At 41.8% G+C, this 129,788-nt stretch overlaps 4 protein-coding genes across 6 annotated transcripts; 2 read left to right on the top strand and 2 right to left on the bottom strand.

Annotated features, from left to right (window-relative positions):
* Positions 1-18,691: 18,691 nt before the first annotated feature.
* cmip (c-Maf inducing protein) lies at positions 18,692-75,573 on the bottom strand. The gene is made up of 16 exons (XM_022250931.2): positions 74,805-75,573; positions 66,048-66,176; positions 64,249-64,371; positions 58,846-58,935; positions 48,213-48,401; positions 47,147-47,250; positions 45,340-45,441; positions 44,802-44,912; positions 31,054-31,119; positions 29,509-29,535; positions 28,356-28,512; positions 27,319-27,435; positions 24,353-24,493; positions 23,342-23,536; positions 21,190-21,366; positions 18,692-19,891 (listed from the first exon to the last, which is right to left on the bottom strand). Exons 1-16 carry the CDS (start codon positions 74,991-74,993, stop codon positions 19,841-19,843), a joined length of 1,968 nt encoding a protein of 655 aa, XP_022106623.1. The 5' UTR covers positions 74,994-75,573; the 3' UTR covers positions 18,692-19,840.
* A 4,919-nt stretch (positions 75,574-80,492) lies between these two features.
* Positions 80,493-90,500, top strand: wrnip1 (WRN helicase interacting protein 1). 2 transcript variants are annotated; one of them, XM_022250973.2, is made up of 8 exons: positions 80,493-80,696; positions 82,521-83,224; positions 84,101-84,295; positions 84,836-85,107; positions 85,534-85,790; positions 86,337-86,492; positions 87,077-87,156; positions 88,306-90,500. In XM_022250973.2, exons 2-8 carry the CDS (start codon positions 82,538-82,540, stop codon positions 88,576-88,578), a joined length of 1,920 nt encoding a protein of 639 aa, XP_022106665.2. In that variant the 5' UTR covers positions 80,493-80,696; positions 82,521-82,537; the 3' UTR covers positions 88,579-90,500. The 2 variants fall into 2 exon arrangements, with proteins under 2 accessions (XP_022106665.2, XP_022106666.2); XM_022250974.2 differs by lacking the exon at positions 80,493-80,696 and adding an exon at positions 80,718-80,823.
* LOC110987839 (uncharacterized) lies at positions 89,579-112,445 on the bottom strand. Of its 2 annotated transcripts, none has more exons than XM_022250947.2 (17): positions 112,321-112,445; positions 107,961-108,156; positions 107,461-107,626; positions 106,380-106,498; positions 103,869-104,060; positions 102,789-102,938; positions 102,248-102,326; positions 101,244-101,521; positions 100,510-100,615; positions 97,264-97,429; positions 96,692-96,760; positions 95,878-95,946; positions 95,082-95,242; positions 94,084-94,386; positions 93,086-93,143; positions 92,880-92,961; positions 89,579-92,375 (listed from the first exon to the last, which is right to left on the bottom strand). In XM_022250947.2, exons 2-17 carry the CDS (start codon positions 108,122-108,124, stop codon positions 92,162-92,164), a joined length of 2,376 nt encoding a protein of 791 aa, XP_022106639.2. In that variant the 5' UTR covers positions 108,125-108,156; positions 112,321-112,445; the 3' UTR covers positions 89,579-92,161. The 2 variants fall into 2 exon arrangements, with proteins under 2 accessions (XP_022106639.2, XP_022106640.2); XM_022250948.2 differs by having other exon boundaries at positions 94,084-94,383.
* Positions 112,446-112,551: 106 nt separating this feature from the next.
* aste1 (asteroid homolog 1) lies at positions 112,552-117,735 on the top strand. The gene is made up of 2 exons (XM_022250962.2): positions 112,552-112,813; positions 113,720-117,735. Exon 2 carries the CDS (start codon positions 113,889-113,891, stop codon positions 116,067-116,069), a length of 2,181 nt encoding a protein of 726 aa, XP_022106654.2. The 5' UTR covers positions 112,552-112,813; positions 113,720-113,888; the 3' UTR covers positions 116,070-117,735.
* Positions 117,736-129,788: the final 12,053 nt, after the last annotated feature.

Raw genomic sequence — 129,788 nt, 5'->3', positions numbered from 1 at the left:
ATGAACGAGCTCTCGTTGTAAATGCACCCCAAAATAGGAAAATAATTTGCTAACGGACTTGTTGAGATTGAATAATGTGTTTAGTGGAATTTATTAACTTTGAAGAGCTAATATATTAATGGGAGATTTCGGTCAAATGTTCAAGTAAGCCAAATTGAGGAGCACTCTTCAGGTGATCAACTGAATTTGTGCCTAATTTCTTGACGCCATCGTTTTTAACTTCAGACTAAATTTCATGACATTGAAATTGTTCACAGCGGTTCGACAGCATGCATTATGAAGGCAATGAATGAATTTGAAGTATGGCGACACTGCATGGGGAAAGGCAGTGGAAACGTTGAAGTGCGCCACGCTATTAGGCAAATTGATGCTTCCGGCCTAGCCGATGTGTTCAAATTGACATTCATATCATTCATAATGCGTGGTTGGAATGAAAGGGTTTTAAATTTGGGATTCAGAGCTAAAATGATCTTTTTTATTGTGGTGTCTGTGAGTGAGCTCAGAAGATTCTCCTGGCCCTTCGTCCTCTGAGGTATTAGAAAGCATAAGAACTCTCATACAAGATTCCGCATGCATCTGCCCGTATATGTTGTGTTCATTCGTTTTTCAATTTGAAACGAAAAATGGCAAATGAAAAACAAACCGTTTTTGTTTCTCAGTTTGAAAATGAAAACCTAATCTTCGAAAAAGAGTAATTTCTCAGTTTCCATTCCAGAAAACGAAATTTAAACGTGGAAAAAAGAAAATAAATTATTTCTTGATTTGATCGTTGAAAACAGTCAAAGAAAAACGATAACAATTTCTTCTGAATTTCATTTCAAACCGAAACGCCTTACACGACACCTTAGTGGTTCCTTACTTTAGGCCATGTAAAAAATGCATGGTGATCATCCTTTTTGCTCATAAATGGAGGATAGAGGGGGTGTTTGGTTTGGTTTGTGTTGTTTTGTGTTTTTATTGTTGGGGTGTTGGGTGTTTGTTTATTTGCACAAACATACAGTCCAACCTTGTTACTCGAGGGTGTATATAAAAATCATATTGAAATCGGAGGATTTGGGACTATTAGGGTTAAATACAAGATTCTGCTATTATCAAAAAAGTTTCGGTCCCATTTCTTTGTTTTTTACTGGTTTTTTCCTAATATTCCTTTTATAACAAGGCAATAGATCATCATTTATCCTACGTAAACTCGCCGTCATTTAAACACACGAGGACATTTCTTGAGGGCAAAAACAAACAAATAACCCAACACCCCAACAAACAAATAAAGAAACAAACGTGCAGTCGCAGCCACAGCCCATGATTCGGATGTGGCTGTGACTGATTAGTCAGCGGTGCTGTTCCGATTACCACCTTTTCCTTAAATTGAATGGAACTTTGCCCTTAAGGTCGCGTGTCCAATAGATGGAACAGCCTCCGATCAAGAATGAACTATTTCCAGGGATGGATTTGAAATAGTCTTGCACGAATTCTCAGACCGAACGGTAAGCTTGGGATTGTTTCTTGTTTAATCTTTCGACATTTTGTTACATTACCCATTCCCCCACCCCCATTTAGGGGAAAAATAAAAAAATGGGGAAAAAATCGGTCGGAGGCATTTTGGAGGGTCGGGCGGGGATGATCACGAAATCATTTGTTTTTACATGGCTTATCTGTGGGTGCGTTCGAGCGAGCTACTTCAATGTCAACATCAGCGCTGGAACGGGCTGAAGTATGACCAGCGCGTCAGCGAGAGTGTAGGCCTACTCTCGCTGAAGGGGTACAGTTCACTAATTCAAGCCCCGTTGAAAACAGGTGTAAAATCAGCACTGTTCAGGGCCCGATAACGTGCATACATCCGTGAGGTCATTTCAGTTTCAGTGGTAGTCTTTCAGTTTCGTTTCAGTTTTCTGTAGGTTAACCAATTACATTTTTAATTATTCCCACAGAACAAAATCAGCCCCCGAAAAGTGTGTTTTTTTTTTCGAAGTCTGATTGCAGTCATTTTTCAAATTGCAAGCCTCAACTGTTTCGGGTTTCAATCGTATTTTTTAGCCATTCTGCTTCCATATGAAAGCTCAACGACCCAGGGAGTTGACCGTGGCAAAGAATTAAACAATCGCACCATTGGGGAGTAGGGTGATGGGGGGCCAAACAGTCGCCCTTTTTTCAAAACTCGGCGGCACTTTTAATGCTACTAAAGCTGGCCAGAAATTCTCACTTGAATTAGTAGACTGCATCCAGAGAAGGTGTACCCTCCTGCACCCGAGCGTAATCCGCACGCATCTACTGGTGTTAACACCAGGAGCAACCATGCGAAAATAATGTACTAGAGGTAGCCGCCAGCTCCTTCAAATGAAGTATGACGTCATGTGTAGGAAGTGCAACTTGGTATGTTTCTGTTATCTTTTGACAGTCAGTCAATAAAATAGTGCAAAAATTGAGATCAGTTGGCAGAAAGAAATCGGAACTATTACAGTACTGCTATTTGTGTTGGGAAATCGGCAAAATGAAGCAATATTTATACACGCCCAATATGTCTGTGGATATAGTGTCGCTGGTTCCTAAAATAGACGTTGCTTGTTACACTGTAAGAAATTTGTGGGTTGCTCCTCAGCCTTTTACTTTCGAAGCAATGAATTTACCATAACCTTCTGTTTCAGCCGTCGATCTAGATTAGTGGGCTACAATTTTGCATAAAGATGTGTCTTACATTAAAAACAAAATAAAACTAAACCCCCTTTTTTATTCCTCAAATTGCATCGATAGATTACGATGTTATTCGCTGTCACATTATAAAACGAAGCACAAATTGATTTTCGACGTATTTCTGTGTTTTTCATTACTTGCTTTTTCACTTTGATAAACGAAAAACGACTTGTTTCGTTTTGTTTTGTTTTGTTTTGTTTTTTAACGAAACGCAATAGGGCCAATGACGTCACCTCAATTTGTTTACCAAAATAACAACAAGGAAGTACTCTCTACCTGGAAATACTCAATGCTGCCACAGTGAAAGATTTCGCTTCTCACGAGTACATCTCTATACAGCTCTTGCTCATTCTTGAGTCTTGTTCTCGTGTTCTCGACGTATGAGTATTGCTCAATGGACGCTGAAGTCTCTTGTAAGTTAATCCTGGCATTGTGTAGCCCATCGTTTTCGTCATTCACATTGTGGATATTTTATTTTCTTGATTGCCTTCAACAGTCACAGACGTAAAAGTTTGGGTAGGCCCTCTTTCAGGCTATGTTTTTTCATGTTCATGAGTTCCATCATTTTCAGTTGAACATCAGTTTCACTTCGTTTTCGTGCACAAAGTCTGTCAATGCACACTGCTTTAGGACCAAAGTTCCAAGTGTTCTGTAATGTCTTTGATCAGTTTATGAAGGTTTCAGGCTTTCCTATGCACGGGCGTAAATCCCAGGGGATGGGGGGTGTATATCACCCCACCTTTGGGGGGTCGGGTTATTGAATCAGCTCCCCACACTTTTTTGGTGAGGAAAAATTGAAAGCGGACTGTGAAAAAATTTTTGCACTTCCCAACGACTAAAATGTTTTCAATATTACTCAAAAAAGGGAAAACGATTTGTAAAAAGCCATAAATACCTATTCTGACGCAGGATTCAGCATGAATGTATATTTTAGATGCGTCTCTTGAACATCGCCCCCTCCGTAGTGTTTATGGTGCCCCCCAGGCTTTTCGAATTTCCATGGCCGGGTAAAAACAAGCAACATTAATGTGTGGAATTGTAAATTTTTTAGGCCTACTGAAATATTATCCTAACATGCTCAACTTGATGTATGGGACCTTAATGTTTTGAAATCACGTTCTTAATTTGAGCATCAAATCAGCCAAGATGCCTTTGCTCCTTTGTCTGAATTTGACTCCCAGTGGGCCAGCCATGAATGTCATACTGTTTGAAGAGTTTCTACAAGTTCGGCCAGATTTCTTCACCGTGGTCCATGGGCCGAAGCATCGATACTTCAGCCATGACCCCCGTCGTGTCCTGAATTGTGACCAATTCCACACTGAGCTGTTCCCGGACTCCATGGGAGGGTGAGACCTCCCGTATATACCTCGTACCTGAGATTCTGACCCTTTTGACACGGTCGTGCGACCAGGCAGTGAAATACATCCGAAGGGACGTGTAACTCAGTAAAGATTGGCAGTTTAATTTTGCAGTTATTTCACTGTTGAATTTTCATTAGTATATTTTGTGCCATCACCAAATGGAGTTACTGCAACCTTATACCGTTCCAGCACCAAAACCACAAAACGGTCATTCAGTGCCAACAAAGAGTTTCATTTGTGAGGAAACTGCGTTCGAAAATGGAAAAGTAGTTTTCATAGGCCTAATGCTTCATGGAAGATCAAGGCGATCATTTTTGTCAGCCACATGCCCCCTGTCGACTTTGTGGCGAATGTCTTCTCTTGCTAGGCACCTTGGAAAGAAGCGTCTCGCGTGGCCGATCTAGGACTGACACCTACGCGCCTCTTCGTCGACGTCTTCGCATGCTTCTTCCATGGCTTGAGGAAGAAGAGTGTCTCTCTCATACGGATTACGACCGGACCCACCAGCGCCAGGCGGAAAAAAACTCGATTGGGTTAAGGAAAGGAGAATACGGTGGCAGGAAGTTCATGGTAAATCTGGCAATGAGCTTCAAACCATTCACGCACAAGAGCCGCATGGTGGAATCTGACACTGTCCCACACGATGGCGAATGTTGTCAGCCCTTGATCGTTAAGACCTCTCCCAGCCGCCCGAGAATGCAGTCAGTCTTTCCGAGTTGCACAGACCTAGTTCAGCATTGTAAGCGATGACGTCATTACTTGAAATTGCCGCATACATGGTAATCCCCCCCCCACGCTGACCAGGTACATTGGCGGTGGCTCACTTTCCGACGACATTTCGGCCTCGCCGTCGTCTGTTGGTCAGGTTGAAACCAACTTCATCCACGTAGACGTATTCAACTCTTTCCGCTCATGTATCCAGACCCAGTGTTCTCTAAAACGAACAAAAAATTACCAAAACGTCAAATGGCATGTAGCGGCTTGAATGAGATTGCTCACTCAGGTTGGATACAGTTATCTGTGTTTCGATAACTGACTGACTTGAGCATATTGGCAGCGCTCATACGGCGACTTTGGTGACGTGTTTCATTTGAATTCGCCTTCTCTTCAGGATTTGATCGATGGTACTCAAACTAACGCTTGGGTCATTTGCAAATACGTCATTGTCCTCAACTACCCTTGTGTGGATTTCTCTCAGACGGATGATGTTGTTTTCTAGAGCCACGTTCACCATCCTCCTGTCGTTCGGTGAAGAGGCGTCTTCTGCCGCCACAATGTAGTCGTCTCTCCGATTTTTAAATATACAAATGAATGAAACACAAAATATGCGAAAAAAGAATGCAGACAACAAGATTTCAGCCTTATTTAATTAAGTAATATCGGAGTGAGCTATATTACACGACAACGCAGTTTACAAGTATTATAATTGTATACGATACTCCTGCTTACCTAGTCTCATTTTGAAATACCGTATGGTTGACGCTGCAGTGGACTTGGGCACATTGGCTTGCATCCGTTCTCCAGCTGCAGCTTGTCTCCGTGTTAGGGCAATTGAGAAAAAACTGCAACACACGTGTACCTCATACATGGCACTTGCGTTGTGGAAATCAGGCAGTTAGGCCTAGTTGTATTCCAAGCTACCGTCCTGGCCAATATACCCGGCAAGAAATGAGACCGAGGGGTACCCCCCTAACATGTCCAACCCCTATACACATTCCAGACTATTGTTATTTAACACATCCCCCCAAGATGTCTGAAAGGAAATCCCCAGATTCCTGCGAGACAATGACCAACACAAAGCAGGGGGGTTCTCTCCGTCTCATACCTTGCTGCATATGCTCGCCAAATCTCGTTGGGCCTCGGCCCCCTCCCAATGTTGGGTGTCGATGCGCGGCCTGCGCTGCAGCTGGAGAAGACAGCATTGAGTGGTGGATTGGGGGACCTGGGGAGGGCAACTACACGTCTGTCTATTGATACGTGTCCCAACAATTTTGGCCAGGATTGCAGAATATTATCATTCTGCTCTATGGTGTGGACCGGTGATCACGTCTCTGAGAATACTGCGCTTGGGAACTGCTGTTACACTGATTAGAATTACCTCACTTTCCACGCAATGATCTAATTGAACACAAGTCACACAGTACTCATGGTACTTATCACCTCTCACTGACTTTATATCATTATAATAAAATAACGAATAGGCTGGCATTAGAAATATCTGCCAATTCGACGATGATTAAGTCATGATTCGTTATAATGTGACAGCGTTTATCTTTTTCACTGCAGGACCTTGATCTTAAGGATTAATCCTTGGTCTTGAGGCTTGTGGGTCAAAGCCGTGGCCTTGAGATCAAAACCTTTGCTCCAACACTGACCTGTACTCAGACTGACATATGTGGAAAGGCATTAAGGATGACTTAATCATATGACACATAAATGAAAAGTGAATATCACCGACAACCCATCACCCATCTTTATCTGAGTTACTTTTTGACAGTCTGAATTTGCAAGTTTTTATTGAAAGGATATCTGCAATCAATTTGTTTTCATGCAAACCTTCAAAATGCACTTTTTTCTGTCTCAGTTATCCTTACTTCCAACTTTTGTTTGACTATTTTCAGGGTATTTCATTTCCATTTTTGCTTTCATGCTAATGAGTATATACATATTCATGAGCTCAACTGTGACGCTATCCTGGGAAGGAAGCCTCAGGTAACATTGGACCGTAAAAAAAGTGACTGATGAGAAAATGCAAGTTTTAATACGTAGGAGCACACTGATGTATTCACATCAATATTTCATACCACTAAAAATTCGACAACTTAAGGTCTACGATGTTGAAAATGAACTATAATATGACAGGAAAAGTGTTTGTTCAACCACATCTTTATAGAGAAGGGATTTCTGTGAAGAGGTTCTCTGCACAGGACCACACATGAGATCCTTCATACCACACAACATGTTATTTTCAGAACTACTACGTTCATGATTTGGCTGTCATTTTATGCTAGTAAAGAACTTCGAGAACCCCCCCCCCCGGGGGGGTTCTCGAAGCGTTCGGACATGTTTCAATGTCAAACTAGATTTTAAATTTCCTTTTAGAACGTCGACAGGCTGTGATAGTGGGTAGTACTACTTCGCATCCTGTTACGATGAACGCTGGTACTCCACAAGGCAGTGTTTTGTCACCACTTTTATATTCTTCATACACTCACGACTGTACATCTGTAAACTCCGACTCTTTGGTCAATAAGTTAGCGCATGATGCCTCTGTTTGTCGTATTTATCCAAAACAGTGCTGAAAGTGCTTATCGTCCACAAATTAATTCTGTCACAGACTAGTGCAAGGATAACAATCTGGTACTTAACGTAGACAAAACCAAGGAGATGATTATAAACTCCCGTAGGGAGACCCTGTTTATATCGATGGGAAAGTTGTTGAGCAATTTGACAGCTTTAAACTACTTGGTACACATATAGCCAGTAATCTTACATGGAACATAAATAGCCAGGAAATCATGAAAAAGGCGCGACAACGATTATTCTTTTTACGTAAACTGAACTGTTTGGTTTGTTTCGGATTTGTGTTAACGATCAACGAAAGTTAAATTCTGTTGTTCAGTCAGCAGAGGGGATCATTGGTACAAGTTTGCATTCACTGGATTTCATTTACAACGATAGAATGCAAAACGTGGAAGACGAGTCTGATTCGGCTAATGACTACTTCACGCTTCACGCTTCTTCCTTCCAATCGACGTCTTAGGACTTTTCGTGGTAGCAAGTGCTTTAGAGAGAGTTTTTATCCCTCGGCTGTTCATGCTTACAATAAGTTGTAATTGTAATCTTCCCTGTGCATTTGTTAAGTTGCTAAGTAATAATTTATTCAGTAATGTGATATATTTTTAGATATTTTTTGTGTGTGTGTGTTTTGAGCTTGGGGAGCAAATCAATTTTCGATGTAAATTGTTTTTAGCCTTTTTTATTGGCAGAATATCTTGGTTATCGTATAAGATTTCGTATCTTATGCAGACAAGATTAGTGCATAGACGTGGTCCGGGGAGTTGCACATAATGATGCGCGTTTATTTAAAAATAGTAAAGAGAAGCTGTTAGGGAGAACATTAATGTTGACGACCATTGTTTGTGTGAATGGGTATTTTCGCTTAGGCCTATAGTGTAGCGTTTTTAATCACCCAGTTAGTAAACAGCAACATTCTGTGCAGTAAGGTTAATGATTTGTTATCTCCTTAATGTGAACAGCCAAAACCGATAACTCTGAAATGTCTGAGTGGTCCAGCTCAGATCGTTAGATTGTGGGTTCGAATCCCATGGTGGCTTTTTATTTTTCCAAGGCTTGCTGGCAGTCAGCAGCTATAAGAGACGTTAAATTCACCCCATCAAATACCAACAGTACCTTAGCCTACTGGATAAGCTCTGCGGTTGGGACTGTCCGCGAAGTCCAGGTGAGCGCCTTAGTACAGGTTCGAGACGTCTGGCCGACTCGGCGGCTAGGGCTTAGGGGCCTGTCTCGTTCCTCCCTTGCACGGTCGCTCGACCCTTTTTAGGTTAAATGGATGGGCAGGGAGGAAGTGCGTTGGGCCGGGAACCCCGAGATCCCAGAAGAGTCCTATATGGAAGCCGGTAACTGTGATTCCTTGCGAATTTCAGGAGTCCGTGCGCCTGAATGCTTGGTCAACATCGCATAACTTTTTGATTTTTCCCTCACCACATTTTTTCCATGTCCTTGGGCGCAGAGCCAATTTTTCAGGTTTGAATACGGTGAGCTTAAAAGATTGATTCTGATTTATTTTCATTTATAATCTTAATTTCCTTAATTTTAGCCAATGAAACTGATCCCAACTGTGTTTGGGTCCATTTCTTCTCAGTGATCTCAGTATAAAAGCTATCATGGTGTATAGTGAATGTTTGTTATTGATGATTCAACAGTCCGGTGACAGCTCCTACATGGGTGGCACAGCCGGGCGGCACTCGCCTCCCCATTTTATTGATGGAAAAACATTTTCATTTGTTAAAACAACAAATTTTGTTTGCTTTCAAAAGCAAAATAATTTGATATTTTCAAATTCTCACAAAAGATACGTCCCATATCTTCTTGGGTCACCCCAGCGTCGCAACAAATGCGTTGCAACTGCCGCTCTTTCTTATTAATCCGTGCCATCAGAATTCGGAGTTACAAAAATGGCACGGCAAAAAGTCACTGTTGCATAGTCAAGTATGTCCCTTTTCGAACTCATTAAGATACTAGAGTACTGCCAAAATGTAGGCCTACCAGTCATTCCTCAAAGGTTTCTAAAAATTAAATGCAAGTACTGAGCATTCCATATTTCCCTAGTTGCTGTGCATTAAAACGGCATGATGTTTCTGTACCAAAATCAGCCCTTCACATTAACAAAACACAGCAATTTTGCACGGTTATTGGTAGAAATGCCACGGTGCATCATCTACGATACACTCCTGCAAAACAGTTGTGACTGTACGTACACGCACAATACAAAATGGATAATGATCTTGCTTTTTCTTGTACAATTTGACCAAAATATACATTTGTCTGTTTGACACAAACAACGCCAGAAGCACACGCCAAACAGCACGGTGGACACAATGTTGGGTCTATGCGCACGGTCTGCGCTCCGGCTTGCTGGACAGGACAATGTTGACCTGGGGAATGGGATGGGGGCCGGAGAGCGTAGGGCTATTGCCGAGTGTCCCAACAATTTTGTCCTGGATTGTACATGTACATGTCCATGAATGTACTCCTGGAACACATTATTTATATATATTCGCTGTGGATTGATACTGTTTTAAAATATTCAGTCGGGCAGCTTCGTTTTTCTTCTTCACCGACTTCAGGGTTGCCTATAAATTTATCCCATTATTAGAAAAAAGAGGGGGAAAGTAACTAAAATACTAAATTTAAATGAAATTTAAACGTTTGATGATATTGTCAGAAGCGTTGGCACCTGTGTCAAAAGGCAGACATCATTAATTAGCAACACTCCTGGACGACAAGAAGTAAATGATAGACTGCAATAATTTCGAAAGCTTCTTCTCAATGAACGCATGAACCATGAATGAAGCATGAACCAGGTTCCGCGTTTGTGGAATTGGGCAGAAAGAAAAGTTACCCACTAATTTAATTACTGAGTAAACACAAACAGCCAACCTAGCCTTATTCCTTCCTTGTAATTCAATTTTTGGTTTGCAAGTACCACGTACCGATGGACATAGCGGTATTTTCATACAGGGACACCGGTATCTTTACAACTGGAATGAAAACAGAAACGTTTTCCCGGTCAATTTCAGCAAGAATCCACTCATTGTTGTCAACACATATTCACATTCGCACAGATGTTATCCTTTGGTTTGTTTGGGGGTTTTGTTTCCCGATTCTGACATTCAAATTCGTTTTTGTGCAAAGCAAGTTTTTAAAAACTTTGCCGTTCAGGTTCGTTTCCGTCATTCCACTTCGTTTCTGGACATTCAATACTACACTACCACAGTTCATCAGGGTAATCTCTGCTGCCTTTTCTAGGCGACATATCCAGCTTATGGTGTGTGTTAGGGGGATTCAAAAGCGAATCCGGCTTTGGGCTCATCCAACGCGGATGTTTTGGAGAGAAAAATCGTAGGCCTTACTCACGGTCTCGGCCTCCTTGCTTTTATTTGCCGGTGTTGTTTTCTTTGGGTTTTGGTGCTAATATTTGATAAATATACCGAATATTTTCTTTCCTATACTCAACTGTGTAGTATTCTTTGTAAAAAGAAAACAAAAACGCAAAAAAAATCTGGTGGGGGGAAAGTTTGCCCTCCCCCCGCCCCCCCCCCCGCTGCATACGCCACTGCTTTTTCAAATAGGCAGAGTCAAATTAAAACTCATCGACGCGCATAGAATCTTTTACCTGCACACGATTTTGCTTTTAAGTGTTCAATTTATAGGAGCATTGCAGAATTAATGCCGTCAGTCTTTCATTGTAAGCCGTTCTGTATGATATTCTTGTTCCATAATCATAGTTTCCATGATTGTGAATGATTCCTTTATATCGTTTATTTTTTGTTTGTATCTATACCTATTTCTTGAGTAAAATTAGAAACAGAAACTTTTTGTTTTGTTCCTTGTTGTGTGTACTGACTGATGCTGTGCGTTTTGTTTCATACAAATACAAATACATGTATTGTGTACGTAAAAATTACAAAAGTTCAGGGAAACAATTATAGTAAGGGTTTAAACAAGGGAAGAAAAAGATGTGGAAAAAAAACTTGTTTACAGGCCTTTCTCTCGCGATTGCCCTGGAAAGCGTTGGCAGCTGTTCTCTAGCTACGATGTTCACTTTGCTGTGAGAACCCGGCCGCCATAGCTGTTGGACAAAGTTATGTTGACAAGCAGCTCTCGAGATCCACCGTTAAACCTTTTTCCTTGGAAAATTAGATTTTATATAGGATCCAGAAAGCGCTTATCACTGGAATGAATTTAAATTGCCGCAAGTGAAATGAGTTTGCGTATACCAAGTCACCCAGCGAGCTTCCGGAACCCTCGCGTTGTCCTCCTATGAGGATTTTACAATAGGCCGTCGTATCCCGTTCGATATTTTTTGGAAGAATAATTCCTAACTGAAACCACCCCATGAAAAGTTCATGTTGAAATTTTGCCTTTGTCTTCCTCAAGTAATATTTAGGAAAAATCACATGGAGATAGGTAAAAAACGAATTTTCTTAATTAACGAGCTTCCACGTCCGGCGATATCGTACCTATAGGTCTCCATGTTCATGCACGTTTGTTTTCACTGCCCGTGCTTATGTGAAAACGAGATTGAACAACTTTACAAAGATTTACCTACTTGCAGTCGATGGGTTCCAGATTCCGTTGAAGTGACATCACGCAGTTGTTGTCAGCAAAGGTTACATAGAAGATTAGAATCTTTCGTAATTGAAGTAGAATATTGCTTTAAGTTAATTGCTTATAACTTACAAGACTTTGTAAAATATTTTGATCTGTTTTTATTTCGGCTTTTACCGACGGACTACCATAAATTCCAAACCGTAAATGTTCATTTACGTACGAGACTGCCTCATTGCACTGTTCTTCATGTATTTTAGATTTTCGGGAGAGGTGGGTCAATTTTTGGCAGGATATTTCTCTTTTAGGTCAGGTGATTTTTTAGTTTCTATAAATTGATATCCTAGCAAATATTTTCCAAACAAAAAATATTACAAATTCTAAAATCTTTGCACGTTATTTTTCCTACCCAAAGGTTCCGGAAGCGTGCCATCAGGGGTCAACTAACTCAAATGCCTGATTAACCTCTCTCTAAGCCCTACAACGAATACGAGTGAATGAAAAGGACTTTTGGAATTGGAATGAACGTATTTACAGAAAAAAAATTCAATAACGAAATCGAATGCTTGCTTGTAATTTTCGAAGGAATTTTCATCTGAAAGATCATTTTTAAAATTAAAAACGAATTTGAATGAGCCTTGTGTTGAATTTAACGACTTTTATGTTGAAAGAACAGGCAAAATTTGGCTAGTGTGGTTAGTGCTCAAGCTTGTGTGGTTTACTTGAATTCGTGTCCGGATTTGTTCACGCATGTCCTTGGTATGGCTGAATTTGTATTGACTTACCTCGTGGAAATACGGAAATGTATGGACTGGATCGTATAAACGGCCACCGAGTATCCTGCCTTTGAACATTACAAAATCAAATGGGTAATTTAATCCCTTATTCTTAAAACGTTTTCTGTCGGTGGTTGAGTGGTGGGCTGTCTAAAGACTGGGAGAAAGAGTTCCACAGATGGACAACACTAATTTTCCCTAATGTAAAAGTGGAAAATTTAGAAAAAAAAAGAAAAAAAAAGTCTCGTAGGTTTGTGCACAGGGGCAACAAGTGTTGTCCGTATATGGAACTCTTTCATGACGCATGTTTAAGACGACACGATTCAAGAAAGAATACTGGCAGGGAAGTCATGTTTTTAAAGTACGTATCACATACATGTAGTTGTTTTTTATTTATTAAATGCTTCACAGACATGCCAATTCTACATGTACATTGTGTGGATTAACTGCCATACTAAGTGCACAATGTGTGCACATAAACAAAAAGGAACGTCCAATTCCCCTGCAGAAGGCTAGTTACCTTACTGCACGCAAAAAATAATCTGTGAATGTGTACAAATGCTACATTGAAGAGGGAAAAATTGGCCTGCCCAATCAAAAACAGTGGTGCACTCTGTATTCAAGCATTACAGTGTGATGCAGTAACAACAAGGAATGTGATTGGACCACTCTGTCTTTCTTTACAATGTGGATTCAGAAAATGAGGGTGACTACCGAGTGACGATGTGAATGTCCATTTGAAAAAAAGGTCTCTTAGAAAATATACACATTTATCTAGAAGAAATATCAATAATGTACAATGTAAATAAATACAAGGCAAGCATGCATACAAAAGAAAGAAAAGATTTTTTTGTCAGCTGGCTGTTCACAAGAAAGAAACCCACAAAACACAAGCCTTCAGACCAAACAGAGTTTCCAATGTCAGGTTGCCTGTTGAAACACAACATTTGAGAGACTGACCACACTTGAGTTGGTTCACCTCATTATTATGGGATCTTTTATGAAATTTTTATGTTGAGTTCTCTGCTACTTGTTGGTATGTTATTCAGTAACAAGATCAATTCTTTTCTTTGCAGCTGAAGTTACAACATTCATTTGTGAGTTCATTACAAAAAGAAAAGAGGCGAAAAAGAAGGAAAAAAAAAAAAGCTGACTTCCTTAACTTAAGCAAAGTCTCTATTTCAGTACTTACAATTTTTGCCCAAATAAGTTACGCTAGCTACAAGTAATCTTCAAAGCCAGCATGCCAACTGACTAGATTTGTTTTCTTTGTTTTTCTGGAAATACTTGTTCAGGCCATTTAAACTGGTAAATGTACACAAAGAGAACAGTAAAAACTTAGCTAGTTTTTGCTATTTTCACCTGTTATCTTGCTACAACATGGGTTCACCTAGTTTTTGCTATTTTCACCTGTTATCTTGCGACAACATGGGTTCAGCCATTGGCAGCATGTCCCCACAAGGTTACAGGAAAGAAAGGTTGCATGGGCAAGCTTTGGATTTGCAAGTGCAACCACACTTCCGGAGAGCAAACCTAGACAAACACTCGTGCTTGTTGGATCCGGAGATCAAATGAGTAAAAAGCAGGTTACTTTACAGGAAAGCTAGTTCCAATGGCCCTAAATCAAAGGAAAATAGGACAAAATGGTGATGTGATGTCTGATATTTTCCTTTACCCCAAGTTTGATTACTCTTCATAAATTATGTGCACAGAAATAACATGGAAAACTGTAAACAAAATCATTACTACAAAGAGCAGATTTTTTTTATCCTTTTGTGTTTTTTGAGTTGTTTTATCTTAAAGGTACAGATGATATTTTCTATAAACATATAGCATTTACTTTTAACTGTTCCAAAAATATTCAAGTATTGTGTATATATTAATGTAGAATCAAAATTTAAAATTACAATTATTTTTCTATTTCACTAGGTCACCTTGATTGGGAAACTAGGTACTAAAAAAAAGTCACAAGAGTAAAAACCTCTCCCGTTGATTGTTCCGAGTAAAGATAAGCCCTTGGCCGATAATAATCCTCAGAACCACTAGCCTTGAGTTGAAACTAAATTCATGTTATAATTTTAAGATCACAATTTTTTTTAAACTCTACATCACGGAAACCTGTTTAAAGGGTTCCGGAAGTGCAATTATTTTACCGTTGTTTCAATTAACCCCATTTTCTCTTTCTGGTTCGCTGTTTTTCTTTTAACAGGCATGGAACTTGGACTTTAATGAAAAATGAGGAAATTCCAATCTTTACAAGACTTTGTACAGTGTCACTCCATGGATATAAATCCCCAATGTAGTACTTATTTGTGTATGACAAATGCCAGAATTTTTACATTTTGCTGTCCCAAATTTACTTTTCTTGGGTGATTTGTTGTCGTGTAAGTACACAACAATATGTCAACGAGCAATTCTTTCGAAGGAGTTAACAGTTTTGGATTCACAACTGGAATAGAGAAACAAATAAAATAAAACTTCGTGTCACACTAAAATAACATCATGGTAACAGCGCCCTCAGTTGTCCAGAGAGCCTTGCATCATTTTTCAAATGCTTAAAAAGTGCACTTTTCATACATCTATAACCCTAAAAGGATGTCAGATAGTTTTCATATACTGAAGAAGAGTGTAAGGAGTCACAGAAAGTGTCTTAAGAAAAAAGTCATCGCATGGGCCCTTTATTAAAATACAGATTTCCACAACCCCCACCCTGCGGATTATCCTTCAGGAGGTTTAGCAACATCCACGCAGCAGCAACCAGCAATGGTACAGACATTTCAATGCAATGCACATTTTTTTTTTAAACAACTGCCCATCAAGAACGTCACAATTTAGCACCAATTCATTTTGAGTCATTTTTTCTTCAAAAAGTATTCTCCATACTTATTTTTGTTTTGACACACACACGTAATAATTAACATCTACCATTCCAACAATGTCTTGATACGTCTCCGAAAAATGGCATCCACATCTCAAGTTCTCAATATGATTACACCAGATTTTGTTTTAAAATGTCTCAAAATTTGTTCGCGTTTGCAAGTTGAAGATTTAATCAAAATTTTTCTAATCAAAACCACTTGTGCATGAAATACAACACCGGTGATATATTTTATATAGATACTCGGTCCTACACAGACCTTGGTGATGTTTCAAATTACAAATGCTGCCCAAATTAAACCTATGCAGCTACAGAAACGATTTCCTCACACCCTAAAAAAGGAAAAATATAGTGTATGCAATACCAATTCCAAGCAGACATAATACTGAAATACCACAAAACACTTCACAATATTAATATTACACATTTCAATTTTTAAATTGATTTTTTCTTTAACAGTAAGGTGCATGTTTATATCAAGGCACCTGTGTCATTACCTTTTTAATATACTTTTTTTCTGTTCATTTTTGTTTTTGTTCTGATTTTTTTTATTTTTGATTTTTTTTTGGTTACCCCGCACTGTCTGTTTCATGACCGACAAGATTTATGCCCTTAACCTTTCATCAAAACATTTAGAGTTTTTTCATCTTCTTACCTCTTAATTTCACATCATTTAATATTACAAGTAACGCATAAATCTACTCTATAGCAACTGCAAAAAATTGGTTTCCAATGTGTGAAGCCAACACAGAAGTCACAATCACCATTTAAACATTTCATTATTCCATGATTACTACATATGATGTTGGAAAGTTACTCCCCTATCAATGTAATACTATGTGTACATATTAAATTTAGTTCAGAATTAATGGTCTTTCATCATGAGATCAAGATATCAAATAACATCGAAAACTGCTCTTACAAAATGTAGATAATTTGTTTATCCCTAGTCAATCATTTAACATACAGACTGCATGTTTGCTCACTTTTTTGTACACCGAGCATTACATGTAGCTACTGCAGATCATATGCAAAGCTTCAGAAAGTACACACATGTTCCCTGTCCCCACCCTCATTGCCTACAATCCCAACCCATCAAAATAGATGTAGAACAGAATGACAAGACGCTTTATACACATGCCCACTCTTATGGCAATGAGGTGGGGCGTGGTCCATCCAGTCACCACGGAGAAAAGTGGGATGTTATATTTTAAGTCTACTCAATGACGAGAGTTGTGAGCGATCCCAAGTCAATCACGAAGTATTCAATCAAGTCACAGGCTATCTGTTCTGATGAGACGTATCCTTCAACAGCTCAAACTGGGTGCATGCACGTGCCCAGCACACAAGCAAAGACTGGACAATTCAATAAAAATTGGTCGATCACGCTCAGTGTGTCCTGTACATGACCTTGTGCACCCAGGCAATGAGTTCCCACCATAGGACTGTCATTGCCATGCCGTGTAAAAACACACCATTCAATTTTCCTGCGCTGAGCGCGCTCTCAAAAGTCTCGTCTCAATGTTGCTATCCCTCTGTCAAAGTGGATCCCCTCGTAAACTGTGACAGGACCCTGTGATCGCCTTTCTCATTTGAGAAAGTTAATCGCATGTTCGTATCCACTCTGCCAACGGCTAGTTCGTGAGCTGATAATTAGATTACATACACATCTTGTGTTTTGTTAAATGGCCTATCTAAATACGCGTACGAAAGGTTAACCCTTTCACCGCCATGCACAAATGCACAGCTGATCACAAAGCCTTGCTGATCTACAGTGTCCTCAATACAGTAGATCACAGATGGCATATCAAAAGATTTGTTACACACTCATCCACTTAATATTTAATAATGTATCAAACAAACAAACAAATGGGAAAAATGATTAATTACAAAATGTTCCCCTTTCCCAAACCAGCCTTCTCCCTTCAAGGGGAAAAACAAGAACATTTGAAGGGATTTCTCTATTTTTAAGGAGATGGTAACGCTGCTATTGATGTTCAACAATCTTACAGCTCTGAAAAGAGAATAGTTAATACTTTGTCACTTCTTTTCCTTTAGTCTAATAAGCCAGACTCAGAATTAAACGTGGAACCATGTCAGAGGTCAAACTTTCAAGCTGTCATGACATCTTCACAGTTCATTGACCACCATTGAGGCAGCCGATCCTCCAAAACACTAGACAGTACACGAAGCCATTATTTTACTTTCTTTGTGCTTAAAATCTCAAGCAATACCAAGGCCCTTGCAAAGCAACAAAGGACCAGTTGTACTTTCCCAAATCCTGCGAAAAACCACTTGATGGGATTTCAAAGGATCTGGCATGAAGACTGGCATGTGTGTACATATATCTGCTTCACAGGCTTCCTGACCGACGCAAACCTGCGCAAATTTCTCACGAATCTTCTGGCCAACCCAGCTGTGTTTGTTGCTGTCCCTATTCCACTGATATCTTTGATCAAAGGAACCGCCTGACACTCTATTTACAACCACTTTATACTCCTGTCAGCTCTTACAACCACAGCTTGTGCTTCACAAGCCGGATTTCTTAAAGTTTAACCAAATTTTCTGTCTACTATATGACCAGAGTTTGTTGATGTTGACATCAACAGCAAGAAACTCCAAAATGGTGAAGCGCTTTAAGCACAAGCCATGGCAATTTGCTTTTACAGTTGTCATTTCGGAGTTCCTATTTTTGCACTGTCACAAGCAGTTTACAAAGACGACTCCGCACAAAATTATTTCATTCACTAATCAACAGTGAAATATTAAAAGACTATCTGTCTGCTGGAGTGCCAGTATTGCTTTCTGAAACCAAAATCAATATTTCAATGCTCGGTAAGATTAAGACAGCTAACTTTATCAAAAAACCAACAAATCAAAAACCAAAAAAAAATTATGTTTCTTTTCATTCTTAAGAGTACAATCTTCCAGAGTATTAAACATCTGCAGGATGCCAATGATTCAAATAATAGCCATATTGTACATATGAACAAGGCCCGCATGAGTCTGCATTGCTAAGCTGGATATTTCATGAGGTTTGCACCTGTTTTACTGACCCCTGTTGGTAGATTGAACCTGAAGCTGCCAGTTAGCGGCAACAAAAACAGACCACTTAATACCCTTAATAATAGCAGGGGTGTGAGTGGCTAGTTAAAATCAGAGCTGAAAAATGCTAGCAAAAAGCTGAAATGTAACAAAAAGTTTTATTACTTTTGTACAGGCCAGGTGTACAAAAAAGCTGAAATTCCGGCTCAACATCTAAACAAAAAAAAAAAGCTGAATTCTCATACCCCTGTTCCAGTGACTGGGCCTGATTTCATGAAGCTACTAATCTAACAATCTTCTTTTGAGACCAACATTTACCAGCACACTGGTACTTCAGAGGAACAGTCTGCTTCAAGTAGAGCTACAGCAATTGGCATCTCTAGGCTCAATGTGTGCGCAGTCACAAGCAAGCCTACACTGAGAAATCACTTTAACCTCAGCAAACTATTCTCGCTGGGGTTAGCAAATCTTCTCTACTAACCAGTGCTGAGAAATTCACCCTTAACTGTCTCGAGTTGAACAAGTATACTGGCTCAGCTACATCTGTAATCTTTAACAACTCCCCCCCCCCGCAGCCACAATAGACTCAACCAAGTCTTTCTGCAGGTGTATTTACAAAGACGGAGGTAACTCCTGCCCCTGGGTGCAAAACAACTGGGCTTGACCAAGCATCTGTCCTGCAGAATGCTACCAGCTGTATCAAATTCAATTCTCAGGTAAAAGTATGGTAGTCTGACCTTTGAACTCAGTGCTTTGGACATTTCTACTCCAAAATGTCAACCACATTCTTATCTCTTTTGTGCAGTTTAGTTTCCTAGCTGCAGGAATTCAAAAAATATTGTCAGCATTTAAGCATATAAATTATTCGTGAAAAAAAAGCCTATACCCTACAAATCCCTTCTGTCAGAACCGTGGGGAAAAAAAGCATAAGACAAATGCAATTTCACAGGGCTAAAGTAACATAGATAACATGTTCTTGATGTGTATTTTTGCACTGTATGCCAATTATTAATTCCTTTGTTAGACATATGCAGATGGATAAGCTGGTGTGTTTCTGATGTGCTGCAACTGGCGCCATCAACTAGCCACTGATGTCAACACACAGCCAACCTCTGCCCAGTTGAGTTGAATGTAATGTACAGATGAATTTCCCCACAGACACTCAGGCCGGTAACTGATGAATCCTTTGATATGTCCTTCCGAAAACAATCTTTCCGGCCCCTGGATTACATTGCCCCTCAGGCGTCTGTGTACCTTGTGTCAATTGTCTTCAGGTCTGGCAGGTTGCCCTGGAAGAATGGAGAAAAACAGTCTAATCATATGCTCTTCCATTTTATTCGGGGTACGGTGGCCTTTATTCACACTTGGGATTCAAGCACCTTGGTTTTCGGTGTTTGGTTTTCAGGTTTTCGGTTATGGGTTTTGGGGGATTTAGAGCGTTTTGGATTGTGGTTCTTTGGGTCTGTGGCTTTGGGTTCTTGGTTTCCAGGTTTTGGGTTTATGGTTATTGCTTATAGGTTTTGGGGGATTTAGAGTGTTTTTGTTTGTGGTTCTTGGAGTCTGTGGCTTCGGGTTCTTCATTGTGGGCTTTATGCATTTTAAAGTTTCTAAAAACCAATAAAATTTGACTAATGGCCAGCTGCACAATCTCTATGAAGATGCTGACAGCTCATTTCCTGCCCAGGCTCTGAACACAATTTTTTTTTCCAGGCTGTTCACCTTCTTTTACGTTCCAGCGAATATTCAAAGTGAGGAACAGTTTTCACAGGGCAACATTCTTGGCCAGGTTCAACACTGAGGCAAACATGAGTCTCTTTTTTTTCAGGATCTGCACCTCAACATCAATTGAGGGCAACACCCGTCCGACTTGATTCATCAGGTCATTTCACACACCGCAACAAGCCATCAAACTTGTCCACGGAAATGGCCTGACCTTGATGCCAAGTGAGTGAAAAAACTGCCACACCTGTGCCTGTGAAATGTGTGCGGTTCCAGATCCTTTCACTGAATTTCACTGAGGCATTCTGAAGGTTCAAACACAGCACACGCAGAGGGCATAATAGCCCCCCCACCAAAAAAAAAAATGCTCCCTGCTTGCTCCGAGTTTACCCTCTCTGGAAATTTCCCGGGGGAAGGGGTGGGAATCTGAGGAATATTATGCCCTCTTCATGGACCTAAGCCCATGCACTGACAGAAATTCAGTATAGATGAGAAACATCCCAGCTCTGTCTTCCTGCCAAGTTGAAAGAGAACAGTAAGCGTGGCCACTAGTGTTTAATACTACTGGTTCTGATCAAGCACTTTTCCCCTCTGCAGTCCATAAAAATCTACAAGTTGGAGCACCCTCCATCAGAAGTAAGACACATTCAAAACCATAAAGTGGAGAAGGTGCCCCCCCCCCCTAATCTTTTTAGCATCCAGCATCAAAGCTTTCACATTTTACCAATAGGGATGTTATGACTTACAGAAATGTACATGTAAAGTGGGGAAGGAGGAGGGGTGGATTCATCTCCCATCCTCTGGCCCACGGCCCCTCGATTCCCCCCTCGGTGAGTTCAGCAACACTAGCTACCCAAAGTGAACTTACCAGCAGCAGCTTGCAGGTGCGGGCGGTCAGCGGGGTGCTGTTGAGGTTGAGGTGGTTGAGCTTCTTCAGGTCCACCAGGCAGCGCAGCCCCTCGTCTGTCACCTGGGTCTCGCACAGGTTCAGGCTCTCCAGGCCGTGCATGTGCTCCGTGATCAGCTCCAGCCCGCTGTCGCCAAACTGACAGAGTGGAGGAACAACAGTCAGAGGGATGAACCTCAATTGATGTGTCGACCATATTGAAATTGAAAGTGAGGCTAACTCTTCAGTTTTGGAACTTGAAAGAATAACATGACATTTTCCAGTCAAATTTGTACCTGTCTAGTCTGATGAACAATTTCATATGTGTGATAAAATATACTAAACTTTTTTGTGCCATTTTGGGGGCAAAACTTGAAATGGAGGCTTGGCACCCGCACAAATTCTAAAATTGTTTGACACCATCCCGTTCAAAAGTGAATTTGTCAAAAAGGTTTGGTGAACAAGATCAAAAATGACTTTCTCAGGAATAAGGTCTAGTTTCCTTCTGGTATGTATGTTGAAAAAAAAAGTCTGTCCGAGGCGCAGCTGCGTCATTTTCTTTCCGAAGTTTTATGCACAGGAGTCTCACCTGCGATCACTAGATGCACACCCTGAACGTACATATATTAATGACTGCACAAAATAATCAACTTCCAGGAAGAGTGTAAATTTAGACAGTAGGTAACTTGAGGATGACATCAATGTTTAATGAGGTTTCAAAGGGTTTGGTGTACAACCTTTACAGGGTAAAGCCTTGAGATACTTCTTGTTTAAGTTCATGTTCTTCCCTTTGATACCTCTTGTTTAAGTTTGCAGTCTTCCCTTATTCACAATACAGATAATGTTTCCTGCAACCTTTGATTCTCAAACGTTCAATCAGGTGCAGAAATGCAAATGAACTCTAATGTGTACTTTTCACTTTCAGGTGACATGAAGCCCGGTGCTTCGGGTGACATGAAGCCCTGTGTTTCAACCACTTCCTGCCGCGGACTCCGGGATCGGAGACGTATGGTTTATATGGGTGGCCGGGTCTCCGAACTCGGACAAAGGAAACAGTGCCCTGTAACAAAAGACCATACTCCCAACAAAAGACCGGGCTGCTGGGAATTATCGACATTTTTCACTCTCAAAAGTGGTGATAATCCAGCCTTGTTTTGAAACCGTATACCAGGGTTTGGGGCATTGAGAGCGAGTGGATTACCACCGGGGACAAAAGCGCTCCACCACCGCAACGATGAGCCATACAGCACCGCTGCACGCTAATCTAGCCCCTGTTGAAGCAGTGCACTAAGCCAGGTTCGTGAACAAAAGACAGTTATACAACACCGCACAATCTGGGCTCTGTTTACAAGGCTGCAGGCCTGGCTGAAATACTCAGGCGTCAATGAAGGTCACCTGTCAACTTAGAGTAGTGCCTAAAGATTACTTGGTGAAGCTATAAACGACCGTTAAATGAAACGATGAATTTTCGAAGGATTTTGAAAACGGAAAAAATGATTGTCATGCCGGCCCAGCATCATCAACGTTGAAAAATACCCCGGCATGAAGTGGTTAACACAGGGCTTCATGTCACCTGGAAGTAAAAAGTACACAATGCTGTACTTCAGTGCAGCATTCAGGGTTGAGATTCTACCTTTCTCAATTATTCACAGCTCAAGAGCCTTCTTGCAGTGTCTTGTAGATTTCAATGGGAGGAGTAGGGTTTCATAGCTACAGCATGCTCTCTCACTGTATTGTTACAGCACGCTCTCTCACTGTATTGCAATGAAATCATTCCCAACCAGTGACAGATGCTCAACAATTGATCACATGTCAGTTGCCTGAATCTCAGATCAACTCACAGACTACTTGAATGACCAGTGGCAAAATGCATTCCTTTAGCCTCTGAGAAATCACTCCCCCTGATTTCTTGGAAAACCTTGTGAGCCGTGTTCACTCTTTCGGGCTTGCAGTTTGGACTTTGACAACATAAACGAGGAAATTCCAATCTTTACAAGACTTTGTACTGTGTTTTTAGGTTTCCAATGGCGCGAGTGGGAAGTGAAAAACAACGAGATCAGCTGATCTGATGAAAAGTTGCATGCCTGACTCGGGGGGGGGGGGGGGCAAATGATCATTCTGTCCTGGACCATACCTGGGTGGACCAGAGGTTTAACGTCTTGAGGTTGGGCAGCTTGATTAGGGTCTCTGCACAGCCGCTGGTGACGTGGGTGAAGGCCAGGTTTAGGCACTCCAGATTACCCAGCGGCCCCGAGCTGAAGAGCTGAGCCACGTCGGCGTCAGTAGACTTGGAGGGCAGGGACAAGGCATGGGGACCGCCTTTCTCTTGCTGGAGGGAGTAGCAGAGAAAGAGAGGGAAAAAGCAAAAATAGCAGCACCATAATAAAAATTATTTACCGAAACTTACATTGGAAAAAACCTTTGAGGTTTAATAATGTAATTTTCAAATATGTAGAAATAATTTGTTTTCTTTACAGTTTAATTTGACTTTTTTGTTCTTATTGGTAAGAACTTATGTCTAGTTGCGAACTGTCTTAAGCGCGGCACAGTACATAAGAAGCACTTGGTATTATACTGTAATGTTTTATCATTTGTTATTAACAACAAATAACCTATTCTGACCTGATAAAAACCCCCCCTAATGCAATTCTTCCTGCCACCCAATCAAACTCTGATGTTAATGGAAGAAAGCATGCAATACCACGCAGTGCACCCTGTTTCGTCTACATGAAATTCCCTTTCTCTAAACTGTGAGGTTTGAAACCATGAACACGATGCACCTAGTTGACAACTTGAAGCTTGACTTGTTCAACCGACACATGAGCGCCTCTGATAAATTTCTCTCATGAGGCATTTATCAACCGGTGAATCCAGAAAACTGAGGAGAGCTTGGTGCAGGACAGTCAGTGTGTCGCAGTCAAGACCTCCTGAGAGTATCAAAAGACCCCACAAGACCAACACATGCGCAACGCAAGACCTCCAGTTTGAATTCAGGTCACGAGCTATTCTAATGAACTGCAACAAAAGCATTCCTCTTTCATTATTCACCCTGCTACCTGTGACCAGTCCCGCGACTGGTCTCGTGATGGTCTCAAAAAACCAATGTTTGACTACGGGCCGGGGGGAGAGGTGAACAGGGCCTTACCAGCTGTTTGAGGGCGGTCTGCTTCTCGCACAGCTTCTTGTACGTCTCCAGGCCTTCCGAGGTGCTCTTGAGGGTCTGCGTCACCTGCATGCAGGTCTCCTCGTCGGGCAGAATGTCCAATTCCAGCATCAGGCACAGCATCTGCAAGCCAAGGTCAGGGGAGGGGAAGGTCAAGACAGGTGCAGTTCGTTCAGACTGTGGGGCCAATTTCATAGAGCTACTTAAGTACAAAATTTGCTCAAGTGCGAAAAACCTTGCTGAAAAATCAAAGGTTACCTGCTGAAAATCTACGTGACTGTCATGCTTACCAAAAGACAGGTGAATACCATTCCAAAACAATATACATCACAAGAAGTTTTGGCTGGTAACCTGATTTGTCAAACAAGGTTTTTTCACACTTAAACAAACTTTGTGCTTAAGCAGCCCAATGAAACTGGCCCCTGTATCATGTTATTGACCACTTCAGACTTTTTCCCTTGTTTTGTTCAGTGAGATACATATACTTGTTATCAGCCAAAGATCAGTAGATCCAAGATATCCATTTAATTCCCCTGGTTTGAGGCAGGAGAGTGGGGATATCCATGTACACGACTTGCCTGAGGATTCCCCCCCCCCCCACCAGCTCTTGGATTTGAACCCCTGGCAGTCTTTTCACTACGTTGCAAAACCTTAACCACTTTAAACCTCATTCCCTTTTCAACGGCTCACATGAGAAAGGAACACTGTTGTCTAACAGCTCCGGCTACTTGAAATTGGCCATAATGGCCAAAAAAGGGGAGTCCTAGCCGCAAGATACATGTACTTGATTCGGTCACCAGTCCGTAGTGACCCTGCATTAATCAGAGGGACATGACTTACAATGTAGGTGCATAATAGAAACAATGCTAATTGACGTGTTTATAACATTTCTGCAAACCCCTTGAGTGTTTCCCACCAAGGGCACAGGAACTGTTATCCAATTATACTGTTGCAATTCGGCTGCCATGGTAACAAATTACCTAGGTCCTGGCCTTTGCTTCACGTTCTGCGTCACATCCGTCCAATCTGAGCATAAAAAGAGTTTCAGGCCCGAAACATGTCTGTTTTTCAGCTCGCCTGTCCCTAAGGAATTAATATTTCATATTTTCCTTCATTTTTTTTCTTTTTTCCTGTCTGCTACCGGTACAAATATGAAAGGCATTGCCTTGCTAACCTTTGGAGTGCCAAGGGGAATAGGGCTTCTAGCAATGCAAACAACAGACACAGTTGAGCTGCATATTAAAGTTTCATGGAAAACAGTCATTTGACATGTTCCACTTTTGAAAGGACAGAGACACTGGAACAAAAATGTGGCCCTCCCATAAGAAATGAGTTGAAAAAAAAAGAAAAAAAAAGGAACTTTGTGAATTTCGTGCTGATCAACGGGCATCATGAATTCAATTTGCATTGATTACTTCAACTCATGACTGTCTTATACAAAAAACTTCCGAAATTCAACAGATATTTTTTCTGTTTCATAATTCCAGGTTTGTTCACTAGATTGACAGAATTCACAGTTACATTGAGAGCATAACCATGTATCTGTTTTTTTCCCCCATCTGGTTTTGCTTTGGGAACACATTGCAGCAGTTTCAAATGACCTCAAAATGAAACAACAATGCAAGACGACTGAAACCCAAACAAAGCAACATACCCTGGACGTGATTATGTGAGTACAGTAATTTACATGCCTGGTGATGGAATCAGCCGATCAGTGATGACTCAAATTCGGTCCTCAATTATTCATGGAGGCACGAAACCAAAGCCCACACAAACTAGTCCAAGTTTACATGATGGCCCAATTGACACAAAGGTGACCAGCATGATCTCAGAGGCATTTAGTCAATGGCTCCTTTTCTGCTTAACTGATCTTGGAATATCCCTCCCATTATTGAATATTGGATTCTCTCCATTATCACCTTTTTGTACTCGACACATCTGGAACAGATAAAATTGGCCTATGAAAACCACCTCCTGCGGCCATCTTTATCAGGGATTACCAGACTTTTATGGTGGTGTCCTTGAACTGGCAGATTATAGAATCATGTCAGAATTGTGTCAATGAAGCTTTTTGAAATATTGTCCAATCGCAAGGTATAAGAACTAACACAGCATGTGCAAAATTACAAGGCAACATAGACGGGAATTACTGAACCGGCTATATTTAGTGTGTACAATTACTAGATCGAGGCTCTGCATGCCTATGGAGGCAGCATCCCAAGAGCAAATGAGTGGTGGCTACAGCCACTATAATAGACTTGTGCATTATTTTCAGCTAGAGCCCTGTCATCTGGATACCACCTCTGAGGATACATCTGAGGAGAAAGCAACATCATAACAGCTTCCGGCAGTGCGCTGTGACAATTCTACCTTTCCTGAAGTCTGGCAGGAAATGTTCTGTAGCACGCACACGTAAGCAAGCAGCTACGGTAATTGTAGCACGAGCAAATAGTTTGAAGTTTCCCAGAGTCATAGGTCAATGAATGTTGGCTGTAAAAGCCACAACCACATCGATTGGCTACAGCTGGGAAAAGTACCGATACATGTACATACACCGATAAGAAAGTAGTTGTAGCCATTGCACAGCGCTCCCATGTAAGGCCGTGTCCGATTTACTGGCTGCGGCTTAAAATCACACAGGAGTCTATGACAGTGGCTGCGCCTTATCTCTAACCTAGACACAGCCAAAGTCACTGAGGAAGAAGATGGGCTCCATCCCTCTCTGGTCTAAGACAGACACGGCAAGTAAGTCTGAAAACAACATTGGTATATCTCAATCACAGTCAGAGTCTGAGACTGGCTGGAAGTTTGTTGTCCACATAATCTCTTACTCAGGGGTCAACTTGCTCATGAGTTTAAAGCGGTTGGAGAAGCTTTGATAGCACTGCCTGACCTGATGTTTCCGTGTGGTGAGGGGTCAGGTCCCCAGTCTACACATCAATACATACCTCTATGCAGGTGGCGTTCCTCCTGAGGGCTAAAAGCTGGATGGGTTCGAAGAGCCGCGGAGTAATGGACAGGAGAAAACGACGCCTTCTGCAGCAACAGCTGATCAACTTTTGAAGCTAAAAAAAAAAAAAAAGCAAAATTTGCAAAGGAAATCAAATCACTCTGTCCGGCGGGCAAATAATCACAATACGCCTGTTGCCAAGGTGACCCAGACAACTGTGGCCACCCTCCCACTGGTATCAACCGTCGGTTCAATTTAAAGAGAAAAAAAAACTGCGACGAGTCGCAGATGCTATTTCTGCATCCAAGACAGAGTTTAACGACAGGAAATCATGCTGACTACAAAGGTCAGATAATCGTACTGCTAAAAATTGCCACGGCAATAATCACTCAAAGGATGAGGCCAGCTGTGGCCCCTGCAGGGAATTATGTAACACTGTGTAATCTGCTCCTGAAACTGACTCTATGGGGGATTTTGCTGTCAGAGATAGAACCTGAGAAAATGCTACCCAAAAGGTGGCAAATTTGAATGGGTTGGAAGGAATCGGCCTTCCTTGGACTTCTTTTCTCAACTTGTGGGAAAAACTTTCATACCACCTGTGGAATGCGAGTTGAAAGCTCTCATGCTTGTTTAAGAGAGGCAACTGATTTTGGTCTTACTTTCTCTCAAGTAGAAGACCCTCTTTTCGCTTGGAGGGAGAGTAAAGGGCAACGGCCTTCTGTGTTCTTCAGTACGGCACTTTACCACAATTGCTCTCTCCTGAGAGCAAACAGGTTTGCTTTGTCATAGATGGTCCAAGGGGGGTCAACTGGCAGTAACGGCCAACTATGCCCCGAGGAGATGAAAGGATTCCAAAAAAGACGTGGAAGGCCATGTCTGGGCCTATTTTGCTGAAAGCACTAACAATCCTCTTGCAAAGACGCAAGAAATTAAGAGTTGGTCACCAACCCAAACTGAGAAAAAGAAAAAAAAGACAGCCTCCTCCTCTGTCACCCCTCTTATTCCAGTCTGAAGAGCACTGCAGACATGACCCACCATTTGAGAGAAGATCTGCCCATCATCATTGCATGCCGCTCCCCCAGGACAGAAAAGGTCCAGCCAGCCAGCTTTGCCGTCCCTCACGCCGCACACCGCTGTGTGCACCTCACAACGATCGTCCGTGGCAAACTTGCTAATGATGGTGCTCAGGGCACTGCAAATGAACACAGGGAGGGAGAGAGGTGAGGGGATTTCCACACCATTCATAAATGCACTTCTGCCACTCTCAGTGCTTCACTCTAAAATTGCACTTACCAAAGGGAGAAACCAGTTCAGAAGAGTCTGTACTTTCACAAGCGACATTGTAAATTTTTGTCTTTCGGCCCAAACTGACAAATAAGTTCACCAATACACGTGCCAGAACCCTCCAAATTTTTCAATATTGCAACGTTTGGAATTTAAAGTTCTTTCTGAGCGCTTGCAGAATAAGACTCTGAGTATTTAAACAACAATAAAAAAATGTGTATCATTCTGCCAGAATCAACTTCAGACTGCAAACTAGCTCCAATCAAAAATGTAAAAAGAGTGCAATTTTAGAAGGAAATGTTTCAAAAATGAAACCTACTTGGATATTGGATAAAAACCCGTGTTTGAAACAGCCCAAGCCTATTATTCCAAATGAAAGTAACGACTTGACCTCCAACATGGTATGAAAGACAAAACAACATTCACAGTACTTGTGACCTTCACAAACAATGCTGTTCGGTATTTTAAAACAAACTTTATTATGTACACATCAGCAAATAATTTACTTCTATACAGTTCAAACATTTCATTATGTTGCCGCGAGAAAACCGATTACAAGTAAATAAAACAGTAGAAAACTATGGGAGCCAACGCAGGTATCTCGCCTGGGCAACCTCTGGTCGGTACTGTAGGTAAAGTTCTCCATCACAAAGCCATGTGACAAAGCCTTTGAACGGAACTGTGATTTGATGTTTTAACAAGATTGCAGACTTCGGTCCAACACTGCCTGTGTTTAATATGGACATGTGTGACAGAAACATTTCAATTCCATGAACTCCTAGCATTCAAAAATCTTTTTTTTTTTAAAATAAACTGCCATGCAATAGATGGTTTATCCAGGCTATCAATATTTGGCCCCCGACCAACAAATCATACAAACATGAAAACCATAAAGACAACTTACGCAGTCACCCGCTTGTTTTCAAAGGCTCTGTAAATGGGGCAAAAATGGCATTTTGAGATATTAGTATCCAGGGGGAAAACAAACGGGAACAACATCATCCACTGTGTCATGGGGATTCTTCATCTACGATACTCAGGATAAGAAATACGACGCAGCAGTACTGGGCAACTGCTTAATGGGATGACGGCCGGGCATGCACAGACCCATTAATGGTCTCTGCAGGGCAGAACTACCGGCAGCCAATGAGGCGTTCTTTTAAAACAGCACTGCCGCAAAGGAACGGCCTTACTAGAGATACGTGTGGGCAAGAATAGTGACAGATGCTGACTGTAAAGCATCATTTTGGGATTCTCATGTTGATTCTATTTTATTCCAATTCTGTGAAAAGAGAATATCTTCATACCGTAGGATTGGAAAGAGTCGCTACTGCTAGCCATATAAATGTACCGGGTACGCCATGAAACCTTAACTTCATATCAATTTAGTTCCAGTTTCTCAGGACGGCTCTGTTTAAAACGACCTTAACAATTCACCTTCCCTTTTTAAATCTGACTTTTTTTAATTCAGCCAATCTACATTTTTGTCTTTGACCGCAGTATTTACAGTTTTGGGCCAAATCACTAAACTTGAGCAGAGCAAATGATCCACTGATGGATCACGGTAATCAATTTTCTACTTGTCATTCTGTGCCCATACACGCATGTAATTGAAAATGGACGTTAAAAAGGGCCAGGGAACTTCCACTGATGACGCGACATCGTCCCCAGCAGCTAATTGCAGACTCCTGGCTGCAGGACTCATTTTCAACGGGACTAAAAATAGAGATGTGATTACGCTCGCTGTATGAATGCTCCTCTCTGTTGTCTCAGAACTGGCCCACAACTCAAGACATCTTTTCATTCGTTAAGATTAACTCTTACAGGGGAGGGGAGAGGAGGGGGCTTTATAAAAACCCTGATGGTCTGATATCCTCCATAGACTTTGACAGAAAATTACGCTGTACTTTTTCACCAAATTTAGATTATGGATTTCTTGTATGTTCAATGTCTGTGGTAATTCAGTCACCTCAGGAGATAACAAGTACTTCTCATTCCATAGCATGCTTTGTTTCAAAAGGTACCTTTTGCAGATACACTGAGCCTCACTACATGCATGTCAACACATATTGAAATTTCAACGGTGTCTGAGAGCATCGTGAATGCAAGAAAGACTCTCCTCTACCCCCAAAAAATGCAAAGAAAATGCCCAATACAGTTCTGTTGTGGTTAATTGGTTGCCACTTACATGTAGAACAACCACAGGTCGGCATGCACCATCATACATGTATGCCTTCCCAACCACGGCACTTTTTTTTTTTTTCACAACATGAGCTTAAATTTAAATAAGATTATGGATGTTTTAATACTCCTGAGATTTGAGGATTATTTTCCAGTTTTTAAAAAGTGTCTCTGGGGATTTTCGTAGTCATTCCCACTGAATGACTGCGAAGGAGCGACCATGAATCAGTGCGTGAAATAAATTGTTTGGAAAGGTTTGTCCACTTACGCCTTAGGGAAAGGGATCGGCAGCAGCATTCCTGACAGCTGGGGCAGCCAGTCCACAAACCCAGCCCTGCATGGAGAGATGAGGCAGTAACATTTAAAAAACATCTGTGTACAAATATAAACATAAAACACCATCTTCTTGCCAGCTAGTGACCTACACTGTAAAATATAGGAATCGAAAAGTTTAAGGCCTGACATTTCGATCCAAACAGAATCTTTCTCAAGGGCTAAGCCGGTAGGTCCATTGGCTCATTGGCTGATTCCTTGCTTGCTTGTTTGTATCTACTAGATCAAAACATCAAGCCCTATAACTTTTTTGGGATCTGTGGATAAACAGAGTAGTTCCACGAGATAACAGTCTAGTGACTAGGCCTGCTGCGGGACAAATTTCACAGTGCTGTTTAGCGTAGGTACCGTGCTTGGTAAGTGCAGATATCATTTATTCAGCAAACATCACTGCAGATAATACCCCCTGTGACTGGTTCTCGGCGAATTTGACAGAAAAATCGGCGACCAAATTTTTGAACGAGACTTGGCGAGCACTAGTTTACATCAGTTACTCCCCCAGCAGGGGAAATGCCAACAGAGAAAGTGACAGCCAAAATGAAAAGAGAAACACAGATGTGACCATCTGCATGAAGTCAGCAACAATGCACCAAGTGCGCCACCAAATGGACTGCTCTTCTGTGAACTTCAATCCGCTTCATGGTAGTGAAAGGACAAGAACATGTACATGTACCGGGGTACATGTAGTCTTCTGCAATTCTGTGATTAGTCTGTGGTTCTTGGATACCTGCAGAGGGTAGGGGTGTGATTTGAACAACTTCTTGAAAACAGACAACTGAAGGAGCTGGACAAGTACATTAGCATAGAGGAAAAGGGCAAAAGGATGAGGCCAGTGCACGATGGCATCAAAGAAGAAGTGGCAAAGGGCGGGATCTGGGCACAGGGTCAACTTGAGAAGGCAAGTAGAGCTATGAGAGAGCCAATAGATCTCTTCCCATCTTCATTCCCTCCTCGCCTTCCCACGAGTAGCAAACGCCATCAAGATTCTGTGGCGACTCCACAAACATTGGCCAAGTAGCTCCGGATAGCCTCGCCATTGATCGGTTTGGACGTAAATAATGCATGAGCCCACAGAGTACCACAACCCGGGTTGGGACTGCCATGCGCAGCCACGTCAACGCATCTGTGGAGAAAGTGCATGCCATCTGCACCCACTGCCACATTTATGGCGAGGCAACGGCTTGAACAGGATCTAGGGTCAGCCTGGATCTTTAATTGTTGGAATGCAGCAGGTTTACGGCATAGTGAAATCACTCTACTTCAGGTTTCCCTATACACGTAGGTACAGTATAAAGTGCGTGCCAACCTTGCCATCTGTTTGTGGACACGAGTCCAAAGCAGTTCCACAATAATGTAAGCTGTGTGAACCTTTTGTGGACTAAGCCAAGTCCACAAAAGGTTTTCCCCTGAAAAAAAAAGTGTAAAGATATTTTGGAATCGGGGAGAGGAAGGGAAACAGTTCAGGCACCCACAAACGAACCTCCAGCTTAAAATAGTGTTCACGGCTCTAGGAAGATGTGTATTTTCACCGACTTCTCTTAACTAGACGAGAAGTAATGTCCACACTGCGTAGGCAAGTAATGTAATCGTGACCGCATTCAATCCTGGATGTCAAACAGAGGATGGCTATATTGGTCCCCTATCAGGTGACAGCCCCAACTGGACAATTGTGGGCTTGTGTATTCATTTTACTACATGCACAGAAGATGGGACACACAAAGGGAACGAAGATTTTACTTATCCTCAGTGGCCGGTCTTTCCCTCAAAACTGACCTATTTGAGTACATGTATGTGCTTTACTCTAGGGAAAGTTTTGCGCATGAATATCGTATGAACAAATAGGATTTTAACTTTTTGTTTTGTCCTCTTGAGGTACATGTCGTCGCATATCTGACATACTGACAAATATGAAATATCACCATTTTCAAGAAAAACATGTTTTCAGTTAAACAGTTATTGCGTGCTCGTTTTCGATATTTAATTCAACCCTTTTTGATTTCTGTGTACGAGGTAAAAAATTGATCTTTGAAATCATTTCCTAATTTGTATTTTTGGCAATACTTTGTTTGAATACTGCTGCCAAACCCATTTGTCAGTTTGTGACACAAAAATCGGAAAATCATCAGAACGGTCGATTCGCCAATTCATCAGATATGTGACGATGTATATGCATACATGTACAAATACATGAACGTATACATGTACACAAATCCAACAGTAGCCCTTCAAAAAAAAAAAAAAATGAAGTCTGATTGAAATGAAAAAAAAAATATTGCAAGTCCATGACTTGCAAGTATGCTTGTACTGCAAGTATGCTTGTATACATGTTTCATTTTTAACAGAAAGGACAGGTAGGCAAGACGAGGGAACAACAAAAAATCTTATCCTTATCCGTCACTTTGTCTAACCCCCTCCATGCGGAACAAGAGAGGGGCTTTTTTTTTGGTACTCTCTGCATACGGTAGGCACGCCATGAGGCGTACAAGTATGTGCACATTTGATGTGGAGCATGCTGTGTATGGTTTTTGCGTACTCGCAGAACGCGTGCAAGAACCCGTTTGTAACCACCTGTCTTTCTTTCGCCGTTGGGTGTGCACTTCATCTCGGGGCAGATACTGTCCTCTGTCCAGGTACGGAGTAAATTAAAATGCTCTTAGAACCCGTTTGTAACCACCTGTCTTTCTTTCACCAACTGGGGGGGCACTTCATCTCGGGGTGGATACTGTCTTCTGTCCAGGTACGGAGTAAATTAAAATACTCCAACCAAAAAATGTCAGGCACCGCGTCGACTTTTGTACATACTGTACACGCATTTTCAAAACACACAAGTGACAGGTACAAAATCCGACAAAACACGCAGAAACATTATTCTGTCAGTCATTCGCAGGACAGGCAGGCTTTGGCTTTTGTGCTTATGGAATAGATCCAAAATGGCAACCAATTATATGAAAACGGCCAAAAGAAACCAGCATACCATCATAGTTTAGGTGCAAATGCGACTGTTTTAGTTGCACCGTACACACATCTGTTGCGTGCTCACGCTAGTCTATTGGAATGGGTGTCACTTAGTATCGAGCAGAAGCACCCCCTCATCGCTTGTTAAGAGCCACACTGGTGGGCGTGTAGGTTTTGTTGGTATGTGTAATAACATGTACGCAACGTGTGCACCGTGCATCTCATGGTCGTTTGTGAACCAGAGAAGTGGAGTTCCTCCCAAAGGAGCCCTCTCTTGGTCCCACTTGGGTCCAAAAGTCAAACGTGAACAGTAGAAGGCAAAGGAGCACTGAAACCCATTTGGTTCACTTTTTAGTTTGAAATACAGTCAAACCGACAGATCAAGCAACATTGCTAGTAGCTGATAATTCAAAGAAAAATCATGACATGTGGCTGTCAAATCAACGTTCCAGACTGATTCACAAATTCTGGCTGATACATGTATATGTGGTGTCTTGAAAACAATAGAACATTTACACGTAACAGGAAATGTAACTGAGAAAACCTCAGAATTACAGCTATTTCCAAATGAATCAAATCCTCATGAGAAATTTTCATCGGCATTCTGGTTACAAACAGAACTAACGGCATCATTCACGCCATCCTCTGGAAATGACTCTGACCAGCATCCTGTCAATTTAGTTGAGTACAGGAAAGCCAGTGGCCGCTGTAGTCAGCTTCCAATGAACCATACACAGAAACTGTTAGCAATTTCACAGAACACTGGTTGCCCTCCATGAACCCTCCATCCCTCTTCCCCGGCCAAGCCTCACGCATATGGATTGAGCACCATACTCTGTGGAAACCAGCAGTACAAATTAGACGGTATGAAAATTACTGCACAACCTACAAATGTATTTATGGCACGCTGTTTATAATCTAATGCAAATTCCATCATTTACAACTTATCCATGGGTATAATACATGTATGTACCAGTATATATCCTGATATCTGTGAGTGTGAAGTGAAGAATTGGTAAAACCTAAAATGTACACCCTTAATGGTGACAGTATGTGCTTTAAATTACTCAAAAAGGCCTCTCCCAAATTAGAATTCCTGGTAAACATGTATTTGGAATTATACGGTATATTCCTGAAAATGACAAAGTGGGCCCTGGGCAATTGTCAGTGAAATTTTAGTTGTACAAGGAAAGTTTACACATACGCAATGTCGTATGCAACATCAGTGTCATTTCAACTTTGACACTGTGATATTGTAGGAGAAAAAACATCTCTGACTGAAGCTTTCCCTGAGATTCCAGTGAATATAATTTACGTAAACATCAACCATAAAGGCTATGATCAAAACTCCCTTCAAACTGTTGATGTCCGGATGCTAAACAGGACAGAATAACAAAAACCGTTTTGTGTACGGGCTTCTTTAGAATTTTCGGCACTAAACGTACATGTAGCTATTGGTGGATTGTCTTGAATAACTCATTTCAAATGGGCTGGCTACTGATTTGTTAAGTGCCAGATAGAAACGCAAGTCAGCCAGTGCGGTCACTGGTGCCCATCAGTGCTCAGACTGCTCTGCATATGCGTCCATACTTATTTGTGATCCTTCATTTCAGTGCAAAATGGGAATCACATTTACAGCACACGCCATGGACAGGTGGTGTGCTGTGCACCGACTCCAAGCTCCATATTCATTTGTGATCCTTCATTTCAGTGCAAAATGGGAATCACATTTACAGCACACACCATGGACAGGTGGTGTGCTGCGCACCGACTCCAAGCGGTGAGCACCAGCTAAATCCCAAATCACAGCCCCTCATAAAAGCTCGGCTTCATTCTAGTTCAGCTCCATGTCCTTTGTTACCATCTGTAGGTCTTAAATGTTCAAACCAAATGAAACAATTCCATAGTTGGCTTCTTATGCTTCGCATGTGGTTTGCTGTTCCCTTAAAAAGCCTAAAAATCCCAAATAAACAAACAAAAAACAAAGAGATCCATCCAGGCCAAGATTTCCACAGTGAAGGAGCAATCCAAAAGCCAGAGACAAGCCGATATTTGAGAGACGGCTCTTGCCCTCCCTGTACCAAGGAGCAAGCCTCCACTTCCTTAGAGTGCATTAATTCGTAGTAGATGGCCGTCTGCTGTTTCTAAGTGAAACCTCGGGGCAAATGTTCTCTCTGCCTCACTCTGATCATCCTCGCCCTCTCTACACAGTCCCACTCACAAGTCAATTTTCTAAAAGATCAACTTGAATGAACTCAAGGCAACAGAGCCTTTCTGTGGGCCCAAGATTACTGATAACAAATAATGTATTGCCAAATACATCCTGATGCTCAAGCCAGAGAAGTTCAACACAGTACAAAAGTGACACAAATCACCACTAGTCATTCACTAGGGGGAAGAGAGAAAGCTAGAATTATAAGTACCCAATACTATGCTGCTTGATATTTCAACAACAAATTTCATTGAAAACTAACCGGATCTGTAGGAACCGTAATAAGAAAATAGCAATTCAGACTTTCTTAATATTCTTTTCGGTCATCAGTCAACATGACTGATATTTCAAGCACTGAAATTTCCAGAGCGGCAAGACTACAGCTGTCTGAGCGGAATCATCCCATGCTGTGGAGAACAAGATGGTGAGATGGTGACATTTTCCGTACGTGATTTGTTTCCCTGTTGGCAAGCACCCATATTGAGCAGTTCTGCATTAGCATTAAATCCCTGCTGCACTGCACACGCTGGCACGTATGTCCCCGGCCCTACCGTTTGAGACGCACAAACACAAGCGACCGGGCCCTGCACGTCTCAAAGTCCACGCTAAAAAGGAAACACGATACAAAATGGAGTAGGAATAATTTGACATCGGATCCTTTTGGTCCAATATCCTTGGCGGGGCTGCAACTAACGGCAGAGTGGAGTGGGCATGCAATTTGGCGCCTGGCTAATTGCGGGGTCCAGCGCATAATAAAAAATTACAAGTGTATATACGCGGCCGTGGAATTATTGCTTTGCAGATTCCGTTCTGAAACGTGACATCACAGCTAATGGACTTTTTAGGCTTGTGCAATGCATTGCCGCTATCAAAACCACAGGCGCTTTTGACTTTTTCACAAGGGGTATTCATCTTGGTGTGAATTGCCACATAAATTTTGCGTCCACATGCCATGCAATAATAGAAAAATCAGTAGTTATCTGAAGTACTGGACGATAAATTACAGAAATTACAAACCCTGCCAAATGAAAGCCATGTGAATTGATTTCAGTGTTTGGATATTGGGCTTCCATGTACCAGTAGAAGAACTTTATTTGGCAAACAGATGTCACAATTGCTTGCATTTGTAAATATATTTTGTAATATATTTTACCATCTGCGGTAACACCACTTTGTTTTTTAAAACATCAATTCTCACCAATTTATGGTACGATAATGACCACTTTGCTGCTTGCACAGCAGAAACAATTCACTGAATTTTTGATGGATAAAATGAGGAAAAATTACTGCCAATAAATTGACAAGGAAGAAATAGCCACGGTCTAAAAGGTTCTGCACTGTCCCTGTGCCCTAGCAATGCTTACTGTGATCAGATTACAGAGAGGATGCATTAACGGTCATACGCTGTTTAGCAGTATAATTATTGTTTTGTTCTCTTTTGGACCGTGTTTTGGACCACTGCATGAGCAATATACCCGTAGTATCAACAGATCAAGCCCACGGAGGTCTTGCCCAACTTAAGTGGACTGACAGCATGCCTGAGGTGCAGTAGTCCTGCATGTACATCAACGTCCCACTCCAAAATGATTAGCCAGATCCAGAACAATTTTCTAAAAAGCTTGTCAATTCCCGAGAGAAACACCCCTCCATAACAAAGGAAACAGAAGCAGGCCAGCAGCCCTTGATGTACATCGGGCAATCTCATCACCTTGGCTTGCCAGCCTGTGACAGCCTATGTCGTTCTTTTGTTCTACGCCCCCCCCTTTCCCAACTAGTCTGGGAGAACGGTTGCCATGGTAATTGTTTTCATTTCATCATCTCCAGGAAGGTTTGTCAACGGGCAGGGGGAGGAGAAAGAGACCTGCGACTTTCATCAAGTGTATTCATAAGAGGGCATAAATACAATTGGACGCCGGGCCGAGAATAGGTGAAATGGTTTCCGTGGAGATTTGTTGAGCTGCTCTTGCCGATTTGTTTGGGAGTTACAATTTAAACATTTGACAATGGAGCAATTCAAAAAGAAGAATCAGACCCAGTATTTGGTAACTTTTGTGCTAAGAATTTCCAGGGTATTTTTACTTCGCAATTTTTTTTTAGTTTTCATTTCAAGAACATTTCTTTAGTTTTCCTGAAATGGGGAAATTCCCATTGCAGCTTTCCAAAGACTGGGAAAATTCTGCCAAATTTCACACCTCCTACTACAAGAAACTCTTAAAAATTAAGAATAAAATGTAAACTTCTGAGAAACTGACAGTATAGATTCTAGTCATTTTATTTCCTGGATGTAAAGCAAGTGTTGTTTATAATTTGAAGGGTTTTATGGCGGATGTAGCAATGACACCGTACAAAGGTTTGCTGAAATGCAAAGTGAAGATTTTTTAGTGAGTGAAGTTCTGAACCACATTAACTCATCAGAACCTCACTCTCAAGAGATAGATTCAAATGAGGTAAACCGCAAACCTCCATCTTATAGCAAGTTATAATATTTTTTAAAAAGTGTAATCAATCCAATGAATGACAAAACCCACCCAAACCTACAAAAAAAATTTATTACAGTTCAATTAGGTGCGAAAGGCACATGCATGACAAGACATCACTCAAATGCCACCTGTAACGTCCATGTGAAATTGTTATTCCAATGCAAAATCCATCAACCCATCGTGGTCTGTCATGCTGTGACAATAGACTCTTTCGTTCATTAGTGCCTGTGGAGAAGTCCAGCCTGTGAATTCCATATTCACAGGAACCATGGCTGTTTGTCAGCATTCAACCTTAGGCTTCTGGTGTCAAGCTCCAACCTTCAAAATGATCTGGACGTGATCGGAGATCCCCACTCAGTGCAAGTCTCTTAGTTTTTTTCCAAAGTTTCTGAACAAGTCCTCCCAGAAACTACTATGCAAACATTTGGGGTCCTTTGGTTTGAAAAGTTGAACTGAAAAGGCTCGTAGATGGTTCAAAGGAGACACAGTTGAGGTCAAAGTCAAAACCAAGGGCAAAGTTTGTTTTGATGACGCAAGGTGCATGCACTACAATATTACAGTTGTTTTTTAAAGAACTTACTGAAGTCAAAGAGGAGACAACAACATGCAATCACGCCAAAGCAACATCTGTGTACCTGAAAACTTGAATGATTGCACATAAACATAAAGACACTGTTGCTAAACCTTGTGATTCAGGGCAAGCTTTTGCATAGCAACCACTATTTCTGGAATGGACTGGTTCCTCTGTGTCCTTCTTACCCATTGAAAACAGTGTATTGGTGCAAGGCGTCTCTAATGTAACTAAGCAAAAGCTTCCTGGGAATCAAGAGGTATAGTATAGCAACAGTGTCTGTAGTCTGGGCAATTCAAATCGGTATGTTCACATGAATTTAAAGAACTCGGTGCACCAGATTTTATTCAAATTTAACTCAAAAACGGCTTAGACCCAGGGGCATTCTGTTGTAACTGGCTTTCTTGGGTGGATACACACAAAAAAACTGGTGAGTTGGAGGGGCAAACAGCACTGTGACAATATCAGTGAGTTATTAAACTCACCAGTTTACCCAACAAAGACAATGTTTAGCGTAACTAAAGACAGGGTTTTCCTGGCCAAGTTGACTATTAAAAGAAGAGGCGTAACTGATGATAGGGATGTTGAGCGAGTTTTTCTGTCCAGTCACTACTCAGAACACTACTACTTTACAGGCTTAGAAATTCAACTGAACTGAGAAATGACAAACCCTGAAATGCCAAAGTTATCTACTCCATCCACTTCAATCCAATGAACATCCACAGGATATTGAAACGTCCTCCTTTTTCAGGGTATTTGTTTTTTTAGCTGATTTCCAGGTCTTCTCAGAACAAGCACCAGCTCCTGCAGGAAAGGTGTCGTTTTCCCTACCAGGCAAGTTAATCTGAAAATAACCACACCACCTTTTTCTTTTGTTTCATTTTGCTAGCACCACTTCTGCTTTGCTTGGAATCTTCTGCTTCAACAGGAAAGGACGCTTAACAGGGGAATCACAACAACACTAATGGAGAAAAAGGCCTTTGGAACAGACGAGGACCCTCCATTTCAATTATGCTGACACAGGAAAGCACACAAATATCGTTGTGCACACCTGCCACGAAACTGACGCAGGAAAACTTATTCTCCTGTACAAAACTCACAAAAAACACCTGTCAAACTTAACAGGAAACTCGCCAAGTTTGGGAATCCACTGTGATCCCAAGTGTGCACCTTTTCTAACAAAAGCATTCACAAGAGAATTGTCAGAATTACGTGGCAGAGGAAAGAAAAGATGTTAATTATATATAACAGGTTTTGCCCTTACCCAACGTATATTAATAAGCACTGTATGCTCAGTGCTTGTCCGAGAGCTTGCGAAAAAAACCTCACAAGCTTACTCGGGTGGGACTCGAACCCACGACCTCCTGCTTACTAGTGCAGATGTCTTAACCACTCGACCACCGAGCTTGCCGGGGGTTGGCTGGCTGGTCCGAGTCAAATGAAGCAGCGGGTACCGCGAACTATTTTCAAGATGTATTTTTTTTTTTTTTTTGCGTTGGGGAGATGTTAATTATATATAACAGGTTTTGCCCTTACCCAACGTATATTAATTATTTAATTAATTAAATTAACTGATAACTATTTTCAAGATGTAAGCATACAGTACTTATTAATATACGTTGGGTAAGGGCAAAACCTGTTATATATAATTAACATCTCCCCAACGCAAAAAAAATACATCTTGAAAAAAGAAAAGATGTCTTGGAACAGTTGGTATGTACACAATACTGCCTCGTCCAATGCTCTGAGTATTCTAACCATTCACCTGTTCTCATCCTCGCAGAGAGATAAAGGAAAAAAACTTCACTGAAAAGCTTTCAAATACCAGTACAAGGACACTTCATGATTAAGTGAACAAACACGGGCAAAAAAAACAGGAAAAACAATAAAAGCCATGACCCCCAAAGAATGTGCTGTATAATTTTGGTTTGCCCAGGTTAGTAAAAATAAACAATGTACATGCATGTAGCATTCAACTGCTGATACAAAGAATAAAAACACCCCCCCCAAAAAAAGAACAGTGCTTTATCAAATTCCTACATGTAGGACAACTGCCCATGGGACAGCCATTGTGTGCAAGGACACATCAGATGTGCACTCAATAGTGTCATACATGTCCATGTATGTATGCCCGAACTGGTAGCACATGTATATACATGTACTTACTCTTATCGTTGATCGCATGCACACGTACACATATCATTGTATAACTAAACACTGCCTTGAATTACCACATATTTCCTTGATCGTGCAAGATCCTAGGGACTATAGAAATACACTGGTTTCCACTTTAATGATTTCATTTTGTTTTGAATGCCTCTCTCCCCAGGTTGCTCTTCCAGCTGTTAACAGCCCTGGAGAGCTTCAGGATTTTCTCATCAATTTTTCATCAGAGTCAATGTCGCGATCAAAAAGACGAGCTCAAATCTCATAGAACACGTCAGTTGACGCAGGCATTTGAAAATGCCAAAAAGGGAAAAGAGAACGACAAACCCCTGCATTTAATTACGGCACCGCCAAGAAGAGATCCTTGGCATCAATCAACCTCCAGGTTGGCTTTTGTGCACAGCATGAGGAAAAACTTAACGTTAAATGTCTTTGTTGGATATTGTTTGTGAGGCTTTCTTGATCACCTGCGTGCGGGGACTTTGATGACACAAAAAAAAAGGAAATGCTGCACGTGCAAGGTAAAGCTTTAAGTAGGAGTAAAACGCAGGAAAGTTGTAAATACAATCTTCAAGAGCTGTTCAATCACGAAGAAATGACTTGATTCGATCAGCTGAGCCAGATCAGCTGCAGGAAATTGTGACCAGGGAGTTCTTCCACCAAACACTGATGGAGCTGAGATGTTTAAAATCTTGACACTACCCTTTTGGGGGGGGAGGGGGCAGCCCGATGCTCAAAAACTCCACTAAACCGATCTCCCATGCATAATTCGTGCACAGGTCGCCTGCTGACATCATTCCCTTTTGGCAGGGCACTGTTTGACGCAAAGCAAATATGGATAGACAGACAGAGTGGAAGAGGAACAGAGAGACATGCAATTTTAATGAATTGTTCCAAGCAGAATCTCAGTTTTTTTTGCTTTCTTTTCTTTTGTTCTTCTTAAAATGCCCGGCACAGCTACTGTATAGCTTGCCTTGTACACTGCCAGTGCCCAGGTATTGCATTACTGACACATGTATATGTAGTTACTGGTACGTGTACAGCTAGAGAATCCGGAGAGTTTATGATCTGGCAATGAAGGGCCACAGATGAATTGCATTGTGGGAACTGAAAAGCAAACCGTGCAAAACACTTTCTTCCTGTTCTTTGTGAACATTTTTTCAATGGAACATCTGTAAATGAAGAACAGGGAAACAACGTGACAAAATTTACTAACATGACTAATGACGCGTGGAATTTTAGAGGATTTGAATTGGAATGATAAAACAATGGAACCTAAATAATATCAGTTCCATGAATATCATTCTGAGCACCGACGGCCACTGCAGGTTGCTTTAATTAATGCTGGACATCACCATGGCTTCCTGCTCTGCTATACAGCTGTGTGTGTTCCTGTTCAGCTCATCATTATTTTGGCTAGCATGTACATAGGTCAGCACTCTGAACGGGTTTGTGATTGTGGGCGTTGAAACGCTCTCAATTAATTTGACTGCCCTTGTCATTAAGGATGTAGGAAGCCTCAAATGAGCTCTGTCAACAACACGAATCCAAAGTGCTGGATTCTTTACTTTTGAGGGATGAGATACAAGTACCAAAACCAATCTTCTCAGACTTTTCTTTTTGAGGGGGGGAGGTATGCCGCCTGAATAACACCCTTCTTTTACCTTCCACTGAACACAATACATGGAAGTCCTGAGCCAAAAAACCTCATAATGTTCCAGCATCAATGATTTGTGGGAAAACACTGTTCAATGCCTGCCCAGCAGTAAACAGATTTAGGCAAGGCAGAGTTGGTCGAGGTGACCTAACCAGCTGCAATCAAACTGACAAGATGACGCTTCAAAGCTGGACAGCTTCAATTCATCTGCCAGTTATATGGAAACTGAAAGGGAGATGAACTCTTCATGTTGGGAACTTGAGGGTAGATGTGAAAGCAATAAAACAAAAGTTCATAAACACATGACTAGCTGTCTGCTCTAATGAAGAACTTTGAACCTATCATGTTGTTTACAGCCAGATTTTGAATAATACTGAAAGGAAGACTAATGCCAGTCATGCAATAGTCTGGTACCATTCCATTCAAAAGTTTTGAATTTATAAAACAGATTCAGGGACCAAGATAAGTAATGACTTTCTCATAAATAGTGTTTATGCGTACATCTGAACAGAACTGCTGTGAAACAGTTTTATTTCAAATTAATAGTTGGGTTTCCCAACAAAGGATAGTCTTCCGGACATGTTTGATCTTTACAGTACATGGACGAAATATCATCATCCAGATTAAGAAATCAGTTTCTTGAGTAGTTCCACAGGCTCACATAGTTTTAATTAAGGTTATTTCCACTAAGTTCTTCCTGTTAATAATCATGCACTTTTACTGTCCCCTTATTTCAATGCTTGAATATGATGCAAGTTTGGTACATGATTTCGAACACACACATTTCTTTTCACTCGAGGTTGTTATTGTCCTATTGTTTGTGAGTGGAAAATGGTTTATGACTGCCCGTATACGCATATGCATTGTGATTTACCATGTCTTTCCCTTCAACCATGCCAGGAGCCCTTTTGAGCAGAATCATGTGTAGTTAAACCTTGCCTTGGTGAAAGAAGCCTCTGCTGACAATACCTTAATCAGTGACCCTGCCTAAGTTACTTGAGCACGTGACTGAGCCCTGCGGCCTGATAAGTGAACGGCATGTACTGTGAAGGATTAATTGCTCCTCTGAGAAGCTATTACGCTGTGAAACGTGATCCACGGAGGCAAACCAGAAACCCCCAAAATGAACGCAAAAGTAGAACGACATGGACAGTAGTCTTCTGAATTTTAGACAGGCCCCCTGACCGTGATGAAAAGGGAAGAAGCAGTGTCTTCACAGGGAGACAACACAGGTTGTTCCGGTGCTCAGACATTTTTCAAATTCACTGGTGCTCAGACAAAAGGATTTGAAGAACATGCACTGGTATCTAAAAAAACACAGCTTATTGGGCAACGGAAGGCAAGTTTTGCAGAGAGGCAAAAATTGCAACGTTCTTGAGGGGGTACGGGGCAAGGGACGCCACACTGAGACCTCTGGTGGTTCCTCCATTCCCAGGCTCTGAATTTGGAAAAGACAAAGACCTTTGTATTGTTTGAAGCTTTGACCACACCCACTCCGTGTCCTCTTCAGGGCCTTCCCTTCAAGCTTCCCTTGCAAATTGGGTCGAAGTACTACTGATCTGGCTACGGAGAGGGGGGTGGGACAATGGGTCATGGGACAATGGGTCATGGGGGGGCGATGGCAGGAATTTAAGGAACTTACGTCATGGTCAGGATGGTGACAAAGCACATCATGGTGTCTTCGTCCTGGAGGACGGTATCATCAGCAGAACCGTCGCTGTCCTCGATGGTGATGTCAGGCTGCACTCTACATCTACACAAGCACAACACCAACATATTTTACACAATCTGCACTATGCAGCTGAATAATGCCAAACACAGAATTACAAGACTACAGAAAACAGCACTGCAGCCACACAGCCAACATAATGCAACCCTATCTTGAGAAGTACAAGTAGGCATTGCCAACAATCAAATTCATACTTTGAATGCCTCGGAAGTGCATGTATTCAGTGGAATGTAATGCACTGCAAATTTCCCTTAAAACATGCTTGGATCTGAGCCAGGGCCAAGCTTTGGTGTTTGTGATAACAAAATCTCTGACATCAGAACTGTGAACAGAACCAATTTCTTGCATAAATGACTTATCACCCAAAACTTTCATCAGCAACAAGCAAAACAGTTTAAGGTCATAAAAGCTGCCACGAAATGACTACATTTCTTTCTCCCCAGTAACATACCCATTGCATTCCTGGAAATAGACAGCAATAGAGGCCAGACAAATGGCGACCATGTTGGGCAGGACACGGGGGTGGGGACATTCGCTTGTTGGTCCATGCATGCTGGAGGGAAAAACAAATTGAAAGTACAGGACTTGTAAATATGCATCAGCAAGTTCAATATCAAACAAGGGGGACAAAACGGACCATTTTGTTGGTAGTATCGAAAATGAAGCCCTTGGATGATATTTAACAGATTTTTCGTATGATATCCCACAGGTGATGTCTAATCCATGTCTCGTGAAATCTAAAAGGAAGAAAAGTTGAAGTGTAAGCTCCGGTTGAGAACACAAAAAAAATGACCTTGCACCTTTCTGCCCTGCATCTAAAGCTCAATGAACATGATACAAACAGAATTACATAATCCACCCAAGTTAACTCCACCCCCCCCAAAAAAAGGCTAATGAAATGAAAGAAAACAGATGACACGTATGATTAGGCTGCTCATATTACACAGATGTAATGGCCTACATGTATGCCACTGACATTGGATGCAAATCTGCCATGCAGAATGTACCGTAACTGGACTCTAGAGGTGCCTTCCATATACACGTCAACACTTGCGCCACACGTCGCATATCCGTCAAAATTGCCCTGGGAGAGAGTTTGACAGCCAAACACAACACAACGCACACGTGTGTTATGTTAATGGAGTCGATTTTTGTGTCCCTGAAAGTGAAACGCATGAATGCATCGTGTACCCAACGCACCTCAGAAACGTACAAATGGAAAGGCGCCTTAAATTTTGCAAAAAAGGACAGACCACCACTTTTGCAGACACCACACAGCTTTGCTACTGTTGGTAACAGTGAAGGTTTTTCATGGAGTCATTACACAAAATCCCACAGGAGAAGCGAATCTAAAGGAGCTTTATAGTACTGATCTTCAGACAGATACATTGTAAGGCAAGAAGACAGCGTGTAATTCCCATCCGTGTAATTACTCGGTCTAGACAGGACACTGGAAGCCACTTAATTCTCTTCACGTGTCAATTATGCACTTTTCCCCCTCCCAACATCAGCATAAGGTATGTGTGTTAAAAAACAAGCATCTTTCAAATGTTCAACCGAGACCGCCAAAACTATGGCAATTTGAGATGTTGATGGAAGATTTCTTGGTGTGTATTGGTAGATAGCCTGGCTGTTCTTTTCTGTATTGCCTATTTCACTGGTCCGGTACAATTACGGGAAGTTGAATTTCAGATTTGAAAAAAATCGCTACCATATAAATTTTATATCAAGTATTTATAATAAACTTGATTTTGAGTAAAATTTGTCCCTGAAGTGATTGCGTGTGCTCGTGTACTGCAACCTTTTTCTTGGTAATCTTCGATCACAAAAATGATGACTTATTTTCAAAGACAGTGACAGCTTTTTGTCTTTCCGACCACTGGCAAGGCATGGCAGAACCTCTTCAGATTTCTGCAGGGTCAGATGCTGCATTTCTTCAGACCCGAGGGACACAAAAGCAGCCAAAGTGAAATGCCAAGAGCCTTCAATAGCAACTGCTGTAGCGAGTTCATGTCCACACACTTTTGGGTACACGACAAGGCAATGACACTGGAGCAGGCCTCTTTATTCCCGGGTGTCTATTTTCAATTAGAATTGCCTCCATCCGTGTATAGTCTAGCCTTGACCACAAAAGTACGGTACATAAACTGAAAGGATAAGCAGACACCACTCTGACGAGTTTAAACCCCCTCCCAGATGCAACGACTGCGGAGGGCACAAATACAATGACTTAAAAGAATCCAGGAGAGGATACTCACGTGTTGACAAATGACTGCAATGCCTGTTCCTTGTCATTCTTGCTCTGAAGAGCCAGTATGAAATCACGCACAAAGCCCTGGAGTCTGGGATTCTTGCCAAAATCCTATATGGAGACATGCAAAGTAATAAGGGTACACCTAGTCCACAAATCCGATCACCCTGTTTGTTATGTCACTTTCACAGTCTCTCTTAAGTTAAGATGTTCAAAACTCAAATCTGTAATCTTGGATGAAATTCATTAGAAATACATGTATGGGCCTCTGGCATTTTGTACTCTCAACTCCACGCACAATTGTACCCACAATTACATTATTAACAGTATGGCCTTAAAATATGTACCGCACACAATATTACTGTTATTAATGAACAGCTTAGCCAGTTTTTGTTGTGTGTCCATGCTCATATACGTTTCTCTTATGCAAAGATGCAAGATTTGTACACATTCAGGTGAAAATTAACAGCATGCATTTTGCATCATTCTTATGTGTGAACAAGAGTGTGCACAAATAAAATGTCCTTTGTTGGCCCTCATGAGGTCAGTGCCATCAACGGATACTGCAAGGAGACCACAACTAGACAGACCATCACAAATTGTCTTCCCCCCCCCCCAATGGTGAAGTCACGTCTACGACTCTATCACTTCCCACCCCATTCCTCTGTATAACACAGCCCTTGACAGGTTTTCAACGTTAGTCTGGGAGTCCTCATGTTTGTCAGGTATGCATCCTTGAAGAAAGACACATTAATGGATTTGCTTCTCTCCATCAAGGCTTACAATAAACGAGTGCCTGAATGTAGGCACTGTTGGGGAGAATCAACTGACTACGTTTGTATGTAGTTGATTTAAATGTGTATCTAGACACAGATGAGGAAAATAGTTGCTCCTTGGAAACGTATATGCTCACTCAGCAGTCCATGTTTAAGGAGAGCAGGCTCAAGGATGTGATGCAGTGATAACTTGGGTCTATCTTTCATACGCAATTTTGTACTTTTGTTATCACTACGACAATCAAGATCACAAGAGTGCGGAAGGACTGGGGGGGGGACCAGCACATGCCATCATACCATATTGTGTTTCAGAATCCGGTGAATGACAGGCATAAACATCTCCAGGACCACGATGGAACGGGGTGAGTTGCGGCAGTGCTTGCTGAAGAAAGCGCAGATCTCCGGCGAGGGCTGGTTGTTCTCCAGCAGGGGTGCCACAGCTGTGATAATGCTATCTTGGGCCACACTGTTGAGGACATCTCGATTCTGTTCAGTAGGATGAAAAAAAATAGTTTCAAATTCCATTTCTTTTACCTAATCTTCCTTTTCTATTCATCCACCCCTGCAACACCCTTGCTGACGATGGGAAGGGGAAATGCCTTATTAGGAATTCTGTGGACGAAATATGTTGCAGCTATGGACAAGCACAGCATCATGGGTTACTTGCAATCCTAATTCACGCATGTGTGTGTACACAGAAGCCATGACCCATGTTACTGTTAAAAAGAACTCCATCCAATAAGTGCTTGGCAAAAGTTACAATGCGCATCTGTCCTTCCTAGCACCCTGAAAGGGCAGTGGGGAACAGTGAACCTTTTCCCCTGAGTTTCAACCAAGGTTTTTGCGTCTTCAAGTGCCCCTGAGCCTGAGGTGGACTTGGGAACTAAAGTAGAACAAGACTTATATGTGTGTCACCAAGTCAACTCGGAAGCAGCTGTGAATCTCATACATGTAATTTCAATCTGCCCAACACAAAGACTACAGTACTCTATCAAGTGTGAAATTTGAAAAGCATTGAGCTGGTGCGGTGCACGATAAAGTTCATTCCCTGATGTCCTACTGTAGCCTTTTGGCATTTAATTGAGTAGCCGCACTGTCTGAGGACATCACTGGTTGCCATGTGCATTAGTTACAGGAGCATTTAAGGTGTCACACCTTGCTGACTGCCAAATACAGTCAGCTGAGCACCCTCCATGTCATACTTCTAATGTTTCAGTGCAGTAAGAGCTAGCAATTACATGTACATGTACATTTCACAGGTGTACATGTACATGTATATGTACATCAAGCTCATCCGTCATGTCCGTAGCTAGTGGAAGTGACATGTATACACTGTACACGTGCACATGTGTGGGAACATGTACATGAATGCGTACACCAGTGTACATGATGCAGAGAACAAGTTCTTCACAATCGTTTTTGCAAATGTGACACATACACATAAAAATACAAGTGGTGTGGTTACATGTACAACATCGGAATGTGGGTAAATTTTCCAGAAATTAGGGGTCCATTTGTGTGTGTGTGTGTGTCCCTCTCACATCTGACATATGACTTGGAAGTTCAGAACACATTTTCTAATTTCTAAGCGTGATGAATAAATGCAAATTACCTGCCAAACAGAAAAGTACTAGTTTGAAATCAATTCCGGTGATATTTCCATGTCAAATAACAAAGGTCAGATGTAACAGGGGCACAAAAATGTCACACCTTTGGACCCCTAATTTCTGGAATTACCCATATGGTTTTACACTGTACTTCGTACATCAGGGATCTGCCGCTGCCGGTCGGCGCCAGTCGGGCCCGACCGGCACGCAGAATTGCCGACCGCCACAATCTGCCAAATCAACTTTTCCGACCGGCACGTATTCCCGATAAGAACCCAAATAAAATAGCATCTTCTAGGATCGATCGTGAAGATATGAAGATCGTGAAGAAACCGTAAAATTTCTTGGTAAATTTCACTTTGCACTGCCATGCATATCGTCTGCGCACCCACGTACGTGCATATGCAACATATCTGGACCAAATATTAACATGAACCAATAGGAGGCTTTGTTACGCGCAATGCACGTGTACATAGTGCGTAACAAATCTTTCCATTGGTTGGAAGGCCACACATAGGCTTGCATATGCAACGCTCTCAGTGCGCGAAGATCGGAAAACCCCCTCTCCATGATGTACAGTACAGCGTTGTTTGTCCAGTTCCACATTTTACCCAGTTCCACAACTTGAAAAGAAAATTTGGCTTAACTTTCAGAAAGACAAAATTGCAAATGACCCCATTCACACTTCGTTTAAACACTTAAAAATCTGGCAGAAAAACAATTTTACATGTACTTGCAAAACTGACAATCGACCGTGACTGTTTTTCGCCGCGCCAACCACGGTTAGCAACATTCGGTGCATGTATTTTCTGCTCGATGTTGCATAAAACGATCACTGCGATCGTTTTTTAAACCAACGATCGCACCGCATTCGTTAATTGTTGTTTATCCCACAGTGAAAATATTAACTCCGCAATTTTTTTATTCAAAAGTAACAGCATGATTTTGCCTTTTCCGTAAACGAGTTCCATATGGCAAGGTACACGCGCTCAGTATGCACGTGACACATGGCCAGATGTGTCAGAAAAGCAAATGGCCAATCTACAATATGTTCATGTAGACTTTAAAATGACTGTTCAGAAAATCCCTGCACACATTTATGAATGTCGTTATCCCATATGATACTGTACGAACTTTCGTACAAAGAAAATAAGGAAAATATTCCGCCAAGATTTTGCATGTTTCGCCTTATTTTCAACACACAAAAAAAATGAAAAATGATTTGAATAGCAATGAAAAATTATGGGCATCATAGAGATAGAAATTAATTCAATATTTAAGGGATTTACAGAATAAAATCAATATTTATTTCTACTCTTTTTTTTCTAATTCAATTGCCCGTCTAAAATTATCACCTCATCCTAGTTGACCAAAATTACAAATTTTCAATTTTTTTATTAAATTTCAGAAATTTCAGACATGAGATCCCTAATTCTAGGCTGTGTATACACAGCTGAAAACACCCAGAAAGTGCTGTTTCCGGCCATCTGGGGGCTTTTAGATTCCAAAAATTTTCTGGTACACTCCGCGCCAAACAATGGTGGCGCTCCGCTTAGATAGTCCTGCCGGCACTAAAACCATCCTGGGCAGAACCCTGGTACATGTATGTACAGCACTGTACATGTACGTCGAATACATGTGCATACACTGTGCAGGTGCTTTATGGAGATTTGTGAAAGTAGTGTAGTATTTCAGGGACCACACCCAATACGTCAAAGCACTGAAAGAAACCAATAGGTTGACATATACATGTAATATACATGTACACATTCTAAGGTCCCAAACCTGCTTACATGTATATTATCATTAACTTCTGTGTTTCTTAAACAGTCAACAGAAAATTCAGTTTCTAACAAATTGTACGAGGAAGAGTGCTTTTCAAGAAAAGCGCAATTTCTGACATTGGTCATTAATTCTATTTCTCGTGTCTCTTTGTAATCTAATTTTATCTGCCCTTTTAAAAATAGCTGTACAAGGTTCTAAATAACGGTTCCTTGACAGTAGAGGAGTACAGCTTGCAGACAATTGAACCCAAAACCACCCCACTGTGAATAAAAATACATGCATGTACTTGAACTTTTTCCCTCAAACTCTCCCTTTTCCCTTGGGGCGAGTGAACTCCACATTTCTCATCAAGGATATTTGGAGCCCTCAGGGATTTCACTACAGGAACAATTTGGGGTGGGATTAGGGCAAGAGCCAAGGTACCTGGTACATGTAGGGGTGATAAGACAGAAAGCAAACAATAAAGTGCATCATGTTTGGCCAGGAACTCAGGCCATGTGCATGAACATCAAGCCTGTTGCCTGACCAGACACGGGGGGGAGGGTTGTCAAACGAAAAGTGGAACTTTTGGCACTGTGAACACATATTTTTATACAAAGGCCTATCACACTGTGCTTTGGAAAACAACGCTGAAAGGTTGCATGTCTGTCGCTAACCAAAGGTTGCATGGAAGACTTGTAACACTGTAGTTTTCAATACTGAATAAACTTAACAAAAATACATTGATTTCAAACCCTTTGAAACACCTGAAATGTGGATATTTGCCGAAACTTCCTGACGGTACATATGACTAGAGATTGATTAATTAAACCCCAACTCCCTAAGGTGTGTGAAAAATCATATTAAAATTGAAGGATTCAGGGCTGTCAGGGTTAACATGCAGAATCGAGTTCACCTTGAGCTTGAGAATCAACGTATAGGCCATGGCTCGTAGGCCGAATATTACATGTCCCATATATTTAAAATATTCGGTACCCCCCCAAAAAAAGAAAAAAGACCACCAACAAGCGGAACTCAGAAGCAAGCGGGGGGGGGGTTGGAACCCCCTCAACCCCCCCAGCCTACGGGCCTGCACATGTATATTAGGTGCACAATAGAGGTTTTACAACCAAGTACACGTACGTAATGTAACCAAATCTGCCATTACATGTATGTGTGCCAACTTGTGACAGGATTTTGTTGCACGGTACCAGTCTGTGTTTATTTAACATATGCATGAATTACCAACTGGCAACTGATTTTCACCGCACATCCACTTCCATAACATAACAGTGACCTCTTCCTCTAAACATGACCCCGCATTGACGTCATTTCTCCCACCAGCAATCCTCACAGCCACAATAGGGTCGGTCCTGTGTACAAACTTGTCCATGTCCCCATCGCTGCACATGTAGGACTACATGTACATGTACACGTATTTATGTCAACAACTTGAGGTCTGACATGAATACAGCAGGCGGGCCTGCGTCACTCTTGTTCAGTGCAGCAACAAAGACATAAACTGTACACATGTAAATGCATGCATAATGGATAAGTACAAGTTGAACATATATTTCAGAACCACAGAGCTACGTGTATCCATTAACTGTGTGTTGGAATGTTTTGTTACTCCATGCACAAAGCACACGTACCAATTTGATCACTTTCACTTCTTACAAATTTCAAACTGCCAACAGTGATCAACTGCTGAAGACTTCTTCGTGTCCCTCTCCTCTATGTACATGTACATGTCTTGCAATAGACCTCTTGTGATTGGATATTGCTCACTTTGGTGGCATTCTTAGGAATGTACACAAACAGAGTTCCTGCTGTATTTCATTTCTACTGACAACTGATCAGTGAAAAGACATGGCATTTTTTTTTTGGGGGGGGAGTTGTTTCAGAATTTGCAACAGGTTTATGTACTGATAGCCATCACTGGTTACCTGCCATTTTTGGTCGGTATAAGGTATTCGGGGACATGTATACTAGTTGCAGCTGTAAAATTTGAATAGTACTTCAAGCAAAATACATATAGATGCATATTTGCATATATTCATAAATACACCTACATTCAGGACGCAGAGTTACATTGTACATGTAGTTTATTAATTTGATGCATATCAGGCTATTAATGTTCGGTGCAATATACAGGATCAGTTCTGCATGCTGTGAAAAAGATCTCCTTTAGTTATACAATCAAATTACAGCTATTCTCCTGGGCCCACGCTGGGATAATTGATCAACTGCTCAGCTCTCACCAGCTTCTGTTGTTAACGTGTAGTACATGTATGCGTGTATTGCTATCTCATCAAGAACAGCAAAGCAAAGACGGAAAGGTTCATTTTTGAACTCAAGAATCCAAAACGAGTACGGTATCTCATGTTACAACGCAGGTCTCGGTAATTTCTGATGAGGTTGCAGAGCTTGGCACGTGGGAGGCTGACAAAAAGAACACAAGGACATATAACGCCTTGTTCTAAAAGGTGAAGTAAAAATTTGCATTCTGGGCACACCTTCCTCCTCCATTTTAGAAGAGAAGTCTCTAAAAATGGAATCTACCCAGTACATTCAGTAATGAAGGAAGCTGGTTTAATTAAGATCAAGGCATTGGAACAGTTGTGTCTGTTTGTATTGCAGTTGTGGTTCATGCGTTTATACAGTAGTTTATCTGTTACTGTGCTTTTAACGAGGACCAAAGTAAATCACGCGAATACTGTACATGTACTGTACATGCATCTTCTGATTCTGTAGGGACAACATGCAAAGTCAGATCTTGCTCTCTTGGAATCTATAATTATGTATGTATTCTGGCAATGTGGAAGAAATGTTGCTCAGCTAAATATAGCTCCACATGAGTTAGCTTTCAATGGCTTCCTGTTGGCAACTCTCTATTTGACAAAAACAGGTTTTGATTTGAGTGGTTCAGTTTCACTCTCATGTACTCTCACAAACATGTGCACAGCAGTTGTACACTCTGCTTATGAATTGCCTGGGAAAGCATGTTTCCTCTCCTATTTCAAAAATGTATTTTTCTGCTTTTATTGAATAAGAGCAAAAACCCAAAATACATGTAAACCAGGAGGACTGAAAGAAAGCAAACACCCCCATAAAAAATTGCTAACCTACCGGTACATGCATACATGTGTACAGTACTAGCACATGTAAAAATCAAGGCAGATCTAGGACCAAATTTTGGGGGGCCCAAATTGCTTTGGGAGGAGCCAAACATTTGGGAATTTTTTTAGATCACCTTTTTTGACCATTCTTGGGGTTGCTTTTTACACGCTCATGGAAGGGAAATGAAATAGACCCGAAACTCTCTCACTTGTCATAAAAAAATGAGGGGAAAACATTGGCCCTCACTGGCTGGAATTGAATTTAGACCAAAAAAGAAAACCCCTGATAAACCAGCAACATGCTGAAATTGATCATGTTGCCATGGTTACACGTGTACCTTCAAAATCTGCAAGTGAAAACTGATTAGAACATTGTGAGGAATGTGCCGTGCCCAAAGCAATGGTCGCTGAATTAATTTACAAGGACGTCAAGCAAACTGTTAAATTATGCAACTCGCCACTTACATTTTACATGGTGTTTTGCACCACAATGATGAAGTTCATATACCACAAGGTTTCCCCTTTCAGTTAAGGCTTATTTGTTCCCCGTGAGCTTTATAGCTGAATTTCCACAATGCAGAGATGGTAGACTTTATAATGCCAAATGTTACATTTATTCAGGGATCGAACAAAAGTGCAATCTGTGCATATTTATGTTTAACATGAACTCCTATAGGTACATGTACTGTATGCTGCCAATGAATGATACGTGTACATAGATGGTACAGTACACCAAAGGTAACCAATTGTAAAACTGCAGATAATGTACTGGTACGAACCTACCATTACAGCATGGATAGACGTACTATTAGAGGACTTTCCTGTGGCTCCTCCCCCCCCACAACCTTTTACCATTCGATCTTACGGTACCAGGGGTCAATTTCATTGAGCTGCTTAAGCACAAAGTTTGCTTAAAAGCACAAAAAAAAACCTTGCTTAAAAAACAAAGGTTACCAGCTCAAAATCTATGTGATTGTCATACTAACCAAAAGACAGGTGGGTACCATTCCAAACCAATATATGTGTACATCACATGGATTTTGGCTGGTAACCTGATTTGTCAAGCAAGGATTTTTCACGCTTAAGCAAGTTTTGTGCTTATAAGCAGCTCTACGAAATTGGCCCCTGCAACTGACATGTACATTACCTGGCAGCTGAGGACATGGTGGTATCAGTGACACTCTGCATCTACATTACACACACCAGTATTATCTTCCCTACACTGTATTTATTCTTTTGTTCTATATCCCACTAAATGAAAACACCGGTAACCACATGTACATGTACAGTATGTACAGAAGTGCCATTTCCTTCGTCTAAACATACAAACTGTACATGTAGGTACAGTATTTGGAATACATGTGGACGACTTTGAGATGTTTTGTCTGATTTTACAACAAGTCAACTAACTTCAGAACACGTACATGGTACCCGTATCACACCTCATCACTGTGAAATTTGATTCCGATTGAATTGCGCGTACATCACATATACAATGTACATGGCACATTAGACAGTACCGTACTTTAATACTGGTGTGTCCATATGTGCAGTGTATCCGTGCACTCTTTAATGTAAAGCACTCAAAAAAGAAAAGAAAAATAATCAAATACATGGATGTACACATGTACCGTACCGTACCGTATATACAGTGTAGTCCCTTATTTGTGTAAACAATTTGTAATCTAATTCCAACTGCTATAAAAAAACACACTCAGACTTCTGGCTTTACAATTCTATCCAAACGTGTGAATGACGGCATTCATCTTCCAGCTGAAATGATAATCTCTCTTCCTGAATGCAATCACAATCCCCTCCCCTTATTTCATATACATGTACATGCAGTGTATTATTACGGAGCCCCTAATGGGACATGTACCTGTACGTAAAAGGGACAATTTGTACTACATGTACATGTACCGGTATGCCTGAAGCAGACTTAGGACTTTGATAATGACTGATCACATTAATTAACGAGTGTGACTTTGCTTACAGTGTCAGAGTTCCGTACATACCGGTACATGTACATGTAAATCTAAACACATTAGATGAAAGGCAAAGCAATGATCTGCACCAATACGGTAGATGTGGGTAGGCCTTGCCCAAGTTACGGGAGGTGATTTCTTTTGTGACGGAAGTCCAGACCAGGGATACAAAAATGTATCACAGCATTTTTGGTCCCCATAACACAAACACATGTCATCCCTACAGCCTGGTAACAAGTACGAATATGCATACATGTATATGCGTTTACATACACACACGTACATGTACATGTATATATTATGTATTACCCCCAAAATTGATCTACTGTAGGAACCGGTACACAAAGGGTGAAATTACTGTCAGGCAATTCGACTTGTCTTTTGGAAACAAAAGCGACTGACAGCAACCTTCACAAAACACAGACTAATGGCTGGTGTCTGGGCATCAATTCTGACTAATTTCACCTCCATAATACACATGCATATAATGTACATGTATCTGTACCTACATGTACATTAGCACATTGGGTACGAGTACATGTAGATGCTCCCTAAACCTGGTCATAACTTTCAACTATTTTCCCCTCTTGGAGATGACACAAGATGTGGTTGCTGACATAATGAATGTGATGACTCCATAAAGGCCTGTTACTTAATTTAACCCTAACCCCCTAGGGTATATGTAAAATCACACAGAAATTGGAGGATTTGGGACTGTTAGGGATAGCTATCATACAATTGGGGAGAAGATAAATACAGTAGAATACACTCAGCATGAACCAAAATGTGCTGAGATAAAGCAACCTCGGGCTAATTTCATAGAGCAAAAAACCCTTGCTTAATAAACAAAGGTTACCAGCTCAAACTCTCTGTGATTGTCAGGCCAAAAGACACGTAAATACCATTCTAAAACAATATACATGTACATCACAAGAAGTTTTGGTTAGTAACTTGAATTGTCAAGCAAGGTTTTTCACGCTTAAACAAATTTTTCGCTTAAGCAGCAAAATGAAGTTGGCCCCAGTATTACTGCTAAAATTGTCTCCAAAATAATGGGGGGAAAGGAAGTTATACATTGTAGATCTGTTGAAGCCCTCGCCGAATGAACTTGACTCGGTGTTAATAACGACTTCCCTGCCAAATGACTGTCCCGGACATGTGTTGAATGTACAAACAATGTACCAGTATGTGCCTACTTCGAGCTTGACACGACTGCAGCGCTTTGACTGATGATGATGCATTCTGGCCACGAGCTGAGTGGGTGTTGGTGGGGGGGGGGAGATGGCAGGAGAGACCCTGGATGATAATTTATGCTAATCACTTTGACATTAAAAACGATCAGGAATTGGCTCAAGCTCAAAGTCCCAGTGGAGCTTATTTGCAATATGCTTCTGGGCAGAGAGGCTGCTGGAAATATCCTTTTTTTATATTTAAAAACAAAGGGGAAATCGTCGATGAGGACTGGACGCAATGCTGTGTCCCTGCTAAAAAGAAAGCAAAGATGATCTACAGGATGTATGCATGTACATGTACCGGTAAATGCATGGAAATCTGAAACATACTGGATTTTAGATGTCGATGGTCCTGTGTAGTGCAATGTGAAATTGATTTTTGCTGGAGAAAAAAAAATTCAAATGATAAACTCCGGCATCATTTTACAGGATGTCTGAAAATCAATCCACCTAAATTAAATGTATGTAACTTGTAAGGTGATGTAGATTAATTTCCTTGTGCAACCTATACAGCCAGCGGCACTGCCTTCAATTTTGATACATCTTCAATTTTATCTCTGTCATTTACCTCCACATGTACGATACACGTATGTTATTGACCACCACCCCTAAATGCGCCGTTCCTGTTTTCTGGGAATGCTCCCAGAATTAGTCTTCTCGTAGAAGTACCGGTACATGTACCGAGCGTAATGAACAACTGTGAAAATATATATTGCTTCTCGCATATCACCAGGATGTAGTTGATGTAACTCGAATCACAGTGTCCTTCCAATACCTCTTGGTGATTGAATTTTTGGGGGGAGGTGGGCACTGGCTTCCATGCAAATCTACTGAATTATTGAAATGTTCGCACAAGCTTACAGTAAAGACAGAAATAATGGACAAGAAATCTAGCTGCGGCATTTTAATCACTCTGACTATTGGTGACATGTACATGTATGCTGTCATTCACAAGCTACATGTACCAGAACATGTCTTGTTGTGACAAGAATGTAAGCTTTCCTCACAAGGACCAATTCTGCTATTGAATAAAAAAACCTCTGCACTCAAGATCAGATTCTTTGCGTCGTATGATTATCCGCAGTAAACCATGAGAGAAAGAAGACAAGATTCATCAGGCTGTCGGCCATAATTTCTGACTTCCACGACCGGATATAGTGTAAAGGGGAAAGGGTGGAAAATTTAGCAGGGGAACATGACTGAACCCCAGGGGTCTCCCTCACCTGTGAAAGGATGTCCGAGACAATTTCCAGTGGCACTTGATGAACGGCCTGGTCTTGAACACAGGTTGTCAGTGTCATGTCTACCATCGCCTGCCAAAGAAAGAAAGAAAGACAAATGCATGTGTGTACACTGTCCACTTTCTACCTCTTTCGCTCACAGAGCCAAGAAAATACAATTATTAATCATTAGTTAGGACCACAGGAGATCCGTCAGCGATGTTGTACATGTGCATGCAAATGTGAAGGGACTATAGGCCCTACTCATGTATTAGCAAGAATGAGCAGGTACATGTGCACACAGGTCCATGCACAGTGTCCTTGTTTGGAAACGCACATGTACATGTACAATATTTCCGGTCTTACAATTTACATACATGTACCAGTGAAGCTTGTCTGAGGGGATGGTATTACTGATGGTGACACAAAGTTAAGCTTTTTGCAGGAGGGGGGGGCAAGTGACACCACCCTGTCAGTCAAAGAGGCACTCAATGTACACGTACGAGCATGGCATAAACTGCAGTAATAGCCTCCGATTCTGATCGCTAGATTTTATGGACTATGAGAGTGCACGATGAAATATTTCTCCGAGACAACTAGATTTTTTTTTCATTCTGTGCATCTGGTAAAATTCAAATTTCAAAACAATTTGAGGCAAGCAGCTGATCATGTTACACTGAGATAGATTCAATGTCTTGATGTCCTGATGATTAACTTATGCACGCAACCTCCAGATAGATAACATTTTTTCTTTTCAAATAATTTTTGCCAGTGAAGAAACTGGAGTCAATTCCGAGTGGAATCACACAATTCAGGATAGAATCAGCATCAATTCCAAAAATGCTGTGATCGCCCAATCCTACTGACTATATACAGATGCACACACAATGCCTACAGTGTCTGATTCCGTCACTCGATATGACCAGCATCACCACGCCTGGACATTTTGAGAAACACAAGCAGTGATCCACGCTTGCAGATCTCAGGGTCAAAACACTACAGTGGAAGAGTAGGAAGTTGTAGGCCTACATGTAGACACATGTACATGTACCGGTAGCTCTAAATCAAGATTTGAGCAGCACCCAACAGTCTGGCTGAGACGGCCACGATGGGGGGGGGGAAGAGGGGATAGAAAGCTGCTGCAGTCAATTTCCCACTGCTGGAGGCCCAAGGAAAGTATTAAACCTGAACAGCTGTCAGGGAGAGGAAGCTGAGACGTATTTGTTTCAGAAGAGGAGGAGGAAAGACCAGGCCAATCGCTTGCAGGGAGTGAGAGCTTCCCAAGGGGTTTACTGTACGTGAGATTACACTCGGAGCTGTGTTCCAGTATGGTTGAGGTGCAGGCACATGTTACTGTAAAAACTCCAGTAGATGACCTCATCAGAAGTGGCCGTGATGCTACATATACCAGTATAAACCTCGATGATTTGGAACCGTATTTATTATACATGTACATGTGTTCCTTTCTACTTTGAGGTACCACTGCATTGCAGGTGTCAATATATGGGCATGTACATCATGTAGGCCCACCTTCAATGAGATTTGCACTGTACTGTGAACTGGTATTAGAGTTTGGTCCATACAACTTTAAAAACAGTGTGGATGATGTTTAAATGTGCAAACATGTATGTACATGTACAATCAAAGATGGACACTTTACGGACGTCATTGTAATTCTTGCATCTGTTTCTTTAAATATGTCTCAGTCTTTACCGTTTATGCGCAACACTGGTGAACCTTTAAAGCTGAACGTTCACACATATGCATGCTATACGCCATCACGATCCAGATGGATCAGCACTATAGAAATCCTGTATATTACAGATTAATACAATATTATAAACATACATGTACATACATGTAAACATGTAGATCCTTGAGTCAACATTTATTGCGTCGGTTGCTTAGCGTCCTCCTGCGTTGTGCACCGCGGTACACTGTACATGTACAGGTGTTAATTTGTTTTAACAGTAAACGTGCCCATACATGTACACGTGGTTTGCATCAGTTTACGTGCACCTGTTTTTCTATAGCCAATATTCTGTAGCCGAGGATCGGTATGCCATCCGGCATTTTGGTTCTGGGAGAGTACATGTACTACATGCAGATCAGTTTACCCTTTTGGGTTTTTTTTTTTAGATTGAACACCTTCGTCCCGCGCTGTTTGCTGCTCGCATTCCTGCGAAGCAGTCCATCTCTCCACATTAGCGTCATGTTTACTCTACCGGGGCCCACCAGGCAACCTACATGGACACATACAGGTACACATGCATGGGGATGCAGGACTGGTGCTCGTACCGTACATTTCCTGCTTGCATGTCAATTGCAAGCAAACTGTGCGACCCAAACTTTGTGATTTTCTAAACAAGGCCAGTCTTGACACTTTTGGCCGCAGCTACCGCTAATTCTGATAGTGTAAAAATCATCCAAGTTCCTGCAATTTAGTATGCTTCATGTAAGGTGTGTTCAGGTAACTCAGATTTCAAAGTTATGCAAACATTTTCTGACAGACAAAAATATTTGAATGTGCATCAGAGTCACACGGTACCTTCTATTCACATCATTTTTTCACTCATTGAAAGTCACCTCCAATGCCAATGGAGGTTCCGTCCTTCATTTCTAGAAAATCCAGGAGAGCTGTTAACCACTCTCCTAAAATCAGTCAGGAGAGCAAATTGCTCTCCTTAAAATAAACCTAATGTTTACATGTAAGTACAAAAATAGGGTATATTGAGTTCACTGTCCATTTTGATAACATCTGTTGTCATGGTTCATTTCAATCAGTTCTAGTTTGTTAGAAATATTATATTTGGTTTCTCTCAAACAGAAATGCTTATCACACTAGTGTTTTCTTTGAAAAAAGAAATTCTTTTTTAATAAAAAAATCCCTCTCAAAATGAAGTCTCACATCTGACAAGTCTTTTTATTTTCAGTATTACAACTTACAAGTGCAACAAATTATCTTTAATGGCAATAAATAGAACAGAATTCCTTACTGAAGCCTGATACCTCCACTGTTTTTGCAAAATGACTGGCGCAAGCTGGAAGAGATTCAATTTCACGTTCTGGTGCATCAATTCTCCAGTTAGCTGGATTCACCCAAAACAGAAAATGAGCATCATGCACGTGAGCGAATCCATATCCGTCGTGGTGATCATGAGAGTGTTGCACACAAATATTGTCCGACACGTTGAGAGAATCTCCTGCACGACGTCGCTTCATAGAGCCCCATAGTCGTAGTGTAGGCACGCTATCACCACTCAGCGTAACAGTTTCGTGTGGACCGAAATCTTAAGGCACACCGGTTGTGCACTGAGCGCCCTCATAAACTTGATAACGATTGGCTGTTGCGGATCAGAAACTTGCTTCTGGCCAATAAAACAGGAGTAAGATTACTGTCTCTCCAGCTGACTGGGGTCAGGTTACGTTTGTTGTGGGTATTTCAAACTCGGAAGAAAAAGCTTCGAAATGCAAGTTTTACAGGAACCACACAGTCATGGTTTTGAAGATTATTTCCACCGTTTGCTGTAATATTGTTCAAATATTGAAATGTCCTCTTCAATTTTTCAAGGAGCGCATTTTTTTACACTCCTCAGGCTTGATAAGGAGCGCGGTAGGAACGACTGCGCGATAGCGTTCCTCAAAAATGAAGGACTGGAGGTTGTGAGCTTAAAATGGAATCCCAGCTAAGGTACTGCTGTCCCAAGTGATTACTTTCATTTCTTTATACGCTGTACAAGAATTTCCCACCGATAGACATGTATGCAACAAATGAAAAAGCTACCAATATGAAGGCAGCTGACTCTCAATGCACCACAGAAAGATTCACACGCAGCTATATAATAAACAAAGGAATATGTAAATGCACAGGTACATATGTACATGTACATGTACCATACTTGTCTAAAGAACAGACTTGCAACCAAACAACAGCAAAGTCTTTTACAGATATTGGCTTTCATTCCCACAGAATGTAAGGGCAGCAACGTGTAAACGTACATGTACATGTATGTACATGCAGGCAGATGCCTTCGTTAGTTCACTCCGTCTTCTCCAACCCTTTCCTTCCAAAAACGCAGCAGAAACTTTAAGGAAAAGCCTGTCAAATAACACACTAACTTTGCCAATATCAGAGGGTTTATCCCAATAACCATTTCACTGAGAATCAGGGCAAGGCATTAGATATCATATTACCAATCTGAATGCTATTCATCAAAGAATGTCCCCAAGGCCCCTTGGTAGCGCTGGATTCTTGAATGTAATTTATGAGACACATACATTTACATCCAGGAGCACACTTCTGCACATATGCTTGAAATCTTTTTCCATCTGCCCCCCTTCCCCAGTGTATTTATAAATGGCGACACACTGACACATAATCCGGGTGCGTGTAGGCAGGAAAACAATTTTATTTTGTAGCATTTTATGTTTATCTGTATTGGTCTTTATAATGGAAGTATCTCTTTTTATTTCAGGGAACACTTTATCCCTTAATGGCATTCTGTTGAATTAATTTCAAAATTTACTAGTTTCATTAGTTTTAATTTATTAGCTAACCAGATAAAACCTCATTACTTGCAGCGGGTTTGCTACAATGATTTTTAAATTCCCATGAAAGACTGGCGATAAAAACTCTGAGGCTGGTATATGGGTAATTCCAGAAATCAAAGAGTCCGAAAGTGACATTTTTGCATCCCTATTACATCTGACCTTTGTTATTTGACATGGAAATATCACCGGAATTGATTTCAAACTATTACTATCTGTTTGGCAATCGCTCTTGGAAATTAGAAAATGTGTTCTGAACTTACAAAATGATATGTCAGGTGTGACCAGGACACACAAAAAATGGACCCCTAATTTCTGGAATCACCCATATACATATACCAGTACCTTTTATGGGTTACCATGAACACGTTTTTGTTTTTCTCGTTTGGTCTCAATCAGATTTCCAGATGATGTTATGAAACACGCCTGTTTGTAGGGTGAATCATCCGAATGTGAGGGGTAAAAGGGTGGGATGAGGATTGAGGGGCAGGAGATGAAGGATGGGCTTGAGAGTGGGGGGGAGGAAGCAGGGGCCAAGAGCCAGGTTGGGAATGGGGTAGGAGAGTAAGATCAGGTCCAGGGTTCTAGCTGCGGTGGGCGGCGCCGGGCGGCACCACCCGGTACTGCAAATTTCCGCCCGGCACTCAGGGTTGTAATTGGCTGTGCCACCCAGCACGGATTTTCCAAAAAACGAACTGAAATATTACTGAAAATCTAAATGTACCAATTTGATCGTATTTCAAGCATCAGAAAGCATTAAGAACTGCGCTCACTTTGCGTTGCAATCCAAAAATTTACCCGGCACTAAAATGGTCCTAGCTAGAACACTGATCAGGTCATCACTCCACAGTACCATACCTTGACTTCTTTCATGAAGACGTCTGGCCTTGTGGTATTGCACAGCAGTTTCTTATATCTGTGGATTGCGCGTTTCCATTGCAAGGAGTGAAGCCACTGGTCACGAACGTAGAGGTTGGTCGCCTGGTGTGCATAGAAAAGAGGAAAAGAAGTGGGAAAAGCATATGCATACACACAAGTGCATGTACCGTACGATACATACATGTACATATATATTTCAGCACTAATCTCTCAACAGAAATACATGTACATGTAGCCAGCTGTGATGATGTCAAGACATTACTTTGGGTTGGTCATTTGCATATGTATTGTGGAATTTAGCTGCGCAGCAACTAAAGGAAATTGAGCTGGGACTTAACTTGCGCAGGTATTCTTACACTGGATAGTGGGCACGTGTAAAAACTGACACCGGTACATTACATGCACATGTACTGGTACCCTGTCAAAGATCACACAGTACAAAATTTACGGAAAATATATGTACCGTACTGTACATGTACATGTACATTGTATGTACTGAATTTGTTGGTTACAAACTATCGTGAAAGATGTGGGCTATAATATACTATGAACGCACACTAGCACAGTTACCCGTATACTGCAACATATAGCCCATTTTCGGTAATTTTGCTGCTTCGTGGCCCCTAGCATTCAGCAAACTTGCTTCCTGCAGTTACTAGGCAGTGATGAAATTTCAATAATTCTTTCAGTACCAAATAACACGTACACAAATTCTTTGGTGCATCAATGCATTCAGGACTTTTGAAAAAAAAAAAAATCAAACCCTCAAAAATGTTTAGCAGCCATCTGGAAACTTCATAACCATTTTTTTTTTAATTTAAAGAGTGACTGCATGCAACACTGCAAATTCAATTGAATCTTGACAATCCAATTGATGCCTGGATGCGGTAGACCTTGCCGTTCAAATCAATCCCATTCTACACCGTCAACATGTGATTTTAACACGGCCCAAGGGGAAGGGAATGTTGACGGTCAACAGCACATGTGGTTTTATGTTTGAAAACTCTATAGGTGCAGTTTGGAGGATCACTTAGGCACAAATCCTGGCTCGAGACACGATGTGCATGTACATGTATGTACTATCTGCACACTTACGTTTGTACGACTGTCTCCTCCCCCAAACCGTTAGAGATTGTGTCTTGATCGAGCATGTGATATGCAAATGATGCAAGGCAGGCAACCTTGGTATTAATTTCACCAGACAGTTTGGCTAGACGAGAGACCTGCATCCTGTCGTGGGGCCTCTTTTAAGGGAGTTGTTTGGCACAAAACACTGCACAGCAAATTCACGTACTTACGAGTATCTAAAAATCAGCTTAGAGAACATGACACACCGTAAACGTCATATTTTGCCCGGTGCCCTGCTATTGAGTAAGTCCACCAAAAGGTCCCCTTTTTGTCCAACACAAAATGCCACTGTTTCTTCAATTACACAATCGCCACAGAGATTGGTGGTGCAAAACTTCCTCTGGGTATTCTCTGTCCAGATGACCAAAAGTACGATAAAAAAATTCTGCAATCCATGAATGTCTTCAAGTGCAAAACGTCCATTCCATGTACCAGTACTAGTCCGTATGGGACATTAAGTGTGCCAAATCATGTCCTATTGCCAATGCTGAGGAAATCCCATTTGCCTTAGAGCCATTTTTCAACCTCATCACTCCAAGAAGGGGCCCCTGATGCCAAGTGGGCTCAGTGTCCAAGAGACATGCACATGTACATGTACGCCTTCAAAGTTTGACACTGCAGACCCCAAGGCTCAGATGTCTCCATCTTACCTGCAGTAGTATTGAGCCCGTGTGCAAGACGATACGCAAGCAAGCGCTCTGTCCGGCCTCCCAACGCGTCAGCGGATGGATGTCTGTTATGCTGCAGTACGGCAGCGGGTACTCCATAAAACCAGAGGGCTGGAGGGAAAGTGGGGTGCATACAGGAACAAAACAAGAAAGAGGTTAGTTCATTCCTCCAACTTGAAGACAGCATTGTCAGACAGTAACTTTGAGCATGGCAAACAACTTGATGTTTCCACTTTGAGCGGTACTGTTGACTTCTCAATATCTCTGCACTACAAGTAAACAGGCCAGATTTCACCAATTCACTTGCACAGGCTGCAAACATTTAAGGGCTAATGTAACGTACGTGTACATGTATAGTGCTTCAGGACCTACATTCACTCAGTTCACCCTTCATGTAACATTCATAATGTGATCCCTTAAAAGATTGTGCTCTGGTGTGACAAGAGGTTTACTAGTTGGACACATCCCAAACTTACACTTCTCACACATCTTTGGAAAGTACATGTACATGTAGCTGGGGCAACTGACTTTTATCTGAATGTGCACAAATGTACATGTAAACATCTATGAGCACATTGTAAAAGTGCATAATATGCAAGGCGAACATTAGCAGCAACATGCAAATCAGTTTTCTCCCTTTGCAAACCACCATTGAGAAGGTGCATCTGTAATGACTTTATTGCAATCATGATAGTCCAAAAAATATTTCCAGTTTCTAACACAAAGTTGTCTTTTTCTGAAAAAAAAATCAGAAGGAACAAACAACTTGAATATTCATGGCTAGCGTGCATGCACATTATGTACAATGTACATGTATGAAGACACCATGCCAGTATCAGTTGCGCAAGTTGTACATGTACATGTGTAAGGGAAAAGCCAACTACTGTCTATACCTACAGGTAAGCCGAAATATATACAACGTAACAAAACTATGGGAAAACCACATGTGTAGAAATACTTTTCAAAGAAACCGAAGAAAAACTATCGTGTGGCTTGCAATATGAGTTCATATGCCACATCATACTCTTGTACATGTATATTAATCATTACCATCATAACCCCTATATTGCAATAAGTGTAATATTTCTGTAGAAATACTTTTCAAAGAAACCGAAGAAAAACTATCGTGTGGCTTGCAATATGAGTTCATACAGTATGCCACACCATACTGGTACATGTACATCATGTACATGCACACATACAAATGTACATGTACATGTAAGTCTTGTACATGTACATGTATATTAATCATTACCATATTGCAATACATGTATACAAACATGTACATGTATGTACATGTACACACGTACATGTTATACGCCTACATGTATAACATAAAGTTTTTATAGTTGTACAAACACACTGTTTGACCTCAATTCTACTGGTATTTAGTCACTGGTATTTTGTGGCACAAACAATGCCCTGTGTAAGACTGTGTGCAAACCACGTTTATACCCATCTCCCTTGAATACACTGTATGTAAGTGCATGTATACATGTAGAAAATGCTTATTGCCACTAAAGGGTGGAGAATGCCCTGTCCAGTGGTAATTGAATGGACAGGTGCATGTCTCACAAGTGCTAAACCAATTATTCATGTTCATTTGTTTTTCGTGTGCTTTGAGCATGTACATGTGCATCTTTGCCTTTAGTAATGCTCATCTGCACATGGGTGTATTTTTAAAATGTATGTGGGTGCGTATGTGCATTTACATTGATTAGATGTACCGGTGCACCGAAAATTGGCATGCCAACTGCATAAAAACCACAGCCAATAAATTTCATTTACCGGTATATATTCATTCATTCATTACGGTTTATTTGAAAGAAAACATCAAACAAAAAGTCACATGATTAAAAGTGTTTGATTTACAAAAATTGAGTACAAAACAGCTTTAAAAGATCAATTAAATTACAATAAATACATTACATTAAAAACACTAATAAAAATACACCATTATCAAACAAGTAGGTTTAAAACATGCCGCAGAAGGGAATTAATTATGAGGGAATCTGGAATTTATCATTTAACAGTTTTGACATGTACAATTGTATATAATTGGACTCTGTTGGTATCTTTGTGTTCTGCAGTATGGTACATGAACATGTATATGCAGTATAGTATATTGTTGTACATGTACATGTACAACAATTTTTTATGTGGCATTTAACCATCTCTACGATCAATTAACACATAAACATGCAATGCGGAAGACGTCAACAACTGAACTGTACGGTGTTGTTAAAGAAAACACATTCATCATCATCACAATAGTCATGACAGAGTGCATCATAAAACAAATTTTATTTACCAAGTCCAGCTATTTATACAAATAACACATCCTGGCATCCATGTACGTAATTGCACATAGCAACTCTTTTTGTCAACTGTGGGAAAAAAAATATATATTTGTTGCTGTTTTGTGTTTCCCAAGAGTGTAATAATGCATTCCAGCACTGCTCATGGACGGAGGGAGACAGACACAAACTGCATTCATTTATTGATGCTTTTGATGCCTGTGTGCACAATCTATGTTACCATGGCAACTGGCTTCTTACCGGTACACGTACGCATACAAAAGGTGCTGCAGCTTTACTGATGATTACGGCACTTTGGCTCAATTAGTGAGCCTCAGAAATTTATACCGGTACATGGAGCTCCACAGATCATTCCTAGCTGCAATTTTGGCTCCAGTGACCACAGTCTACAGTTCACATATCATAATCTACAGTGACTATTCTTCTTCACTTGTTCAAAGTTGTTGCATCAAATTCCATTTGCAATTTCCACTTCAGCAACCTGTCCAGAAAACAGCTCTGTGACTATCCCAACCCAAGACATGCAAGAACGCTTGTATTGTACAGTGTGCATGTACCCGTACTGTACACGTGTACAAGTACAAGGATGTGTGGAACTCAAGGGCTCAAATGAGCAAGATTATTTAGGTCATGGGATATGAATTCATACTTGAACCGGTAATGGTAGCTAAGGTACCGGTACATGTACCTCAGTGTACCAGTACACATACCGGTAAGTGTAGAGTCCCACCTCTGACGTACAGTATATGTACATTTACCATATGCATAGCCCATGATGTTTAGCAAGCTAAAGCTGAACCTGATCAGCATACGTGGAATTTACAGAAAATGTAGGGGCCCACACAAAATTCACGAAATTGTGTATAAGCACAGAATAGAAAACTCACTCTAATGAATACGGTACAGGTACATGTATAGTGCATGTACAAGTTACGGGTACAGTACATGTAATTTATGCATTGCAGATTTATGCATGTCCCTGACAATAAAACATCAAGTAACTTCAGCCTGGTTTATAATGGCTTGGAAGAGGCATCTACATGTACATGTACATGTACCAGCAACCTGAAAGACCGCCCTGCACAATTAATCATGGCCATACTGCATGGTTTAGCAGGACTAAATTAAGAATGTTATCAATTAGTGTCACGCTCTGGATAGGGAAAAAAAAACAAGTTTTGGTTAAATTAACAGCTTTGAAGGAACCTGCCTCACGTGTAGATCACATTACACAGATAATGAATATGTTTTAGGAGTGAGATGGTAGGGAGAACTTCACGAGTGGACAGACTCATTGTTTCATTCCACAAGGCAACAATATAAAACTCCATCTGTCACTTCATGAAATTATTCTTTGCACTGCAAAAAGGTGGACCATTCATCATTTGTGTTACACAGCACCTGAATAAATCACCTGTAAACTCTTTATGCAAGTCGCAATCAAATGTTCTCATGTTCCCCTCCGCCTCAGTTCACACTTAAATAGAGGATCCTATGATCTTACTTTTTTTGACTACCTGTTTAATTTCTTTCTGCTGTAAAAACATTTGTAACCGTTATCAGAAATGTCCACATCTGACAGATCTGACAAAATGTTAGTCATATTTTGCGCCTATCGATATCACCCAAATCTTCTGTATTTGTGTGCAGGGCCGTCAATGTGTCCACTGCACGAATGCACACTGTGCCACGCTCTTTCTGTGTTGGAAGAGCCGCAACCGTGCATACCACGCTCTGACGCTTGCACACAGTGAAATGGTATCATGCATGGGTGTTTTACCCATGGTCCTGCCCAGGATAAATATCAAATAATTTGTCATACTGGTATGACCTAGACATGTTCGTGTACAAGTCACAAAATCAGACGACAGGTGTTGTGTAAAAGGTACATGTGCATAGGCTACCCTTCTGCATATGTGCACATGTACATGTACCGCAGTACATGTACATGACCAAATATAAATATGAGCACAAGCAACAACAGCAGTAACATTTGCGTAACAGTGCAGTGGAAAAATAGTGCAATGTAAAAAGAAAATCACTACAGGTATGGCTTGCCAAATACATGTAGATATAAATGGTGCCCCTCCCCCAATGTGGGTATTGTGGGTTGCTTTCAGTGCCTAATTCATTTCTGTCACAGTGATGAGGAGCTGACATATCCTGTTACCAGATTTATTGCTGAGGCCTCAAAGAGACAAATTGGTAACTCTATCCTGGCTTCATTTTCTTCTGGAGGGACGCAGGTGCCAAACCCATCCCGGACATGTCACACATACATGTACATGTATACACATGCATGTTTTCCACAATGGCAAAATTGGATCCTTTGCATCCACTGAGGCCTCACCGATGACGTGCATAAAAGAATGCAATACATACATGTATAAATGTACAATAATGAACTACGGTACAATTGTACATGTACATGTATGTAGTGTAGTTATTATGGTACATGTACTTGTGCAATGTATGTACAGTACATGTATGATGTAGATGTATGCATGTACATGTAGCTCCAAGGCAAGAGAGAAATACGAGTATGCTCCATTCTTTCACATTTTCAATGATTTCCCTTTAACATTCCTTCTTTGTTGCAAACTGTGGACACCAGAGTCAGATGTGTATACATCACCGTGGATTCCACACACTCTTAATACTTTTCCTTGATGATACATGTACATGTAAACTAACACAAGCTCTCTTTGTCAGAAGGTGTGTCTCTGAGTTCACCCAACATTTCTCTTGAAATGGCCATGCGCATGAAAAAGAAAAATTCCACCACCTGCCTGTACATGTACATGTACAATGTAGGTACCGGGTAATCTACCTGCATGCAGTGATTGATTAATTAATGAGTAACATAATGCCTGCAGGCCCATTTGAAAACATGTTCACTGCAGTTTTTTGGGGTTGTGCATGCAATGTGTTCATATGCACCTGCAGCTGATCTGTTAAAAAAAGACCTGCTATACTGTGTATACAGTTACAGTAGCACTTTCTGCAAATTTAAATAAACAAAAACATTAAACAATATACCCCAAAAAAGTGGAACCTTATGGAAACAATTACAAGTGAAAATATGCTTGTTTGTAAGTTGTTTACTTTTTGCTTAGGATCCGTCAATTCCCTAATGGCATCCTGTTCCTTCATTCTATGCACAAGTGAGTGAACTTTAACCACTTCCCATGAAATCACTTTACGGGAAAGCAGGATGCTTAAGGATTATGCAGGAACGATCTGTCCTGTTGAATACACAGCATATACACATCGTAACTGCTACATGTATGTGTTTGAAATTTGGCAATTGAATACATGGATACTTGGCCAATAATATGAATTACCGGTACCTTCAAAAGGTGGTCAGATTTTTTCTACAGACTAAACCGGATTGTGATTTTGTACAACAAATTGGTTTCAGTGGGTGATCAGATTTGATTCTAAATAAGTTTTTTCCCCGGTACACGTACCACCATTTACATGTACAGCAAAGCATGCTCGTCTGTTCATAACACACAGTGACCCTCACACTGACCTACATATACCTGTATTAGGAAGCACTGCACACTCTAGTGTATATTTCAATGAACAACCTGGATACCGACACCTCCTCTGCCCCAGTCACGGCAGGAGTGATAATTAAAGCCAAAAACGTACACAATTTCACATCAGCCCTACCAGTACAGGTAGAATACATACATGTACATATGTACAGCTGATTCTTATGTTATCATTTCTGATAATTGATACCAGCAACACCTTCACTCAGCAAACAGCACAGCTGTAGTGTAGATGCTGCTCTGACAGGTTAATCTCAGTGCATGCTGTCATCCTTCTTATCATGCATCTCTGTCAGACCCCTGTATGTGTTTATCTCTTGTCCAGTAAAGGGAACACACTGGGGCGGATGATAAGGCAAACTGATCTCACTCCCCCCTCTGAAATTAGAATTCCCTGAGTGATGGTAAGATTTCTTTGGAAGCAGATGACTCACATGACTGATTTCTTCACTCCCATGCCCCCACCCCCCTCCCGCTATTCCTACATATTAAACACCGTGGTTCATAAGCCTCTGCACATACATGTATCGCACTGTATATACATACATGAACATGTACTAATCATCTCTAATTTGCCCTACTGCAGTTACATGTAGCTGGCGTAGTCAATGAATAGATCTATGCTTGATCCACAGTTCAATCAAATACATTGTAAACAAAGTGCTGTAAAATGAACCTGCAGTAAAGTTGTGTCAAGTTGTGGTACTCAAAACATGAATGTACCTGTGCGGCACATTATAGGTTTCAGATGAAAACTCATCTGTTTTAAAGGCCAAATTTCTCATTTCCCCAACTCCGCGATATCAATGACTGTGTTTCTTCTCGGACATTTGTCTTACAACCTTGCAAAATCCAGTGGAAGGAGAGCTCTTCCTGTACACCCATGCGAGTGCTTGGTTTACATATACTTTGAAAAAAGTCCTTCCAAGGGAGATGGTAGACTGAAAGGCACGAATTTGATGCCAAAAGTGTTCTATCATCAACTCATTTGGGTGCCCGACAGGTCATCAGAAAAACAAAAGATGGCATCATCTCAATGGCTAATTTCATAATTAGTAGGCCGAAATCACCTTACTGACAATTAGTGGGAGACGTCTTATTTCTGTCTAAGACACACTTAGAGTACAACTTGAATAGAAAACAGACACCATCAAGAGTGAAAGTAGCACATTCCGATGCGTGAAATATAGTAAATGACCTTTTCCATCACCAATTCAATCTCGAATGGTGTGCAAGTGGTGCAAATAATTAAGCCAACAACAGGCACACATTCTGAAATAAAAAAAGACAACAAAACAAACAAAACATCTACATGTGAGGGCACTTTTATTTTGTCTTTCCTACAATGTTCCTTGACCTTCCATTATCAAAAAATTAATAAAACAATTACTGCTTTCTGCTGAATGAGAGTGCACAGCTCAGCTCCACATGTAATGTAAAACAGTTACTGAAATGCTTTGGTTCTATTTTGATTTCGTTTTCTTTAAAAACTTTCAAAACCCTTTGTTTCACCACCTGAAAGGTCACAAAGTCATGGCGAATGCTGGTTATAACAATATGTACATGTAAGTAACTAATCCCAGAATTCGGAACCCTCCCAAATGAGGTACTATAACGTAAAAACACAAAATACAGGGCTTCTGTGCAGAACAAGGAACACAGCTATTTTGGACTCTCAGTATTAGTCATTGTAGCCAATCCAATAACAAAGGTTTCACTTCCTGTTTTCCCTTGCCCTGTGCTTCTACCTATGCCGACCAACAGCCTGATTTGCATTTAGTGCTCGTCTTCCCCAGGGGCTCTGTTAAACATTCACAGAAAACCATCAACTGCAGAAATTTTCTTCTGGTTTGAACACACAGCGAATACAATTTTCCCTTCCTACAAAAAAACCTGTGTGCATCATAACACGCCAGCTTTGGGGCACGACTCCACATCAGCATTCAGCAATAGAAAAAAGTATTTCATAAGCTGGGTTGCACAGTGTACTACACTTATATTTTCACAAAATGGCCTTGTTCATAAAAAAAAACATGAACAAGAATTTGTTCATTATCAGGCCCACTAATTCGGCTCTTTTCGAGTTGACTCAAAAATGAGTACATTAAGACAATGTCTACAAAAACATGTTTTTATGTCAATATGCTCATTATATAATTTTACTGCAACACTTAATGAGCATAATACATGTATTGGTACATGTACATTACATGTATGTGTACAGCACTAAATGCACAAAAGTGAACTCACAAAAATTATGCACGCAAATGACTAGAACACAATCAATCATCTCCAATATACCGTATATGCCTGTCATAAAAAAAACTTGTTTCAACAAGTCATTCATTGCACTTAACTGACATGATTTCAATGATGAAGACAGTTCAGTTAAATGTTGATTTTGTTTCATTCAAAGCAATATCACTTTATCAAGTATAGGCCTATACATATTTACAAACACGATCAAGCACATCTCAACAAGATTTTACTGTTTTCACTCCACTGTAACTGTACGTATATTCTCACCATTTACTTAAGTTCTTATTTTAATATTCGACCAAAACTTCAGGCCCTGAGGACATTCAAATAAATTAGCCGATATACATGTACTGTCAAGTGTCATGTTCATTTATGATTTAGGAATAAAACACACAAGTAGGCCCTAGGTTGCACCAAAAGTACGGGAAGCAGACCAAACAGCAAAAACTTCTGAACATAAAAGCCCATTCAAAAACAACCCATACGAACACTTCACATCCAATGAAATTTAGTTCATTGTTTTAATATAACATTACTCGCTCATGTTATTTCCAAGAAGTTTAGGCCTACCGCCGTATGCAGGAATTTTTGTGACTACTTACTGTTAATGAATACAGAGTACTCTCTCCCAGCACTATCTGATGCATTTCCCATCTTCGGAGAAATTTCATGTTCATTATTTTGTTCACCACATTGCTCGCGTGGTTTATTCGGCACACTTGTATCGCACCTTCGTGCAGCATTTTGTACTTGAGTTCACCACAATTCACCGTTCCGTTCGTCTGTGCCATACCTGCCGTCCAAAACCCTGCCGTGGTGGATGGTGGCTGAAAAAACCTTGCCGTGGAGAAAAAACAATGCAGCCAAGTCGATTTAACCTACCGAAAGTCGACCAGTGAAGTCTTACGGCGTCACACTGACTTAACGTTGGCTACCTTTTAACAAATCACTTTAGGCCCGAAAGAGAAACCAAAACGAGTTTGGCATTCCAAGATTACGAACGCTAGTTGCTGGGTGAATTGACAGCTACGAAGCCACAGCAGCAGGCGTGTAATGGCCGAAAAAATGTCGGTAGCGAGCTACAGGCTGAGCTGGAGATCGCAACCAGCGGGAACGATCATGGTACGAAGATCCACCAAAAACGTGCGGTTAACTCTCGACTTTGCCGTGTACTGTCCGCATATTAATGCAGCCGGTAAATCCTGTAAAGAAATTGGAGTTGAACAGATGCTGCTTAGAAGCGAAGTTAATTCCCAATTGTTCCTTTCCACAAAAACGTTTGCTATGATGTCAACATTCGCAAAATTACGAACTGCGGCCATGCACGAAGCTATCTGGCCGATCTGCGTATCCGGTGCGGTGGTGGGATGTGATGTGATTATATATGCATTGAAAATGATGCGCGCGCATATTTTATTATTATAAACTCTCTTTTAAATTATGGTATGTAGCTTTAATACATTGGACAAGAAAAGACTTTTATTGTTCATGATACCGTCAGTAGAGACTGTCAGTCGCGTTCAGTTTAAAGATTGTCATTCAGACCTCAAACAAAAATATACACGATAGTGAATCACAAATTTTCTTTACAGACTTATCATTTTGATCAAAGTGACAAGAAATTTGTCGTAAAATTTGACCATGGAACAGTGGCGTATCCAGTAGAGTGGGGGTGGGGGCAACTTGCCCTTCTCCCCCCCCCACTCATAGGAAAGAAAGTAATCGGTATATTTATTTATTAAATGTTAGCACCAGAACCCGACGAAAATAACACCATGAAATAAAAGCGAGGATGTTGGGACAGCGAGTATAACATTATCATGTTTAATAAGCCCAAATCAAAGCCACACTCGCTTTTAAATTTGCCCCCCCCCAACAACAGCTGGACACGCCGCTGCCAAGCAAACTGTAGAAGTTGGTGAGTTGTTGTTATAATGGCGCTTTCAGTCACTAAGGCTATTAATGCAAATAACTGTAGGCCTATACGTTTATTCATAACCTTTATAAATCAGCATCACATTACGGAGTTAGGAAGAAGGTCCAGTTTTAGAGGCAGGAGGAAACCGGAGTACCCGGAGAAAATCTGTGAGAGCGAATATGGACTGGAAACCAAATGCACTTAAACTTAAAGCTTGGGCCAAGCCAGGACTCAAACCCGGGCCTCATTGGTGCAAAACGAGGAAAGAACAGCTTCGCTAACCCGCTCACCCGCTCGCCCCTCTCTTCCCCGTTCCTCTCCCCTCCCCCTCCCGCGTTGGTGTGACTAGTTCCTGTGTCTTATATACATGTCAAGGGCGTAGGCTGCTTTGGCTCAGGGGTATGCAATTTTCAAGAAAACGGACCCGGAACTCCTACTTTCAGCATTTAGACGAGGAAGGCAAGTGCGCACGGGAAAAACAGATGCTACCAAACCCTCTCCCATCACAATAAATTCGTCTTCAGTTTGGTACTTCTTCTAATAGCTTGTCCACAAACATCAAATATACTTCAGCCATTGCTGGGCGCATTTGTTTGGGGCTATATCAATGTAGACTGCGAGGTCATCCGCTGTGCACCGGCTTGCTCTAAGACAGGACACTGGAGGAGATGTTGCATGGTCTGGGGTGCAGTTCTACAATCGTTGGTTACATCTCCGGCAATATCCAGATATCCCCATTTCTAGTTGGAACAGCCCGTAACACTCCAGTCCTGAGGCGGTTGAGGAACTTCCAAGTTTGCACTTGAATCAGAGAATGAAAGTGTTTCTTAACAGCTGAGATCCGTCTTGTAGACTGCCATTTGGTTTCAAAATAAAGAATATAAGCACCCCAAGCGGAACTCCATTCCGCGGGCGGGGAGGGGGTTAATCCGCACCCGAACACCCCCCGCCTATGCCCATGTATGTATCAAGAAATTGATATCTGTCTGACATTCAAAGGTTTGATTGAAAAACCTGCCCGATCCCCGAGTTCTTTTTCCCCTACTGATTATTAGTCAACAGTGTCTCTAGAATTTGACATTTTGTTGAGATCAGTTCACTATTAAAACCTGCCTCCATCTTGTAAAAACAGAAACTTGACCAGAGTTAGAGAATGCTACTGCGTGAATTTTTCACCGAAGATATAAAATACCCATAAAAATATATATATACCTCTACGAAAATACCGCAAACTGTGCTTCCTTAGACTTTGGAAGACACTTTCAAAGATGGATGGACGGATTTTTCAAATTATTATGTTGATACTGCAGGTGTTACAAAACCTGTCACTATGATTTTACCCGTACCATCTCTCAAGGTGATACTGAATTAGTGAATACACAGCCCAGGTTGAGACTAAACTCTCAAACTGATTGAATTTCTGGTGTGTTACATCACATAGGTCAAATCACAAAGGACGTAAGCGACTTTCACCAAATTCATCTTATGACGGCCCGGCATTTCGGAGTCCTCCGATTATTAAGCGTATATGCGTGTTTTGTTCGTCCCCACGGGGCACTGGGAAGTGGGATGGCAGGGGAGGATCCAGGAATATTTCCGGGGGGGTCAGGCCGTCAATATTTCTTTATGTTCAATAGACCGATTGCACCCGCCAAGTCACGTGACCTATAATGGGTATTCATTATCAACAACACGGTGTCCACCAAGAGCAGTGTTTCATAATTATGTATCATTTACCAAAAATAAAGCCTACTTGCCATACTTAGACCACTAATGGGTACTACACGTAAATCGGCTTTGTAGTTTGAAAAACAGAACTCAAAACACACGTTGCTATAGGGTTGACGCCCACTATTGGTCACGTGACTTTAGCGGAAGCAATCGATGTATTGTTGCAGACAGGCGGACACATGGCGTCATCAACACCATTAAGTATATGTACTCATCCATAGATGTGTGCGCCGCTTCAGCGCGCCGGTATTTTACCAGAAATGTGTTATTTCATTTTCACGAAGTAGCACTCGGTGTCGTGCGGCACGTGCTCTGTGAATTGTCGTTTTCAGGAATTAACCTCTTCATTAATTTAAACAGTTAAACGAGTTTTAAGAGCATCTCTAGTTAAGTCACATATTTATGGGTGAATCATATCACTTTAGACCTTTCAAAGTGTTTTTATCCATGTTTATATATTGACAAAACACACATGAGCAATACTCGATTGCGAAATTGCTGTGAACACGGTTCTCACGAAGTAGCACGCAAGTGCTGTTGAGTGCTACTTCGTGATGTTGGTGACGATAGGTAGGCTAATGCAGTTCTTAATTGTATACATGTACAATGATCCTCACGAGACATCATTTGTTTTAAGCATAAATTCATTTTCATTTCTGAATTTATTTATTCGATTTTTTGTTACCAGAGTGGGAAGGGTTTTCATCCCAGCCTAGATAGATCAATCCCATTCACAGAACTTGCGAAGCATTGTGGTTCCATCAGTGCACATCTCGCGGGTCATGCGCACACTGTAGCGGTGCCTGTGCAGTTCGTGGCTGGCCACGTGGGCGTTTAACTTCCGGTTTAATGCCTCCCCCCACGCGCGCCATAATCTCCAAGAATTGTATCCGCGTCGAGCAGAAGCGCCCCCTCATCGATTGGAAGAGCTGTGTGGGTCTGGAGTGTTCATTACGTACCAGCGAGGTTCAGTTCCGACGAAAGGAGCCTCGCCCTGTTGCTAAGAAAAAAAAAAGCGCCCTCTCTTGGTCCAGCTCGAGGTTCATTCCTAAAAAAAAGGTATTCTATCACTATCAGTAATGACGTGTCTTCGCCTCTTAAAGCTTGGTCTTAGATTGCGTATTCATATAATCGACTGCCCTGATTATAAAATCATAATAATCACTCCTATACTATTCTCATTAAATGCCTCTCTTCTTTGCGTATAGTCTTTAATATACTTTACATAATGCACCAAGTAAGACTCAGTTTGTGCACTAAAAGCAGCGATCGAGTTGTTAAGGCTTTTCATTACTATGATGTAAAATATAATACTTCCGGCATGATCAGTTCTACTAGAGATTTCATGCAGGAAAGAAATTTATCACACTCTTGCCACCCTGGAAAAGATTTTAGGAAAGATGGAAACAAATTCATGGACATTTCCATCATGGGAAAAAGAAATTATCGCGATTCTGAAACCTGCCCAAAGCAGTGATACGCCACGATTTTCTTCTTCATTGCTTCGGACCATGATCCTCTGACCCGCACCGTGCAGACAATTCCATCTATTAAGCCCTTTGCAAAAATAAAGAGCCTTATTAGTACCCCTCCTTTAGTGACGTCATTTTTCCTATTAACCGAGTCGATACGCAGTCCGGAAGTGCAATTTAGGGATAATAATGAGATATTTTCTATCAACCTGACATGTAGGCCCTCTTCTACGTTCGGCCTGAGTAAGGCCCATACGAGTAATTAAATTGGTCTCGAATTACCTTGTATTATATATATTTGTACAAAGTGTGACGTGACAAACAAAAATCTAGAAGAAGTTAGAACCGGGAAAACGCATAAGAAAGTAACAGAAAACTCAAAATAGAATAGGATAGTGAACGGAATCCAGCATCTAATGCTTCCAGTTTGTAGCATATTGAAAAACGTCTTCCGCGAAATTTATTTCCTTTGGCAGAATGATGATGATTGTCAAAAATGTTGGGCAAATTGTACACTGAAAAGGGTAGAAAAAGGAGCAGAAAGAGATAGAAAAGTATAAAGAAAAGACGAAGGGAGAGAAATAAAATGCCTGCCTCTTATTTACATGTAGAATGTAAATGTTTGATCTGATAACGATATTTTTTATGCTATAATGAAAGAACTGGTAATTTCATGAACTCGATTTTAAAATAATATCAATACAAAATAATTTAATTTCGAAACAAAAAGACTCAAAGTTACGTCACTACCACGTTTTTGTGGTATATCCTTTGTATGTAAGCATTGTGTAAGCATTATTTGTGGAAGTGAGATTTATTTTTTATTGTATGTTTCTATCTTTGTATATCATGTAACTTTTATTATGCATAAAATTACAAAAATAATGAAGCAGCTTCAGTAACAGTTTAAATTTTGTGCTGTAATGTGGCCTGCAACGACAAAATGACCGATTACTCAGTACGTAACTGTAGTGATTTTTTGGCGTCGCGGTGTTACATATCCATGTAATGCATTATGGCCGGGCGCGCAGGGCTGATGCACTTGCTCAGAGTGAACGATCGGAAGGGGGCGCTGTTACAAATTTACAGGCAGGACTTATAATCTCAATGGGCCGCGACATGATCATGCTTTACGCGTAACGCGTGGATATGGACACAGCATGTAGCGCCATGCAGGGCGCCGCCTTTGCGCCTAGCAGCCTAGCTCGAACAGTGAAGTGCTTGACATGCCCGAGTGGCTCCGGCCTGGCGCCAAAGTTCAGCACTTAAACGCTATGTTAAAACTCGACGTGAGGTATCAAAATAACCCGAGGAAACATTTAGGACTGCACTTGTGCTCCCTTGAAATTTTTGAGACTTTTGTTTGCTGAAGAGTAAGTTCAACTTCAATGTGCTCTTATTCTTTCATGGTTCAACTTCAAGTTTTTGCATGAGATACCCCTCAGAACTGCGGGGTCTGACGTCCGCTCCGACAGTTCTGGGGGTAGGCCTGTGCATGAGGTAGGCGAGTTAACGTTAGTTACGCAGCAGTGGCGTAACTACCGGGGGGGACATGTCCCTCCCCCCGTAAGCAGGTACATGTACCGGTAAATCTTTGCAACGGTGTACAATCTCGTTTTCACGAAAGCATGGGGAGTGAAAACAAACTTGTATGAACAAGGAGACCTAGGTACGCACGGTATCGCCGGACGTGCAAGATCGTAGATAAATATTTTTTTTTTTACCCCTCGCCGGCAAGGGTGGAAATCCCGGGGGGGGGGACACATCCCCCCATGAATTTGGTATGGGGGGACACAATGTCGATGTCCCCTCCATGTTTTAAGCAAAACAAAATACTAAAGGACTTGATGGATCGAGGATTTCCCCTTTTGAGTTTTTACAAATGGAATAAGATAATAAACACGGTGTGCACCCCAAAGTGTAAATTGATGTTCCCCCACGGTCGAGGTGAGATTTCCACCCATACTCGCCAGGTGATTTTTCCTAAATATTACTTGAGGAAGACCAAGGTAAATTCCAATATGTTTCATGGGGTGGTTTTAGTTAGAAACTGTTTTTCTAAAAATTATCGAACGTGATGGGACAGCCCAATGTCAAATCTCCATAGGCAGACTCCACAAGGGAGAAGTTCATTGCGTGACCTTTTACTTTCAGGCTCTATTTTGTGTCCTCTAACTGCTTTAGAGTTAGTCTGTTGGCCCACAGAAGTTTAACTACATTCTGGAATTTCATCTCTAGTTTTAATAGACTTGGGGGGGGTGAGTTGAGGGGCTACACCATTGTTCCTCAATACCCAGTCAACCAGTAGGCCTGATAGACTCCAACCATCTATCAAAAGAGAGAATTTGACTTGAAAATGTGGAATTCTCACCAGTTTTGGCAATTGAAGACATACATACATGTACATTTAGTAGCAGGTTCTAAAAGTAAGGATTGCCCTCCACACGTTTAAGTTTTTATACAGCATCAGCATATGAGAAACAACTTAAACTTTTCTCCAGACAACACAAGTTTTTCACAAGCTGATTGGACTTGTCTTTGATGTAGTGTGGGATGGAATTTGCATTGTCTGTTGGCAAACACTCATAGAAATGGCACGCTCCTTCAGGTGGAGAAATGCCTGCTTGTTGTACATGTAGGTGACAAGGACTTGCTGATTATATATAACGGGTTTGCCCTTACCCAATGTATATTAATAAGCACTGTATGCTCAGTGCTTGTACGAGAGCTTGCAAAAAAACCTTACAAGCTTACTTGGGTGGGACTCGAACCCACGACCTCCTGCTTACTAGTGCCGATGTCTTAACCACTCGACCACCGAGCTTGCCGGGGTCGGCTGGCCGGTCCGAGTCAAATGAAGCAGCGGGTACCGCGAACTATTTTCAAGATGTATTTTGCATTGGGGAAATGTTAATTATATATAACGGGTTTGCCCTTACCCAACGTATCCGACTTGCTGGTCGGATACAAAACTCTTGCTGATTAGTGGACTGAAAAAAAACACACAAGTACACAAACGAATGGTACACCTGGGGTTTTAAGTTGGTGTAGGTGAAGTGTTTATTTATTTTAGCTGCATTAGGTTTTCTTAAAAAGAAAATATGTGGGCCTTTTCTTTCTGAAAACATCAACCTTCAGTGCAAGTATATCCAGTTTGTACGGGTTACACATATATATCTGTTGTCAATACTCTGCAGCTAAATAATGAAAAGAGATGTCATCCCAGCGAGCACAGTGCCCAATCTGCAACAGGGAGTTTCCCATGCAGTCTATGAACAAACACATCGACAGTTGTCTTCTTGAGGAACATGACACAGATGATGGTGCGAAGTCATCAGATGGCCCATCGGGGAAGACGCTATTGTCCCAGAGGAAAAGAGCAAGGTTGTCATCGGAAGGTGCCCAGCCAGCAGCCTCCCCAGGGTCTGTAGAAAGGATGGGATCAGGAGAGGATGCCAGCCTTGATAAACCCAAAGAGGTTGAAAGTGACAGCGAATCGGGAAAGAGGAAACGACTAAACCAGTGGGGCTCCTTACTGCGGCCTGTCAGCAAGCCATCTAAGGCAGTTGTGGAGGAGCGGACAGCCAACAAGATGAAAAGTAAGCTGCCCGTTTCAAAGTCGGGACACAACCTCCCACAGAAGATGCCCTTATCAGATTTAGAAGCCACACCTCCTTCCTTGTCACAGTCGTCGTTGTCGTCACAGGAACTGTCCGTCCAGACGCCCGCTCGTCCAGCCAAGATGGAATTCAGGCCCCTGGCTGAGCGGGTACGCCCCCGGAGCTTTGCCGAGTTTGTCGGGCAGGAAGTGGCCATCGGACATCGGTCATTGCTCAGGCAGCTCCTGGAGAGTGATGCAGTTCCGTCCTTGATATTCTGGGGTCCACCCGGATGCGGAAAGGTTAGACCCTTGGAAGAGTACATTTCTCCCTGTCAACTGTTTCTAGTAGGTGGGAGTTGTGTCAAACAAAGAAAACATCACCCATGTTTATGAAAGTTATTGATATGCTTTGTGCTGCAGTTTAGCACCCCTGGCCTCAAGGACCTTCTGGTCAGAAAAGGGGTCAGAGAAGGAGAAATTTCAAAAGCTTCTTGGTTGTCATATCCCCATACCCCAACTGAGTACAGTAACAAAACAAAATCAGGCCAACTTCTATCTTCTGGAAAATTTCCATTCAGCATAGACAATATAAGGGCAAAAGCAATTCACCAGAATCATATTTCAAGTGAGAACTTTCTTCCAAATTGTGGACCACATATATACAGAGCAAAGCCCAGTCAGTGGTTTCACTCTGAAGAATTGTTAGACTGGCACCCAATCCAATTTCATCAAAGCATGAACTGCTGATTAAGTCTTGTGGCACAGCCTTACAGAGAGTGTGTAGGGTGTGCATGTACCAGTTACTTGTCTGGATAAAACTCCTGTTATTCTGAATAGGAGATATGGACTGGTTGTCTCATGTGCCAGTCTGACTCTATCATCGCATAATATGTTTTAGCATCCTACAATTTGGGAGTCTCTTAAATAGTACTTAAAGTCTCATGTTCTTTTGCGCTGGCACAAATCTACTGTGCATGCACGCATATTTCTATGCTAATCCTTTCTAACGCTGCTAACAGCGAAGGAACGGGAAGGGTCCCTCAGTTTTTTCTTCAGGGTTGTACCTGGCTGCATGTGTAGATATATCAGAGGATAAGTGCACAATACTTCTTTGTGATGCGTGGTTACCTGTTACCCTGGTGGTGTTAATGCCTTTTTTCCCCCTCTTCGTTTCAGACCACTCTGGCCAACATAATCGCTCAGCGAGCCAAAGCTAGCGGCAAAGCGCGCTTTGTGTCCATGTCTGCCACACTAGCTAACGTTTCCACCGTCAAGGATGCGGTGACTGCTGCGGCCAATGAGCAGAGGATGACCAAACGCAAGACTATCCTCTTCATTGATGAGATACATCGCTTTAATAAACTCCAGCAGGTACAAATAATCGAAAATAATTATAAAAGTATGTGATGTTCATGTAGTGCCTTGTTTTCCAGCAAACTGTCTTACAACCTCAAAAGCCCATGTACCAATGATGTCATACGTTGTTTACATGTCCACTTATCTGGTGAGCCAACAGGGTCCCACGGTCCAGTGAGCAACATTGGAAAGTACACGTGAAATCACATTGTGGTGTCGTTTTTACAGAGGTCTGTTATTATTACCCCTGTTCACTGAGCCATTAGGTCAGTTTTTTGTAGCACCAGGTTGAGGTCGGCGCACTTTGAGTTGTTCTCTACCGTCACAGGTACTCATTATACTGGGTCAATAGAGGCAATTATGGTAAAGTGTCTTTCCCAAGTTTTATAAGCACCATGGAATTTCTAGGGTTCGAACATGGGCTGACTTTTATGTTTTAAGTGTCAGAGAGTCTGTGTTTGATAGTTGAGTATCATTCTGTTGGTTCAAAACTGCTTCTGTCTTGTTTTTTCCCGTACTTTTCATAATCTTTGTGACGACGACTCTGAACCGCAGGACACATTTCTCCCGCACGTCGAAAACGGCACCATCACGCTCATCGGTGCCACCACCGAAAACCCCTCCTTCAAAGTCAACAGCGCCCTTCTGAGCCGCTGCCGGGTGATAGTCCTAAACAAGCTGACCACTGATGAGCTGGTGCTAATTCTGCGGAGGGCGGCCGCCGAGCTTGGGGTGGCTGTACTCGAACAGGGGAAGGAGGTGAAAGGGAATGGGCAAGAAGGTAGCAGTGATGACGAACAGGCAGAGAGTGGACCTGCTGACAGCCGGTAGGCACTACTTTTAGAATTACTGGTTCACTAGACAGAGCAGTGATGGCAGTAGATACCTTGATCTCTGTCCCCTTCACCACCAAATATTCAAATATTCTAAATTGCAAAACAAGTAGGCCTTCCCAAAAGCAATTTAAGTCATCCACAAAACCTACCCCACATAAGAATTATTGTTTATAGTTTTGAATTTGTCCCATATACAATTTTCTTTTATTGGATTCGCACTGTGGCGAGGATCATGTATCTCTCTCATTTTCAAGCTTGGGAAAGACTTCTGTTTGTCCACATGTAACACGACATTATCAGAGATGATGCCGTGCATAGGAGGTGAGCAGGAAGATTAAACCAGTTGAGGCATGTGTGCATCTTGAACACAGTGCCCATATGTAATCTGCAGCTCTGGCAGTTGATGGTGTTTTTCAGATCATCCATTTGCATAGAGAAGACAGCCTTGACTTACCTTGCCAATCTCTGCGACGGCGACGCGCGGAGCGCCCTCAACACACTGCAGATGGTCACTGAGTCGCAGCTTGCCGTGCCTCAGCAGAGCGTGAATGGGGATTCACAGCACTATGTAAAGGGTCCAGGAGTTGGCTGTGGCACAGGACCGAAGTGCCCCATCTCAGTGAGCCATATAAAGGACGCACTGCAGCGGACTCATGTTATGTACGATCGGGAAGGTAAAGTTTTGAAACTTCTAGTCTCATTTTTCAATTCTTGCAGAGTTATGGGTGGATAAAGCACTCATTGGATTGGCAGACAAATGGCAATATTTCACGTCATAGGGCTCTTCTCAATGTATAATACATACGTGCATACATGTACTTTTTCCTGTAACCACTGGTTTTCTTGTTATTCGGCCATTACACAGGCTCTTTATCTTTCTAGCAGTGTGTAATTTGTGTGCATTCTGATGAAAATTGGCTGTATGTTCTCTATGCCATACACAAACCAGTACATACATGGCCTGGCCATTACCGCAGTGAGAGGACAATTTCTTTTGTTAAGAAAGTTGAAACCAAGTTGGTCCCCACAGATCAATAATTCAACAGATGTAGTCCCCAACCCCACCTATAGAACAAGCAGGTCTGCGCATACATGTGCAAGCTCCCGTGAGCGACAGCACAGCTGTGGTGTTCCTGCAGGGAGTCTGTGGATCTTGTGCGGTTCGGTTACTTAATAATATTTGATGAAATGGCATCGTCTTTGTGTAACCAAAAAAAAAGGGGACGAACACTACAACTGCATATCGGCGCTTCACAAATCGATGCGGGGTAGTGACGCAAATGCAGCCCTGTACTGGCTAGCCCGCATGCTCATCGGAGGAGAGGACCCCCTGTACATTGCACGCCGACTCATCGCATTCGCCAGTGAAGACGTCGGTGAGTATCATCATTTGAATGGAATGGGTTAAAATGCAGGGAATGATAAATGATAGTGCCCGTTGTTGCTGAAGTAGCAGATTTTCAATGTTGATGACGTTTCTGTATTTTCATGACTTTGGTAAAGAATGATTGGTAAGGTTGCCAGAACAACTTAATTTCAAGCCTGTTTCCTGACCATTCTTTGTTTTAGTAATGAAATTTCTCCCAGTGACTTCTAATCAAAGTTCGCCATCAGGTCCGGTCAGCTGGCTGTCTCACCTATGAACGATTGGTGAATTTCAGTGCAGTTTTATATTGGAGAGGCAAGGTCCTGCACATTGGGGTTCAGTACACAGGGGGCTAGTGCTTGGAGGGTCTCACTCAGCCCAGTCGCCAGTTTTGGGCATTGAAGGAGAGGCATGGTTCCTGCTAGGGGAGCTCATCACAGGAACAGTATGGCTCTTGCCGGGGGGGGGAATGCATATTATTTTTTCTCATCAATCCCTAAATTAGGGGAGGGATTACAAGTATCGAGTGGGAGGCTCTGTGCGATTCCCTACCCCTCTGTAGTTCACTGACATTCTTCCTGGCTTTGGCCCTAGGTCTAGCCGATCCGCAGGCCTTAACTCAGGCGGTATCAACGCACCAGGCCTGTCATTTCCTCGGCGTGCCGGCGTGTGAGGTGAGAAGTTTCCTCCAGAGCTTGATTTCCATTTCCTCGCCATTAAAGGACTTTGCCGCCTCTACTTAAGTCGTCTCTTGCTGAAAAATTAAACATCTTCCGTGAGCAGAAAGCCGTCAATCATTGTGCTTTTGTTGAGCACTAACTGCTTTTTGTCTGGCTGCACCGTTGTCATTCATTTACACCCACGTGAACCCATTACAGAATTTATGATAACGGACTTCGCAGCTGACAGCACATCTGGCTTGTCAGGGATTTAATGTCATTGCAACAAGTTATCCATAGACACTGAGTACAGAAACCACCCACTCAAACCCATCAAGTCAACAAGCACAGACATCCAACACCCACACAGTCTGTAGTGCTCCACATAAAACGTGCACTGTACGGAGGGTGGAAATGAGTTCATTGTACATGTAGGGGTCACTAGAGCCTCCTGTGCAAATACTGCCCTGGGCCTTGTGGTTCTTTGACCGGGGAAATTTTGTACAGTGATGTTGGTTTCCAATTTTCTTCAGCAGGTGTCAAATGCTTTTAAACTCTTAGCCAATGTTCTCATTTGAAAAAAAAAAGTACACGCTGTCTGCTTTTTGGATAGGTTTTCACTTGTTTTTGTCTATATGTTTGTGCTAATTGCTCTGACCTGCGATTGACCCCATATTGTGTTGAATGCACTTTAGTCATGGCATACAGTCTAATCTTGGCAGATGCCACAACTGTGCTGGTCCACACGCTCACATCACACACATTTATCAACTTGAGGCACATATGTATTTTGTTCAAGCCATAACTCTATTGGTCAGAGGCATTTAATGTTGTAGGCACATGTGCGAGTGGGTCGCCATGGTCACTGCTATAGCTTCTGGGACTGACAGCAAGTCTAACTGAACAACTTTTCCCAATCCAGTGAGCCCCTCATGTACAAAGAAGGCTAATGTACCAAGCTGAAAGTGGCAAAACAAATGAAGTTTTTGCTGTGAAAACATGGTATGGTGATACAAAGTACAGGATTTTTACTAGAATTTGTAATGGGGTTCAGTTTGCCCAATTTCAAAGACGGACTACTTGCCCCGGGGGAATTTGTTTACTAATTTAATCAAGGTAAACTCGCTGGCAGAATTGCAATCTTATTTTCTGCCATTTTTTAAGGTGGTCCTTGCTCAGTGCGTGATCTACCTCGCCAAGGCCCCTAAATCCAGCATGGTGGAGTGTGCCCTCATGAGCGTCAAGAAGCACATCCAGGAGTACGAGGGTCCGCTGCCCGGTGTGCCCCTTCACCTCCGGCCAGCATCCACCCAGCTGATGAGGGACCTAGGTCATGGGAAGGGGTACGTGCACAGTGCTGCAGCGGGTGATCAAAGGTTCCTGCCCGAATGCATCAAGCATGTGGACTTCTTTGACAATGCTGATCTGTTTCTGTAAGTTGCGCTCTCCTCATCAGAGCAACTTTGTAGTGGTTGGTGTAAGTTTCTCATTGAAGAGCAAGCTCAGCTGAAGCTCTTCCTCTCAAAGGAGTAGGTTGTTAGCGGCTTTACAGGAGTGATTGTAGTAAATAGGCTTGCTCAGCGACACATGTGGGTGGAGTTAACAAATGAAAAACTACCACAAACATAGCACACATTGGAGTTCGATGCTCCATGTCACCTGCACTAAAAGCAAGGTAGGTTAGGCATTGAGGAAATTCATCCCAGCCCTTTGAATACTTCGTATAGAACCACCACCTTCCTTCTGTCTGGTCTTGTATCAGTCTCCACTACAACAGTGGCCAATGGCTTGTTAGTGCACTTCTTATATGGGCTGTGCCGAATATCCGAATCGATTGTCGAATATTCAAATATTGTTTTTCAAATTTGAATATTCAAATGCAAAATTCATGAGAAGGGAAAATTTTCTTTAGTTTTAAATGAGAAAACTTGTTTCAAGCAGATTCTAATGAAAAGTGACAGAAATCTTACATCGATTTAAATTTAAAAAGTACATTATTCCATAAGCAATTAAAAGGAATAGAAATTTTCAAAAGGGCAAGAAGTCTTGTTCATCTCTTAAATCTTGCTAAATCGTTGCTGGAGATACTCCTAGATATGAGAAGCTATAATACTGATCATAATGTACAATTGTGTGTATTATTACAACTGATTTTGTATATAGTTTGTTCATCAACAATCTACCAGTTGGTGCGACCGAATATTCGGATATTCGATCAAATTGTAAATTGAATATTCGAATAGGGAATTATTCGAATTGACTCAGCCCTAGTTGTCTCACATGCAGCCTCAGTGTTCCACATGGTTTTTCAAGGAACAGTTTGAGTGCTTTGAATTTGTAGTTCGTCAGATCTTTCCCTCAGTGACTCAAACTTTTGTATTTGGTAAGGAAATGAAAATCAGCACAGCAGTGTAGGATGTGGACCATTGAAAACGAGTTCTGATTTATCACCAATGGCATATTTTATTATTAGAAAAAAATCACACCTTTTTTAATTGATAAATACACAGAACATTGCAAATAAGTCATTTTGTACATACGCCAGTGACTGCATGTATGTTAATGTTGGCATTGTAGCATGCCCCTCAGTACTGTCTGTGTCAAGTAGTCCCTTGTTGATACATGTATTTAAGCAATTGCCACATTGCAATGTAAGCACAGAGTCCTGTCTATTCTAACATGGAGTGGGCAAATGAATACAATACTTTACCCACGAAGAAACGTGTGGCAACATCCGTAGGAACGAGGGACAATTCTGACACAATCTACTTTAAACACCACATAGCATTAAGGCGCATATTGCATGATTGATATTACGCTCTCATGATGACATCTAATCAGTAAAAGAACAAGTACATTATTGGCCCACGCAGCTTGGGTTACTTGGTGGCTTTTCATTTGCCATACTGATGGATTTCCCGAAAGTGCTTCTGTGTAATTTTTTTTTCTCTCCATACCGTAGATAAAACTGACTTGCCTTTAGGTCAATAAGTTATTGTAAATTTATTTCCCTGTAAACAAGGGAAAAATGTATTCATGAGAAAGGTAGCCTGGGAAATGATTTTCCATAATTGGTAAAACAGTTACCTTTAATTGTACCTCAGTATAATATAGTTACTTGTTACAGCCAGTAACAACTGACCTGAAAACATGATCTTGTTTGACATGGTAAGTTTTCATGTGCATGATATTTTGCTATTTTATTTTTCTAATGAAAGTGATGTAATGGATAAAACTGAAATAGTCAGATGTTTTATGATGGAAAGAAGAAAATTGTAACTTTTTATGACGGTGTCGTCACGTACACGCCTTGTGCCAGCAACAGGACAAAACAAAGTACTTGCAGCATAAAAGCTTAACTTTGGTTATGTTTCCTTGCCTGTTTCTAACAAGGCTCAGCCTGCGGCATTTTGGAATCTTACAAATAGTAATTCAGTCATGACGGACCTGTTAGATAAAAAAAAATCAAATTTAAGTACTTTTAAAAAATATTGACAATAATCGCATACATAAGATTCAACTGAGCTTGCATGCTGAAGGCAATACTGTGTGGACGGAAGATCAACTTAAAAAGCACTTCTTACAGTTTGTTAGAAATGACGATCGCGTGCAGTGCATACAGTGTAAAAACTGAATATCTTGTCTTCAAAACCCAAATCACACAAGGCAAAAGCGTGTTTAAAGCAACGAATACTGTACAGAGAATTGCCAGGTGAAATATACCCCACTGTAACATTAATTGCTTATGATATCCAGTAACCACACAATTCAGGATATGAACAAATGAGTAACAAAAATACAGTATGTACAGGTCTACTTCTGTTAAAAAAAGAATCAGTTACACAGAATACATATTGCTTGTTTTGATTCGTACCCAAAATAAATGAAGCGAACAGCAGATGATAGAATTTTTAAAATCTGCCCAAAGTTTGCAGGAAGCTGAAGAGACGTATCCAGCTGGACAAATGGCTCTGAGAAAATACACAGGCTAGCTAAGCTGGGTATCCAAACACATGGACTAATCTATGCCTTCTCTCTAACAGATGAAACAGAATAACTGTTTTTGCCGCTTACTGTTTTAAAATTATGACATACAGGAATACAGTGGAATACGTTTAAAGTAAAGCATCACTGGCGTCTGCAATATACTATGAGTGGGAACTTTTCACAGCCAAGGTGAGCTCAGAGATTGGCTGGTTTGGCAGCCTCTGATACCAATTTTTAACAACAGGTGTCTCTTGCTGAAGTGTGGGTAAATAATGAATGGCTTCAACTTCAAGTCGCAATTTGAAATTTTTACACGACACTCAACTCTGGCTTATTCTGACACAAATCTCAACAAGTATCAATTTCTGGCAACTCTTTGAGACTGAAATATTTAGCTGCAGTGGATGAACTCACCACTTCTAGCCCAACTTGAACACGGGCAGAATTACAAAAGTGAACTTTATTGAGGAATGCTATAGGATCTGTACAGTCATTTACAAGATACCGTGCACGATATGGGGCCGATGGGTACCCCCCACCATGTCCAATCCCTGTACACACTCTAGACTATTGTTACCTAACACATCTCCCCCCAGAAGTCTGTACAGAATTCCTGAGATTCCGATCAAACAATGACCAACACAAAGGCAGGGGGTTCTCTCCGCCCCATATCTTGCATCATATGATTTACAAAGGAAACACTCTTAAGTGTTATGTTCAGTTCACTGGCTGGGCAAATTTTCCAGTATCTCAACATTCATCTCATTATGTGACCTCTTGTTCAATGGGAATTTTCTATGTACACTGTACATGTACTTCGAATCTCTGATTTTCAGGAATAGCTCATTAAAAATAAATTTCACTCAGGTTTTTAGGTAGAGACAAACGGGAGGGGAGCCAGACATACCTACAACTCACTTGCAACTGGTCTATTTGTTCTTCTGGAAATAGTGACTCTTGACAGAGCGTCTGTCTGAATAAGTGTTGGCCATTCCAAATCCAGAGGGAAAGAAATCACGCTGCCCCTCGCCTGTTATCTGTCGAAGGATGCCTGCTCCTCCAGGAACAGCAGCTGGTCAATCAGGAAACAGTCACTGGGGTTCTTGACAAACTTCTTCAGCCCCTTCATGATCTCCCCCTCATCCATGGTGGTATCGCCCGCCGACCTTCTGTCGCCGAATCGCGCTGCCTTGAGGAATGCGTACGCATTCTTGAAAGACTCCTTGCCGATTTTGCGTTCGCACTCACTGGCAAGAGCAGGGCAGTCAAGGAATACAAACCAACAAAAAACAAAACTCTAAATGTGGATTCAAAGCTATCCCGCGAGATGGAAGTGAAAAGTCTCATCAATGGACCTTTTGCACAGTGGCCATCTTGAGGGTCAGGGGTCTAGAATGAGTGCAAGTAGGACTTTTGTTTACTCATGGTTGAATACAAACATAATGTGGCCCAAAAATGCCCTCCAAGATTGTTGCCACGTATGAGGTTTATACTGACACTGACAGCAAAATAAGAAAACCAAATTTGAATCGACAAGACATCAAAGAGTGAATTGCCAATCCGACTCTCTGCGTCAACACTCATTTACTCTGATTCCAAAGAATTATTTCTTTCTTTTAAATAAGTAAATCTATTTCAGGTTATACCAGTCTCAATACCTTCTTGTCTTCTAACACTTACAATATTTCAGATTATTTTCCCTCACTAAAAAGGGTAAAGCTTTTGGTATAAACTCTCAGCAAAAAGGATACACTCTGAGATTTCGGATTTTGGTCTCTCTCATGGCTGGGGAGAAGGGACTGAGAGTGTTGTCTTTCAGGGTTGCACCTTGATCTGGAGAAAGGGAACCAAAAAAATCATTTCCCTCCATTAAAACAACAGAGTATACCACACAAAAATAGGATGTCGTCAACAGACCTGAGTGCTGGGAAAGGAAAAAAACGAGATGGCATCTTACCTCCAGAATCCGTATCCAATGCACTTTGCATGCACTCCATCAACGCATCGTAGTCATCCTACACATCAACAAAATGATAGTACAATAAAAGTGGGTTACGGCCATGACGCACAGATCATGAGTTGTTTGATAGCTGTTACACAGGTATCAACCATTGTTCTTATCAAACTTGAGGATGAACATGGTCAATGTGACAGTAAGCGTTGGTAAGACATTCTAGAGGTCAGTGTTGCGTTCAAGTCATCCAGTCTCTAGTCAAGCCACCACTTCTCACAAGAAAACTGACTCGGACCGGCCCGCTGACCCGGGCAAGCTCGATGGTCAAGTGGTTAAGACTTCTGCACTATTAATCAGGAGGTTGTGGGTTCGAGTCCCACCAGAGTAAGCTTGTGAATTTCTTCGCAAGCTCTTTGGCTATTGAACACTGAGCATACAGTGTTTTACATCTGTCGGTGTAAGAACAAAACCCACTGTAAAAACTTCTCGCAAGCTTTCAATAGAATGACATCTCACCTCGGTAAAGTAATTATGACCTCTGCTTTGACTTTGTGATCTGCATGTGACCTGAACTTGTGTCAAAGGCATGATTATAATGTGAGACTTTGGCTTGTGACTCGACAGGCCATCCAGCACAGCGCTATACTACATTACTACAGAGCCAACTTGGCATTCTCCACGCAGAAAGCTTTGAATGGCTCTTGAGCGCAGGCGTTTTTAATTCATGCGCATATTTGTCAATGCTCTGAAATACAATGAACTGAATTCCGAATGGTGTACTATAAATGCAGTGTGCAAGAACATTACAGGTATAGGCAACTAACAAACAGTGCATTTTTTATCATATGCGTGTCACATTAGGAACACCTTAGCAAATTTCAGCACAATGCACTATAGCTCAATGCCTGTGACAGACTCAACTGGAGGTCTTAGGCTCAGATCTCCTCATCCATCAGGTATTTCTCTGTATTCAGCCCTGAAAACAGATTTGAAACACTCACATCCATGTCGGAGCCCACGTCATCATCAGATCCAGATTCTGAACCCGACTCGAAGTCTTCGTGCTGTGAGTAGTAGGTCTCTGCAGCATCTGCATCGGCTGGGATCGCCTCAGCGACCCTGGACAGCACCTTGGTGGGGGATTCCAACTCTTTTTTAGCCGGGGCGGCTCGCTTTGTAGGGTTCATGGGAGGGGCCTTCTTAACTGGCGAGGATGGAGACTTGGCGGGCTTGACCACTTGCGAGGTGTTGAGTGGGCTTGGCTTGCCGCCCTTGGCCGACTTTTGAGGGGCTGGTTTGGACTGCTAGTGGGTTGGTAGAAAACAGGTAATTCATTTCCATGATTTTTTCATGTTGGTAGGTGTGTGGCTTAATGGTTGGTCTATGACTCATAATCACAGGGTCTGGGGTTCGAATCCAGCTGCTGGCCGTAGGTTGTGGCCTTGTGTAAGCCACCTCATCCCGCTGGCCTCGATCCACCCAGAGGTATAAGTGGGTACCAGCATCAGCCGGAGACTGACACCCCATCCCCAGTTGCTTCTTGTCAAGGAAAGTGGGGATAAAAACTAGCCTGATTACATGCAATGGCCCAGAACCAACAAAGCCCTTTTGTTTTTCATACTTGAGTGGGGAGAACCAATCAGGGGTGATATCTCCTCTTCTTCACATTCTACCTCGCAGATTCAATCGTGCCTTCTGTTTTGTTATCTTTGCCAAATTTTTGTTCAGGGTTGTAATTACTCTTATACACAATTGGGGTCTGCTATCTGAAGTGCACATGCTGTATTTAGAATGCAGTCGAACTCCTTTAAACATAAGTGACTCTTGAAAAATACTGTAAATCAAGTAAATGAGACAATACCAAACTCACGAAAACCACTCAAATTTCATTCGTAGTTTGCCATCATAGGGCGCAACAACAGTTACTAAAAATGTTTCTAATTATGATTACAATGATTCAATCTTTGAGGACATTTTGGAAAGAATTGTGTTTTTGCACCTGTGCCTGTTTTCCTTTGGCTGGCTCCTTCTTCTTCTGGAGTGGTTTCAGGCCCGGCGGGGTGGCAAGAGAGATGTTGGGATCGTCCAGATTGATCTTCTCCTTGAGGGGAGTGATGGGGCGATTGTCACCTGCTGACGGTGCCTTCAGCGTGCTCATACCTAGAAGAGGAAATCAAAAAAAAGAAGAAAACATTGCCAACATTTGCCAGGAGGGAGGTTTGTGAGAGGAGGGAAACTTTTATCCAGTGCAGCATGCAATGCTCAGAGGGCCATCTGAGCCACAAGCAAAAATCTGGCTTTGGATACAATAATTGTGTTTTTCAAATCGGAACTTCAGAGACAGAGACTTCAGAGACTTGTTTTATATTACTAAATCGTCAGCATCTTTAGGATGATATGATTATACAAAGACTCAACTCCAAATTAAAGACTAAGGTTAGCCATTTCTTCACTGACTCTTTCTTGAGTGGTTCCTACGTAGGTGCTTTTATAGCTTACAAGAAAATAGGCCCATCTGCCTCTATTTCCATGGCATTTAAGCAACCACGGCAGTAACACTTGTCATGAACATTTGTCAAGTTTTTCCAGTCCAAACAAGTGACTGGAAACAATTTTAAAGAAAGGGGGAGCTACACAAGGGCTTTTTTTTTTACTTTTGTAAGTTGTCAGTGGCACCGATGCCCCGACTAAAAGCAAAGCGACAAAAAAGAGGCAATATAAGGAGGCAATACCATTTTTAGTAATTAAGATCTTGCTCTAAATCATCTTGTGAAGCATGGGGTCTAGCCACTTACCTTCTTCACTGTACGGGTTAGGTGACACAGCTGGCTTAATGGGTCTATCGTCATAGGATTGGTATGGACCTAAGAGAATAGCCAATACGACATTTCCCCATTAATGTGGTGATTAACAGGAAAATATTCAGTAGCAGAAACAATTAACTACCAAGCTCTCATACAATACCACAATCAGCTCCTAGTCAGTTTCCCAAATGGTTTGTTGGTTAACGCTTTCATGGAATGTAAATTGTTCTTGACTATCGGATGATTTCTGGCCAGCAAATCTATCAGATGAGCTTTTTGTATCCTCTAACCAGCTCCTGAAGTTTGCTTCAACTCTGGTTGAACTCAGTTTCTTAAGTCTCCACTTTAATTGGGACAGATTCTGGTTACCTTGAGGATTTATTTTATCGCAACACTGAACCATTCTTCCGAGCCAAACTTTATTCAACAGTTTGCAAGAAGACTAATGGAAGCATGCTGTGTGTGCAATTTTGGACCTTCAGCTTATTGTCACCCCCAAGATCTTTTGCATTTTAATTCCTCTGAAGAACTACTTCTACGAATGATCTGACACTGTCATGTCAGGTGGAATGTTTAGTGTTGGGTCTTGCTTCAAGCTGCCATTCTTGGCCACAGACCTTGCTATATCACATTTTACAAAACAGCTGCATAAATCTCAGCCATCTGCTTGGTGGATCATTGAACACGTGCCATTGAATAATCAGTTCTGTTCAACGGTACCCTTGACTAAAATGTCATTTCACTTGACTGGTTCCCGCCCCACGATTCAGAATTTACTTGATCTCGTTAGACTCTGGGAACATACCTTCCTTTGTGTATGCACTGGGAGACACTGTTGGCTTGACAGGCCTGTCATCATAGGAATGGTATGAAACTGAAATCCAATATCAACGAAGCAAAGGTCAATAACACCAAAGCTTTCTACTACTGTAAAACTTACAGAAGTGAACTTTTAAATGCTGAGATGTGATGACACTTCTGTACAGAGAGCTTGAGCCAGTAAATACAAATCCCTCTCCATCGATGAGTTCATCATGATGACATACATGTACATGTCGATAATCGTTCATTTTGATATTGACGGTGAATGAAGCCTTCTGTCCAGATTATTTCTTGGAAGAAGTTTCATTATTTCAAAGGCCCGTTTAAAATGTAAGAGATCACACTGGAGGGCAAACACTTAGAACGCTTCTTGTAAAAATGGAATGTGAAGCAAGCACGTGACTTCAAGTTGGAAGATAAAAAATTTGTTGACGGGGAATGTTGAAAAACATCCAATTCTTTTTTTTTGCCGAAAGCTTCTGAATATTTCAACAAGTTGATCGGCATTGCAGAAACGGCACAAACACGGCACAATATCCCTGGCAGCAGTGTTACCTTCTCGGACAGTGCCCATGTCCTCTCGCTCCCAGTTACTGACGGTGTCCCCCATCCCTCCACTGTCATCATAATAGGTGTCTGGTGACGTGGCTGGTAGCCGGCCCCGGAAGGTCCCCTCGCTGTAACCCTGTGAGCGCTCACCGTAATGCACCGGTTGATGTTGCTGCGTATGGCAAAAGCAAAATGATCAGGTGATCACAGTAGCCAACAGAAACTGTCCTTTCATTTCTGATATAAGACTGTGTTGAATATTCAAATATTGGAAACTTCTGACAATCTTCAAATATTCAGAAATATTTTGAACATTTCTTCACTTAATTTGGACCCATTTTTAAACATGACCCCCCCAAAACAAATTCTCAGCATTTTACAATGTTTCAACCTAATCACTACTTACTACAAGCAGCAGTTTTAGGCCGAAGTGAAAAGCCATTTCAAAATGACAGTGTGTGGTTTTGTGCGCTCTTATAACTGCTACTGTTATTGCTTTCTTCACCCAAAACTGTGCTTCTGGTAACACTGGGCATTTGACTACACCATCAACGGAAATATGAACATTTCACTGTGAAGTCTTTTGAAATTTGGGGGGCCAGTGTTGTAGTTGAGCCTATCACAAGTCCGGTCATAAGTAACCGGAGGAAAAATGGCAAAGGAATGTTTCTGTTACAGTTCATTTTATTTCAAGTATCTTGTGACTTGGTTTAACCACTTCGCGCCAGGCCCATTTATCCATGTTTATTCTGCTGGGCTGGGTGATTTTTCATTTTTTTCTGTTTTCAAATTTTTTTGAAAATTCATAACTTCATTTACTGGACATTTACACACACCCGAATGACTGTCTGGTTGATACTCTAATCTGACAGACAACATCTATTGATGCCCAAGTATTTCAGCCAGGCCTGCTGCCTTGTAAAAAAGCCCAGATTGTTCGGTGTTATGTAATTTTCTTTTGTTCCCGAAATTGGCAGTGCGCTGCTGGCGTCTTTTCAATAAGGGCCAAATTAGCGTGCAGCGGTATTGTATCGTTCATCACTTGAGCGCTGGAGCGCTTTTGTCACCGGTGGAAATCCGCTGGTGCTGAATGCCACAAACAGTGGTATAATCTTTCAAAACAATGACGGATTTCCTCCGCTACTGACAACTGAAAAAAGGTTGGCAATTCCCAGCAGCTTGGTCTTTTGTTCTGAGTACGGTGTTTTGTTACAAGGCCCAGCTCTTTTGTCCGATTTCGGGCAGCCTGGCATTGCATCTAAAGAAAACAAACCCGAAACTGGGCTCCCCGGCGCGAAGTGGTTAAGACTGGATCTATGGTGGACTTGTTGTGAACAGGCAGGGACTGGTGATGCACTCAACAGCAAGACTTGACCGGGCCATTCCGGTGGGCCTGGGTCAATTCTCGCTGAGAGAAAGAATAGGGAGTAACTTTAAGTCCCCACATGACCCTGTCAGTTCACATCAAATCACAAAATATGGAGGGCCTGACGTTTCGATCCTAGCAGAATCTTTCTCCAAGGCAGAATGACAAGTGGACAGGACAAACCAGCAAACGGGGATTCAACCAAGCATGGACAAATGCAGGACAAAAGGAAATGTCAAGAAAGCTGCAGGCTGGATAAAGGGGCCAGGGGTAAAGGGGACTGCATGAAAAGCAGAGATCAAAAAAAAAATCTACAATGGAACTAACTGGACCCCAAGGGGGGAGGGGTTATAATCTGCAGACAAAAGAGACGGAAAGAAAAGAGGGTTAGTAGTCCCTTCTTGGATGTTCAGGACATGGGCTGGGGTTGTATGGTGTAGAGGGGTTTGATCCAAAGTTTCTCGCTGTTGAAGCAAAACAGCATCTTCATGGTGCCCAAGTGATTCTATGCCGTGTAAGATCATGTCAATATATACCTAGACTTCAAACGGAATTGGTGTTAAAATGGTAAGCTGAACGACTTGGAAACACAACAATACTAGTGTTGAAAGCTTTCAGCACACTGCCTTTACACGCCAATGCCCTTCAGATCCCATCTACAGTCAACTCTTGGTAATACGAGCTTGGGTAAGACAAGATTCCGGTTAAGACGAGCACATTTTGCTAGTCCCACCCAAAGTGTGTACACTCCTATGAGGAAAAAACTTTAAGATGAGCTTAGGTAATACGAGATTTTGGTTGAGACGAGTGCTTTTTCCTGTCCGGTCGAGTGCAAATGTATTGTTATCTCTCTATTTATCACAAGTATTTTGAAAACAACTTGTCAATCAACAAATCAATTCAATACGGGTGCTGTTGTACATGAGCACGGTGTGGTAATAATGCTCGCTAATCCATGACTGCAGTTTTGGACATTGTAGATTCCCAAATGATCAAAGGGGTTTTCTATGTGGGCGCTTTCATGCAGCCCCTTAATGTGATGGACAGTGTTTGTGATTCCCACACCACCAGACGACCTGACCAGAATGAAACTTGTTATAAACTCCCCACCAAAACATGACAAGAATAAGAAAATGCCCCTACCCAACTTATAAACTAAAGTAAAATTCATTTGTTGTTAAAATCCATTTTTCTCTTAACCGTAGATATCCTTTTGGAAGTCAAATTTGTGAGTTCTGAATCCCAAAAATTAAAAAACCCCTTCATTTCCCACTAAAAATATATTATCCAGGCCCCGACCTATGCCTTCTATTGTCTACCAAAAATTTGCTGGTTTCCTTCACTTTGCACATGTATAAAATTGCATCTGTTTAGTCGGTCACCCACTATGTTAATGTACTTATGTACGCGTTCCCTCGCAACAGCGACCACGCCGTGCAGGTTACGTCACTTCAACAATGATTGGTGATGAGTCCACTTGCCCCTTTGTTGCGTTTTATTAATTTCCACATCGTTCTTCTTAGTTACAGTATAATACGTTTTATTACAACACTTTAATCTACATGTAGGCCTACATGACACTTTCACAAATAACATGTCAGAACCGTTTTGAAAGTAAATTCGTCGACTTCAACAGTAGTACAATCGACAAACGACACACACGAGTGGGAAACAACTTTCGCTTAAGATGAGGTTCCGGATAACACAAGATACTTAAGTCCTGAGGCCCTCGTATTAACGAGAGTCGACTGTACTCTGAGCACACATTGACACTGCCTTAGGCACTGCAGACACGGGTTCCGATGGCACGTGATGCTGCCACGGAGGTCCCAGACACAGTCTCAGTGAGGTACAAATAGCTAGAAAGTATGTCGTTCCATGCCTACCTCTCCTCGTCCACCTTGCCAGGCCGGCCGGTTGAAGGTCCCTATCGTCCCCTTCAGTACCTCCTTCCTCTGGATGTTCTCCACCAGGTTGTTTCTTGCATGCGCACTGCCGGAAATAAAGGATGTGTCGTTTCTACATTTCGGTGCAGGGGAGGCGCATAACACTGTGCGGGCTACTCACGAAAAACCATGGACTCAGTGGTTCCCCCCCCCCATTGTTACATGCACTCATTGTACGGAATGCACATGGCCAAAGTATTGACAGAATGTACACGAACACACTGAGATGCTTCGCTAAGCGGAATGCATCGATACATTACCCAGAATCTCAACAAAATTCCGTGCCATTTTTGGAAAGAGTCGGACATGTTAAACTACATGTGCATACATCCTTCATGTCAAAGGGCAGCATGCCCATTTTTTTTGTGGAGACAGTGATAAATGAGATTCCATGAGCAAGTCCCTTGGGTGCAAGGAAAATCATGTTGAAATTGGAGGATTTGAGGACTGTCGGGGTTACCCATCAAAAACCTCCTCAGAAGTGGGCACGCGACATGCATTAACAAGTTGTTTCCTGCAAGGCACAGAATATGCATGTCTGACTTTCGTCTCGATGAGCATAAAACCCACACAGCAATTCTGCACTGACCCCTTTTGTACAGCATTGATAGTGTTCAAGTAACCCGTGTGTGAGTACTCATTGAGTCCACTGGAATGCAAAAAAGTCCTCTCACCTGATGACCTGCGCCTTCTCGTCAGCCAGCTGCATCTTCCTGATCCGCATGCGCTCCTTGGGGGTCAGGTGCTTGTAGGGGTCCTGGACAGTGGGGCCCTGGTGCTGCTGGGGGTGGGGCGGGGCCTGCTGTGGGTACTCTCGCAGCGAGACATCCTGCAGGTCCTCCAGGTGGGTCTTCTCCCTCAGCAAGGTGGCCAGCTCCTGCGTGTCCCGCTCGATGTACTCCCGTGACTCCTCCCGCTGTTCCTTCATCTCCACGATGCGCCTCTTCATCTTCTGCTCGAGAAAATGAGGGGTGGATGAAAAAACAGGGGAACCATTCTTAGCCTGTTCTAAGAAGTGCTACTGGGTGTGCCAGGTATTTCAGTATTTCACACAAAGCGTGCAAACAATGAAGCATGTCTCTGGTTTTCCGGATGATCAATTAACACTCATGCAGTATCGGCTCTATCAGTGCGACCACACACGGACTCAAGCAACCTGATCATGTCCAAGCTAGCATCGCATCAGGTGATATTATTCCAAGTGAGACCTTTATCTAGCTAAAATTATGAATTGGCTTGTATCATGGAGCCACTGATGAATGCAGAAAAACATCTGCCCAGGGCTGGAATTCAAAGCATGGATCTGAGTCGAAAGGCTAACTGCCTACCACAAGAATGTTCATTCTGACAGGTGTACTGGTTGCTGCCTCTACGCCTATGCTCCTAGTGCACAAAACTGCTTGTGTATTGTGAACTGAACTGACTGGCAGTGCTGATTACACAAGAAGTAGATGCTGAGATTTGAGAGAAGGCTTAAGCAAGCGAGGGAGTGAACATGTAAAGGCTGGAGGGTGCCCCAATAAATATGAGCGCACGCGTACGTGGTCCTTGTGCAAGGAATCCATCGGGAAAGGGTACGAGGGCTGTGCACGTACTTTAAGACCTGCTCGCCAAGACAAATGTTGTCTCAGCAGTGTCTTTTGAAGCTATTAGATAAACTTCTATCTTCACAGCCTACCTCCATGTGTCGCAACACAAATGGTAACTTTGTCACTTCGGTGGCTGACGGCCTCTTGTCAGGATCTCGGTTCAACATTCTGCAGGAGTAACAAGCAGAAGATAATCCCCTGACACATCTTTCTGCAGACAAACCTGACACGGTGTGTTTCAAGGAATGGTTTGAAGAACTCAACCTCAACTGAATGGCAGTCATAAGGCCTTTGTTGGCCCAAGAATTCTGGCAAGTCAACTGAAACATTTTAATACAGGTCCAACATGCTGAGTTTGAAGTAACTCAAATGGATTACACTTAGAAAGACAGGAACAGACTATTTCAGCGACCCCCTTCTGCCCCCCGGTGTGGGCATAAAAAGTCGGACAAGATGGCAGCTAATTTCATTGTGTACAGCAAATTAACACATTTTTTTTATCTAGGATGAAGTCCTTTTGCAGAGGGCTTCAAACTCTGCACAACTTCTGTACTCAAGGAGGTGAACATTTGGCCACCCACCGAAATTGAGAAACCAAACTCAGGACCTTTTTTAGGGCCACATACTTACATATTCAACAGCTCTTGGATGTTGCTGTCGTACTTCTTTGGTATCTCTGGGATTTTTCCTTCCACTATCTTGTACATGACGCCCATCAGTGACTGGCCCTCAAAGGCATGCTGGAGGGAACACAACTCGTAGAGTATGCAGGCAATGGACCTAAATAGGAGCAGATGCACGGGACAGATTACTGTGATGAATCCACCTTGAGCAGAAGCACCCCCTCATTGGTTGAAAAGAGCAATGTTGGTGGGGAGTGCCCATTTTGTTGGCAGCTACACAACCGGAACGCGTGCATTTCTCAGCCTTTTGTGAACCAGTGAATTTGAAGTTCCTACCAAAGGAACCTCCACTGCTAGGATAGTTGCGCCCTCTCTTGGTCCTGCTCAGGGCGGGTAGCCTCAACCACTCCAGCTGAGTAAATGCCGTGGAGATGCAACACAGCAGATAGTTGCCTAGTAAATAAAGTATCTACTTAACAAAAACCAGTTCCCAGCTGAAAATGCTACAAAAGCACTGCAAATTGCTCTTGACTGATTTTTTGGGCTGATTTTTGAAATTTGTAATGGTAGTACTTTTTGCTTGGCTGCATGACGAAACTGGGACTAGAACTGCCCGACTCCCAGCAATAGGATTCCAAAACCGTCAGTTGAGAAGTGGCCTCAGCAGGTCACTATGAATCTTGCCATCTTCATTAGAGTGTCCATGTTTATTTCCTCCACAACTAATGCAACTGGTGCTGAGGGGATTCTATTGGGCAGTAACGGTCAATGGCACTGCGAGTCAACTCGTGGAAGCAACTTTGTATGGAATATGGTGTGTGCATAGTATGCACACTTGTTAACATGAGTATGTGTGGGGTGCAGTATACACAATTGATTTTCGTGTAAATGAGCACAAACAGACAGCATCACAGAAGAAATGACATTCTGCAATGCACAGGCTTTCGACTAATCAATTGCCCACCTGCCGATATTTCACTGATGTCAACAGAGGATCACAGCGCATGACACACAAGTCACCATCTACCAATACTAGTAGCAGAAATTTAAGAAAGGAAAATATAGACACAACCCACGACATACTTACCAAACATCTGATTTGGAATTGTAGCCCTCATGTTTTAGCACTTCAGGGCTCATGTAGTACGGGGTACCGGTGAACGTGCTGGCCATGTCGGTGGTGCCCATCAGCACGCGGGAAATGCCAAAGTCACCGATCTTGATCATGTTGTTCTTCAAGAAGATGTTTCGGGTCTTTAAATCTCGATGGAGGACTCTCCTACATGCATATTAAAAAAAATAAATAAATAAAAAAATCGACACACACTCTCGGTCAGGATTTCCTTTGAACTTTACTGCTGTCCTACAATAGATACACCGTGTAATATCCAGTTGTTTATCCCTAATAGCCCTGAATCCTCCAATTTTGATATGATTTTGCACACACCCCAGGGAGTTAGGGTTATTCCGACAAGTCACTGCACACTTTCTAGGGTAACAAATGCAGTCACATATTAATTTGACAGTGCAGTCATTTTTTCCCATTATGCAGACAACAATGAAAAGGCTAATCCCTTCAGGAAGTATTAAATGCATACATGTATGATGAAAACTGTACATGTACGTACATGTAGGATTTCATAAACATACATGTATCAACAGGTAATTCAAAGTTTTGCAATTTAAAATTTCAATAAATTATTACTGAAACGACAGGAATCCTATTTACCAGATTAATGTAATAAAAAATGTTAAACCAACTTCTCAATATTATAAAAATGTCAAAGGAACAATATATTTTACATTCATTTGTTCATTGCATAGTATACCTATTTAAAACAGTTCCTTGTAATAACTGTTTTGCATCTGTTCGTTAATAAAAAAACTCTCCATAATGGTACCTGAAGATTCATGAACAAATTTTTCCTCTTAGGAACAATCAGATACACATGTACATTAATTAAAACCCTAACCCAATAGGGTGTATAAATCGTATTGAAATTGGAGGATTTGGGACTGTTAGGGTTAAGAAAAAATGTGGATCAATGGAATTCAACCCTTGCTTTCAAGTATACATTTCATCCTGCATGTTGATGTCCTCAAATGGATATAAACAGTTGCCATAGGAACAGTGATTCATATTTACCCTCCTGACCAAAGAGGTCACCTGTAAGAGTGCCTGAGGTCAAGCAGCCAGCACTGGGACCTGGTGACATGTGACCTATTGGGACTAGTTTTAACAGATGAGGGCCCGTTAATCACAATAGAGCTGTCTACTGTGTGGAGCTGTGACAGGTTGTTGGGTGTAAAGTTCACTGATTACACTTACAGGGATTGGTACTGTACATGTACATGCTGTGTACATCTTATTGTGTACATCACATGTCTGCATGTGTAGCATACATTGTAACGAGTTTCACCTGCTGATACATGCAGAGTGTGTGTGGATGAATGGTATCAATAGCACGTAATGCATGCGCAAACTATCAATCAGGGCCCTGTAATAATATTTTTCTGTGCCAAAAAATGTCTGCATTTATGTTTCAGAATTAAGTGTCTCTGGGGGACACTACACGGCACATTCAATTTTGCGTGTCATGAGGATGCAATGAAGTTGATTTGGAAAATTGAATCATGTTGGAAATTATCAGCAGGTTTTTGTTTGGGGCAATTTCTCTGAATGCACACACAGCATGAGGTTTACTTGAAAATCCAGCTTCCATTTCATAATTAGTATTTTTTTATATTCCAACTTGTGTCAAACATAAACAAGAACTAAACCTCACTGGCATATTACATATGAGCCCTATACAAAACTATGTCTAAGCTTCCAGCAAATCAACCAATGGTGCTACATCAAACTCACATGAACTTCCAACCGATGCAGAAATAACACTGGGCTGTTTGTGGTATTTACATTGATGAATGTTTTTTGTGAGTTTTGCTTATTTTGTACGTTTTAGGGAAATTTATTGCTGAAGTCTTAATTTGTACAATGTTTACACAGACAGAAGCTGCAACGTTTGTATCGCTTCATAAACAGGAAATATCTCACAAATTAAACTTTATCAGGACAACCAATAAAATCACACTCCTTGCATTTTTATAAAAATTGTCCCAAACAGTTGACTCTGGACGAGCAGTACTCAAAATACATTTTTCCATTGTAACACGTTATTTAACGAAGAAAATATGAACTTTTGTGGAAATGAAACAAGTCATCAGGTGTGTTCCAATTCAAGTGACCATTTAAACTAGAGATGCAATAAATTGGAAGGAGACAATTATGAATATTGACGACTGATTCTCTTATCCGATACTAAACTCAGACTTCTGGGAAGCCTGTGTTTTAACTTCACACATTTTTATCGACTCTCAGAACTTGTTCTCAAGAAACAAATGCAGATTTTTGAGAACATGAGGTCTTTGGAACACTATTACCTCCTTAAATATCAGTAGTCCTATGGTGGTCAAAGACACAGTCAATGGAAGCTTACTGCACGACGATGGAAAAAATCTCTTTTTTTTATTTCCACAGAGTCCTTTTAGGTTACACACAGTTTCCCCCTCCATATATACAGCAGACACTGACACTGACCTGCTATGCATGTGCTGAACGGCAAGCACCAACTGGACAAACCAATCCATGATCAGGTTCTGGTCAAACTGCCGACCGGATTTCTTGCAGGCCGTGATCTTGTCGTCTAGATCCCCGCCCTGCATTGCAATCAAGAAGTTTAGAAACTTTCAAGACTGATTGATACTGTTTCCCAAAATGATGAAATACATGAAACTCCCCGGGCATGTCAATACGGGAACCTTGCTGAAAGCTAAATTGGATGAAACAAAATACATGTATATGCATGTACACGTATATCGAATGTGGCATCAGTTTGCTGCCAAGTGGTTGGTTTCTGAGACTTCTAAATTCAACCAAGCGAGAAAACCTTGAGAAAAAAGTACTAATAAAAAGATATTTTCAAAAATGCAATTTACAAGAAAAAAAAAAGCAGGCTGCCATTTTATCACACATTCATGAATACCTCAGTCTCCCTATTCAACGTGTAATGTGACCATGCATTAACATCTGATAGTGCCCACGGAGTGGCATAATGCCCACTGCGTAAAACATGCACTGGTACCTGGATACGAGAGTTTACACTATCCTTATTGGTCACGAGTCTGCATGTGACACAACACGCAGAGTGTGTCATGTAGGCACCAAGTAATACACAAGGAGATTCTATTGGACAACTTTCAAAACGAATACCATAAAATGGACGGGGTGTTCGGAAAAATCAAAGTACAATTTTAACACAATATCGTTGGAAATGCATCATTGAATTCTTTTGACTCTCTCAATATAAAAAGGTATTTATGAACGGGAATAATTATGTGCTTGGCCGGTCTTAAACTAATGTTCAACACCTTGCTCAGGAGAACAAATGTTGATAATGCTCTCGCCTGCGACTCGGGCATTAGTGGCGTCCATTCTCCTGTGCCGGTCTTAAAAGCATGTTTAAGACTGGCCAAGCACATATTTATTCCCTTTGTTCAGCTCTACCTTCCGTAACCTACAAGGAAAGAAGATTCCTGACACAATAAAATTCAACTTGACACTGAATGCAGCCCCATTGCACTTTTTATTCGATTTACTTAATTCATTTACTTAATTTTACCTCGCAGTATTCTGTGATGATGCAGAAGAACTCCCCATCCAGGAAGCTGTCGTTGAACCTGACGATGTTGGGATGGTGCAACTTGGACAAAAGCTTGGCCTCGTGCATGGCGTCCACCGTCTCGTCTGGTGCCAAATCGCTGCACGATATCTCCTTTAAGACTTTCCTGTAATAGCCCACAAATTGAGAGTAAGGGCTTGTGTGATGAGATAGTTAGCAACCTTGCAGTGTTTTGGACAAAATTGGCAGCATAGGAAACGTACTATGCTACATGTAATAATTAAATTAGGTATTGGTCTGAGTTATCAAGGATTCAAAGCCTATGGCCTCTCCCCTTCTCCAAATATTAATCAGAGCATTGTGGACAAAAAGCTGTAGTGGCTGCTTTTTTTTTTCTCCTCGAAAAATAAACATCCTCCCTAAAAAAGATGGCCACCCAAGCTGCAAGACGTGGAAATGCCAGAGGGCCTGTGATTGTCATGTCTGGTATCTGCACTCACCATTCCTCTTCCCCCTTGTTGGTGTTAGCCTTGTTGTCATGCACCAGGTACGCCGTGCCGTAGTTGCCGCTGCCCAGCTTTTTCTCCACCAGGTAGCGGTTGGCCAGCACACGGTGGTCGCTTTTGTCATCCTTGGGTTTCTTGACACCCCGTGCAGGAGGCATGGTGGCTTAAGACCTTTTTTGGGTCGCTAGGTCTGACGAGAATTGAGAAGGAACACTTCTGGTCTGGTTAAGTGTGTGTGTCTGAACGTTTTTATCTTGGCTCAGAATGTTGGTCCCATTTTCAGAAAAAAATATCTTGCATTCCTGTTTCTCAGGTTGACATGTGCATAGAAGTTGAGGACATGCCATGTGCTTGCCTTCAGTACCACTTCACAAAAAGGTACATGTACATGTATATTTTAATTGCGAGTATACAGACAGGGATTTCTGCAGGAGAAAAGTTAGATTTCCAAGCAGATTTGACATAAAGTATATTTAAAAAGAATACGGAATCCAGATTTTCACAGCTGCAAACGAATCTTGCAACAATGTGTTCAATCTTGTCAAAACGGATCCGTCCCACCATTCACAATACACCTGTACACTTCTTGACAGGAAAAACTTTTCACCAGAACAGCCAATGCTGACAGGATTGACCAGGTCGACCAAGGTCCTGAACACTTTTTTTTCCACAAAAAGGGCGTCTGAGTAACTAAACTGTTACTGATTTCTGAGTTTTTTGTGCAGCCCGACGTGTATTATAACACTGTTTACTCAGTGTTTCCTCCAAAAGCTTGGGGGAAAAAAAAACTACAAGCGTGGTCAGGGGGAGGGGGACTCGAATCCACAGCTTCCTGCTTACTAGCGCAGACAGCATAACCACTCAACCACCGAGCTTGCTGCTGTTGGCTGGCTGGTTCAAGTCAGATGTAGCAGTGGGCACCACAAACAACTATTTCTAACGATGAGTTTGCATTTGAGAGGATAATTTACAATTTTTTTTCACAAGCCTTCGGGAGGAACAGTATACTAGTGTTATAATACACTTAAGGCAGGGCAAAACAATCTTTAGAAAACATCTCCCCGACGCAAATTCAGCCTTAGAAATAAACTGTAAGTGTTTACATTTTGCCCTCTTCAGTGATTGGCCCTTTTGCGAGTATGAGAAGTCATGCTTCAGTGGCTGTTTAACATACCGTGCTCATGAGATGTAAAAATGTATGGAGCAAGGAAACGGACTGATCTGCCATTCCTGAATTAGTTCGACAATACTCGGTTTACTCACTGCACTACATGTATGCTTAATCAGTGGTCAATTTTGCAGTGACACAAAGCAGCTGTCGGCACTTCGATGATTGGTACTCATTTACACAGGTGTTTCGCAGAGCTCTCACAACTTTGTATGTTAAGGAATCGCAATCAAATGCAAGTCAAAATTTGTCCGTCGCGAATATCCATGTGCTACATGTATGCTTACAATGGCAATAAATTTCTTCCCAAATCGTGGGGGAAAGGAAAATTCCCTGCAAATAGCAACCTGCAGATTGAAACTCAAGTTGCCTGGTAAGCATAATGATACTCAGATTATGAATACGGGCAAAATTTCGGCTCACAAAAAGTAGCAGATATCAGAGGGTAAAATTCACATGTTTTACGTACATGTACATCCCAAGTCAGGGCCCAATATCAACAGAGGATACTGGGCCCCGTTTCCGGGTCTGGAAAACAGTTCCACACACAGACATCACTTCACAAGCTGTGCACAAACCCCAAGAGACTGGTCTGGAAATTTCTGAGTATTTTCTTAGTACATGTACCTCCCTGCTAAATTTGACATTTCAGGACACGCCATCACTTCCCAATGGCTGATACAACTAACAAGAGAAAACCTAATGATGTCTGTTTATGGAACTCTTACCCGGGTCTAGACTGTGACATGGGTGTCAACAAGTCCAGATCAAGGTCACAAAGAGGTATTCACTCTTTACATGCTGCGGCAATAAGCACTAGGAGCCTAAACTAGTAGCTTCAAACAATTAAATATACAGTAGCCAGTTCAGTGGTTCTGTACATGTGCCAACATGGAAATCACGGAACCAGCTATATGTATAGTGCAAAGCTGCCAGTTTGAGGCTATCTGTGCTTTAGTCAAGCCTTTAGTCAAGTTGCGCATGGCACACTCAGCTGGTAGAAACACCAACAAGACCAGTGCCAGTCGCAAAGCCACAACCGCCTTTGCCATCTTGTGGAGCTCATCACTATTAATTTATTAATTTAAGCACTGTAGCATACAGGGCGCTAACAAAATATTCAAATGCCACCACATACATGCAGCGTGCTGTATTTCAGTACCCAGCTTGCGCACGCACAACTTTTCCATGATGAGTGGCTATCACCATTCCATGCGCGCGATAAGTGTTGACTTAATGATCAAATGAAAGATATCAACATTCCTTGGCCATGTGCCTTCTCTGATGTTCCTTGTGAGTGCGTGTGATGTCAAATAGTTTAAAGCTTAAGTGGCTGTGATTAATGCTGATTCGAGTTACTTGCCAATAACCTACAACAAGCACTAACAGGTGACTGATATCCTCTCCTAAGCATGCCAAAGTAAATGTAAAGAAAAACATGTGCCTTCTCCACAAGACAGTGGTGCTCATGGCTTCACCACTAGTATTGGTCTTTTGTGTGTTACCACTGTACTATTGTCCAGGGTGCAATGGTTTCATGTACAGTTGAATGTCCAGTTCCACAATTTTGCCAGTTCCGCAATCCAGAAAAAACGGGCTTCATTTTCAGAACGACAAAATTGCTGGGGACTTGATTCATACTTCTCTGAAATAGTTTACTTGCTGATCTTGCAGAAAATCATTTTTGCTTATAGAACCACAGCCATAAATTAAGAAGATTGGAGACGATCATTTTTTGCCAATCGCGGTTCACAACAGCAGCACGTGTGCATTCCATGAATGTCGTGTTTGTCACTCTTTCAAACAATCCTTGCAGTGATTTTTTTTTCAAACCAAAATCTATGTTACTTTCACAAATTATCAGCTATCTCACCATGAAAATATGAGTTCAGTAAAGGGCTCAATTCACCCGGTGCATGCATGCACCAGTGCATGTAGAATTTTGCTTGTGCATGTAGCTTTTTTTACTGATCATGCACGACATGCATGTAACTTTTTTAACCACCAAAATACTCATTTCCTGCATATACATGTATTTACCAATAAGTGAGAATAAGAATAAAGTTTGTTAAATTCTTGACCAGATAGTGTATGAAAGTGTTATTTCTTTCTCCCATTCCTCGCAGCAGATTCATAATACATATACATGTACACACCTAACCTTATCTTTGGCTTATAATCCTTAAATTGCTATATACGGGAATATGTGCTACCAGTATTTGCAAAATTATGGTGCATGTAGGTTTTTCCTGGTGCATGTACATGTAGGTTTTCGGTCTACATGCACCAGTACATGCCACTTTTTTTTTGTAAATCAAGCCCTGGTTCTGTACATTATCAAATAGGCCTATATAGGCATTGGATACAAAAGTGACTGCAAGATTTTTTGCCAGTTCCACAAATGAGTTTTACATTTCGTTACATACCACATGTGTGACATACCCCCCAGAATTGTGGGGTTTGACGTCCGCCCCGCTCCCACTGTTCTGGGAGTAGGTCAAGCGCATGTCCTTCTGTCTCGGAAAAACAAACCTAGGCCTACCGTCATGACCGTGCAGATGGCGCGGACGCTGTGGTTCGCAGAACTGGCAAAAGTTTGCGGAACTGGGTGATTAACTACCGACCACCAAAAAAAAAGGCTCACTAGCATTCATCTTTCAAATGACTGCCCAGAATTGTTAAGTATGACTATATGTAGGGCCTAGCTGGATAATTTTTGGATAGGCCTAAGGGGCCTTGGATCCTGTTTCTGGATGAAAACCTTTCCATGAACAGACCACTGCAGACATGACAGATGAAAGTAAGTTTTCAAGGTGCCAGGAACTGTTTCTGTTTGCAGAACCGGTCAATCAGCTGTAGGCCTACCACTAGTACTAGCATCTGAGGTGCCACGTGCGCCTTGTCTAAAGTTAAAGGCTGGGGGGGTGGCGGCAGCGTGCTCAGAAGGCATGTCAGGTGGGCAGGTGGGTGGACAATTAAGTTCAAGGCATTACCATAGGCCTGCCACTGGACGATGGATGACGAGTAAGAAGAAGCGGCAATTTGGCCTACGGAATACATTGTAGGCCTATTCTTTGCAAAATTTCGTAGGGTATTGAATGAATATTATACTGGTTGGATAATATAATACAAAATCACCTCAAAAACTAAGTATGACCTTCAAATTTAGAACCAAGAAAGTCTTACCCTGGGACTATACATACGTCACGTCACATACATGTACATGTACGTCGTGCGTTGCCAGGACATGAACGCCGACTTGTGTCTGGTATCCGACCCTTTAGGACGCATTCCTTGCAACAAAAACCTGAACCAATTATGCCGGAACCAACCCGCCCACCAGTGCCAACCCATGCATTGCGCCCTCTGCGTTAACACTCAGTGGACACTATCGATATGCGGAAGTCCGCAATCTGGCCGAGTCGCATCGATAATCTGTTCCCGACTTGTCAGCGTGTGAGTGACGTTGCACTTCGAGCAGCCGTTTCTGAACAGCGAAGATTTCTTGAAAAGACTGTTTGTTGCATCATTCCAAGTCTTCTCTTAATACTAGTTTCATTCAGAAGTGGACAGGAATAAATCAAATCTGGGCCACAACGGCTAAAGTTAAGCGCTGCAGTAGTGCAGGCCGAAACATCTGGTTGCACCGGCATGGTTGCACAATGTTGATGACGACAACGTAAGTGAAATCATGGTGAAATTTACTCAGCCTGTTGAGTGCAAAGTAATGAGCTCGAACGTGGAGACCGTATATGAACCGTACATTGTTTCATATGGAGGATGTCTAGCATATGTTGCACGTTTAACCCACTTTTCATACGAAATATATTTCAGACATTGTTTTTTTTTGTACGAAGTCGAGGTTTTTGCCGTTATGTGGTTACACTTTATCTATTTTAAAAATGCTGACATTTTTGAAGTTCAGTGAACCACACGTAACATTAATACAATATAAATAATAACTAAATTCACCCATGAACCTGCCACAGTCCAGAAAATATCCAAACCTTTTTGTATACTCACCTACATGTACCATGCCTACAGTAACAAGTGAGTGTGTAGCCATGGTAGCCCTGTGGTCAGAGCATGCTCCCTGATCCTGAACACAAACCTACATGTACACGTACATCCCCTGAATGATTCAGGGATGTATATGTACAAAAGTTTGCATAGTTAGTTGTCATGCTAGTACATACATAAGCAAATTATACATGTATCAAGGACCAGTTATCACCCAACATCCAATGCCCTTTATAGAGAGCCTCGTTAAGTAACTCTTGAAAATGGATTGTTGGTTGCATTTTAAATGTAAACATATGTATACATGTAGATGGATGGTTTACGCGGTCATTGTCTCGGATGGAATGTATGCAGGACTAGTGACTTGACTTTGAGAATGGCTTATTTAAACCATGGCAGGATATGGAAATGAGACAATTTCTTATTACAGTTTCTCACAAAAGGTTTATGATAAACACCAGAATATCACATAAGCAAGTACATGTACATGTACCACTTCCTACAGTATCTGACTGTGCCATGAAAAATTCACATTTTTTGTGTACATTTTGTCTTTTATTTACAGGTTGACGGAGTTGCAACCAGAAGTTTCAAGAAATTTGAAGAAAGGCTTGGGCAGGTTTTTTTTTACCCATTACACAAACTTCATACCAGTATATTGCATGAGTCACCTTGCTACCAACTCCCATATATTTTGACATTGGAAGAAATCATTGTGGTGTGAACAGTGCATCATGGGAGTAAAAGGACTTAGCTCTATGATTGAGCAGTATCCGTCACTGTTCACAAATCACTGCCTGCATGATGAGGGTCTTGTCATAGACGGCTATGCACTCCTGTTTTACCTGTATTTTGATCGCCCTCCGTGTGATGATGGGCATCATGGTGGATGCTACGAGAACTTTTCAGCCAAGTGCAAGCTTTTCTTTCACAATCTTGCCAAGTGTAATGTTTCTCCTTATCTGGTGTTTGATGGAGCCATGGAGAAGGACAACAAAAAGCTTGCAGAAACAAAGTCCAGGAGCCTGGAACGCATCCGGACAGCTGTTGCTATTTCTGGTGGCAGTGGTGGGATAGCTGTGTCTCCCTGCAGTGTACTGGTATTTATCAAGGTGCTTGATGATCTTGGCATTCCATATGTATTTTGCGACTTTGAGGCTGATGCTGAAACTGCAGTACTAGCCAATGCTTGGAACTGTGTAGCAGCTTCGCGTGACAGTGACTTCTACATCATGGACCTAAGAGTTGGGTACTTGCCACTTGACTATTTGGACTGGAAGAATCCAAGAAAGGCGAAGGCACCGGAAGCAGCGGCACAGTCCAGAAGGAGAAGGTGTAAAATGTCAACTGAACCTTCAGCCAGTGAGCTGTACATTGAGTGTAAGAAATACAAACGTAGTGCACTGTGCAAAATGTTCCATGTCAAGCAGACATTACTGCCAGTACTTGCCACTGCTGTTGGGAACGATTACAAAGACACCTTTGGGGCCTCTCTTGACCCATTCCACAGTTTTGTTCACTCCCAGTTCTCTCGGTCAAAATCAGGCAGTAAGAGCCACAATCAGATTATCAGCTACCTGTCCTGGCTGAGTGAGAAAGAGACCATTGAGGAAGCTGTTGGAGACATGGTCAGGCACGTGACAGGTGCCAACCTAGAGAAGCTGAGACGGCTCATTGATGCTTCACTTGAGATGTACCAACTGTCAGACAGCGAACCTTCGGGACATGTGTCTGGAGGTCTTGGGAAACCTGCCAAAAGCAAGTTGGCAGCATTTGTCTCTGTACCGCCATGGTTTGTTGTGCTGCTGAACGAGGGTAAAGTGTCGGCATTGTGTGCTAATGTCCTGTGCAACAAGAGGGTGTTCCTAACTATTCAAGTGGAAGACCCTCTCCAACCTAGTGCTGGAAGAGCATCACTCAACATCAGATCCGTCTTGTATGGCATCCTGCTCAAAGAGCAGAAGTCAGCCTCCAGGAGACAGCCAGTTGTTGAGGAGTATGCGCAGTCCTTAGGAACGCTCAAATACAGCACTGTGGAGCCAGTCTATGAGATGGCTAAAGATGATGAGCACAGGTTAGCCATGCCGGGTCTGCAGGATATCCCAGCCATGTCTGAGACCGATCGCAGAGGTGTTCTCCTTGCCGCAGTGGATGTTGATGGCTCAGTCATTAGTGGCATTCCAGCCGTGTTCCAACTAGCCACCTGTGTGACAGTGTACTTGCTCAGTCATGCAGACCCACCTGTCTACTCGGACCATGCTTTAGCAGTGATTGTGAGCTGGTTACATGGAGTGGCAGCAAGCAGACAGAGACACATCAGCAAGGGTGAAGCCACCCCGGAGCACCTGCAAATGGACATGGAAAACTCTGACGTGCATGCCATACTCCGAAACTGCAAGCCACATGCAAAAAAGTACAAGGAAACCAGAAGGTTAGATTCGGAAGTGATCCAGGCAGTGGCACAGTGGCAGCAGTGCTTGCTGGACTTGGAGAACCTGAACAAACTCCTGCTCTGTCCCTATATGCATCCTGACATGGCAGTCCTATACGATGGGCCCCTGATTCATAGCTTCGTCCTGATCCTGAAGTCGATGACCATGCGGGAGCAGCGGCTGTGGGTGGGTTCAGAGCTGCTGCGGGGTACAACGTCAAGGGTTCAGGCTTTGTTTGATCAGCTCCTGGAGCCCTGTTGGCCCCTCCTCCTGCCAAGGCAAAAGACCATTAGGGCCAAGAAGGGCAAGAGGGCACAAAGGGGTGCATCTAGGCAGTCGTCATCGGGCACTCCTGCTCAGAGCGGAGGAGCTGCTGGAGGTAATGCAGAGGAAGAAAATGACAAACTGGCTTACGGTGTCAGAGTTTTCAGCAGGTTTGCCCCACTTGGATTGAGTGACAGGTGGGATCCTAGTCAGTCATGAATGAATCCTTCAATAAACTTTGATTTACACATTCCAGTATACATCCACATCCCAACCTTTGTGCTCATTACTTCTGCTTACGCACTCGTATGCAGTACCTACTTGTGTGGGAACAACTCATTGTCTACTGAAATAAAAGGGTGTTAGTTTTGAGGCTAAAGGAGACACATTCATGCTATGGCTGTTGGCCTGTTTGTTTTATACAGATACGGATCTCGATCAGTGATCCAGTGGTTCACAGACACTGGTACTCGCCCAGTGGATGGAGCATTGAGATAACTGATCGAGATCCAGGTTTGTGTGAAACAAACAGGCTCTATGAGGTGACTTCATGAGTGGACATTAGCCATGGGCAAAGGTTTTTGACAAGTTGGCAGTTGTCAAGATTTTTGTCCTTTTTTATTTTGTTTTGGGAAGTCATGTAACATGCACCATGTTCATGCTAAAGTTTTCAGAAAAGTGTTCATGTTTAGAGAATGGGAAGTTAATATATAGGTGCAAGACTTCTCAGTTTTTCTCAGTTGGTGGTGATGGTCCTTTCCTGCAAATTTACATGTAAATGTGTGCTGTCACGTGTACTTTAAAAGATTTTAGGATGCACTTTTGTTAAACCATATGGTCAGACAAATACATGTATGTAGACTTATATGAAAAGTTTAAACTAAAACAGCCTCTGGTGATGGCCATATTTGGATTGTAGTATCTAGCTTATTAAAGAATCACCATTGCAAACACGTCCCAAACAGACGCAGTGATTTTACCAACGTCGCTTATACTGTTATAAATCAATACCAATTGTAAATGAATACTTTTATCCAAATGTCGCAACTTAATGATACATACAATTTTGGCTTGGAAAATTTTAAATTTCTAAAAGGAACCTTACTTTTTGGTGCTAGAAAGAATTTGAAACCTTAACTCATTTTAAGGCATTGCAAAAGGATTTGAAAGAATTATTATAGAAGGTTTTTGTAAAAAAAAATGTTGACCATACATTCGCTGGTGCATGACATCATCATGAAGTGATAACGTTTCCTGCTGCCTTTGCCCAAACACAAAACATGAACTGCAAACATTCAAGCAAGAGGGGCTCTCTACATTATCCATTCTTTCAGGCACATTTGATGTCTCTAGTGTTGTTTTGAGGTTCCATCTTAAGGAGATCTTAAACATATTGTTTTTTGTGAGTTGAATGCCAGTTCTAACTTTAACCTATATATTGATTACATAATTTTGATAAATCACCTTCGATACAACACTGATCAGATGAGGAGTATACTGTATGTGTACATGTATGCAAATGTGTGTATGAACTTTCTTAATTTTTTAAATCATGGTATATTTATATAATCGGTAAAATTCATGATCAGTTGACTATGCGGAATATTTTAAACATAATGTTATCACAGTATAGCATGTTCTCCCGTGTTTTAACATCCACGCTGCTTTTAATTAACATTTAATATCTGTGCATTTCTAGTATACGTCTGGAAATTGTTAAAAATTGGTCATCCATGCGTAGAATTTCATGTACCAAACATGCTATTTTCAGTGGGAGGCACTAGCAGTTGAGCCAATCAGATAAGTGTTGAACCATAAAAAAAAACCGATTGGAGAAGTAATCAGAAATTCTATTAAAAAAACAAAACAAAAGACATTAGTAAAAGTCAAGGCGTCGGAAATTCTATGGTAGGGTTGCTACCCAATAAATTCTACCTCACATCGCCGAGTGAGGAGCTTCATCCACTTGCCCATCAGGGGGTTACGGGCTATATGAATACAACTTGAAAGATGTGAAATAAAAAAAAATATATAAAAACGGAGGGTCAAAAATACTTAACCAGGAATTGAACCTGGAACCTCTCCCTCTAAGGGTCAGCAGCTCTAACCGCCAGCCACTAGGAGATCTGCTTTAGGAAAACTTGAGGTGCCAAAACCATGGAAGTGCCAAAATTTCTTTGGTAGGACTTGGACCTGGCGCTCTGGAGTCAGCAGCTCTATCTGGATCACCGGGATCCTCTCACTCTTGAAAAATTCTATTGTGAACAAATTTAATAATAAACAAACAAACAAAAAACCCGAGGCGCTGAAAAGTCTTTGGTGGGAATTGATCCCGATGACTCAGCGGCTCTAATCACAGGACCACCTGGATCGTCGTACTTTAGAGAGGTTCCAAAAAGGGGTAAAAACGCAGGCGCAATAATTTTTGAAAGGACTCGAACATAGGAACTCCCGCTCTTGAACCAGCAATTGTGACTACTGGATCTTGCTACTCCTGGAAGGTTAAAAGTACCGCTTGAAAATTTTTCGTTACAAGAAAATTTGATGAAAATGGAGATTGCAAACATTCTCGGAAATGAATTCAACCCGGGAACTTTCATCACAGAGAAAGCGGCTCTAATTACTATGTCCCCAGAGGTCCTCTCACTCATGGTAAGTTACTAACGCCGCTTGAAATTTTTTTATCGCAAAAAAGTAAAGAGAGACGCAAAAACAAATTGTCGGAAGGAATTGAACATGGAATCTTTCAATTTAGAGACAAGTTCTATCTGGACCCCTGGATCGTGCCTCTTGAAAATTTCTTTCGGAAAAATTAATTCGAATGAGGGGCTAAAACTTCGCTGGCATGATTTGAACCTGAGACATCCCAGTCAGAAGTTAGAGGGAACAGAAGGTTTGCAAGACTGCAGTCTTGCAGGCCCGAGTGCTTTTCTACCACAGGGCATGCACAAAGGAGGTTTCCCTATGGAATAAAAGAAATGCCCTGCAAAATGGCTACACCGCAAGGCCTCTGTTGAACCTGGGACCATTGTTAGCTCCATGCCGGGACCCTCTCACTCTGGCTTCAGAAGCACCAGCTACCGTCCACCGGGTTGTTGCCATTTCCGAATGATCTAGATTGCAGACGACGCTTGATAAATTCGATGGCAAACAAAATAAATACGGGTGATTCACACAAAAGTCGTGTGCGCTTCGATGAGTTTAATTAAAGTACCAATCTCCAACATCCAAAAACTTTGGAAGGTCAGATTTTGCTTTCTTAATGCATGTTTTGAATTTCTAAGGATATATTTACTCGGGAGGTTTTGTGTAAGACGAGTAGAATTTGCTTAAAGGAGATATGACGGGCACAATTTTTAATTTCACAGAATTATAGAACATAAGATTAATTGTTTTTGCTGCATTAATTTTATACAACTTGAAGGTAGAGACAATAAAATGGGGCTTCAACTCTTAAATTCGTGAATCTTTCCCAAAAGATGTTTGGATCAACTTTTTTTGTCCATGTGAATTATTTGGATAAATATTTATTCTACACTAGAGTGTAAATAGCCAACGGGGATCCGAATAGGAACATTTGAAGCAGCTCCACATAAAAGTCACCAGTCCCAGTATCAGCCATCAATTCGTCCTAATTTCAACCTCAATAACGGGAAATTAAGCACACGCGGCCATTCTGCACATTAATAGAAACACGTCACATGTATAAGCCACAATTCGTTTCCTTTCCACGCCCCCTTGAAAATGATTGCACTACAAACCACGAATAGAAGAAGTACTTCCAAGGGCATTCACGAGAAAAAAAAATAAAATCCACAATTTTTGCAATGCATTTTTCTTTACTGCAAACCTTGAAAACATACCACTGAGCTTCAATAAACCTATACTTTCAATTTCGTTTGCTCTTGTAAATGGTCTTGGTTCCTTTTTGTTTTTATGCCAATGCAGATGTTCATATTAAAAAATATAACGTCCTGCAAGGGAAGGAAATGCCAAGGTTGCAATGGTTTGGGCAAAAAATGTTCATTTAAAAACACATGTAGTATCTATGTTGAACATGTCAAAATTTCCTGTCGGCCATATTGAATTCATAGCGAGGTTAACTATTTTTGCACCTGAGACTAGAAATTAAAACACTGGAATAAAACTTCATTACAATTAAATGTCAGTTATGCCAATGAAGAATGTGAAATTTATTATCTATATCTATATGCATGTAATTAAACCGCATTAAAAACATCAAAAAATAGTTTAGAACCACCCCGTTTAATATATTCCAATGAATAAGTTAAATTCTGTAGCAGTTCAAAAATGACTTCCCGTGAAAATGTTGAAGCATTCAAACACCAAGAACTTTTCAGACTGGTTTCACAGCGTTTCTGCACATGTGTTATGTGTTAAGTTACGTTTTATGTAAATTCACTTAGTTTTTAAAATACCCTGTCATGAAAACTAATCAGGCAAATTGTTATAATTCCAAAAATGAATGCGGAAATGAAAGTGCTCTACAAAATCTTCACAAAATGAATTGATGAGAAGTTTGTTTCTGAAGACAGCTGTTAATATCTTTTAAATTAAGGTCTGTTGAAATAGCTGAAAAAAAAACAGATTGCCTACAAAAATTAATTGCAATTTAAACAATTTTCATGCAAGTCAACATACATCTACAGTACTTTAAAAATGACGATAAAGCACGAGTAAAAATACTGTACTTATGGCGAGTAACTACACTCTGCAAGTTATGTCTTTGGTTCAGTTTTTACTCGCAGTAAAAATGTCGAAGCAGATCTTCAAAAATAATAAACCATTTAAAAATCAGTATTAAGCGACTCGCAACAATGATCAATCATGCAACAGTATAAAACAAAAACAAAATTGGTTCAAATATCTAAAATGGTTGAAACTCATACAAAATATTGCATTTCTACACAAATTAAAGGTAATATATATCACTACTTTTTGTAGGTGCAATGTTCATATTACTGCATGTTAGCTGTTTCCAGAAATTAGGACAACAGAATTCTGTTCTTGCATATATGGATTCTTACATACTTGGTTAAAAAATAAATGCTTCTATGACTGTTCATTTTTATATCATATTTCAATATGTTCGCAGCAAAAATAGAAGTGCATTTTCTCTGAAGAAACTTAGAACCTGAGCTGTCAGATATGAGACGAAATGAATGAAAGCAATTATTACAGTGAGACATAATGTTGCTAGTACACAGAAGAAATTAACTTTTAAAGACCAGTAAGTTTTGCTTGTAAAGCCGGAGTATGAGCATTTTGGATAACAACAGGAAATGTATTTCATAATCCCCGAGCTTTCGATGAAAATGCTGCCCTAAAATTTATGATCCTGAAAAAAAGCACGCCTTTGAGTGCGAACTGAATTGAATGATTCATAAATTATCCAGGTACATGTAGTTCAATACTATTATAACATATGTAAGATAACACAATGTGTAAGAAGCACATCATCTCATACTCTGCATCTGAACTTTGGGATGTCAGCGGCAGCCTGACGTTCAGCGTCACAACTGCTGTACATAACTTCTCTGTGCAAGGCGCTGTGACAGGTGTGACAGAAAAAAGACTACAGCGCAAGTTTAAACATGAAAAAACAGCATTTTCAGACTAAATATTGACAAAATAAGCAATTAAACGAATGAGTCACAAAACGCAGACAACAGATAACAGGACAAACGTGATCTGGCAAGGGCAGGGCCGATCACCTCCTGAGGGTAGCAAGAGCTACCCCTGCTACCCGGAACAATCATAAACTACTCAACTTGGACATGGGGCAGTCGCACATCCAGTCAGCCAGGCAGTCGCACATCCAGTCAGTATCTGCAGAACAAGAAAAAAAGACTACAGCGGAAGTTTAAACATGGAAAAACAGCATTTTCAGACTAATTATTGACAAAATAATCAATTAAACGAATGAGTCACGAAACGCAGACAACAGATAACAGGACAAACGTGATCTGGCAAGGGCAGGGCCGATCACCTCCTGAGGGTAGCAAGAGCTACCCCTGCTACCCGGAACAATCATAAACTACTCAACTTGGACATGGGGCAGTCGCACATCCAGTCAGCCAGGCAGTCGCACATCCAGTCAGTATCTGCAGAAAAAGAAAAAAGACTACAGCGCAAGTTTAAACATGAAAAAACAGCATTTTCAGACTAAATATTGACAATGTAAGCAATTAAACGAATGAGTCAGAAAACGCAGACAACAGATAACAGGACAAACGTGATCTGGCAAGGGCAGGGCCGATCACCTCCTGAGGGTAGCAAGAGCTACCCCTGCTACCCGGAACAATCATAAACTACTCAACTTGGACATGAGGCAGTCGCACATCCAGTCAGCCAGGCAGTCGCACATCCAGTCAGTATCTGCAGAAAAAGAAAAAAGACTACAGCGCAAGTTTACACATTCAAAAACAGCATTTTCAGACTAAATATTGACAAAATAAGCAATTAAACGAATGAGTCACAAAACGCAGACAACAGATAACTGGACAAGCGTGATCTGGCAAGGGCAGGGCCAATCACCTCCTGAGGGTAGCAAGAGCTACCCCTGCTACCCGGAACAATCATAAACTACTCAACTTAGACATCGGGCAGTCGCACATCCAGTCAGCCAGGCAGTCGCACATCCAGTCAGTATCTGCAGAAAAAGAAAACAGACTACAGCGCAAGTTTAAACATTCAAAAACAGCAATTTCAGACTAAATATTGACAAAATAAGCAATTAAAGGAATGAGTCACAAAATGCAGACAACAGATAACAGGACAAACGTGATCTGGCAAGGGCAGGGCCGATCACCTCCTGAGGGTAGCAAGAGCTACCCCTGCTACCCGGAACAATCATAAACTACTCAACTTGGACATGGGGCAGTCGCACATCCAGTCAGCCAGGCAGTCACACATCCAGTCAGTATCTGCAGAAAAAGAAAAAAGACTACAGCGCAAGTTTAAACATAAAAAAACAGCATTTTCAGACTAAATATTGACAATGTAAGCAATTAAACGAATGAGTCACAAAACGCAGACAACAGATAACAGGACAAACGTGATCTGGCAAGGGCAGGGCCGATCACCTCCTGGGGGTAGCAAGAGCTACCCCTGATACCCAGAACAATCATAAACTACTCAACTTGGACAAGGGGCAGTCGCACATCCAGTCAGCCAGGCAGTCGCACATCCAGTCAGTATCTGCAGAAAAAGAAAAAAAGACTACAGCGCAAGTTTAAACATGAAAAAACAGCAATTTCAGACTAAATATTGACAAAATAAGCAATTAAAGGAATGAGTCACAAAACGCAGACAACAGATAACAGGACAAACGTGATATGGAAAGGGCAGGGCCGATTACCTCCTGAGGGTAGCAAGAGCTACCCCTGCTACCCGGAACAATCATAAACTACTCAACTTGGACATTGGGCAGTCGCACATCCAGTCAGCCAGGCAGTCGCACATCCAGTCAGTATCTGCAGAAAAAGAAAAAAGACTACAGCGCAAGTTTAAAACATGAAAAAACAGCAATTTCAGACTAAATCTTGACAAAATAAGCAATTACACGAATGAGTCACAAAACGCAGACAACAGATAACAGGACAAACGTGATCTGGCAAGGGCAGGGCCGATCACCTCCTGAGGGTAGCAAGAGCTACCCCTGCTACCCGGAACAATCATAAACTACTCAACTTGGACATGGGGCAGTCGCACATCCAGTCAGCCAGGCAGTCGCACATCCAGTCAGTATCTGCAGAAAAAAAAGACTACAGCGCAAGTTTAAACATGAAAAAACAGCAATTTCAGACTAAATATTGACAAAATAAGCAATTACACGAATGAGTCACAAAGTGCAGACAACATATAACAGGACAAACGTGATCTGGCAAGGGCAGGACCGATCACCTCCTGGGGTGGAAAAGCTACCCCTGCTACCTGGAACAATCATAAACTACTCAACTTGGACATGGGGCAGTCGCACATCCAGTCAGCCAGGCAGTCGCACATCCAGTCAGTATCTGCAGAAAAAAAAAGACTACAGCGCAAGTTTAAACATGAAAAAACAACAATTTTAGACTAAATATTGACAAAATAAGCAATTCAACGAATGAGTCACAAAACGCAGACAACAGATAACAGGACAAACGTGATCTGGCAAGGGCAGGGCCGATCACCTCCTGAGGGTAGCAAGAGCTACCCCTGCTACCCGGAACAATCATAAACTACTCAAATTGGACATTGGGCAGTCGCACATCCAGTCAGCCAGGCAGTCGCACATCCAGTCAGTATCTGCTGAAAAAGAAAAAAGACTACAGCGCAAGTTTAAACATGAAAAAACAGCAATTTCAGACTAAATATTGACAAAATAAGCGATTTAACGAATGAGTCACAAAACGCAGACAACAGATAACAGGACAGACGTGATCTGGCAAGGGCAGGGCCGATCACCTCCTGAGGGTAGCAAGAGCTACCCCTGCTACCCGGAACAACCAAATACTACTCAACTTGGACATTGGGCAGTCGCACATCCAGTCAGCCAGGCAGTCGCACATCCAGTCAGTATCTAAAGAAAAAGAAAACAGACTACAGCGCAAGTTTAAACATGAAAAAACAGCAATTTCAGACTAAATATTGACAAAATAAGCAATTACACGAATGAGTCACAAAGTGCAGACAACATATAACAGGACAAACGTGATCTGGCAAGGGCAGGACCGATCACCTCCTGGGGTGGAAAAGCTACCCCTGCTACCTGGAACAATCATAAACTACTCAACTTGGACATGGGGCAGTCGCACATCCAGTCAGCCAGGCAGTCGCACATCCAGTCAGTATCTGCAGAAAAAAAAAGACTACAGCGCAAGTTTAAACATGAAAAAAAAGCAATTTTAGACTAAATATTGACAAAATAAGCAATTCAACGAATGAGTCACAAAACGCAGACAACAGATAACAGGACAAACGTGATCTGGCAAGGGCAGGGCCGATCACCTCCTGAGGGTAGCAAGAGCTACCCCTGCTACCCGGAACAATCATAAACTACTCAAATTGGACATTGGGCAGTCGCACATCCAGTCAGCCAGGCAGTCGCACATCCAGTCAGTATCTGCTGAAAAAGAAAAAAGACTACAGCGCAAGTTTAAACATGAAAAAACAGCAATTTCAGACTAAATATTGACAAAATAAGCGATTTAACGAATGAGTCACAAAACGCAGACAACAGATAACAGGACAGACGTGATCTGGCAAGGGCAGGGCCGATCACCTCCTGAGGGTAGCAAGAGCTACCCCTGCTAACGGAACAACCAAATACTACTCAACTTGGACATTGGGCAGTCGCACATCCAGTCAGCCAGGCAGTCGCACATCCAGTCAGTATCTAAAGAAAAAGAAAACAGACTACAGTGCAAGTTTAAACATGAAAAAACAGTAATTTCAGACTAAATATTGACAAAATAAGCAATTCAACGAATGAGTCACAAAACGCAGACAACAGATAACAGGACAAACGTGATCTGGCAAGGGCAGGGCCGATCACCTCCTGAGGGGAGCAAGAGCTACCCCTGCTACCCAGAACAAAAATAAGCTACTGAACTTGGACATGGGGCAGTCGCACATCCAGTCAGCCAGGCAGTCGCACATCCAGTCAGTATCTGCAGAAAAAGAAAAAAGACTACAGCGCAAGTTTAAACATGAAAAAACAGCATTTTCAGACTAAATATTGACCAAATAAGCAATTCAACGAATGAGTCACAAAACGCAGACAACAGATAACAGGACAAACGTGATCTGGCAAGGGCAGGGCCGATCACCTTTTGAGAGGAGCAAGAGCTACCCCTGCTACCCGGAACTATCATAAACTACTGAACTTGGACATGGGGCAGTCGCACATCCAGTCAGCCAGGCAGTTGCACATCCAGTCAGTATCTGCAGAAAAAGAAAAAAGACTACAGCGCAAGTTTAAACATGAAAAAACAGCAATTTCAGACTAAATATTGACAAAATAAGCAATTACACGAATGAGTCACAAAGTGCAGACAACAGATAACAGGACAAACGTGATCTGGCAAGGGCAGAGCCGATCACCTCCTGAGGGTAGCAAGAGCTACCCCTGCTACCCGGAACTATCATAAACTACTCAACTTGGACATGGGGCAGTCGCACATCCAGTCAGCCAGGCAGTCGCACATCCAGTCAGTATCTGCAGAAAAAAAAAGACTACAGCGCAAGTTTAAACATGAAAAAACAGCAATTTTAGACTAAATATTGACAAAATAAGCAATTCAACGAATGAGTCACAAAACGCAGACAACAGATAACAGGACAAACGTGATCTGGCAAGGGCAGGGCCGATCACCTCCTGAGGGTAGCAAGAGCTACCCCTGCTACCCGGAAAAATCATAAACTACTCAACTTGGACATGGGCAGTCGCACATCCAGTCAGCCAGGCAGTCGCACATCCAGTCAGTATCTGCAGAAAAAGAAAAAAGACTACAGCGCAAGTTTAAACATGAAAAAACAGCAATTTCAGACTAAATATTGACAAAATAAGCAATTACACGAATGAGTCAGAAAACGCAGACAACAGATAACAGGACAAACGTGACCTGGCAAGGGCAGGGCCGATCACCTCCTGAGGGTAGCAAGAGCTACCCCTGCTACCCGGAACAATCATAAACTACTCAACGTGGACATGGGGCAGTCGCACATCCAGTCAGTATCTGCAGAAAAAGAAAAAAAGACTACAGCGCAAGTTTAAACATGAAAAAACAGCAATTTCAGACTAAATATTGACCAAATAAGCAATTACACGACTGAGTCACAAAACGCAGACAACAGATAACAGGACAAACGTGATCTGGCAAGGGCAGGGCCGATCACTTCCTGAGGGTAGCAAGAGCTACCCCTGCTACCCGGAACAATCATAAACTACTCAACTTGGACATGGGGCAGTCGCACATCCAGTCAGCCAGGCAGTCGCACATCCAGTCAGTATCTGCAGAAAAAGAAAAAAGACTACAGCGCAAGTTTAAACATGAAAAAACAGCAATTTCAGACTAAATATTGACAAAATAAGCAATTACAGGAATGAGTCACAAAACGCAGACAACAGATAACAGGACAAACGTGATCTGGCAAGGGCAGGGCCGATCACCTCCTGAGGGTAGCAAGAGCTACCCCTGCTACCCGGAACAATCATAAACTACTCAACTTGGACATGGGGCAGTCGCACATCCAGTCAGCCAGGCAGTCGCACATCCAGTCAGTATCTGCAGAAAAAGAAAAAAGACTACAGCGCAAGTTTAAACATGAAAAAACAGCAATTTCAGACTAAATATTGACAAAATAAGCAATTACACGAATGAGTCACAAAACGCAGACAACAGATAACAGGACAAACGTGATCTGGCAAGGGCAGGGCCGATCACCTCCTGAGGGTAGCAAGAGCTACCCCTGCTACCCGGAACAATCATAAACTACTCAACTTGGACATGGGGCAGTCGCACATCCAGTCAGCCAGGCAGTCGCACATCCAGTCAGTATCTGCAGAAAAAGAAAAAAGACTACAGCGCAAGTTTAAACATGAAAAAACAGCAATTTCAGACTAAATATTGACAAAATAAGCAATTACACGAATGAGTAACAAAACGCAGACAACAGATAACAGGACAAACGTGATCTGGCAAGGGCAGGGCCGATCACCTCCTGAGGGTAGCAAGAGCTACCCCTGCTACCCGGAACAATCATAAACTACTCAACTTGGACATGGGGCAGTCGCACATCCAGTCAGCCAGGCAGTCGCACATCCAGTCAGTATCTAAAGAAAAAGAAAAAAGACTACAGCGCAAGTTTAAACATGAAAAAACAGCAATTTCAGACTAAATAATGGCAAAATAAGCAATTCAACGAATGAGTCACAAAACGCAGACAACAGATAACAGGACAAACGTGATCTGGCAAGGGCAGGGCCGATCACCTCCTGAGGGTAGCAAGAGCTACCCCTGCTACCCGGAACAATCATAAACTACTCAACTTGGACATTGGGCAGTCGCACATCCAGTCAGCCAGGCAGTCGCACATCCAGTCAGTATCTGCAGAAAAAGAAAAAAGACTACAGCGCAAGTTTAAACATGAAAAAACAGCAATTTCAGACTAAATATTGACAAAATAAGCAATTACACGAATGAGTAACAAAACGCAGACAACAGATAACAGGACAAACGTGATCTGGCAAGGGCAGGGCCGATCACCTCCTGAGGGTAGCAAGAGCTACCCCTGCTACCCGGAACAATCATAAACTACTCAACTTGGACATGGGGCAGTCGCACATCCAGTCAGTATCTGCAGAAAAAGAAAAAAAGACTACAGCGCAAGTTTAAACATGAAAAAACAGCAATTTCAGACTAAATATTGACCAAATAAGCAATTACACGACTGAGTCACAAAACACAGACAACAGATAACAGGACAAACGTGATCTGGCAAGGGCAGGGCCGATCACCTCCTGAGGGTAGCAAGAGCTACCCCTGCTACCCGGAACAATCATAAACTACTCAACTTGGACATTGGGCAGTCGCACATCCAGTCAGCCAGGCAGTCGCACATCCAGTCAGTATCTGCAGAAAAAGAAAAAAGACTACAGCGCAAGTTTAAACATTCAAAAACAGCAATTTCAGACTAAATATTGACAAAATAAGCAATTACACGAATGAGTCACAAAACGCAGACAACAGATAACAGGACAAACGTGATCTGGCAAGGGCAGGGCCGATCACCTCCTGAGGGTAGCAAGAGCTACCCCTGCTACCCGGAACAATCATAAACTACTCAACTTGGACATTGGGCAGTCGCACATCCAGTCAGCCAGGCAGTCGCACATCCAGTCAGTATCTGCAAAAAAAGAAAAAAAGACTACAGCGCAAGTTTAAACATGAAAAAACAGCAATTTCAGACTAAATATTGACAAATTAAGCAATTACACGAATGAGTCAGAAAACGCAGACAACAGATAAAAGGACAAACGTGACCTGGCAAGGGCAGGGCCGATCACCTCCTGAGGGTAGCAAGAGCTACCCCTGCTACCCGGAACAATCATAAACTACTCAACGTGGACATGGGGCAGTCGCACATCCAGTCAGTATCTGCAGAAAAAGAAAAAAAGACTACAGCGCAAGTTTAAACATGAAAAAACAGCAATTTCAGACTAAATATTGACAAAATAAGCAATTACACGAATGAGTCACAAAACGCAGACAACAGATAACAGGACAAACGTGATCTGGCAAGGGCAGGGCCGATCACCTCCTGAGGGTAGCAAGAGCTACCCCTGCTACCCGGAACAATCATAAACTACTCAACTTGGACATGGGGCAGTCGCACATCCAGTCAGCCAGGCAGTCGCACATCCAGTCAGTATCTGCAGAAAAAGAAAAAAGACTACAGCGCAAGTTTAAACATGAAAAAACAGCAATTTCAGACTAAATAATGGCAAAATAAGCAATTCAACGAATGAGTCACAAAACGCAGACAACAGATAACAGGACAAACGTGATCTGGCAAGGGCAGGGCCGATCACCTCCTGAGGGTAGCAAGAGCTACCCCTGCTACCCGGAACAATCATAAACTACTCAACTTGGACATTGGGCAGTCGCACATCCAGTCAGCCAGGCAGTCGCACATCCAGTCAGTATCTGCAGAAAAAGAAAAAAGACTACAGCGCAAGTTTAAACATGAAAAAACAGCAATTTCAGACTAAATATTGACAAAATAAGCAATTACACGAATGAGTCACAAAACGCAGACAACAGATAACAGGACAAACGTGATCTGGCAAGGGCAGGGCCGATCACCTCCTGAGGGTAGCAAGAGCTACCCCTGCTACCCGGAACAATCATAAACTACTCAACTTGGACATGG

This window comes from Acanthaster planci, linkage group LG06, assembly GCF_054643075.1.
Source record: "Acanthaster planci isolate LZ-2023a linkage group LG06, COTS_SCS, whole genome shotgun sequence".
NCBI lineage: Eukaryota > Metazoa > Echinodermata > Asteroidea > Valvatida > Acanthasteridae > Acanthaster > Acanthaster planci.
The sequence above is the reverse complement of the archived record's forward strand: the minus strand, read 5'-3'. Positions and strand labels throughout refer to the sequence as shown.

Coding starts and splice junctions, on each gene's coding strand:
- cmip (XM_022250931.2), bottom strand. CDS start 74,993: ATGGCACAGACGAACGGAACGGTGAATTGTGGTGAACTCAAGTACAAA. Junction 48,402..58,845: donor TCTCGGACATCCTTTCACAG/GTGAGGGAGACC, acceptor CCTACTGAACAG/AATCGAGATGTCCTCAACAG. Junction 45,442..47,146: donor TTGCAGTCATTTGTCAACAC/GTGAGTATCCTC, acceptor TTTTCCCTCCAG/CATGCATGGACCAACAAGCG.
- wrnip1 (XM_022250973.2), top strand. CDS start 82,538: ATGTCATCCCAGCGAGCACAGTGCCCAATCTGCAACAGGGAGTTTCCC. Junction 85,791..86,336: donor TGTTATGTACGATCGGGAAG/GTAAAGTTTTGA, acceptor CCAAAAAAAAAG/GGGACGAACACTACAACTGC. Junction 87,157..88,305: donor TCGGCGTGCCGGCGTGTGAG/GTGAGAAGTTTC, acceptor CCATTTTTTAAG/GTGGTCCTTGCTCAGTGCGT.
- LOC110987839 (XM_022250947.2), bottom strand. CDS start 108,124: ATGCCTCCTGCACGGGGTGTCAAGAAACCCAAGGATGACAAAAGCGAC. Junction 106,499..107,460: donor TCATCACAGAATACTGCGAG/GTAAAATTAAGT, acceptor ATTGCAATGCAG/GGCGGGGATCTAGACGACAA. Junction 96,761..97,263: donor CATGGGCACTGTCCGAGAAG/GTAACACTGCTG, acceptor ATTGGATTTCAG/TTTCATACCATTCCTATGAT.
- aste1 (XM_022250962.2), top strand. CDS start 113,889: ATGGGAGTAAAAGGACTTAGCTCTATGATTGAGCAGTATCCGTCACTG.